The sequence below is a fragment of the Rissa tridactyla genome, chromosome 1, assembly GCF_028500815.1.
Source record: "Rissa tridactyla isolate bRisTri1 chromosome 1, bRisTri1.patW.cur.20221130, whole genome shotgun sequence".
In the NCBI taxonomy this organism is placed as follows: Eukaryota; Metazoa; Chordata; class Aves; order Charadriiformes; family Laridae; genus Rissa; species Rissa tridactyla.
The window spans coordinates 135,428,055-135,572,233 of NC_071466.1; the positions used below are offsets into that span (position 1 = coordinate 135,428,055).

General features: G+C 41.2%; 1 protein-coding gene across 2 annotated transcripts; it reads right to left on the reverse strand.

Annotated features, from left to right (window-relative positions):
- Positions 1-19,634: 19,634 nt before the first annotated feature.
- Positions 19,635-104,105, reverse strand: SHISAL1 (shisa like 1). 2 transcript variants are annotated; one of them, XM_054221201.1, is made up of 5 exons: positions 104,004-104,105; positions 62,567-62,665; positions 54,968-55,181; positions 46,847-47,170; positions 19,635-21,299 (listed from the first exon to the last, which is right to left on the reverse strand). In XM_054221201.1, coding segments are annotated over exons 2-5 (606 nt in total). In that variant the 5' UTR covers positions 62,634-62,665; positions 104,004-104,105; the 3' UTR covers positions 19,635-21,298. The 2 variants fall into 2 exon arrangements, with proteins under 2 accessions (XP_054077176.1, XP_054077171.1); XM_054221196.1 differs by lacking the exon at positions 19,635-21,299 and adding an exon at positions 43,293-43,418.
- Positions 104,106-144,179: the final 40,074 nt, after the last annotated feature.

Consider the following 144,179-nt stretch of genomic DNA (forward strand, 5'->3'; position numbering starts at 1 on the left):
TTTTTTTTTTTTTTGGTTTCCGTTTTCTTTTAACCCCAAACCCACCAAATCCCCTGGATGGAGAGGATTTCTTTCCTTCCTGCCTGATGGCGTTTGCCCTCGGCCGGAGGGGTTTGTGGGGATGCCTTGCCGTGTTGCTCGGTCAGGGAGGCGGACAGGAGGGATGGACAGAGCTGGCATCCAGCGCTTCGTGCTCACCGGTGGCCTTGCAGGCAGCTGATGCCGAGTGAGTTTCTCGGCGTGGGGCTGTGAGTCACCCCGGCACGTCAGCCTGCCGAAATGAGTAATTGAAAGGGATGGCAGGGGCCAGGGAGAAGATTTAATGGAGGGATGCCTGCACATTTTTGTGCCACATTTTAAGAAGTGTCGTTTTTCTTTTTTTTAACAGGCAGTGGCTTAACATCTGCAAATAGACTAATTTTTCTTTTCCTGGTTGGCAGAGTGTCATGGTCCTCTCGCTTTGGATCTGTTAGTGATAACAGTTAATTTGCATTGTACCAAAGGGACTTGGTTTTACCCAGCTCATTTAAATGCAGAAATCATCCTTTGAAGTGCCTGATGTGAGCTTCTCCATCCTGCACTTGGCCCTTGGTGTCTGTGGCTCTGTGATACCCCCATGGCCGTGATGGAAATCTTGTGTAACATTGGCTGTAACAAAATGTTAGGAAAATACTGACGGTCTTTGCAGCTGCGGGTGACACCAAGGAAGCAGTGGTGTGTGACCAGCCCAGCTCCGTGAATCTCTCCCAAAGCGTTTTCTGCCTGAGGTGGTCCAAGGGCCCCCGTGGGAAGCTGTTGTTGTTTAGCCTGGCAGGCAGCTAAACACCATGCGGCCCTTTGTTCACTCCCCCAACGCAGTGGGATGGGGGAGAGAATCGGAAAAAAGGTAAAACTCATGGGTTGAGATAAAGACATTTAATAGGACAGAAAAGGAAGGGAATATAATAATAATGATAATAGAATATACAAACTCAGTGGGTCCCACCCACTGACCGATGCCCGGCCAGTCCCTGAGCAGTGGCCGCCACCACCCCCTGGCCAACTCCCCCCATACTCACACTAAGCATGACGCCATGTGGTATGGAATATCCCTTTGGCCAATTGGGGTCAGCTGTCTGGGCTGTGTCTCCTCCCAGCTCCTTGTGCAGCCCTCCCAACTTCTCCCCAGCCTGCTCACTGGCAGGGCAGTATGAGGAGCTGAAAAGTTCTTGACTTAGTTCAAGCATTGCTCAGCAACAACTAAAACATCTGCTTCTTATCAACATTATTCTCATCCTAAATCCAAAACACAGAACTATATCAGCTACTAGGAAAAAAATTAACTCTATCCCAGCTGAGACCAGGACAGAAGTCTTGGAGAAACTTTTTTTACTGGCACTTGGCCCTTGGTGACTTTTTTTATCTTCAAGGTCCATGTTAGGCTTAGCTTCTAGGTAACTTATTCCTTGTTTTTGTGCCTTTGAGAAAATTGATGCATAACCTGTCCTTTCTCATAGGTATTTCAGCTTCGCGGCTGTGTCTTTTCCCTGTGATAACGATTTGCCAAATATGTCTTTTGCCCCATAGAGAGGATTGATAGGCAGCGCCCCAGGTCTGTGCAGAGCAATAAGGACATGGGGAACAGAGAGCCGAGGGGAAGGGCAGGCGCCGGGGCCGAGCAGGTTAGCACAAACACCACCGGCCATCTGCAAAGACAAATTTGGTTTCTGAAAAGAGCGTGGCATTTGAATTGAGGCTCCTCTCTAATGTGAATTTATACTTCTGGAAAAAAACAACCCAGGGTTACATTTGCGAGCCGTTCAATTGATTTAGCTGAACGGGTGCAAGTGTTATCACTCTGTGTCTGCTGGGGAGATCTTCCGTCCCCACACTTAATGCTGAGTTTACATTTGTCAACAGAAGGATAAACATCAGAGGGATTAAAGTGTGCAAGTGGCTTAGGAAGATGAGACTTGGTGGGACTTCACTTTTTGAAAGGGGAGTCCTAGCCCATGGCTGCTTGGTAGTGTTTAAAAAGTCTTTAATGAGAACATGCAAAGATCCAAAGTTAAGAAATGAAGACTGTTCCTCTTTTGTTTTTGTACAAGCTGTATTATCATCCTAAGCAAAAACACGGCCAGTTGCTCGATGGTAAGGCGGCGGGCAGTGGGACTGTAGTAGCCCCAGGAAGGCAGTGAAGTTTTTCTGATCAGTGATGACGTATAAAACAGAAATAAGCTACCCGTCCTTGCTAGTATCAGGTGGGGCCCTGGGGTTTGGTAAATGACTTTCTGACTGATCCCACAGACTCGAAAGCCCCTGGGCTGTGTGTGCTGGGCTGGGTGAGGGCCAGAGTGGCCAGCCCTGGGGGGACGGTGGCTTCTCCCTGGCTCCTGGGAGGCTGTCAGCATGGGGGAGGCCAGTTGTGGCAGGCTTGGTCCTGCCTTGTGCCCTGGGTGTAGATGAGGTGACCCACCGAGGTTCCTGACAGCACTGTTTTCTGGTGGTCTGGGACTTGCTGTATTTAGACTTAATCTCTGCTTATCTGCTGTGTCAGATGTATTTCAGTCCAGGGAATTGGCTTTATTTACCTCCGTTTTGCTTTTGATAAGCTGGTGGAAAACTGGCAGTAAGAAAAGGATATTTTTGTTTGTGTTTTTTTTGTTTTGTTTTTTTTTTTTTTCCTTTAGAAGTGAAATGCTATTTAAAGGTGACATGCTGCTTTCCAAGTGCACTGTATCGGCATTAAAAATTTTGTAAATACGGGCAGAAGCGTGTTCAGCTTTGAGTTGTAATTAATTAATCAGCCATTAGCTATCATTAAGATATACTATTACAGCAATCCATGATCTGAAAATTTACTAATGCTGCAGGTAATCTGGGTGTGCACAGTTGATGGGATGGAGGGACAGAAGTAGGGTTTCTCTATCTGTGGCTCCTCCTGCGTGTAAGCTTGCTGGAGTCTGATTGTGTTCTGGTGGAAACAGGAGAAAACAAATACGCCACAATGGGGGCACCTAACTCGCCTTTAGTGCTGGTAGAGGACAAATGTATTCTTTTTGGGTAAGTGTTTTAGAAGGTGCAGTTGATCTGTATTGTGTTGCCTATTGTTATTCCAGGGCAACAGTAGTTGATGTATCTTTAGCCTGATGCCTAACTTTAATAATAGTACTGTGTTCAGTTTTGGGGCCCTCACTACAAGAAGGACATTGAGATTCTGGAGTGGGTCCAGAGAAGGGCAACGAAGCTGGTGAGGGGTCTGGAGAATAAGTCTTATGAGGAGCAGCTGAGGGAACTGGGGTTCAGCCTGGAGAAAAGGAGGCTGAGGGGAGGCCTTATCGCTCTCTACAACTACCTGAAAGGAGGCTGTAGCCAGGTGGGGGTTGGTCTCCTCTCCCAAGTAACAGGCAGTAGGACAAGAGGAAATGGCCTCAAGTTGTGTCAGGGGAAGTTTAGATTGGATGTTAGGAAAAATGTCTTCACAGAAAGGGTTATCAAGCATTGGAACAGGCTGCCCAGGAAAGTGGTTGAGTCGCCATCCCTGGAGGTACTGAAAAGACGGGTAGATGTGGTGCTGAGGGACATGGTTTAGTGGTGGTTTTGGCAGTGTTAGGTTAACAGTTGGGCTCGATGATCTGAAAGGTCCCTTCCAACCCAGACAATTCTGTGATTCTATGATTCTTTTATACATGTAATGTAATGTAATCCTGAAAATGCTTTGAATATCGATGCCATTATGCAATTGAGAAAAGAAGGCAATAAGGGGGAAAAGAAAAAATAAGACTGTAAATAAAAAAAAAAAAAGGAAAAATAAAGTGGATAGGCAAGAGAAAGAGATGATCATTTCCTAATACTGTCAGAAACCTGGTATGGAAAGGCAGAGGGGATGGTTGTGACTCTATGGCCAGTGCAAACCCTGGGGCCATGTGGAGGATGCTTGGCAGCAGTAGGGTGCCTGTTGGCATCTCTGCACCTCTTGCAGGTTTTGAAAATCCCAGTGATCTGCGTTGCTCCTTCCCGCCCATGGGATATCAGCGTGCCTCTGTGCCACCACTAAATCCTCGGAGGACACGGATGATGGAAGGCAGAGGACGGCTGCAACCAGCATCCCCCCACAGTGAGCCCGGCCAAATATGTTTACGGCTGAAGGAAAGGGGCACTGCATGAGCTCTCCTCCTCCCGTGGGGTCTGTGGTGCTGCCGAGCCCCTGCGCAGCCGGCTCGGGGACAGCCGGATCCCCGCCGGCGCTGGGAGTCGATTACCACAGCCGGAGTGACGCGGGGACGAGGGGGAGGCTGCTGCACTGCGTGCTGCCGGCTTTGCATGCACGCGCGGTCTCAGCCGTTTGCTCGTTCGCCAGCATTGTATTTTCATGTTTTGTTGTTTTTGCTGTGCAAGTGAGCACCGAGTCGGACTCAAAAGCGAGTGCCGCAGAAGGCTCTGTATGTTGCTGGAAAACAGCCCAATAAAACAAACAGATGCTGTCATCAAAAATAAAGCAGAAAGTCTGCTAAATAGAACTTCCCTCGAAGAAAAGGAAAGTATTTCATGCAGCGTACGTTGAATTTTCTGGCGTTCATTTTGGTTGTTTTGACCTGTGAAGTTGCTGAAGCCTCAGCCGGGGGCGGGGCGTGTTGCGGTGGCTGGATGTGCTTGGAAGGGGTCCGCACCCAGCGCTGTGAAACAGCAGTGGCTGAATTTTTGAGCCGTATCTCAATGTTGGCACATTGTGTCCTCTTGGCTTTTCAGAGGAGCTGGCTATTGAGTTTTACATGCAAAGAAAAATAGTTGAGGACTATATAGTTTGAACTCAGAGGACCTCAACTATTTTTCACTTTTTAAATTTTTTTTTGTTTTTTTTATATTTTAAGAAAACAAGACTGCTTCTTGTAGTCTGCTTTCTTGCAGAAAACCTGCCAAGATAAAATTGGTAGAAGATGTTGTGAGGACTCAGCGAGTTGCAGGGGGGATGCTGCAATGGAAACCCCACTGCTTCAGGGTAGCCTCAGCTCTCTGGCAGTAGGAAAAAGATGAAGACAGCACCAGCCTGTGATGCTTCCTGAGGATAAATTTTACAGCACTTCAGAGGAGGCAGTAGAAGTGCCTTGACAGATTTGGGAGCTCAAGGAAGAATGGGAATCCTCCTTTTCTCAGTGGTCTGCTGATACAACCCAGACTTTGGCATTATTGATTAGACAGCCAATGATTTAGTCCATACTAAACCTTACAGCTTTATGGACATGTGTCTGTGATATGTAGCTGAATTACCGCATTCTCAGGCAAAAGCAGCCGCCACTATTAACAAGCAGAAAAGGAGGAGGCAGAAGTGGTGCTGTAGCGGTGATCCAGGAATAGCACCAATATCTGAGCCTCTTCTCAACCACCTCATATCATGTCATTACCAGTTTTAGTTTTGTTGACATGTTCTTTTGTCCAAGACGTTCCCATTTTAAGGTCTTGCACTCTGTGTGATTGCTTTTTTTTTTTTTTAATTGGATTTTTTGGTACAGTCTAGAACACGTCTGTTATAACTTAGCTGTAGTGCGGTTAGCAGTTCATTTGCCAATGAGGTGCTTGGGTATTGCAGTGTCTTGACACATTTGGGAATGTGTTTCCCTCTTTGTGTAGCATTTTTGAAGAGTTCCTTAGGGGAGACTGGTTTGGATGCGATTAGGCTTGTGCTCTCACAGTAACCCTCCAGGGAAAACCCATCAGGCCCCAAAAAAACAAGTAAACCAATTCATGTTTTAAGGTTTCACTGATAATTGTTTTTACACATGTTAGGGGAATTAATTCCACAAGTTCTGTGGTGCTTGAATTTCCCATTCCTTGTCAGCACTTCAAGCTCTTCAGAAGTTTTTGATCATCCTGAGGAATTTTCCTAGTAAGTTAAAGTTGGAAAATCTTTCCCTCGTTTTTTTTTTTTTTTAAATGAATTAATAAACAAAAGTGTTGTGTGTTATAACGTTTAAGGCTGATCTTTTTACGACCCTACAAAAGCGAGGCGATGGAAAACAGCACTCTGTCCCGGTTCATGTGCTGGTTACTGACAGAGGGAACTCCCAACCTGAAAGCATGAACTTCTTCAGCTTCAGTTAAGCTTCTCTTTAGCTGTAACAGAGGTTCATTTTCTATGGGTCAGTGCAGAGAAGGACCCGTGTTGTGTCTAAAGGTATATATTTGCTAGTTGTTCTGATCAGAGAACAGATTGTTTTACTCTGTAAAAAAGCTAAGATCTGGGGGCAGCTCCCCCTCCTCACTCCAAGTTAAGCATTTGCAAAGACTGTGCGCAAGAATTAATTTCATTTCTGTTTTAAACTTGAGAAGAAAATGTAATATAGTACATACAGCTTAAAAGATCGGGTTTTTTTAAAGAAAATCCATTTTGGAATACATCTTTCTGAACCATTTGTGATAGAATAAGGTCCAACTTCGTTTTCATGAGGTTGTTTCACTCTATTTTCTTCCAATTTTGTCAGAATTGAAGTGGCATTTTCCACTGAAAAATTGGTAAAAAAATGTCTGGTTTCTGTACACCTCCCGTGTGTACCAACCTACACCTAGACCCGCATGTTGTGGTGGCATTCCTCTTCAGTCAATGGACTTAACCTTATCCGTATTTGAGCAAGCCAGTGTTTCTGCACTGGCTTCATTTAACCTCCCACCACACCACCAACTTTATCTGCCTGTCTCTCTTTTTATTTGGTGCTCCTCTGGAAAGTTAGCCTTGCCTCTGTTTGTATTATTTCCATGGAGTTGGAAGCAGGTTCCTCATGATCTCAAATAGAGAAATACCTTTTATCACGGGGCCTATGCAGAGGTTGTGACTACTGTCAACTAAAAAGTTGTTGTTGGTTAATTAAAAGTGGAGGGGCAGTAACTCTGCTTTAAAACCAAAATTACTCCTTTTTGATAAGGAATGACGACACTTACTGTTACCGGTGTCTAGCTGTGTATTATGAAATGACAGCAACTTTGTTTGTACTGAAAAAAAAATTCCATATGGTGAGTACCTAAATGAAAGGTTATACATAAACAGCAGTAAGTTAAATACACCCAGGTTGTATTTGGCAGCGTATCAAGGAATCCAGGAAGGCCTAGGAAGGTACCTTAAAAACTGACATGTCAAGACCAAATCAAAGTATGCTTGTTGGTGCCATCTTGGTTGTTTTTTTTACTCTCTGTTCTGGGTAAGGATGTCCGCCCTTAATTTTTCAGCTTTGATACATGCATCTGCATGTTCGTTTTTTGTTTTGTGGTCTTTTGGGGAAGAAATTTTTTGACAAATTTTTTTCTAGATTTTTCTAGGGCGCAGGGATCGGCCAGGGCAAGGAGGGCACAGGTGGAATCGAGTGTGTTTGCTCTGCCACACCACACCATGTCCTGTTATCACAGCCCCTTGGCAGGAAGCCAACGGCGAGGGTGTCCTCAGGGGGAAAAGGGTGTTCTCAGAGGGACAAGGTGCATGGGGTGGCAGGGCTGAAGGCAAGCACATGGCGCCGTGTTTCTCAGTCCTGTGGGAGCTTAGAAGAACCGGTGAGCCGGAAAGAAATTTTAGCCCTGCCTCAGGACTCGCTAAGCACAAACGCAAGCCAGGTCATTCAACAGAACCAAGGGAAGGGCACATTTTTCTGCAGAAGATTTTAAGGGGTTTACTGGTATGAGGTGAAACCATTGATGCCATCAGTAGCATCACTTACCACGCTGATGTTATCACTACCCGTACCACACAGGCAATCGCCAACTTTAAGCTTCCAGCTATTAATCCCTTTAATCTCCTTGTGTTCTAAGCAATGCTATAAATTAGCAAAGTACCTCTTTCAAACCTTCTTTTTTTTTTTCCCTTTTCTTTGGAAAACCAATTCACTTTATTCTTCCAGAATTAAAGGCAATGTTGTGGGAACCATGTCTGAATTGAAATGTTCCTTTTTTTGGTTAATACGTTATTGTCAATAGTTGTTTGTTTGTTTGTTTGGTGTGTGTTAATTTTTGGATAAAAAAGTCCAGAGACAGCTGGATATACATTAATCTTAGCTAAAAGCTTTTCAGCAGATTAACCCTGGAAGGCAAAAAGGATGTGAACGCAGCTGGAATGAATGATTGTTTTCTATTTCAAAGGAATATCCATAAAGCCCTTTATCTGGGGGCTTCACACTGAGTATTACAAAATTATCTCTTTCTGCCTTCCTTCAGACTTCCCTTTACAAGTGTCCCGAGAGTGACTTACTATATAAGTTTATTTCCGTTGAGCTGCTGAGATACGTTGCCCAAATCCTTCTTGCCCCTCTTCTGGGCTCTGGGTAGCTCTGATTTCTTGGGGATTTTATCTATTTATCGTAAACTTGACGGGACTTCGTTAGCCTCAAGACCAAAATCAAGGATCGTGGCGCATACGCATATCTCGGTGCTTGCGCCACACTATTGTAGTAATGTGCCTGTTGTGTACTGCAGTTTCCTAAAAAGTGTGTCTTTTACTCTTTGGTCCTGGAGGGCAGCCAAACCCCTCACTGGGGTATGGGGTTTAGCTACTCAGCATCCACCATGAGCACACACACAAAAAAAAAGAGTCAGAAATTAAAAGTCAGAGTTTCATTTTGGAGGCAGAAAACCGAGACTAGGAAGAATATAGTGGGGAACTGAAACAAAACTTTAATCTTGGATTGGGAGCGAAACCTTTTGCTCTCTGGATGTTGGACTAGGCATGTGCAGGTGTGACAGTGCACACAGACAATGAAGAAGACTTTTGATTCCTCTGCCATGTGGTGTTTGCCCAATGCCTTGCCTCCACGAGTCAGGAGGAGACAATCTTCCATTCATGTCGGCTTTGTTCTGGTAAATTCAACCAGAAACCAAACCCAGATGCAGTCACGCCCAAGCTACCTTCATGTTTGGTTGGTTTTGGCAAATATACGTTTGGAGGAAAGGGGGAGAAAGGTATATTTAAGCCACCGCCTGATGGTTGGCTTCTGTCATTGAAGTGCTGGATGCGCAGCTCATGCTTGTGCTGGAGTCCGTGCTGGGCAGATGATCTCTCCCGCTTTGCTCAGGCTGTAATGTGGAAGCAGCGATGCTTCTCACTCCGTGATAGCAAAACTTGCACCGTGCCCAGTGCTAACAAACTGAGCTCTGGGTGGGAAAGCGGAAGAGTTGCTTGGGTAAAATCGATGGGCTCACGTGAATACGCAACTCCGCCGGGGCTGCCGCACACTCCACATCCCCCCTGGCACTCAGGACCTTTCAGTACTTTGCCCACCCTTTCACTTTTGGTCAATGATACCAGACAGACCCCACTGTCACTGTGGTGCTAAAAACCAAAGCAAAACCAAGCAAAAACCCCAGGAAAACCCCAGGCTTAAACTAGAAAGCAAACAAAACCAACCGATTGCTTTGATCTGGAATGTTTCTACCTCCTCTTTACGTGTCTGTGACGTTTCAGTTGGCTTCCAAAAAAGCTCATTGCAGAGGAAGCTGGTTTGGCAATCCCAGTTGTGTAGAAAAGGCAGTTTTCATGTGTCAGGTGATGTTGCTGGGCTCCAGCTGCTGCGATGCAAGCAAAGAGCATCCGGTACCGCTGTGACGATGTGTGACCACGGGGGGTATGTCTGCAATGACTGATGGATGCAGCACTGAACCGTGAATGTCACAGCTGGGCTTGGGGGACTTGCAGGTGAAAAAGAAGGTGACGCTTGAAAAGGGTACGTCATTTACAGAGACTCTGTGATGGCTCCTTTTGCAACTTCGTGGTGTGGTGCAAGGGACGGATTTGGTATCCCTAAAGTGTGGGAGAGGTGTCTGGACAAATGCACTTTAACTTAAATTACTGCAATTTATGTTATTTATTTTTGTAAACCAATGTCTGCCTGCAAAAACCGTACAGACTGTCTGCCTTTCTCTGTCATCTTCATCACAGCCTCTGAAAACTTTGTAAAAATTTCCAACTTGTTCCCTTGCAATGCTGGACTCAGACACATTTGGTTTGTGTCCTGAGATGGTGAAGGATGAATTGCTCAGGCCAAGGGCTTAGGGAGAGCTTCTGACAGCCAAAAAAGCCACCCGACCTCTAGTCGTGGTCTGGTGTTGGGGCCATAAACCCTGTCTGGCACATTTGTGATGACAGATGGAGTTCTGAGAAAATATTGCTGGGCAGATTTGGAGAGAGGGTATTTTAGATAGAAGTGATGTAAGCAGTATTCTGAGGCAAACAGCCAGGGATGACTGGATCTGTATTTTGTTTTCCTGCAGTTTATTGGAAAAACAAAGGATGATTAAAAAAAAAAATTAAAACTTGTGTTGCCTGTATGACATCATATTTCCTGTTGAGCTAAGTGTTTTGATGAGAAATATTGCAATTAGGTTTTATTTGGCTTTTTAGTGTTGTTTTGGTAGGGATTAACCATTGCTGCTGGTTGAGGATGCGTGTGCTTGAGCTCCCACTGCTTTCTGCTGGAGCTGTGGCTGCTGGGGCTGGCAGGGGAGGAAAAGTTCCCCTGCTTGAAAGACAGTCTATAAAAATCGGAGAGCTCTTCGCTATTCTAGAGATGAAAAATTATAAGAAAACCTACCTACCCTACAAACTCCTTTTGGTCACCTCTGAGGAAACTGGAGACTTTTCCTCTTATGCTTTTCCCTCCCTCCTGTGAGGAGCACACGGGCTACTGCACACCCACTCCCTGGCACCCAGCCACACCATCCTGGGCATCCAGGCGATGGCTGCGTGGTGTCCAGGTGGTGTCCGGGCACTGCTTCAGAGGGGCACGTCCCTGAGCCACCCTCCTGCTGCAGCGGCCAGAGAGTGCTGGGACCTTTAACTTGCTGCCTGGACCCGAAAGTACAGGGGGTGCAAACTCCTTACTGAATTTCCAGGGAAGAAAGAACCCTTCCCTATTGTTCATTTATCGCTATTATAAGAAATAACTTGGGCTCCTTGGGGAGGGGGACCTCAATATGTTCCTGTGATAGGGTAAGCCCATAATGAAATTTTGGCTTCGGTTTCACTGTAGGCATTTATTTCCTTTGTGCATTTCAGTTTGGGGGACACATGGAAGAAAAAACTTAGATGATCTATTTTATTCTTTCCTGGGGTTTATTAATCACCAGAAAGCAAGCAATACTTCCTGTAGAGTGTGGTTATTATTGCTTTTTTCTTGCTTCTAATATAAATGTTTTTGAGATGCCCTGCTCTTCTAACAATATGTTTGCGTTGAATCAGTAGTTCCGTTTTGTTTATTAAAACCAAACTTTCCCTTATTGAGTATTGTTGTAGAATTAATTGCCACCCTTTTACCGAGTTCCTTTCTTTTTCAACAAAGGAGAATTAAAGCAGCAGACACTGAGAAAACATTAGCCACAGCAGTTTTCATAAAGCTCTGACCGAGGCCTTGAATTTGCTGGTTTGTTACACACGTGTCTTGACCTAGAGATTTTCCGTACTGAGGCACTAGAAGAAATCCCTCATACTTACATCCAAGAAGGCCCTACTAGGAGGGCCTGACAAGAAGACCATGCGATATTCTGCAGGGTGGGCATTTTCTCAGTTTCATCCCTCTGATACAGCCTGTGGCAAGAAGTAGCTCATCCCTTTGCTTTATACTCTCTTCTGGGAATGCCCTCTAAACTTCGGGGCACGTGCTGGCCTGTTGAGATCTTTTGCCGCCCAACGTAGTCCACCCAAGCTCTGAGCACGTTTGTCACACCCTGCTTTGGTGCTTTGGAGCTGGACAGCATGTGGAAACCCAGGGGTAGTTCTGCTAAAGTCCAGGGCTTTGGGTATGCCAGGGTACGGTTTTTGGCTGAGAAACTTGGCTACTTGCCTGAAATGGCGAATCCTGCAGTTGCTTTGGCAAAAGCTTAGTGTTTTTGCAGACGCCCCAGGCATGCCATCCAATTTTATATTTTCCCCCACATTCTGACATTTTCTATGTGTATTTCAGAGAGTAGCCATTTGTAACACTCATTTTCCTATAGCAATTCTTGCGGGGGGGGTAGGGGGTGGGGAAGGGGGGAATTAATGATATAACTTACACCGCCGAGCCCATGGCTCAAGCTGGGCGACGGCACAGCGAAGGTGAGCCACGGTCCGGCAGACCTCATCCAAGCAGGCTAAAAATTGCTGGGTTTGGGCCAGATCCCTCTCCGTGCTTCCAGACACGTCCTTGGTATGTGCCGGTGGTGAGCGGCTGCTCCTTTTGATCTGAGGCAGCCCCTGGGTGTTTGACTTTGCCGTGGGGAGGGGGCCTGGCTGAGGCATGCGGCTGCTACTTGGATACGCGCAAACAGCCGCGCTGGCAACACGAGGAGTTTGGGTTCCCTCTCGCTTAGCGGGGTCTCGGCTGGCAGTTAGCAGGCACGCAGCTTGGCCTGCCTGCAGGCTCCGCTATTTTTACCTTCCTCGGCTCCAAAGTTTATTTGCCGGTTGCCAGCTCACCGAGGTTTGTCTCCTCAATCCCTCTCAGAGGAGCCTGGGCAGCAGCAAAGCCAAAGCCCAACCCCGTGGTGCAAACTGGATAGCACCAGGACCGCAGAGCGTGGGTTTAAATCGCAAACGCAAAGCGTGCACTTAAAAGTGGTTTTAGTTTTAACAACCGCTTCCTTCCCTTAGTACACGCGGCTGTTTCTGGCTCACGGGATAAAGGAGGGAAATGCCTCACCAGCTGGTGATGGAGTGAGACACGGAACCGTGGTGGGGCTGGAAAAACACACCTGTGATATGGGGAGACCTGGCGAAGGCAATGGCGGTGTCTCAGGAGTTGGGCCCTGGAGGAGAGGACAGCGTGGAGGGGGGCCATGCATTGAACCTTGGTAAGTGGCCACAAGCAGTATAGAAGACTGTCAGTAGCATCAGGCTGCAGGAGTTTGTCACAGCTCTGGCAGATTCTCTTTTGGGAACAAAAGCTGGTCTAGAGCACACTGGACCTCCAGATGGGCCCTGCAATGGGACCTCATCTAGGAGGTCTGAGCCTCTAGTAACTACCAACATGGAGCTGCAAGGACTGCAGGGGAGAATGGTGGGCGTTTTGCACTAGCTGGAGAGAGATGGTGAGCAGAGACCATCGTTCAGCCAAAATATCCTTCATTTAACTGTTGGGGAGGAGAAGTGAAATGGAAAACTGGATTTGCCCAATTTGCCCATTCCTGCCAACAAGGAATGTGTGTGTGTGTGTGTCTCTGCGAAAGGATGCTGGAAGCTTTAGCGCATACTTCATACTTGTCCACACCCAAGTCGTGGGCAAGGAGATTGAGCTGTGGTAAGAAAAAGAGTTTTTGTGATTCTCCCCTGTAATAGCACGGCCTGATTTCCTGCTCTCTCAGCACTGGGAAACGGGAGGAAGAGATGAAAGAAGAAGGGTTTGCCTGCTCAGTGTCTATAGGCATGGCTGGGGCTTGGGAGGGTGGGAGCACCTGCCGGTGTGTGGGAAAGCACAGCCTGCTACGCTTAGAGCGGGAGCTTGTTGTATACAGACGGTGGAAAAAGATCTGAAATGGAAGAATGATGACTATGCAGCACAAACAACAGAAGTTACCTCCTGCGTATCTCGGCTGCAGCCCAGGAGCTCAGTAAAAATTTGACTGTGGGCTTAAGCAGTGCTTTTTATTCATGTGGCATTTGTATGGGTAGTACAACAAAATGTAAAGTCTGTGAGAGTGACAGTCTTGCGTGGTTTCTTTTCCTTGGGTTTGGAGCTTTTTATTTTTTTATTTTTTATTTTTTTTATTAGCTAGGGAGAAATTGCTTTAACAAACATCCACGCAGTTAGCAAAAAGAAGAAAGGAAAAGTTGGGAAATGTCTTTGAGTTCCTGTATCTGCATAATAATAGCAGATATAGCACAGGGATGCTGCGTCTCCTTGCTAGCTAAATCCGCAAGTGACTTCTTCTGGTGGCTGCTTAGAGCGTGTTCATTTGGAAGGTGTGCTGTGTGGTTAAAATGGCAGTGGAGTTTATACCACAAATCCCAGCTATCACTTACTCACCAGAGGTGGTAATTCCTACTGCGCTACCACCTACCCCAGCAGCATTTTCCAACGCAAAAATCTTCTAACAAAATACGAGCATGCTAGAGGAAGGTGGCTTTGCAGTGAACAGTTTGATATTGGGTAATACTAGCTGTGACTGATATAATATACTTGATTCTCGGGCCAGCAAATGCTGGAAAAAGAAGCTGGTAGATCCTATGCTGGGGAGATCAAAGGAAACGTAGCTTTTTAAATGCTTCTGAGATTCGAATTGGCATTTTTAGCAGAAACGGTAAGGCAGCTGAAACCAAAATTAATGAAAAAAAAGTAATTTGGGAGAATGCCTTAAATTAAAACTGGAGCTCAGCTGGCCAATAAGAGAGTATTGTCAAATATTACCTAGATCAAGTTTTTTTTTGTTTGTTTGTTTGTTTGTTGTCAAAGATAAGGATTTAAAACCAATTGTTACTGGGACTTCTCACGGCCACAAAGCAGCTGTTTGTGTTCAAGTGCTGTCACCCCTTGTGGCCCAAAACGTGGCCTGAGACTCCCAGCAGCTCTCATCAAACACTATCCTGACGCACGCAGCCTCTTCATTTTAAGTCTGCTCTGCCTTACGTGCTGGTTTTTTTTGGATTGTGAAAGACTCACCAGCGAGACGAATAGCTAATTCCAGTGGGACAGCATTGGGAATGGTCAGGAGGCAGAGAGATGGATGAGAAATGCTATGGTAATATTCCCTAGCTTCAAAAAAAAAAAAAAAAAAAGAAAAGAAAAGAAAAATAAAGCAGGCTTGCACAATAGCAGAGGTAAGTATGCAGGCACGCACCTCTTGTTAAAGAGATTGTGTTGCTCTAGTTTTCGTGATGAGCACAAGCCACCGGGGAAGCGTGGACCACATTCCCACTGGAAAGCTGGGACAGCAGGTGCTTCAGGAAGGATTTATCCTTGAGAGTGCCGTCCTGTACAGTGGGGGTGCAAAGGGAAGTACAGGCCTCTCGATAGGGTGCTTTGTTTCCACTTTGCATCTTGTTGGAAAAGTATGAAAAAGAAAGGTGCAAAGGCTAGTTGACGAAAATGGAGGGAAGAGAGGCAGAAGAGATTCTCTCTCTTTAGATGACTTATTCAGTTCTTTATAAAATCCTACTGATTCCTCATTAGCCTTACAAATAAATACCAGTGATGGAATTGCACTTAAGGATGAAATGATTAATTCGAATTTGAGAAGAGCTTGAGGGTCTGTACAGTTCAGCTGTTCGAAGAAGAGAGTTAAAATTCTGATTGGGAAATTCAAGCCATTATACGCTTACACATGAACGCCCGCACATCCCTCATGTATTTGTGTGGTTTTCCCTCCACAGTCTCCATTTTCCGCATGAATTAGATGATTAACTGTTGAGATAACTTGGGTGAGAGGGACAGGATTTTGTTTTCTTGGAAGTAAATATCAAAACCAAGATACCTTTTCTGTCCTTGTCCTTCTGTACGCGTGAAAGACAAGCAGATCAGCACGCTCTCTGCTTTCCAGTAAGAACAAACACTTCATTTAAAGGAAGGAACTAGCCGTGATGCTCCTGTTTGTTTGTTTATGATTCGGTGATTATGGCTCGGTAATGGCAGTCTGGAAGTCACTATCAGCATTTTAACATCTTCTATGGAAATTCCAGAGACATTTAATTTGCTCACTTGGTATATAAAAGCTGTTCCTGCTGAGTATAATGTGTTGAATATAATTCTTACTCAATTACTAGAAGTGCGCTGTAAAAATTGTTGAAACTTGGTAAGGGAACTGTAACACACCCAATACGTCAATTAACCATTTATCTTCTCATTTGTCTTGTAAGTTTAGCTGTTTTCAGAACTGAAAGTGCAGTTTTATAAGGGGAGTGGGTTGTGATTATTTTTGTGTTTTTAAAACTGTCTTTTGTCCTCTCTTTCTTTCGGCAATACGGCTCCATAAGTCTTAGCACAGTGGGATATTATTGCGGTCTCTTACAGTTGCAAGAAACAGTAAGAGTAATTGAAGTGTTGCTTTAATGAAAATGACCCTTTGGCATTTTTGAGCGGATGTGCATAGTTATAGAAGCTGCAGGAATGAACTATGTTACGTGAAATAACTGACATTGCAAAGGATTTCTCACCTATTTTTAAAATTTGGCTTTAAAATTTCTGTACCTTTTTGACTGTTCAGGTGTGTTCCTGCAGCACAGTTTCTAGTCTGGAACTAGTGACCTGGTATTGTAAGCATAATTTCTGATTTTAAAAGGTGCAGTCTGTGTTTGTTTCACAGCATTTCACTCATCAAAGATTCGGGACGAGCCAAAGAGGACAAGTGCTGGTCAGGACAACAGCTTAGGAAGCCTTACGCTTGGGAGCCGCAGGACGGAGGAGAGCAAGAACTGTTTCTGTCTTGTGAACCAACTTGTACGGAGAGGTGAGAAGCCCCCCGGGACTCTCCCTCCTGCCCGTGTGCTGTGTTAGGACCTAGACCCCCCCCATGCATATTACTGAACTTTTCTTGAGGACCGGGTGGATGGAGGAGAAGCCTTCAGTATAAGCAAAGCTACCAACAGAAAACAGCAACTGGGTTTTGGGCTGAGTTCTTTTGTTCCCTTTTACTAGTCCAAAAGTTGAAATTTCATCTCAGCATGCTTAGTGGTTTTGGAACAGTAGCAATGATGCCCCCTAAGCGATAGGTGACAAAGGGACCTGAGAGAGCGCAGTGCATTCAGAAAGTCTAAACCTTTCTGGAAAAATTAAATCCTTCAGCCTGGCAGGAAAAAAACAACAAAAAAATCTTGCCTTTGTGAGTTGTTGGTACTGCCTCATTTAGTACAGAGCAAGTTAAACTCTATTCATCCCTACCTCATCTGGGTAGGTGGATCATAGGATCCATGTGAGACAGGGTACTTGGTGCAAGGAAATCAAAATGTCGCTCTCTTTCTATTCGGTTGCACATTTGGCCTTCTCAGCTAGCCTTGCGTAGTGGAAAGATTATGTTTATTTCTTAGCAGTCTCTGTTCGGTATCCCACACTTCCCTCTTAACTATCTGGTATTTGCAACTGCTGGAAATGTGATGCAGACTAAATGGACCACGTATTTATTTACGCAGTGGCCTTAGCCTTTTTTTTTTTTTTTTGTGGGGTGGCTTGCTTTTCAGGGAGCTTTTTCTTTTTTTCCTTTCTCCAAATCCAAACATCATTCTTTGCACTAAATACACCCTCTTAATTTCCCTTTATATAAACCACTCATATAAAATATGGAGTATTGTTATCTGGGGATTTCCCTGCAAATGGGAAGGAAGACATGAAGCTTGAAGCTACTGGAAAAAGTAGAAACTCAAATCTCTACAGCTATTCCAGACAGTCTTTGAAACATTAAAGCAAGTTTTATTACAGGGATTAGTTTACGTTACACTCATTTATTAAAACCTAAGGACGTCTTTATAAAAACTACTGTATATAAAGACAAGAGCAGTGCAATAGCAGTGTAAAACACATTTTTGGTTTACTTGGCAATCACTTTAGAAAGACAACATGATTCATAATATGAAGTTAGAGAATGCTGCAAAAAATAGGACAGAATTAGATCAAAAACTAGATTAGCAAATCACTGGACACTGGCACGTACTGATTTCAAACACTGAGTGTTATGTAAACAGTATTATTTTCAATGTATTAATAAAGAGTGAGAAATCACTGTAACCCTAGAATTTCTAGTTAGCTTAATTAGCCTAAAATTTGACTGCAGACTATTAAAATAGACTATTGTACTGTATATATTATCTTCTTAGTGATTTACTATTTATGTAAAAGGAGGACTAGAAGAAATGCCTGTCTTATACAAGAGAATTTTCAAGGCTGAGAAAAGATGTTTCTTCCCGGTGAGTGAGTGAGGTTTTGTTTTTGTTGCTTTACTTTTCATACACCACCACTGGTGGCTAAATAGAACTGACTTTAAAAATCACTTTGACATGTTACTTCATAGCTTCTTCAAGTGGACAGTCCTCATATACAAATTACAGCCATAATAAAACTATTAAAACCAGTTATCTAAAATAGCTGCTACAATATGCTGAAGTATACATTAAAAGGCCAGATTATTTTCACTCTGTGTTTTTGTAAGATCAATAACCAGGCACAAAAGATGGTTAATTACAACACCAAGTCCTGCACAAGCTTTATAACTTATCTTTTTATGTCCTATGTTATACACAGCAATTATTGAGAAGTTGGACACTCAGTTCTCAGTAAAACTGAAGAGAGAAAATGAACTGGACAAGGAAGGAGGCTTCTGGAGCATGAAGGTCATTAATAGCCTCCGAGACAGACAGCTGCCATTGTTAGACAGGGCATACAAAGGAATGATACACTTCTGTAAACGTTAATTTTATATCCTTTATTTTTTCCTACTATGTCAGGATGGACATAGAGGAAAATATATTTCTTTTAGTCCAGGTCTTTTCTTTTAGAGCGATACTGTATTTGAACCAGTCTCTTTCTGCAGAAATAACTGAAGAATTCATTGCAGTTTATCTGGTTCACCATAATTTTGATCAGGTAAATGCAGAGGAACACCAGAGCACAGCTACCTAGGTGGTTGAAATGTTCGGGTGACTGTTTGTCTAGCCAATGCTCTTCTACAATGTCCCAAACACTAAGGGAGAAGGGCTGATAGCAATGGTGGTAGGGAAACACCTGTGGTGCGCTGTTTCCTTTTAGTTTAAGGCCCAACGAGCATTAGTCTTACTCAGGATCTTATATTCTGCTAAACTAGAGAGGCGCTCACATGATTATAACAACACAATTGATGAACAATTGTTCATCAGCTAAGAAAGACGTGGATTTATCCATAAATTAATCGGTAGGCAAAATCAGAATTTCAGCCAGAGAGTATCTACCTTATATTAACTGGCTCTGTATAGAGAATAAAAGAAAACAAACAAATGAACAAAAAGCACATCAATTACAAGGTATACATGTACTAGAAGTAAAGCATAAAACTGCTCATTAATAACGCACAATTCCCAAAGGGAAAAAAACCCTTACAAAATACAGTAAGTCACACAAACCAGTATCTAATACAAATTCCTTCATGAACATAAGCTTTTTACAAAGCTCTCTGTGGCGGCCATCACCTCACAATGAAAGTAGGTGCTGGTAGAAGGTAAAAGGAGCAAACAGTTACTGCAAAGCGCCAAGGTAAGACTGATTACTGTAGATAGGTACTTTGTTGGGTGTCTGCAGGGATTATGGATCTTGGAGCCGATGCGGGAATGCGGAGTAGACGTGATGCTGGCAGAGGCGTGGATGGCATTGCTTCCAGCTCCTTGGTTTCCTTTGCTTTTCTTGCAAGCTGGCACTAATAGCACGCCCTTACATCTCATAAGGTTAGCTCTCCCACTGTCAGGAGCACTGACCCTTTCCCTGCTGAAGCGCTCATCACCAAGCAGAGAACAGTTCGGACTGTCTGCCAATATCTGCAAGCTACTTATAGTGCGTCTTTGCTGAAGGTCCTTTTTGTTCCCAGCAAAAGTGCTTTGAATGGGTCTGCAATGGCCTGATGAAACGTTCTTTTTAGAAAACTAGCATCTCCTAGGTGTAGTGTGAATCAAGGTTTAAAAAGTACTGACTCTGACTGGAAGTGCTACGATTCTCACAATGTAGAACACCCCAGTTGCACTGCGGCAGCTCTGTCACGGCTCTACAAGCTGAGTTGCACGCAGAGTTGCATATGCAGGAGCTTCTGTGAAGAGCGAGAATGGGCTGGACTTTAAGCTTACCTAGGACAGGACGGAGCCTAATGCCTGCCGGGTGGCACTCCCACCTGTGGCATTTGAATTCTTTCATATTAGCTGTTGCCTGCCCTTACTCAGTGATACTCGGCATTTTTTTACTAGTTGGTTTGCAAAGAAAAGGGGCATGAGCACATTGGTACCCTACTCAGATTGGGCCTTCTTTGAAGAGTGGGCACTCCTGTGGTCTCCAGCCTTGTTGGCTCCCCCAGCACTATTTATTCCTACGTGGTTTTAGTCATGTACCATCATGCACTCTGGAAGCTGTGAATTAAATCACTCAGTAGTCTATCCCTTTTGAGTTTAACAGAAGACTAAAATGCACTCAAATCAAAGAGGTACAAAAGGAAAACTTGTTATTTATTGACAAGGTGTTCCTCATGTTGATTATACAGTAAAATATATGGTTATTTTAAAGTTATTCAGACTTGCAGGACAAAATACTAGGCATGAAGGATTAATCTGGGATTAGCATGACTTTGCGTTATGATTCCTAGATGAACTCCCCTGTTTGGTTACCATTGCCAGGTTCTCCACATCTATATCTTAAGTGACTGAATTTCAGAGGATTTGCTCATGTAATTGATACTGTGTGATTTTAAAATAAACCTGTCCTGTGGAAAGTTAAGTCAGGCTACTGCAACCTAGTGACCAAGTACTCTTGGTAGCATCATTGCCTTTCTGGCACACAAATAGAATTCTTAGATTCGTGAGCAGTAAACTCTGAAGCCAGTTGGTGGCTGAGGGAATTGGATTATTGCTTTGTAAAGCAGAGGGACAATGGTATTATTGCTTTTGAAATATATAGATTGTTGATTTTCTTCTGTTTCTCTTTCAGCTTCAAGGACCATGGGGGTGGAATGGGGTGTCCATGTTGCTTCTTAATAAAGCTCCCCTCTTCAGGAGGGTGTGTGAAGCCAAGATGTGCTCAGATGTTTGATGTCTTAGCAGAATCATTGCCAATGTTCTTAAAATGTGTATTAACGTTGAAAAAATCGCTACCCTGCAGTTCGACTCAATGAAAGGGCTGCACTTACCTTGTAATGAATATGACAATATGTGTAACAGTGATGGGGATTGCCAGCATCTACCCTATTGTGACAAAATATTCACCAGAGAACTTTGGAAAAACTCACATTCAGTATTCTGACACTTAGATTAGGCTCAAATGGCAATAGATGGATGGGGAGGCAAAGAAAAGTTATCTACCAAAGGTTTGTCTTGTGATCTTTTTCCACCTTTGTGTGGATTTGCCAGAGCAACTTAATTTTCTTCCTATTGAGCATTTCCTCAAATATTATACTTCCTTTCAGAGATAATATCATCCATCTAGAATTAAAATATTGCTTACAGGCTGCTTTCTTCTGGAGACTCTTTCTATATTGTTTGCCTATAGAAGTTGTCTGAATGGTGTTTCTCTTCAGGTGACTTGCTCAATCTCCCTCTTGTAGCCTTTCTCTCTCCTGCTTATCCATGATTTTTTCAGCTCTTGTCATTTAGTTGATTATCTTGAAAGCTGCTCCTTGAAGTCTGGTCTTACCTCTCCCATCTTGAGGCACATCAATATAATTTTCTGGAAGACATAAACCACAAATGTTCCCATAGTTTTTCATGAGCTCACAACATCAAAGTACTTCCTATAAGAAAAACTTGTAGTTTTCTCAGTTGTAGATTTAATTTGGGGAGGCAGGAAAGGAGAAGGAAAAGCATGAGAAAGAAAGAAGAGGTGGTAGGAGGCCTCTACCTCCTCTCATTAGCTCTGTTTGGCCCAGTGAAAGCTTGTGTGATATGGATGGTTGCATTCTCCTTCTCTTTTTTCCTACATAGTCAGAGTGAGAGGCTGACCTTGTTTCTCCCTGTTCTATTAAATTGGTCCTGGTCCTGCAAAATATTAATCGCACAGTAGGTGTGCAAGTTGCTTATTCTTACCTGTAACCCTGGGGAACATGGAGTGCAGCCTAGCTCCGGAGTCTGGGTGCATACCTGAGGTGCTGATGATGTGCCAGGCCAACCCCTGGGTGAGCATCATCAAGAGGGGACCCTGGGAACTTGGCAGGGAGGAAATGGGATGCTTTTCTGCAGGTCATGGAGCCTTGGTTGTTGGAGACAGCAAGGCTGTATGCTACATGATAAAAATCAGATTTCACCCCAAGTTCCTCTTTCTGCATGTGTGCTAGTGTACCCATTCCACATTGTTGTGTTGTCTACTACCTGTGACATGAAAAGGTCAAATACTTGCCTGAGGAGGTGAAAGAGGAAATGCAAAGAACGGCTAAACTCTTCATTTCTACTGCTTGTAGTCTACTCTGAAAGTACAAAGAGCAGAAGGCTTCCTTCTGCAACCATAAATTTACTTCGAAGTAAATCTTACTTCTGTGGACAATCACACTGGAGCTGTTTACATGAGTAAAGTGTGCCTGTGACCATATGGTAAACGCCTTTATCAAATGGCATGGCACCTTCCTATGACATTCATTACCAAGGTATGCATCAGACCGAGCACAGACTGCTTACTCTAATGCCTGTTCCTGTCATATGACGAGAAAATGCACTTCTATTTCCACATATGTAAATGAGTAAGTATTATATTCATGTGCTTTCCTCACAGAAGTGTTGTGAGTAGTCGTCATTTTATTCTTGCAGTACCTCCTGGACATGACAAATGCTTTAAATCTGCCCATCTTCACCTTGCACAGAGTGTGCGTGTGTGTAACTGGCGATGAGCCCATACACCAACTATGGCAGCATGCAGGTAAATTGGATGAAAGCCCAAATAGGGAAAGTTTTAAGGTAGACCAAGATTAGTACTGTTAATAATAAATAAATGCAATGCATCTGTTTGGTCAAGCAGGAAAGCATAATGGTATGAATACAAGCTGTTGGAGGCACCATTTGGTATCCTAGTAGCAACAATACCTAATTAACTTCTCCCACCAGACAGAGTTCTTTGCATATTGGGTATTCCCAAATCTATGTGCTACATTATACATATTGCATTCCATTAATGTATAAAATATGAAGAAACATCTGGTTCAGACAGCAGAATATCTGTTGGAACCAGCACGTTTGAGGTTATCTAGTGTTTACCCATCAAATCTATTCAGTATAGGAGGCTTGAGTCTCAACTTTCAAGTCAGCATAACTCCATTGAAATTGCAGCGGTGCACGTGCTCGGAAGTGCAAGGTCGGGTGGGCAGCCACCTGAGCTGTAGCTCAACGATATTATCTTAATTCAGATTTAGGCAATTCTCACAGTGCTGTTAGCCAGGGAGGACCTCTGAGCAGAACTATGCAATTCTGTTGTAACTAACACTGAGGATTTAAGCCCAAAACTCAATCAAATGAAACCTATGTCAAAGTTTGACAGTCAATTGCTTTCTAATAATCAAATAGCCTAGACAGCTGCGTTTGTTTTAGAAATAAAAAAAAAAAAATTCCTTTGTGTTGTTTTGTTCTGTCACTGTCCTTTTTTGACGTTGGTAGAAATGCATACTAACAAAACATGCAAGCCTGCCCCTTGTGAGGTCTGCAGGCAGACAAAGTTTGAAATAAGTTGTATCTAGAAGACAGTCTCTTGAGACTTAGTTATAACTAATTTAAAAAATACCTGGGGAGAAAGAAACTGAAGACTATGAGCACATATCACGGCTTGGAGCCACCTATGTCCTTCACATCATCTTCAGTTGTTTCTTTTCACTCTTCTGTAGAGTGCTATGTGTACTTTAGCTCAGATGAAATGCTTTACTAATCTACAATCTGCAGAATTTAAATCACTAGATTGTTTGCCAGGATGTGGTTTCTTTTATTTATTTATTTATTTTTAAAGAAATGTTTAGAGATGGAGCAGGTAGAGCAGGCATTTATGTGCTCCAGGACAGAATGCAATTTTAAATACATCAGACCCATCAGCCAGTTACTCTTTTCCTGTACCTGAGAGTCCCAGAGTTGCTGCTAGCCAGATCCTTCTTCCAAGGTTAATACAAAGTCAAGAGTGCCACCGAGGTGGTATAAAATGAGAGTTCTCGGATCCAAAGACTGTAGGAAAGTTTATGAATATTTGTATGCAGCACACAAGATAAAATACCCCTCGTGCAGGTAGCTTCAATTCTCTGCCAGCTCCCTTAACGTGTGTATAAAGCTATGGGAGAATGAGTGTGAGGATGTGAAGAGCAGAGCCAACAACACTTAGACCACACTCAGCCCTGAAAGTGTCTTACATCAAGTATCAAAGTATTCACCCTGTGTTTCCCAAGCTCTTGTCTGAGCCTGGTGCCGAATCAACAGCTTCTGCCTGAAACTGAATCCTGACCGGACAGATGCCAGGCTAAGAGGTCTTCTTCCTCTAGCGAGAAGTGAAGTGGGGTGTGCCACTGACGGCTGGACCAGTAAAGTTAAGAAGTACTGCTTCCAATTGTTTTGCAATAGTGGGATCACTGAAAACGCTTGCATTTTCCTAAGGAAGTCGAACGCTAATTTCCATGTGCAGTCAGCCAGAGTATTATATCCCAGCCTCCCAACACAGCGTGCTTGGCAACGGAAACCCCGAATTTGTCACTTCTGGTCACTTCTACAGGAGGTTAATGTCTTTAGAGCTGAAGCGTGTGCTCTGGAGCTGGCTCAGGTTGCCCCTACTCACTAGCAAAGGTTACCGCCATTGTGTAGCACCCCAGGTTGCCATCGCTGCTCTAACTGGCCGCTCAGTGAACAGCACCCACTCAAGCTGCATCGATTTTCATTGCCCGGCAAGGAAGCAGCTAACTAAAAGATCGCCTCCTCTTCTACAGTGATGACTTTGCATGGCGGCTTAGTTCCGCTGGAAAAAAATGACACCCATTAATAATGAAGGAATGATTCAGAGGCTCTGGAGACAAATGTTTTTCAGGGACTTTTGTCATTTTCTGACAAATGAAGTAAACAGTTGCTGCATTCACCGTTCCAGGGCCTCTTGCTAAGTTACTGTTCACATAAAAGCGCCATCAATCACCACAGCCCCTTCAGACCTGAGATAACAAAGCAAACGGTCTCGCAAATGTCCAGATCTCGCTCCGGCATGAAATTGTATTACACTGATCTAAGGAGACCGGCGCTGATCTGCGCCTGTTGAGGTTCTGCTGCAATGCCTTCAGATCTGGTCACGCTGGGCGTGGAAGAAAAGCTTTCACTCTGTCTTCATAGGAAGAGCTTGGATACCAGGCAAAAAAGCAGCTTTCTGCAAGAAGCCCTCGGCAGATACACTGATTATTACAGGCAATAGGAATGTCCTCCTTCTCCATAAATGGAAGGACAAGGGAGGACAAAGCACAATGCACTAGATTTTGAAAAAAGCCTCACAAGATTGAAAGGAAGGATATGAGAAATGAATTGCAGGACAAGCACCAAATGAAAAGCCATTCAGTTGTCTAAATATATTACAAACCAGAAAGAAATAGAACATAATCTAATCCCTCTGCCTGTGGAGTCTGCCAAAGAGCAGGGAAATCATTTTCATAGCTTGGCATCTGTACACTCCTATGGCTATATTATACATAACATATAATATTATATCCAAAATGTATGCTGAAAGGCTTCTTGGGTTACAAAGTCTAATTCTTAAAAGTTATGAAATGCCAGAATGAACGCTGCCGGTGCAATCTCAATTAGGCCCTCTTGTTTGCATGAAAGAAAGCAGAAAGTCGGAGACTTTTTAGGGGGGCTCGTCATCTTTTTTTTTCTTTGGGACAACCTTAAAAATGGCTGAATGATTCAGGTTTTTCCAATGTAGGGGGAACTTCAACAGCAACTAAAATTTCCTTCAGGTTGGCTCAGTCCTGAAGAGGTCGAATGTTTCAGTTTTTTGAATTGACTAGGAACACTTTAACATTAAGCAGTGGCATTGGATGTTGCCATCTTGCCATAAAGGAGTGGTTGTTTGGCCCCTATTTTCATCCCCAGGCTGAGCGATCTTTTACTGGGTTACATCGCCCTTGATGCAGTACAAATTCTCCTCTGGTCTAGCTGTGAAACGCATCATGGCACCTGCATGAGGTCAGATGAGAGGACTGCCTTAAATGGTGGCAAATCAATTTTGTCACAGCCACTATGTAAAATGGCCACCATCACTGGTAACCATCACTGATGTTTCTAAAATATTAGCTGGCTCAGGGAAGATAGACATCTGGTGCTTAAGAGTTTAAACAAAACCCAGGCACTGGAAATTTTCAACTTGAAAAACAGACTCTGAATTTTCAACTTAAAGTGTTACTTCTACTATAGCTGAAAAATCTGCAAAGGTGGAGAGAAATCTCAAAATATGTTTGAAAGCGAATACCTCAGGAAGGTGTTAGGGATTAAACAGGATAAATGTGCAACACATGCCGGATTCATCAGAGTTAAGCAATGCCTTACCTAAGAAAAGAAGGTGGAAATACCTGGGATGTGTTAAGAACAAAGCCAGAAGCATCTGCCCTGGTAGGTGTGCTCTTGGGGGACACATAAATGGGGCCAGTTGAGAGAATCCCTTTGCTAAGTACTCAGAGATGTCTGCGACACTTCTATCCATCAGTTGTTAAGGAACGCCGTGGAACTTCAAAACAGGCCCATAAGCCCTGGGGAGGCATGGGACAGATGGACTTGTTGCATTTTGATCATATTCCATGGGGAAGTTTTGGAGGGGTTCCTATTTGAGGGCAGGTACCAACTGTATTAAGCTGGTGGCCCGTAATTTCCCTAGTGCAGGTGTGAATGGCAACTAGAAAGGTTATTACGTGCTCTGGATTAAGCACAGAACTGCGAACCCCAACCTGTGTGCGTCACGGATCAGGGGTAGAGCATCAGAGCGCTCAGGAGACTAAGCAGTTCCCTGACAGTTCAAGAGAAGGCTTTCTCAGCAGGATTTCTCTGCTCTGCTGCTCTTTTGGAGCACATAACCTACCCTTTTGCTGTCATAGCTTGCGAATCACTATCCTGATTTAAGGGCAGCAGGCAAAAGATAGGTCGGATGCAACAGTGAGTGGAAGAACACACGTTTAGCCAGTGTATTCTGGAAAGACAAGGCCTACTTACAAGTCTTCTGCGACATGCCCTGAGCAGTGCTGGGATGTGCTATGTACTTCAATATACACAAGGCTATCAGCTTTTGCTTGGGTGGGTTAAAGATTATACCAAGTTTATAGTAGTCCTACTGAAGCACCAGAAAGCCTGCCTTCCGTAATTGATGCTGGGAAAGCCACGATCACGTCAGAGATGCTGTCTGCTCATATCGTTGCTTTGTAGGTGGGAAGAAACCATTTGGATTATATGTTTTATTTGGGTCGTGTTTACAGCAACGTATTTGCTCACACTGCAATGCATTAGCATCATTACAATGCGTTCTTGATGAGGAACAAGTCAGACATAAGGCACGAATGGGAACAACTCTGAACAGGAATGGGTGGAATAGGTCCTACCTACCAGCCACTGGAAATGGGGCTGCACGTCACCTGTCAGACTGCTCTCCTCCCTTCCACCTGGGAAATATAGGTGGGAAATAGGCACGTGCTTACTTCCACTGTGCTTTCAGAGTGGAATCACCTGTCCATGTTCTGGAAGCTAATTATCACATAGAGGCTTAATATGTTACAAAAGCGAATGCTGTCAGCTGTCTTAGACATTGGAGCATTGTAGTAAGACGTTCAAGAGTAGCAATGACTCTTTACAATGCTTGAGAAGGGTTTACTAGAAAAGTCAAGTGCATGAATTATGAAGCAGTGCAATTTTTAAGAAATTTCCATTTTAATAATTTGTTACGAGTGTTGGCAAATCTGGCTTTTAAATTGCTCACTCCATTTCTTAAGAATCGCACCTCTTTTAGCCTGGATTAAGCTTGTGGGACTCCCGTAAGGACTGGGGGATGTGTAACACACTGCACTTCACATCACTGCCTAGAGCTGTTCACTGGCTTTAAAGGAGATTTAGAAACTTTGTGAAGATCTTGCATTCCCAGGGGGTAGGCTTGGGCACCTGTACGGGAGAAGGGGCCGGTGGTGGATGGCAGGTACCTGCTGGCCAGGTCCTTGGTTGTGCTGCCGTCCTGCAGAAGGCCAGGGGAGGTGCATGGCTGCTCTCCATACCAGAGGGACATAGAGCAACTCGGATTTACACTCTACTCTTGCTTATTTCCTAGCTAAACCTGAATCCAATACCTGCTAATTAGCGACAACCAAGCCCCCCACTGGTCTGTAGTCACACAAAAGATAAGGTTACTCACACCAGTGGAGGATCTTTGTTTGCCTCTTTAAATCACTTCTAAATTTTATTCCATGACTTCTTGTTGCTGCTATAGAGTTCAAAGATGGTTTTCAGAGGAACACTTTGCCTCTGGCACATGTCTGGGCTTCATACTGGTGGGTCTACTGGTTTGGATTTGTGTCTAGGACAGTACCCTGAGCCCATTGCCAGAGAACTGGGAAACAAACTGCAACCAGTTAGAAAGTGCCTCCCAGCGCTCTCTTGCAATGAAGAGGAGGGTCCTGTACCAGCGCTGCATTTGGCACTGGTCTGTATGGTCTCGGTACCAATGATCTGGCTGCTTTTTTGCAAGTGAAGCTTGGGATCTGCTCAGATCCCAGGTCTGTCTCACAGAGGGGTGTGGGAGGAGACCTGGCACTTGGAATGAGCCTGGGGAGCTGCTGCAGGCGAGGACTTGCCTTCCCCACCTCCTCCACCAGAACTGCGGGTGTTAAAACAGCAGCTGGCTTAACTTTTGTTATTAATATGACTGCCTGGCTAACAGACCAAAGCTAAGAGAGAAAATGGGTTTCCTGTAGAGTTTCTGGAATATCTATAACTGTACAAATTAAATACTCTTTTGTCCCATCATCTGGGTTGGGTGGGAGACGAATGAAACCACACAGGATACAATTTTCTCTATTTTTTACTAAAGGCCATATTTTACAATTCTCAGTTACAAAGAGCAGTAATGTGAAATCAATAGGGTTGCTAACACAAATAAATATAACTTCCTGTGAATAATGGTTTCTGAAGTAATCCTATGCTTCTGAAAGTCAAGTATTTTTCGATTAGTAGCAATGTCTATCATTTGATAGTTCCTGAAATGGTTGATACTCCCTAACACAGGTCTGGAAAGTAAAAACATCCAGTTCTCTTGGAGCATTTCGGGGGAAATATGAAGCATTCAAAGTTCTGATTTATGAGTGTCGAATAGAGGAACAGATGAAGGTTTGAGGACATAAATTGAAAGATGATCACTGAAAAGCTGCCTGTGTATTCCCTCACTGAAGCATTGCAGTCTGATTTTTAATGACCTGAAATGTTTTCATCCTCCTCTTAAGGTTATTTCAAAAAAATACTCAAAACACCCTGAGCCTTCCAAGGCATCTTAAAAGTGTGGATGGCCAATTACAAGTAAAACTGAAAGTGAGCTGGACTTACTAATTTGCCAGACATCTATGAAACCCTCCGGTCACCACCAGGATGCCCGAATCAGATGCATCACTTGAGGCTGAAATTCATCTGGCTGATTGCTGACAAATTTTCCTTTTGCCTCACGTGTGGCAACCATTAAATTACTGATACACCTGAAGGCAAATTAATTTGCAGGGTTCACAAAAAAAACCCCTGGTTTCCTTATGTATACAGTTCGAATGGCCTTCAATTTTTTTCAAGACCTCAATGAATCACAATGCCAAACTGAATAGGGATATCATGTAATGAACTCCGACTTCTTGTTCCACTTGAGACTGTGCTCATTTTCACATATTTTCAGCTAAGTAGAGTGACCAAATAGCTTTAATTACATTCCTGTCATAGAAGAAGATGACTTGAGATATTTAGACCCGGAGAGGCCATGAGGAACTATTGCTAGAGGCAAGATAGTATTTTTTTGCCTTCTTCTTTAAGGTCTAGGGCAGGCATGTTGCTTTGGAAAGGAGATTATTGGTATGTGTAATTTAATGACATAGATACTATGAGTGGGTTTCATCTCACCTAACTTTAGACTTAAAAATAATTAGATGTCTTAATTTCCAGCAAGTCACCTCAGGCTCCTTTATTGTCAACAGAAAGCAACAGCCACCTCTGCAGAGCTACTCTCCTCCTCCTCCTGGGATAGGCGTCAAGCTGGGTGAGTGATGCTGTGGGGACTCCCCTTTGCCCTTACTGCCACCAAAAGAAACCAACGGGTGATCAGTTCAAGTGCAGGTGCCTAAAAGTCCCATGCCTAACTTAGGGAATGAATAGTTCCACTGCCCCCAAAAAACGAATTATGAAAATCTGTAACGCTAGAATGGATTTCCGTCACCGTCATATTCAGTCTCATACTGCCACATGCAAATATTTAATCTTCTATGTAAATATATCCAGCTCTGTGCTTTTTACAACCCAGCACCACTAAGTGGAAGTTGTTCTGTAGTTTCCATGTTCTGGTTAGAAAGCTTCTTCCCTCGTGTTTATTCATGAGCAGACTTGATTCATGCGTTTAAGACCTATAACACGCTAAAAGATTTGGATGGAAAAGCCAAGGCCTGTAGGTATTTCCTCACATACAGCTCCCTCTGGAAAGAAAAGCAGCTTCCTACCCCACATGTATATGTGCAGTCACAAAGATATTTTTCCCCCCTCCCTCTCTCATGAACTTCCATTGGCTGGGTGGCAGGAAAGGTGCATCCCTGAGGCCCATGGCAGTAGCACCCCCAGAGATGCTGCACGCTCCTGTGGATGGCGTAATAGATGGGCACTCTCCGGAGCAGAGCTTGATACTCAAACTTTTTGCACAGTGAAAGCTCTTGGTACTGCTGTAAAAGCTTTTAAAAAATTCTGTGAGCCTTTGAATATTTCTTCATCAGTGGTAAAGACTGAATTATCTGAATGTCTCTGATTTCAGCTCATCCCAATTTCCCAAAAGCTGATGTTACCAGCTTTCAAAATCTGTTCCCACAAAGGGGCTTCAACATGCCTAAGATTATTCAAGCATTCTTCACGTTTGCTGAGCTCTTACACAGCAGTGTCAACCCATACACCGAGAGAGAACAATGAAAAGTACAAGAGGCTTTACAAGAGCGTGCCCTTCTATGTAAAATTCAGGTACCTGATATGAGAAAAAGGCCTCCTTTCACACTGGCTGACAATGTGAATTTAACAGATCCGCTACAAATTGAAAGCCAGGTTTAAAAAGCAAGCAGTAAAACTTGCCATGTGATTTATGATGTAGCTTGCTAGCACACTGCCATTACCTGCTTACACAATTTCCTAATGCACACAAAAACTTTACCAGGGATATTTTAAAAACAAAAACACCAAAACTTTGGTATCACAGTAGTGTCTGATTCAGAAAGAAGAGCAGCTATAGAGTGTATTCTTTTATTAAGTCTAGTAACGTTTAATTTTTTTGTAGTCCCTTTGCCATACCGTGACCAATAATTTATTTATAAATTAAGGACATAATTTAAAATTATGTTTATGCAAGATATAGTCAACGTAGAGTGTCTTTACTCATGTGGATGGTCGGTTCTAGGTGTTGTAACAGGTCTTTGCAACTTACAGCTGAGGTTAAAATGGCTTTATTCTACGGGATGATGTATGTGGTCTGTCCCTTGATGTTAACTGAGCTGTACGTAATTGAGCTGTTAGTAAGCGAAGGAGAAATGTGGCCACATATAAGGAACTATGTGGGTACATGCACAGTGATATGTATAGTGATATGAGTGCATATGCACATGTTTATGTATATATGTGTATCTATTATTTATTTATGCAGCCCACAGTTTTTGGATATATCTCACACATTCTATATATAACTGTAGCTTAGTTTCTTGGTAAAATTCAAGAATGAACTACTGAGCTAAACAAAAGTAGGCCAACCTACATCAGGTGAATATTCTGCTCCTTTTATTATCTCTTTTGCCCTGGCATTGTTTGCCACCTTGGCAATTCAATCTATTAAAATTGCTGCCTAGCGTGTCGTGAAGTCCAACAGAGGATAAAACCAAACACATTCATGGAAACTGAACTGTTGAAACATGCTGAAAGGGGGGAAAGGGGCTAGCCAAAAATTAGATTTGAGTGTTTCGGTCATTTGCAGAGCTTCAAGGTGCTGACTTCTTTCAAGGCCCAGAGAAGTCAATAAAACCGAAAGCCACTGAGATTTCAGGGGATCCATGTTAGAAGCAAGAGAAGATTTTTTTCTAGATTCCAGTTGAAAGAAGGCAGCAAAGTTGGTTTCCAAAGATACACTGCTTGAACCGGATCCAGGCTGGACCACCCACAATTCCTAATAACACTATGAAATGCTCCAGGCTCTTCATTTCCCTGGTAGCAGGGCGGGTGCTGTGGGGGCAGAGGCGCAGAACAGTGGCCCTGAAGAGGAAGGTGGCCGGTTCCTGTGCCCGCATCCGACAACTGCCCAGCAGCGAGGTAGGTGGAGAGCCACTCTGGATGCTGGAACTGCTCTTCACTCGCCACCGAGCCTCTGCATTTCATTTGACTTACTAAGTTACTCCCTTTTCTTTCTTCTGTTTCCATTTCTCTCTCCTGTGCATTAAAAACCTTCTATAATAACCACGGCTTCTTCCAGGAGAGCTGAAACAAGATGCGTGTGCTGCTTCCCTTAGCCTCGCCAGAGGCTGAACTTGCTCCAACTGCAGAATGGACTATTTAGGAGGGAGGAATCTGTTTCAGCACTTGAATTTTGATCCCCAAACCTGTGGTTTAGCCTAGAGTTGTATATTTACTCCCAGTTAAATCAGCTTTTTTATTTATCTCCACACAATACAGGAATTTTTTTCATTTCTGGAAATAAAATGCGTATTAATGGCATATGGAAAAAATTGTATTTCTTGAAGTAGTTATTGCTTTTACCAAAAAGCCTTATTTTCTAATTTCACTTTTCAGTATTAAGAGGGCTAGTCTTCTGAGTCAGAGCGCAAGAAAATATATGTAGTAATTACTGCATTGAGGCCTAGATTTCAATGGAGAATGAAACAGTCATTGTGATTCCTGTAACTGTTCTCTCTATGTATGAGGTTTTTTTCCCTCCACTGAATTTGTGTGGCTTTTCCAGCAGTATGAAATCAAAAAGAATTTCTTTTAAAATAAATTTCTGAAGATGCTTCAAAAAAGAGCATGGAACGGCTTTTTAACATTAACAAAATTATCAACAACTGATAAAATAGTAGTAAAGCTGTTGCAATTTAATCTGGTTGCTGTTTGGCTTCCTGTTGTGGATCCAGTTTATGCTTGCAGATAACAATCCAAGCAATAAATAATTTTTAACTTTTTTTATTTGCAGTTAGGAGCAGAAGGGTAACACCCGCACCAGCATCACTGGAAACAGCACTACATGCTGGAAGAGATGTTAGAAAGACACTTTTATGCAGAAATGTCTCTTCCCTCTTTCCTCCCTGCTTTCCCCATGTAAAAAGCCATAGGAGAAGTCGAGGTGGGTAGAGGTGTGGAAAGAGAAGAGGCCAAAGACCCTGGAAAATTTTAGCAGAGTGAAAGAGGCAAGGAAACGATTTCTCTTTCGCGGTTATCTGAGCTGTATTGCTGGCTTTACAAAGAAACATGCTTTGACGCCAGTGGTGGAACTGTGACTGGTTTATTATTTTTAAATTGTCTCACAGCTGCATCTAGATATTGGTCTGCTGGGGGTGTAAGATGTCCTTTGGCTGCAATAGGATCTTTGTGCATGGATCAATGACAGTGTATGACCCCTGCTGAGTAGCGTTTCTTGCGTCGCAGAGAAAGAAAAACACTGCTTGCCTGGCATCATCGGGCTGAGGTATTCCACTTGGTATGGCTTGGTTTTAATGATAATTTATGAAGCATGGAAATTTTTGTTTTGATCAATAATGACTGCCAGCTGGTGGGTTATACTCTGTTTGTTCTATGTTATTCTTCATTATTTACTCATTTGTTCGCACGTGTGTGCACATTTTGTATAGTGGATCCACTGTATGCTCATTTTTTTCATGACAGACATTTAGGCTTCTTGCAGGTTCCCACTGATGACTGCGGTTTTCAGGTATGTGCCTTAATATTAGATGAGAGGCAGAAAGACCATAATAATTCAGAATGAATAATTCAACAACAGCTACTACATGCATGCACTATAACAGAGAATGCTGCTGTGCTGCATCAATGTTCTTGTGTCCACTATAATCTTACAGCACTTCCAAATAAAAAATTGGAAGCCGGTTACTTACACACAAAAATAATCTTCACCTCTTCAGCTCTCCTACCACCACTGGCTTTCGGTGCCCACAGAACTTGAGAGACGAGGATTTGGCAGGTGGTGCCGAGATGAGACTTTGCCCAGAGATTTCCATTCTTTGGCGTGATTATGCAATCACTGCGCAGTCCCACTGGCATCAGCAGCTATTATGCAGCAGCTGCATAATCAGGCGTTTATTGGAAGAGGTGGGGATGAAGAAGGCCACATGTTTGTCCCCTGTGTTCCCTAATGGTAGAGGATGAAACAATTGGAAAAAGCATTGTGTGATTTTTGATGTGCAGCTGTTGGCCTGTATTTTCTGACTGCTCTGTAAATCTGACGAGAACATGATGCTAGGAAAATGTAATGCTTGGATCACAACACCACCATTAAATGCTACAGGCCTGGGGAAGAGTGGCTGGAAAGCTGCCCAGTAGAAAAGGACCCGGGGGTGTTGGTCAACAGCAGACTGAATGTGAGCCAGCAGTGTGCCCAGGTGGCCAAGAATGCCAACAAGCATCCTGGCCTGTATCATAAATAGCGTGGCCAGCAGGACTAGGGAAGTGATTGTCCTGCTGTATTCGGCACTGGTGAGGACACACCTCGAATGCTGTGTTCAGTTTAGGACCCCTCACTACAACAAGGACATAGAGGTGCTGGAGCGGGTCCAGAGAAGGGCAATGAAGCTGGTGAGGGGTCTGGAGCACAAGTCTTATGAGGAGCAGCTGAGGGAACTGGGGTTGTTTAGCCTGGAGAAAAGGAGGCTGAGGGGAGACCTTATTGCTCTCTACAGCTACCTGAAAGGAGGTGGGAATCGGTCTCTTCTCCCAAATAGCAAGCAATAGGAGAAGAGGAAATGTCCTCAAGTTGCGCCAGGGGAGGTTTAGACTGGATATTAGGAAAAATTTCTTCACCATCCCTGAAGATATTTAAAAGACGTGTAGATGTGGCACTTAGGGACATAGTTTACCGGTGGACTTGGCAGTGCTAGGTTAATGGTTGGACTTGATGATCTTAAAGGTCTCTTCTAACCATAATGGTCCTATGATTCTGTGAAAACTGATGTTGGTGCGAGTCTTTGGGGAACACAGCTTCACATATTCCCCAAATAACTCAGATTTTAAAGAGCCATTCTCCTTAGGGTTCTCAGTTTGGCCTCCTCTGCAGATCTAGCTTCCCATGCAGTGACTCTTGTTTATATTCCATGAGCCCCCTTGCCAGTTTTAAAATTGCAAGTAAGGGGTATTCTGCTGCATCTCAAGACATTTCCTTGGTGAATTGCCCACTTTGAAAAGAAATGCACGCTTAGGTGAGATGAATCCCACTGTCAGACTTTAGCTGGTTAAATATTAGTGACTTGTATAAGCTCATCTTCCAGCATAGTGTTAAAAAATCAATGAAGAGAAGCTTCCAAGTTATTCAATCCATCCTAAGAGAGGCGGGATAAATAGCCCTCCGGAAATGCCTCTTTCAACGTATTAGTGAGGATGCCTAAATAACTAGTAGATCCTCGATTTTTAGATTGCTAAATTGACTGAGGTTAATCCTGCTCTTTATCGGCAGTCAAGATTTGTATAATTTGATCTTCCAGGTATTGGATCTTTTTCTGTCTTTGTTTGCTACAGTCCTCTATTGTCCGAAATCTCCTTGCCATGAAGAATTTACAGACTGGGATCAAATTGCCTTTTAATTCTTTTACCCTTGAGCTTCTTAAACTTCTCACAGTTTGACAGCCCTTCCAAAAGTCAGATAAGCTCTGCAGCTCTTTCTGAATGCTTTCCCCATCTGCCGTTACAATTTTTTCTGATACAGGCCCCAGTGAAGGTGATGTTTCCCTCTAGCAGTCTCACCACTGCCAGTGAGATAACAGGTCCTGACTTCTAATTGGCATCTCCTTTTCATATACTCAGGAATTTCGTTAGCTTGCTTATCCATCATACTGTATAGGAAACTGATGGTGGGTAGTTAGCTATTGCATTACTGGATGTTTCAACTATTTCTGTAACAGAACAATAGAGAGTGACTTGTGCCGTTACCTGGAACTTATGTCCATGTTTCTACTACATAACATAAAATCCTAGTTTTGTGAGGCAGGAACTTTGTTGCCCACGTAGGTGTGTCAGATACCAACGCAGAGCGTGGTATAATCAGTCTTTAAGAGCTAGATTACAGCCTGTTGTATATTTGATCTTCGTAATGCATTTTCAGATTTTTATAGAACTACAGGAGAGTCCTACAGAGAAACTGGATGCAGCGTCATAAGTTTGTGAAACCTTTAATGACCTCTTCATCTTCTCTTAGACAGTCTACTAGAACCTTGCCGAAGCACTAGATTACATGCTGCACTGTGCAAGCGAGTCTACTCATGTGCTTCCAATGTGGTCTCCTCATAGTATGTCAGATAAGGTGCAAAACTCAACTAGAACAACGGTGTTCACACATGTTTGTCCATACAGCAGGTTGAACCTGCGACTGTTGGAGCCCAAACCTACAGACTTCTACATGCCTCCACGGTCCCAGGATTACTGGCCTCCTAGATATGAAGGATGCATGATCCTCTGGAAACTGCAATGTGAGACTGGGGATGGGGGACAATTTCTTGCTCTTACGGTATTCCAAAATTTACAAAATTTTACACCAATTACAATAATGGAAGTATTGTCAAACACTTTCAGCGTGGCCCTCGGTAGCGAGACAGGTTTTTCTCTTTCATCTGTCAAATGGAAGTAACAAAACTTGACTAGCTCACATAAGCACTGTGTGGATAAATACACCACAGCCCATTAAGAACTCATTTACTTTTATAGTACATAGCAGCAGTGCTAACTGCTCTAGCCAGTGGTCATGAGAACTGCCTTTAAGAAAGATAATGAAATGCCAGCCAATCCCCTAGCTAATTTTTACTAATTTTGTTTTTTAAACATTCTAGACCATGTTTGCATCAATATAAATCAAATAAAGGAAAAAAATAAAATGAGGCAGAGATTGCCCTCACAGGTGATATTTATTAGTCTAACAAACACTGGGAGATTAGGACTTAAAATTTTAGGGACACAATTTAGAGGTGGTTTTGTCAGCATTAGGCTGATGGCTGGACTCAATCATCTTAAAGGTCCCTTCCAACCTAGGCAATTCTATGATTCTATAATTCTAAAATGGGAAGATGTGGATTGCTCTTGTCACTGGTGCTAAACGAGCACTTTCTTCTGTTATCTCACTTGTCTCCTACAAAACCTACCCCTTACAGCCAGCATCATCTTGTGGACTTTCTTAAGCATGGTTGTCCGACTGCTTCAGGTATTTTTCCTTTTGCTTTATGTATTCCCAGGGAAAAGACAGTAAGAGTCAATCTGAGCACGAGTTGGCAAATGCCGAATCAAGTTTATTTTTTTTTTCCGATAGCATCACAATTAGGTTGTATTTTTAACATATCTGCAAAAATGCATCCATTTTGTCTTCTTTTAGTTGTTCATGCGAACAGTGGGTCTCTCTTTAATTGGGATGACATTTTTTGTTGTGAACTCTGAGAGGCTTCAGTGAATACTTAAAAAAATAAAAAGTCAACTCCAAGCCCCTCATGCAATTTTCTTTAAAATGTCTTAAAATGCAAATTAAGCAGGTGTTTTACTAGTTGATTTTGGTTGTCAACTTCAGCAGCATAAGAGAAGTTTGGGAGGTTTTAGGTGATCAAAAAGGGTGAACTCTGGCTGCTTTCCAATCACAGTTCCTTTAGAACTTTTTAGGTGAAACTGTGCTGGAGATGAGCTGTTAGCACAAGAATGATAAAAGGTGCTGGGCTCAGCAGCTCCCTATGACTCATCACTTCTCAGAGATGAGAAGCCGGGAATGCAATAGAAAATAACTTGCCTTCCTCGTCTGCGTGACTGATTAAAATCTGTATCACTAATCAACGTAGAATACAGTTAATGACTGTTTAATTAATTTACTGTAATTTTTGATGAAGCTCACTGCAATTACTTTTCCACATGCTGCTACATGATAGTAATGATTTTCAACAGAAAGAAGGCAGCCTGTGTAGCATGTGTCAGCTCTCAGAGCAGCATCATTTTAATGACAGCAAGAAATTGCTCTAATGTGAAATTCAGCGCAGAGATATGATTAACTAGTTAATGCACACAATCCCCGTAACTGTGAAGGCTCCTTTGTGCACAACCTACTCAACTATGTACCAGAGCATCGGTCCTTCGTAAAGAAAAACTGTAGCCGGACTTTGTGATTTGAGCCCAGCAGTCTTTGTTCCGCCAGGTGACCGCATGAACCGCTGCGCAAACACCTTTGCATCGCTGCGTTTAACACTGGCTGTAAATGGTTATGTCTCCACAATCATTCCACTTCCGCGATTCCTTGGAGCCTAAGTAAAGGTTACCAATAGATACAAACTCCAGGAAACAGATTACCCTATTGGGAAGTAAAGTGAGGTAGCTTATTTATTTCACACACAACCACTTTTTACAGTTAATTTTTACCCTCCTGTATTTTATGATGGGTGCCCAGTTTCCACCACTTACTTACTCCTTTGATCCTGCTCCGTGGAGGCTACATAGTTGTGCTGATTAAACAAATTTCTATGATGTTTAAAGCAATGTGTCTCACTTGTTCTGTTTTGGGATCACATTATCACCTGACATGGGACTAAGATTAGCAGCATTTCTAATTGTGTTCCAGTGACATTTGTCATATTCCTGCCATTTGAAGTCTTGAACTGGTTTTATCTCTTTAGCATTTCCGATTTCCAAGAAACTTTTTATAGTGGATTTCAAAGTCTTTTCAGAGGCATATTTTTTTTCTGCAGGGAATAGGTTTTCTTCACAATTATGGTTGTAGATATCTGTGTATATGTATTTATGACAGTATTGATCATGTAACTTCTCCAAAACTTTTTAAGTTCTTGAAAATTGTTTGCTGATTGACATCAGCATTCTCTCACGACTTAAGGAACAGTAAAATGACTCTAATGTTTCTCAAATTTCAACGCTTTTTGATCTATTTTGCTTTTGAGACTTAAACAGCCGTACATCTGGTATCTTCATAATGATGAACAAATTGACCGTGTCTAATTGCTGGCCTTTTCTTGAACTGTGCAGTGAAACATCATTATAAAACCAAGGTCATACAAACATGTTTTATCACTTTCCTGATGAAATGCCTAATTGCTTGCTGCGGTTGTCTTCGTCATGATCTAATCAGGGAACAGTGACAATAAAAGTAATGATGTGGTAGATCCTTGACCTCAGCTCTCACTGCAAATAATTGTCTGACATTGTTACCATTTATGGTCATGCGTTCAGCATTATCACATAAGCTTTTGATGATTTCATTACTGTCTGGTATTCCATAGTATGCCATTATTTCATGTAGAAATTTTAGCATACTCTAAAAGACCTTCTGCAACCCCATAAAAGGATTATTTATTGTACACGGCTTTTTGTTTAATAATAACTCTGAGAATAAATTGGTCTGTACCCGATCTTCCTCTCTACTACCTGCTTGTACCTCCTTGAGTTAGGGATTGATCTGTTTCTTGACATCCAAAATATACGTTGGGAGTTGATTTTCCAAGACACCGAAAGCAATGGGATTTTATTTGAGACTCTTACTTTTTTTCTTCTTCTTCATTCTCATTTCTGTTAAAAGCACCGAGTGTACATAGATAGTTGTTTTGCAGGTCTTTTCAGTAGTTCTCTGGGGCATAGTCTACTTAAGACGGACACTATTCTGGCCATCATTTTCTTTCTCTTTTTTTTTGTTCTTTTTTTGAAAAGTGCTTTCTTTCAGTTCAGAACTCTGAGTTACGCTAAATCTCCTACATAGAAATCCTGTTGCAACTTTGCATAAACACAGGAAAGCTTGCCTGTTTACATCATTAACTTCAGCTCCTTAACACCTCCCCCTTTTATTTCTTCTACCACTTGCAATATATTCTCCCTGTCATTTGTTTGCCCAGCTGCCTTATTTAGTCTCTGAAAAACTAAAAGCAATCAGCTGAATTTTGTCAACGTAATAGAAGTTTTGGTCCCTGCCAGTCAAAGCTTTAAAACAGCTGAGATTGCATAATTCAATACCAGGCGCGTGAGCTACTCACTGCTTCGTACCTTTGCCTTTGCTAGTCTAGATCCAGCTACTCTTACAAGCATGTCAGAGACAACCAGGTTGGTTTTTCAGTTACATTTGCATTTCCAAATCTAAATCAGGAGCGATTGTGAGCTCCTGACTTAGCTTTGTAAATGCAAACGTGAAGGCGAAATCAGCCCAGCTGGCCACCTTTGATGGCCACCATATTGAGAGAAATGGCCAGACTGCGTGAGCGTATGTGGGTATGAAGCTCAGCTGTTGCGGTCAGCTGTACTGGCAAAGCGGCTGGGGCTGTTTCAAAGTTTCTCTGTGATGCTCCAGAATCTCAGTGAGGACCTTTGGAATGACCTCGCTATTTTAATTTTCAGTGCATGTGTAAAATGCGTAAAACGTGCTATTACGATTACTATTGAGCACCTGGCACCTAAGAGGATGTAAGGGGTAGGAGTTTTGTAACTGCTAAAGTAACTACAGAGTCTTTTAAGTGACACAGAAGATGGAATTGGTTGGCAAAATTTGGTATTGCACACACGCTCATTCCTGTGTGTGATGCTACAGTGTTGTGACGTTGTACAGTGCAACCGTGGGCTAAATTGGAGTCTTCTGATTTCACACAAATTCTATGCTACCTGCCGCTTCAGTAGTGTTATTCCAGATTCGTTGTAATGTAGACGAGGTAACGATCTTGCTGCAAAAAATTCTACTCAAAATATATGAGAAAATTTAAATATGGAAGATGTTCAGAACTGGCTTCCAGTATTTTTACTAGCTTTCATTTCTCAGCGTGCAGAGTTCATTTAGCAATAGTCTTCAGACAACCCTTTAACTACTCACCTTTGCTCTAATTTCTATTTTCTGACAATTCATTACCACATTTAATCTAAATTAAATCACTTCAACTGTATGGTCCATTTAAAAGAAAGACTTTCTGATGAATGCGACAGTCCCAATTTGACGGGGAGGCTGAGACACGGCCAAAATAGGGAATATCAATCAGCCCATATCCAATGAATCTGCAGCTAACAAAAATGTAGGGAAATAAATGTTGCAATATGGGGTCTATAATTTACAGAGCAAAAGGAAAAGGAGCATAAGGCATGAAATGAACAATATGTATTACATATGTATCAACAAAAGATGCAGTGTCTATGAATATACAAAGATTGCCTATATTCAGATTGAGGTGGACAGAAACTTTGCATATGGGATTCACTTCACATGCCAAATGTGACTTTCTAAATACAAGGAAGAAAGCAAGCAAGCACTTGGTAATTTATGTATCTTGAATTATTTAAATGCAAATGATAAACATCAAAACTAAATCTTCCCATTTATTTGCATGATTATAGTACTGAGGCAAGTATCAAGACTCAGAGGACTGCAGATTTTGAGGTGTTTGGTTCCAAGCCCACTGTCTGTTTGTGCTGTTGGTCTTCGGCCCTGACATCAAATAGGAGGCCAGGCAGGAGAAGGAACATGCAACACAAAACAGGCTTCAGCATCTGGCTCTTCTAGGACCAGAAAGTGATTTCCTTAGCTGTGCTTTTGTTTTTAAGCAACTTCTATTTTTACAGTTATGCAGGTCCTAGCAAACAGACAAGAATGTTTAGAAGAAAACATATTCAATGATATCTGTGATTCTAACCCAATATATTTTGAAGGGAACGAAGGACACATATAATGGTAGATGTTGTCCGACACACTTAACGTCTGTTACCAGACAGATTCTCCAGATGATGTTAATTCCCAGACAGTTCTTTAATAAAAGCACCATACGAGTATTCAATTTTATTTCTTTCCATCTTTTTTAAAAAAAATATTGGTGCCCTGGTATTCCATAGTTAGTCTGAGTATAATTGTAAAATCTAGGTAGGGGCTGTAAATAAAAACTATGCTTCTCCCTATGATGCAAAACTTTGCATCTTTAAAACCGTATCATTGTATTCCTGTTTAATGTATATTTTGCAAACATAAATTTGAGATCTTTCTTATTTTCAAAACACTTTACTTAGAATGGAAGGAGGCAGATTTTGTTCACTTTGTTACCGTAAATGTCTCGTATCAAGAGCAGCCTCTGCACAAAACCCTCCCACCACCCCAGCGCCTATTGTTTTCGGTGGACTCTGGCCACGTTCCCACTGCACAGCTGACCCACGTCAGTGCCAATGTCCCAATGTAGGTGACACAGGCAAGACTGCATGTGCAGCTCTTAGAAATTATTGCAGCAGAGGACCTACCGACTGTGGATATTTCGCTCCAGTCACAGTCTGTATCCTGTTTCAAAACTTGGTATCAATTTGGTATTTCGCTTAGCCCTTTTAGCCACCAGCAAAGTATTTATTCCCCGTGTTTTCTGCATGGTTGCTGTGGACGTGCTCAGTTACCTGCTGGCTTCTAAACTTTGCCAATATTTTTATAGGCCTTTTTCTCTCTTTGTTTATAAGTGCTTTCGTAGTCATTTGAAGAGGTGTCAAGTAGCAGGTGAAAAGCAGCAGGCTAAAAACTATTCCATTTGTTGTCTGAAAGACAATGTGGCCCAGAGGAATTCACAGCAAAAGCAGATTGCAACATCTAATAAGGGGAAGTAAAATAGACTTGCCTTTGTCTAACCCATTCCAACTGCATAAAGGAAATAAGCACAGGCTTACCCTGCTGAGCTGATACTTTTCTCGATTCTGGACAACCAGCAGGTTTCCGAAACCATGAGTCACGTAGCATAACATATATGATCACATACAGAGCAGACATTGCCTCTGTGTGCTGTTGTGCAGAAAGGCAGGGAATGGAGAGGCAAAAGTTAGACTTCAAGACAGTATTCCCTGTGATTTGCATCCTTGACGGAGGTGGGGAGGAGTTTAACATCACCACAGCAAAGTGGAGAGGTCACGTTCATCTGTTGCCCTCTCACATCTAGAGTACAGCACAGCCACGGAGAACCTGGAGAAACTCTGCCAGGCTGCCCTGGCCCACACTTCCCCTTACATGATCTTCCTTGCCGGTCTGACCTTTTTTAGTCATTATTAATTGACAATATTCCTGTGATTGGGAGAACAAGTTTTTTCAGTAGTCAGGATTTTGATTCCTCAACTTACAATATTTCATTTTATTGCCTCCCTGCCTTGTACTTTGTTGAGCAGTGGTTACCATTCGCCTGCTGCTTGTTGCTGTTTGATCTCCAGCCGTTAAAAGCTTGCCCAGGCTAACCAGACTGCAGATTTCTACATGGGCCAGTGAGTATGGAAGGGTCCAGCTCATGCACCTCAGCCATGACCTGGAGGAACCACCGTGAAGCAAGCCACAACCGTGTAAGTTCCTTCACTTGCAGTCTGTGACGGTGTTTGGGTTGCGGAAAGTACATCCACCAGGACCTTCAGACCACACAGGCCTTTCGACAGCCCTCAGATGGTTTCCATACTAAAGAAGAAATCAACATTAGTTGGGCTGCAAAATCCATACACTACATCATGAAGCAACATTATTCTAAATTGGGCTCGACGTTTCTGAGATTAATGATTTTCCTGCCTGTCCTTGCACAACACTGCAAGCCCTCTGCAGAGCCGCCAGCAGCATGTATAATGGATTCCAGACTTCTTTAGTTATAATAATATTATGGCTATACATGGTCCTCTTTGTCTCAAGTAAATAATAAAGTGATCTGCTACGACAAAATGTTTAAACATTTTGGGCATGATTCTACCCACTATATACTACGACTGGCTTGATTTTTCTCTCTGACACATCTGTTCCAGTCATTGCCAATTCACAGCATTTAAACTAGAACAAGAAAACAAATGATAAAAAAAAAAGCACTTACATATTTTTTCTTGATCCAGGAAGATCCCAAACTGCCTTACAAACTATAGGTTAATCCTGACATCTTTCTTTGGATAGTTTCTTACACTGTCAGTCCTCTGCAATAAGGATACCTAAAGTCTTTGGTGCTGCTGAGATTCTTGATGTGCAAGAATCACTTTCCTATTGTCATCATGGAGTGTCTTCTTAGAATAGGCACGGTTTTTAACTGTATTAGGATAAATGTAGTACAGGAAGCTAACGACTTCAACAACATCTGTCATCATGAAAACTTGCAAACTGTTTTGGAAAATGCTTTTAACAGTATTGAAGTTTTTATGCCCTGGAATACATGCGTATCTCACAGGATTAAAAAAATCTATTTTGTATTTTTGAAAAGCTCATCTGTAAACAGGAACTGTTCTTACGGTATGATACCACCAATATATATGTACATAAGTGTGTTTGTGAGGTGCTAAAGAAAAACGCTTATTTCCTCTACAGAGGGAAAAGCTGGGATAAGTTTAGGACACATTAAAAAAACCAACACAAACCAAAAAGTTGATTTTATAAACTAGAAAACTGCTGTTACCAACGTATCTAAAAGGTTGGTGTCATCATAGATTACGTAATTTTAAAACCAGTGATGGAAACGATAAATCCAGTAACTCCATTTTACTTCTTCACTGATAGTTGAATTACATTTTGAGAAGACAATACTGAGGCTGCTCATCAAATATAAACTGCAGCAGAATCAGGCTCTGAAACTAAGCTTAATTTCTATACGGCAAAATTACCATATTTTCATGAATATAACCTGCAGATTATCCAATGGAGACATAAACAGCTAGGCAACCTCCTTTTATTCCCCACTGTCTTAGCAACTGCTGCAGTACACAAGTCTGTCATTTTCTGAGGGAGCTGGCTAATCAAAAACCTCTTTCACATGCTAAAGACCTTGCCTGTGACCACCGGTGGCTACTACCTTTTTCTTGGTATTTTTTATGTCGCCAATTCCGACTGAGTCATCTATGCACTTAGTTAAGGGGTTGTGACTTTCAAAAGTTGCAGGTTATAATTTTGTAAATATGGCATAACTTGTAGTGTTTCACATGAGGAAATACAAGGGATAAATGTGGTTTCACTAAGGAAACATCTACTTATTTTTTCCAATGAGCAATGAAAGGATTAGGAAAAAAAGAAACAATTCTATGGGAACTGAGAGAAGCACAGACAGACAGTTATCTGGGGAAGGGGTCAGGGCTACTGGAGTGACTTATCAATGCTCATCTCCTGCAAACACAGGAAAAGGAGCATGTGGGATATGCTCACCTGATCCTAACATACATTCCCCGCTTAACGCTTCAAAAAAAGCAAAGAAACAGAACAACAGAAGTCAATAACGGAAAGTGACCAAGAAGCCTTTGAGAATTATTGAATAGTTTCCTTAAATTTGTAATGGTACAGCAGAACTACCACGTGCTATAACCAGACTAATATTTTTATGCATATATACATATATATTTGTGCAGTCATTACATTTTTATATACACACACACAGGCACATGTATTCAGCTACAATATAATTATTATACTACAAATATTGGTCTTAAACTGTATGGCAATTCTGACCGAAGACTGGGAAATCAATGTGCAAAAAAGCTGAAGGAATTAGAAGAAGAAAAAAAGGAGAGGAAGAAGAAATGAAAAGAGCAGCGCTTAAAACTAAGCACAAGCAAGTCTCTATCTTAAGTAACTCTCTTAGACTCTTCTGTTTGGACAAGACCTGCTAGAACCATCCTTAATTCTGATCTGCACTGGACACAACCAGTACCAGCTACTAAGCCAAATGACCTCCTCTTTCACTGATCCTTGCCCTTGGGTCAAACTATCACTAACTCTTCTATTACAAAAACCTATTTGATCCAGATTTCAACCCTATTTGCTCTAGATTTATGCTTAAAATTAAAGTGCAATTTACGAAATAACAGGACTACTGCTATCACCGTCCCATCTGCAACACAGTGCTACCCAAAGATTTCGGACCAAGATCAACGTTGTGGCTTCACACGCTCTACAGCTTCAGGATCTGCTGTCAGGAACTTTTTCACCCTGCTGATTCTTAGATCACTTTATTTTGCCAGAACTCATCACTCAGCCCTCTGGAACACTTCTAAAATACGCCGGTGACTCTGTACCCTCTCTTTCGCCTTCCAAATCTTCATGCTCTCTTGCCAAGAAAAGCCCCCACCTTTCTTGACACCTTATTCAGAGCATCATTTTATTCAGTTCTCTTCCTTTGTTTCTGGTTTTTTTTTTTTTTTTTTTTTTTAGTAGAAACAGTCCCAAATCATTCAATATCTTTTTGACCCATGGCTGTCAGTATTTAGTTTCTTCTATTTATATTGCATGTTCTGCCTGCTCCTGAAGTATCCTGAAGTTTCCCATTTGGTCTGTTTTGTTTGTTTGTTGTTTTTTATTTTTATTTTTGGGGGGGGGGGGGGGTGGTGTTTTCTTTTTGTAGCATTTAAGTTTACAGTAGCCTACTTGTGTCATTCTGCCAAATGAGATCAAGCTATGTTTTTTTGGCTCTGCGTATAAAAAACCTAACCTGGTTTTTATGTTGTTTCTGTGTCTCATGCCACAAATAGTGTGGATTTGTGACATCTCGCATTGAAGCTATTTCAGTGTTGCTATTTATACAATCTTTTAAAACCAGACCAACAGATACATAGATATACGTAGCAATTAGTCTTTGACACGAGATGAAAATTAATTTTACAATGGTTGATGTAGAACAAAGATTTGCAGTTTATTTGTACCACAGAGTAACATAACTATTTAGCACTGAAAAACGGCAGCACCTATTTCTTTGAGAACCGTATTAAAAGACGATTTAAGAGCAAGAAATCATTCTGTAAGACAGTTCATGGTATAAAGAATTATGTGCTAGAAATGGTGCCGTTCAGCCTGAATTTGCAGGCACTTTCAAACACAGGTGAGAACAACTGAGTCAAAAAATATATCACAATATGGCTTAACTTACTTACCAGGCAGATGTACTCTGAAAAGACATCAGGGGTGGGCTTAAAGCATCTCCTTTTAAAGTATGTACTGTCTGTGATGTTTGAGGCTGTGGCTGAGTTTGAGGCTGTGTCTCCGGCTGAGGCTGTGTCTGTACTTGGCTTGGGTCCTGAGCAGGGTTAATCCATCGGCTCTGTCCCTGTGTCATCCACTTTCCCTGGATTCCCCACCGTGCCAGGTAAAATTTGCAAATGTCATAGTTCATTGAAGAGTAATATAAAAGGTCCAGTACCAGCAAGATCACCACAAAAAAGCCATAGATCCACACTCCCAGCAGTGCACTGTAGTTGCTGTAAAAGAAAAAAAAGGGAAAACAAAACCATTATCTCATATATCAACAGTGGTTATTGTGTTAGTTTATCAAGGTTGATTCATTAATTATATGAATATAATATATAGATGGATGAAACAAAAATTTTATTCTAAAGCATGTGCCATTAAAAATTATTTACTATATCAATCTAAATACTGCTATATACATGACATGAGAGGTTGTTAAAAACTAAGGCCCCCTGTCTTACAGACATTTTTACTTCTCCCTCTTATCTGTGTATTTTCAAGAGCACACAAATTCAGTGTACAATTAGCTTCAATGCTTTAAGTGAGACCACTGATAAGTACAGGGTTGAGGGGTCCTATGTCTTGTTCTGCCAATTCGCACGTCCAGAGAGTCACCCTACTGAAAGTGACAGGGCATTTATGAGAGCGAGGGTTAACCATATGAAAATATGCTGTAATAATTGAGATCGAGGGGTGTCTATACTATTGACAACGTTCACTGCTGACAAGCATTATAAACTACTTGTCTTAAAAGGTGTTTAATGTGCTTGAATTTGCTCTCAATTTAATAATTAATTATTGCTGGATGCAGAAGACACTAGTAGAAGTATAGGCTTTCAAAAGCAACTGCTAAAGATCCCTTCGTTTGCAGAGAATAAATTTCGGAAGGAAGAACATTGACAAGGTCATATTATACAATGCATTCCACAGGAAGGAAAGTATGTAATACATTTATATGTATATGTCAGTGTAGTTATAGTGTGTAGGTAAAGGCCATGAAAATTATCATCTGCTGACATGGTGCACGGAGCTGTAAAGCTATGACAGGTGATTAAGATATTAAAAGAAAGGGAGGGGAAAAAAAGTAGGAAAAGCTATAACGGGTCAAGAATTTGGAGATCAAGAAGGGGAAGAAGTGCTAAAGCTCTGCTGGAGATGCAATATTATTAAAAGAAAAATCACTGTCAGGTGCAAATGCAGTTTGGATTGGAAACTGTGTGAGCGGGGAGGATGAAGTCAGAACAGAGAAGGAAAGAAATGGGCAAGAAAGAGATGGTTAGGGACACAGCGAAGAGGCTAATCTAGACCTAAGAGCTAAGGTGACAGTACGCGTACCAGAGACTGCAAAAATAAGAGCAGGCAGGAGGGATGCTAGTAAAAAAATGACATTAGGAAGACAGTCTTGGAGAAAAATGTTACCGAAGTAATAGGTGGGCAACCCCCATCTACGTGAACCTGAACTTACACGAATAAAATTGAACACACACTCAGCCGTGTTCTGTTTCACAGGCATCGAGAGAAACTTTGAGGGAATTGTATTTTAGCAGAACGCTGATCAAAACAGAAGTGCTATGAGAAAAAAAATGCTGAGAAGACATATTACAAAAGCAAGCCAGAAAGATATTTTTGACAGTTTAAAAGCAGGTCCCGAACCTTCTTGGATCTAAAACATTTCAAGTCTCTGCTTTGACCTTTCACTTCCATTTGAACTTTTCTATTACTCTTTCATTTTGTACTTTCAAAAAAGCAGGATTTGAACCAAGAAATCAGATAAGAAATCAGAATTTTAATTTCTATGTTGCTGCCTGTCAGCACTTAAGGAGACTGATTCTCCTCTCCAGGGAATGATTCTTCCACTACAGAGATATAACACGCTTAGATTAAATGAGGTTCCATAGCAAATAACTGTAAGTAACAAGAGGAAGGTCAGAGCTGTTAATGAGTCCCTTTCTGTGTAAATTTAGAATTATGCAAGCCTAGGATTTTTAAAAATTTTTCAGTAAATTTCCAGGAGTATTTGAAGTAGACAAAATATAGGGCTTCTGAAAACCCTTAACTCAACAGTCTTTGCTTCTACTAAAGGCTTAGACATGCATTTCTACCTTCACACAACAGTGGGTAGACCTTTGTAATGCATTAAAATCTTTGCAGTCCAGGCACTTGAAAGTATAACTGGATCTGGTTAATCCAGGCTTCTGAGCAGTGCTACTCTTGTCCTTCAGTGGATTTATTCCTATTGGGGTAAACTCTTCTCTCTTCTGCTAATATAAGGGAAGCGAAGGCTGGAGAAGTCAGGATGAAATCCACTGCAACAAATCCTGTTCTTCTTCATCACTAATGCCAATAGGGTCCATTTTATGAATAGGTGAGCCGTATTTGGTCCATAGTAAGAATGAAAATACTAGAAAACATGCTATTTTTGTTTTGGCAACAACGTGAGAGGCAGGAACATTCCCTGTAGTTAACTTAAAGGAATTTGTTTGTATTTTAGGTATTTAGTTTCACTCATCAAAATTTTGGTTAGGGAAAATTAGAGCTAGTTTGAGTGCTCCAATTTAAAGCAACAATTTATTAATCATGCCATATGTGAGTCATCCATCTGCTCCTTCTAAATAACAGCTGTTTCTCACAAGTACAAAAATGAAAGACTGCTTTATTTTAATTAACAGACAGTGGGACAACAGCACTATCAAAAGGGCCTTGTGAAAAATCACCAGCAAAATTAATAAGTTGTACGTTTTGTACACACAGGGAAATTCTATACTTTGATGTTTTCTGTTTGTCAAACTATTAAGATGGTAGAAACTATTAATTTTGCTGAGGGCTACTAATTATAGTAAAAATTAAAACTTCTCTACAAATTAAGAAGATGCTTAATTAGAAAATAAACAATCTTTCTTACACTGAATAACAGTAAGACCAGAGACGCAGAAAAGAACTGGGAATCAAAAAACTCCCAGGACTTGCTCTCATTTTATTGAGCTGAATGATTTCATTGTAAAATTTTCATCTTGCAGTTGGATTTTCCTGTACTTTGTGCGGAAGTTTCATTTCAATTAAAAATGAAGCGTGATCAGATTCCGAATTCACTGAGATTCAAATTATAGGGGTTTGTTCCTTCACAGGGACAATCAAGTACAGCAAGTTGTTTTGGTGTGGTTGTATCTCCTCTTCCCTTCCCCAGCTGGAAAGCTTGCCCTGCCCTGCTAGTGCTCCTGCTCCTCCCAATCCATCATTTTGGAGGTTTCTGTTTAGGTTCATCGCAAGGTTTAGCAACATAATGCTAAAATCACTTCTAAAGCCATGTTGCCCAGTCCTCTGCTGCTGCGGGTACACAAATAGAAAAGCTGAATCTGGAGTAAAAGCTACAAGACGATTTCCTTTTAGCTTCTCTCTGAAACAGGGTAATTCATGGACCTATCAGAAAAGCTGAGTAGCTCATTATTTTAAGATACATCACCTTTTGTAGAAATATCATGTATATATGGTATAACCCTGATACAGAGCCCATTGTGTAAACAGAAAGATTTGCTCTGCCTTCAGGGAGCCTTCAGTTGGGCTCTCTGAGAACAATAAATACTTTTACCATCCGTCTCGTCCTACTCCATCTACAGAATCCTGCTTAGATTTCTCTAACATCCCTATACACAAATGAAAAGACAGGATCTTTTATTATTATTCTTACCCATGCGATTCCTTCCATCTAATTCATTAACTTTTTGAGACAGACGACAAGCAGGTTAGGACCGGGCTGTATTTTTTTTTAGAAGAGTTTGCTGCTTTTTGTGTGCAGCACACGAAGCAAAAATAATTCATTTGGGAGTTCAGGATTAAAAACCCAACAAATCAAAACAATTCTGAGCAGAATTCTACAGCTGCAGTTTAACGCGGGCAGATGGCCATGGAAACTGTTTCTTTCCCTGTTCTCCTTAAACAGGGCTGTTACTTACAGTAGTAAAGTATTGCCCCAAGGAAATGCAAGCTTACATCCTAGCAAATGCCTTGGTACTTCTAACACTGAGGAAATCTGTGCAGTTTTTGCATGTACGCTTTAAATGTGATTTCCTCCCCCCCCCCAGTTTTATTTAAACTATTATCTCAAGGCCTTTGTCCAATACAGTGTTTTCCTGTAGAATCTATTACTGTAGTACCTAAGAGGTCTTCCCAGCTAAATTATATCTTTTTGCAACAATTGGTAGTGGAATTGATTCTTCTTTTTTTTTTTTTTCTCCTTTCTCTTTTTTTTTTTCTTTCTTGTACAGATTACTTTCTGGGAGATATTTAAGCAAACGCCACCTCTGCAGGGGGCATGATGTACATGAATAAAGATAGTGCTATTGTATCCTCACATTGCTTTCAGTGCAATGTTGTGGTGTGGTGTGCAAAAGCCATTCCAACCCTGAAAAACTGGAATAAGAGATAAGGAAAAGCATGGATGCATTACAGACTGCCATGACACTGTTCCAGTATCAGATTAAGGATGCCTAGGATAGTATTACTGCTGATAATCCACCAAAATAGGCATAATAGAAAATCTGAGAGTATGAATACCAGATTCAAGTGAATACTATTTTTAAGGATACTTAAACAACTAATTAGACAAAATTTTATGTTAAAATACTTTGGATGGCATACATTTTCTTGTCTGTTAGACATCATTGGTATTTCTATATTTAACACTAAAGAAATTGTTCACATTCAAAAATATTATAGACTGATGAATCTGCATGATCGTAAAGATATAACAGTCCAGTAATCTGCACTTATAAAGACATAGAAATCTTTTGTTATAGTAAGGAAAAATGTAAATAAACTGGGTTATAGTTATATTGTGTGACTATATAAGACAAACGTGTTTTTTCAGCTGTGCCATGACAAAGAAGTTACAAGTCACTTCATGAATTTTTTCCCTCAACTGTATTATAAACCAAGAAATTTGTTTTGATGATCACAAGAACGGCTAAGGGGAAAAATAAATCAAATAATAATATTGAAATAAACCAAATAATAACATTGAATCAATCTTCCCTGAAAACTATAATCCTTTTTTTTTTTTTCAGTTCATTGCTATTCCCATGTCCTAAATAATTCTCCCCAGCCACGGTACAATAGGTTTCATCAGAATTTTTTTCAGTGGTGTGTGAAATTAGATCTAAACAAAGAGCTGACTTTGTTACTGTAAAGTGAACCCTGGATGTATTCGAATCCAAATAAAGTTAAATTATTGTATACGTTAAATAAAGTCAGAGTGTACTAAGAAAGATGCTTTTTACAATGTTTTTAATGTAGGCATCTAGGCTTCACTTCTTTTTGCCCCTCCACAGCATACTAAGATTATTAGGAAGTTTTCCACCAATGTTAGTGAGCTTAGGGTGAGGAGATCATGTTATCATCTGCTTAGCATCTCTTCATTTTCCTGGCCCTGACTGCTTTATCAGAAGCGATGTTTCAGGAAGTTACAAAAAGGCAATACTGGTTCCACTCTGGCACTTCCCTAAGCTACATCTCCAGAAGCTTTTTATTGTATTTAGCATGACTTCACATACCTTTGCAAAAGATCAGCACAAAGCTAATGCCCACGGGAAATTCTGGACTGAAGACATATAGTCAGTCTGCAGGTAGTTCTCAACCATGAATCTTACCAACAGAGACTAGAGAGGTAGCTCTTTCTCTGCCACAACTGAATGAGGTGACTTATTTAAAGAAACAGATTGATAAATGAAAATTAATATAATACTTACGTTATGCTCTAAATATTTTTATTAAAATAAATACTGTGGTTCATAGAATACCCAATTACCTTTTACCCATTGAGGAACTGCTCACACACAGCAGGCCAATAATATGAACAGCCCTATACTTATTTCTGCGGGTAAGTGTGCTTGTGTGTGTACATGTACAGAATGTGAGCGGGCATGCAAACAGAGAACGCAGGAGGCAGAGGAATGTTCTACATCCCAGGATATATTTTGCAGTCGAACCACACCTGTTCTTTTGGGCACGTCTGCTTTGGAAAGTGGCTGACTGGCCTTTCCATTTCAGGTGGCTGGTGAAAGGAAGAACAGCAGGGCCTTACCTTACCAAGCTCTAGCCATGACTAGACGGAGTAGCTGCTGAGATATTGGGAAAAGCCTGAAGCATTGGCTTTGGACTTGGCTGAACTGCAATCGGCCAGTACCATCCCAGCCTCTGTGACGAAGCTGCCTGTTAGGCAGACTTGGGTGCTCAGCAGTGTTGGGCAGGGTTTTCAAATTTGCTGTGTGCCAGACAAAGAACTGGGAACACGTGGGGGCACTAGCCACACTAGTCCATTCTTGGGACTCTCTTTTTATCGCTCTGAGTGTGAAGCAGTTTCTATCTCTGCCTGCGACTACACGCACAGCCCGTCTGTACTGAGAGTCCTGTGAGGACCTCTCTTCAGGCCGGTATCTCATTGTTGCTGTGGTAGCATGGTCATCCCAGTAAACAAAGGGGGAGCACATCCTACTTTTACCACAGAGCATACATAAAATATGCATTGCACGGGGGCCCTGGGGCATTCCGTGGTATAAACTCCACCAGGTTGCCTGGAGGCATATATGATGGCAGACTTGGGTAGCCCCAGGTAAGGGTGCTACCAGTCTCTAGATGGTCCAGACTGAACAAAGCATGGAGAAAATGGATGCCTTTTAATAGGCCTGTTTAATAGACTTCAAGTGTGCCCCAGCGTTCTGTGTGATATGTTCTCATGATGTTCCCAGATGCACTAGAAGGCCAAGGCAAGGAAGTTTCACCTCAAGGACACAGCTGCACATACAATAACAAGACAGTATAGATCCACATTGATTTAAAGGTATCTTATACGGGTAGAGTCTATTTTTGTCTTTCTTTTACATTACGCAGTACGCAGACTTCTTTATAGTAGGTGATTGTCACTTTAACACCTGAAAAGTTAGACTTTAGGCAACTTCTGCATCTAAGGCAAGGTTCACACTTCTCTAGGCAGAGCTGTAGGAGGAGCGGTTGTTGAGGAAGATGACAGTTTGCAGCTGCTGGACACAGCTGCATACAGTGAGTTAAAAGAGCCGCCATCAGTATTCCAGCACCATAGCCTCCTAGCAGCCTTGCACTTGCTTCCATAGGAATGAATGGCAACACACCGACTGACTTTTGCACCGCAGAAGGAAACACTAAAATCCCTGTTGTAAACAAAGATCAATAGACTGGAATTCCTGTTGTCTTTATCTGCCTCTTCCTTGCCCTGGAGGGGCTGAATACCGGAATAAAATGGCAGGGGGAAAGCAGATAGACCAGAATTCAACCTTGGAGGGGTCACAGCAGCCAAAAGTTGCCCTCTTCACCAAGAGAAATCACAGCAGATTAGTGTGGCCAGAATGTCAAATACTAAATAGGAGGCAGGCCAAAAGTGAAGATTTTGTCATGGTACATAGGTAACCAGTAACAAAGATCTACTTGCTACTTTATTGGTTCTTTAGAGAAAACATTACTGACATTTACCTTAGAGGATAGGCCCCAGCAGCACATGGAAGTAGCCCGGGTAACAGGCAAGGATACCACACGATGTTGGTATACCAGCAAACACGCTCTGTTCCTTGAGGTCAGCGACATCAGAAATTCAAGATAGTGCATTTGGGTTGATATGGAAAATGTCAGCTCACTCCCCTTCCCCCCTGCAGACAGCTTTGGGGTTTATTTTTACTGATAAACACAGTTTGGATCAGACTGGGGTCGGGGGAGAGACTTTTGTAACTTTTAAATGTAACTTTATATTTCTTACACTTATATGCAACATTTATATGCAACATACGTGCTCTCCTAGCAATATTTATAGCCCATGTCAAAGCAAAGCAAGCAAAGCCAAAATATCATTTCTTTTAGGAGTTCTGCAACAGCAAAAACATTTTAGTAATGTTTCTCTGTACGTGCGATTATTCTAATCACTTCCATCATTAAGAAGCACACCTCAGACTTATGTTATTAGACCAGGAACAGTTTAGTGAAGAGTACTTTAAAACTCATTTACTTACTTATGCATATATCCATCTGCGTTTCCTGTTAAGTTCATCTGCATAACAGTCTGAAATTCTGTCTCATTGCAGCAGTATTTAAATACTGTGTTGTTATGGTGACAGCAAAAGATGTAAGATTTATTGTCAGAAAGACGGGGGCAGTGAAAACCAAAGTGGTAGCGACCTTTGTAGTCCGTATATGGCTCGCAGACCCGAAAATGTGCGGACAACGCTGTAAAACAAAGAACAATATTAGCTTTGTGAGACACTTATCTGCATGTTATGAACTATAATTTTTCATTGGTTAAACAGTTGTTGTTTGACTTCTGAAAAACATTAATGTTTCGGAGCCTTCAGCATCATAACATTTAGTACTAAAAGATCACAATATTTAGCCTCTTGTTGTATTTGTATTTTAATTGTTACTATGTTTCTGATTACTATTATTTCTTTTAAGGGAAGAGAAGAAATGCCCTCCGTGCCAAGAAGCACAAAAAATATTTAGGGAAACATTTTCATACTGCTGTTCTAAATATGTGGATATCCATAAACACCCAACAATATTCACGTTTGATTCTCCTGGGACGACTTCACAGAAACAAAAAGTCTATGTAAAAACTCCAATAAAAGTTTGATGGCACTTGATTTACAATCACTGTTCTTGACAGACAATATCTTCTCTACTGTAAAGGTAATTCTTTGATAAGGATTATTCTGCCAGAAATAGTAATCACAAAAAAGTATAACATATCTGAACAGCTTTGAATTTTCAAATAGATAGAACTAATAGAAATACAGCTATTCCTGGGAGTTCTTACATTTCTTATTTATTAAATTCTTATGTAAAGTGTTTATTACATCTCTGAGAACATTTTTACAGGAATGTATCGCACTGATTTCACCCTCTGCTCAAGCACGGCCACCTAGAGCCTTGTTGCCCAGATCCACATCCAGATGGCTTTTGAATATCTCCAAGGATGGAGACTTTAAACCTCCCCAGGCAACCTGTGGCAGCGCTCAGTCACCCTCACAATGAAAAAGTGTTTCCTGATGTTCAGAGGGAACCTCCTCTGTTTCAGTTTGTGCCCATTGCCTCTGGTCCTGTCACAGGGCACCATCCAAAAGAGCCGGGCTCAGTCTTCTTTACATCCCCCCTTCAGGTATTTACGTACATTGAAGAGATGCCCCTGAGCCTTCTCCTTAGACTGAACAGTCCCAGCTCTCTCAGTCTTTCCTCGTATGAAAGATTTTCCAGTCACGTTCATCACTCAGCGGCCCTTTGCTGAACTCTCTCCAGTAGCTCCACCTTTATCTTGTACTGGAAAGCCCAGAACTGGACCCAGCACTCCAGGTGTGGCCTCACCAGTGCTGAGTAGAGGGGAAGCATCACCTCCCTTGACCTGCTGGCAGCATTCCTACGAATGGAGCCAGAAAGACAAAGAGCTTTCCAGCCAGCTGGCCCCCAGCACACACTGGCGCCTGACGCTGTTCCTCCCCAGGAAGGTGCAGGACTTAGCACTTTCCCTTGTCGAACTTCATGAGGTTCCTGTTAGCCCATTTCTCCAGCCTGTCCAGGTCCCTCTGGATGGCAGCACAACCCTATGGCATATCAGCCACTTCTCCCACTTCTGTATCAACAGGAAACTTGCTGAGGTTGCACTCTGTCCCATCATCGTTTTAGTTTTAACTATGTATTATTTGTTCTTGGAAAAGTTAAATCTAGAAAATAATAGAAGAGACATGTGGTATGAGAGAAATTAACAAACTAAATAGAACTTTTAACTAAGTATTTGATTTTTAAGAAGAACAGGAGCTTGATTCAGTTACTTAAACACAGGTCTCCAGTGCCAGCTAAGACTTCCCTAGGCCGTTCTGTCTGGTCTCCAGCTTTCAGTGGAGATGCGGGTCTCTTGTAGTTCTAGTGCACACATGGATGATCCGAGGCAAGTCAAATGGCATTAGATGCACATGGTTAGCCAAAGTCCCTAAGTGTTTTGCAAATGTTTGATATCAGCTTGCAAGGCGGCAGTACATGCATTACCATGTGAGTGGTTCCACTGCTCGTTCTTACTAGGAACATGGTGAGGCCATGCCTGATGTCAACAAACAGAAAGTAAGTCTTATTATTGGACCAAATAAATGCAAGTGAAGGGGTAGCCTTCATAGTGTAGCACTGCACTTCCAATAGTCATGGTTATCCATGGTATTTTTATTTACAGTATCCAGAAGAAGAACACCCATCTAATCCTTCGCTGGTAAATGGCCAGCTTAAGTATCTTCCTTTGAAGCATCTGATGTGCTATATCCAAAAAGCTGTGCAATAAACTCTCTAGTAAGAAGTATGTCTTTCCATTCTTCTCTTTTAGGGGTTGCTTATGTCCTGAACATTTGTGTTTGGATTTTTTCTCCCCACCTTGTCCAGCGTTCTCCCTATCCAGCTGAAGGATAACTTCCACTGAACCTACAGATTTCTTATCAGAATTAGATGGCTTAATGTATGTACTACTTCAGTATCAGCTGTAAAGAAAATACAACTGCTCTGAACTGATCAGTTGGACACGTCTCACTTTTTAGCCATCTTGACTTATTCCTTCTTAGTTGGAATATCTGCACTTTGATTATATCAGCTGCTCCTATGAAACAAAATTTTCTTCGATAACTGCAAAGCCTCGGAGTGTAACACAAATTTTGTTTATCATGCATTATCAACAGTATCATCATTTTTTTCAAAAGGCAGGTACAATGCCTTTTATGGCTAAAGCTATATTAACTTATTTTTCCTTTTAAAAGTTACATTATTAAAAATACTTACAAGCTAGTGATTTTTGAAACTGCCAGGATGGATGGTGGTTTCAAGTCTGGGACATTTTAATGGAAGATATTAATTGCTAGAATTAGCTTTGCAAATAACAGGATAGCAAAAATGTCATTTTTTGTATGTTATTACCACAACTTAGCTTAGGTGAATTACAACTGTGCTAAGCTACCACAAGTGAACAGCAGCCCTGCAAAGTTATACTGGACTCGTATACACGCTTAGCGCATGTCATAAGAATTTAAACTACTTTTTTATGTTTGATAAGCAATCGCATACTTCCATGCTTCAGAAATTATTCAGTGCTCTAGGAGAGACACTGCACTGTGAGAATGCACTAGAGAGCTGTAAGACTCTAAGAAGTTTAGCTTGCTCGTCACTGCCAAGTGCTTTACTCACAGCACATGTGAAAATGTCCCCTGATCCCTAGACACGTCCTTTGCCCATTCTAAAAGGAAAACAAATCCCAAACTTGATGACGAAAACTGGGGGAAGGATGACTACAGAACAAAGGGAGAACGAAGATAAGATCAGGTCAGAGGAGGAGTGATGTGTGTAATAAAATGTAGTCCTAAGCAAATCCTTAAATAGTAAAATGTGTGTCAGTGACTAAAATAAACGCACAAATTAGAGCATGACATGATGACTGAATTACAGTCTGAATTTGGTAGTCAGTGCGTGGTGGGTTAACCCTGGTAGGCAGCTAAGCACCACACAGCTGCTTGCTCACTCCCCCTCCCAGTGGGAAGGGCGAGAGAATCAGAAGGGCAAAGCGAGAAAATTCGTGGGTCGAGATAAAGACCGTTTAATAAACGAATAAGAAAAAAAACCCCACCAACAACGACAAAAAAACCAACCCAACCCACAAGTGATGCTAAAGCAATTGCTCGCTACCAGCAGACTGATGCCCAGCCAGTCCCTGAGCAATTTTTGGATAAACTCCCACCCCAGTTTTATTGCTGAGCATGTCGTTATACGGTATGGAATATCACTTTGGCCAGTTGGGGTCAGCTGCGCCAGCCGTGCCCCCTGCCAGGCTCTTGCCCAACACAGCCTCCTCGCTGGGCTGCACGACGAGAAACAGAAGCGGCCTTGACCCTGTGGAAGGGCTGTTCGGCAATAGCTAAAATACTAGCGTGTTACCAACACTGTTTTTGTCACCAGTCTAAAAAACAGCAGCACACAGGCTGCTGTGAAGAAAATTAACCCCATCCCAGCCAGACCCAGTACACAGTGAAAAAATTTTTATCCATTTCTTGTAACCTAATTTTACTTGCTGTCTTTGCTTCTCTGAGAATCAGAGATCCAATGAATGAAGTATAATTTTTTTTTTTAAAAAGTATTTTTTCCTGAAAATAACTTTGCTTAAATCCTGAGGATTAAAGAGCCTTATTTCTACAGAAATACTTCAGATGAAAGTATTGTACATGAAAGGCTCTTACCTTGTCTGTTGCAAAACCAGCAGCTGTTTCTGAAGTGTAGTTGCATGTGCAAGTTCTCGTACTGTTTTTGAAAAGTATTACTGAACAGGTGAGTGACAGAGCTGCTCCTAACTCTGTTCCTACTAATTTTGAGAGGAGAATAGTCTGTCATGCTTCAAATGTCAGATTTAAGCTCATCTTAAAATTTATCTTCTCTACCTTAAAAAGTAAACAGTGTACATCAAACCGTTACTTCCCTATCTGTTCACAGTTAGAGAGCTGTGTAATGCTGATTAAATTTTTAATTTAGCTACTAAATTTTTAAGACCCCAAGGTATTCAGAATGGTTGGTCTTCATAAGCTTTCCATATGGATCCACAGAAATATTCACATATATGCGTTTTGCTTAGCACAATGCAAATAGTTTGAGATCCTCTGATAATTTTGCTATATGGACGTTCATTTCCTACTTCAAAGAAAAAAAATACTGTAACGTGCAAATAATCTGACAATTTTTGCTCGTTAGTATAAGTTTTGCTGCCATCCCTGATTTTATAAATGTGCTTCAATCCATTAAATGAACACAAGTATCAACATTACTGCAAAGCAAATCTAAGAGTTAGTGGTCAGAAAGGACATTCTGGCATGACTGCATGCTGCTCCTCCCTTTATTATGCATTTCTTGTGCGGCCAGTACAACCAGCAAGTGTTCGCAAATCCTCAAGTTGCATGCCGCTGTGATCTTGATAGCACTGAAAATAAAACCCGCCTGAAGTTTCAGTATGCTCAATCCAATTTTGTCCTCTTTTTAAATGGAGCCGTAGCCTACCTACTCTGAAGTGAAGCCTTTCTTTCCAGCGTTATTTCTCCCTGGCCTGACAGCATTTTGCCCGTGTTAGGCAACCGCATCTTCTTCCCAACCACCCAGCTAAAGCTGCCAAACTTCATCCTCGTGCTGAGCCACGACCTTGGTATCTGACCACACCTCTGCTCCACTGCCGCTGTCGCTGCCCCTCTCCTTTTCTAACACAACGAAGACCGGGCTCTGAGAACTTCTCTGTTTCCTTTGCTTTCCTTCTGTTACCCTTACTTTCATTCCACCCGTGGAGCCAGTGAAAGTTATGCTTCCAATTGCCAAGTGCAGTTTTCAACCATGCATACGGATTTTAGAAATTTAGTACTAAGATTGTGAATCTTAGTATATCAAAGACTTGCAAGTAAAGCATGATCTTACAGGCAGAAGTCTGTAAATCTATGGGAACCCAAAAGGAGTCTTGCCGTTAGATTTTTTGATTTCAGTTCAGTTTAAAAATGATGTTCATATAACTCCAGTGAGAGTAGGATCCCTTATTTTTCCCCTATCATTCTCACTGCATAAAGCCAGTAGTTTTCCTTTATGGAAGCTGACCTGTCTTGGACAAAAGAAATGTACGCTCATGCTGACTGCAAAATAATAAATAATAAATTCCACCCTGTAAAATGTGTGGGAGTTAGCAATGACCCAAACCCACTCCTACAGATGTCAATAGCAGAACTCCCCAAGGAGCAGAGTTAGGCAGGCATGAAAGGCTTGTGATGATTTCAAATTAAGCCTGTACTCTTCGTGCTAATAATAGATGTCAGATAATAAAATACTAATAGCCAAGGAGCAAGAAGAAGATAAGGAGTACATTTACAAAGACAACAGTTTGTGATGTTAATAGCTAAATTGTGTAAGAAGTAAAAGCTATATGTAAGTAGTTTCAAATAAAAACGTTGTTCTTCAGGGGCAGTACTTTTCTTCTAAGAGAAAAAAATATCAGAACACTGGCTTTATGTCTGGGTTTGAAGGAAAAAGTGTGTATCTATACCAGTGTCTGACTACTTCTATTTGCACACACGGTGTAATCACAGTGTCCCATTCAACTGGAACACAGGTATTTATACCATCTGGAGGAAAATGGACGGAGAAGCGGGATCTCAGGAGGTCTCTAGTAGAAGTCCCCTATAAAGAGTGGTGAAGGTATGAAAACTTATCAAAAATCAGCAGAAGAGACTGGAGCAGCTGGAAAAGTTTTGTGATGTTTGATCACTGTGAGAAATTCGCTGAAGTCTTCTGGAATAACTGGCTTAACTCGTGCACCAGGGAAATAGCCTTCTGAAATGACTTTAACCTGGAAAACCACAAAGAAGCTGCTACAGCCCCTGTGTCTGATTGTAGTACACAGGAGGAGTACATAACTAGGGATGCAGCGCCATACATAGGGGTATCAGCGGAAGGACTCTAAAGGAAAAGAGTGTTTTCAGATTAGGCAGAGGAGTAGTCTAGTTGATAACATTATAACATTGCTAGCAAAAGGACTTTGTCAGTTATAGCTAAATAATGAATTATCATTAGCAAGAATCGAACACGTGCAAACAAGCAATGAGACTGCGGGCAACAAAAACCGCACTTGAACTAATTGATGAGGATCTAACACTGAACATTACACAAAGTAGTAACAACGCTTACTGGAACACAAGGATACTTTAAGATAGATAATGCCTGGTAAAGCTTTAAGTATGGTGGTTAGGGATGTGATGTAGTACAAGGGAATAAAGAGCAGTGATGGAAGAAAAAATCTTTTTGGATTAAAAAGTGCTTCAACAATGGAGGATAAAAGAGGTTATAACTGAGAGTTAAAAACTTATAGGATCAAATCTATTTGGATTAAGAACCTTTTTAAATTTTTTTTTAAATATTCATTCATAATTACAGAAAACCTTCATGTCATAAATAACTCCTGAAGAACAAATGCAAATAATAATCATCATTTGCAGGAGAAGAATCTCTGGAACCACTCTGTGGCCCAGTCAATTCTTTAGATTCAGGAAAATAACATGACATTTGCATACCATGTTGTCATGCATTTTTCTTTTAACTATATATAAGACAAGTTACATTGTATCTAACATGTATCCATCCCAAGAATAGCTGAAGTTCCAAGTTCAATCCTTCACATGCTTGTGTACTCTTGTGTGCACATACAAAACCACACAACTGGAACCAAATTTGCTCTGCTGCCCATAGATGGTTATTTAGCAAAATGGTTGGATCGTACAGTGGTGTAGAGCTTGCTTTATTCTTCTAGATAAGCTGAAAAACTAGCATATCAAAACAGTAGCTTTGTTTTTTTTTTTTTAAATTTTCAACCTTCCTTACCATACCAGTGTCCCACCACCTTTTCCTTCTTAAACTGAATTTTCAATTGCATTTCAAATTCTAGCTTCCAGTTCTTAAATACAAAGAAACTTTATTTATTTATTACGCACTTAGCAATCCATTTGATCTTGCTTGTTTTGCAAGTAATTTTTCCCTGTGACACACGTAACTGAAAGATAAATTCAAAGTATAAAAGTTACCTGCTGACAAGAGTAATGAAAGCAGAACCATCAGCACATTCAAGGACTGTTGACCACAACTTGTCATCGTTGGCTTTCATTGGTCCATTAGAGAATTACCTGTTTGACAAGATGCAACATCACGGTTAAGCTTCTGTTTCATCTCACTTTTATTGTTCAAACTTTTACTTCCCCACAAAGCTTTGGTAAAATTAGATGGCTTCACACAATAAGAGAAAAAATAATACTTTTTTTTCTGGACTTAGAAGTGAAATAAATTATCCTTTCTATGATTTCATTAAAATTCCTTTCTCATTTCACCATGAACATACACAACTATTTACATACCTTTCATTAACCCAGAGTAGAGATGAATCATATAAATCCTTTATTGGATTATTCACACCTGCCCTGTAATCTATGTTCAGCAAAACTGTGCTTGTTTTACTGTCACGAGAACGGGCTGTTATTTTATGCCTATAAGGACTAGAAGGATATAAACAATATAAAAAAATAAATTGGCTGCTTTGCAAGTCAATCTGTTTTACCCCATTAGAGGGTGCAGTCGTTCAGAAAGTGGGTCGAGCAACCGAGGTGGTTGGAAACATTTCAAAAAATGTTTTTTCATTAGAATCGCAGCATTTCGTGGGATTATTATTTCTTGTTTTCCTAGAAATGAGGGTGAGATGTGATGCACTTTGGCTGGCAGTCATCATGAAAAGGCTGTCCTAGTTTTTTGCAGAGCAGCCCCACAACTGGGTGAGCCCAAACGCAGCTTATATCCACCTTGATTCAACATCACCAGCTGCACGTTCTTGCAGCTCTAGCAGAGGCTCTGTCCCCATGCAAGAGTTGTCATCAACATCAGCAGGAATGCCTGGTACCCTATCCCGGTGTCACTGCTAACGCAAACTAATGCTGGACATATAAGGTCTTCAGCATCCTGAACTCACGCTGACATTAGAGAATAATAAAGACGTAATTTATTGGTTTGTACGACACCACTGGGAGCTTGGGCTCTAAACCAGAAAGCCTAGGGGGTGCTACTGAAAGCTAGTGGGGTGAGTCTAATTCTTGGGTTGTTAAGAAAATTGTTCTGAGGTGTTTATAGAAGAACAACTTGGAAAGAAGACAGGAAAATGGCAATTTATGTCAAAAATTACACTGTTCGTTTGTGACAGCTCAAGAGTAACTTGATGTGAAATACTTACAAAATCAGTGCTGTATCATATAAATCCTAGGTAGTTTACTAACAGGTGTCTACTACAATCTACTGAATCAAATTAAAATCCCAAGACAATTGTACCTGCATGGAACAAAAGGGGAGGGGGCAAAAATCAACATTATGACGAATAACCAAATTCTGAGGAATGTATGTGGGTGCAGGAGGGGAGACACAGTGCTATCTAAAAAGTGTTTAGAGACTAAAGATTTCTCACTAACAAAAAATGCTGTCTCTGGCACAAGCAGATTCTCTAAGAAGTCATTTTAGCATATGTAAAACAATAGAGCAGTGTAACTTTTGTACTAGAAATCATAATAGTTTGTACTGTTATCTGCAAGGACGATTGACATCCAAACCGCTGTATTTGTAGCTTTAGAATAAGTTGGTTCTTCTAAGGGGAAAACAATTAGAAACAAAAACACCACCAGGAAAAAAAAAAGTGCAGAAAACTATGAATGCTAATTAAGAATATTTCTCTAAGCATCAATCCTGTTTGAAAAAGCCGCCACCTTTTTTCAGAACGAATAGCATATTAATTAAAACACCAAGCAGACTTAAAGTTAGAAATGCATAAAAAAGAATTATACTGAATATAAGGCAGAGGTTAAGAACGTAGGAGTTCAATCAAGAAAAACAGATACAAAGAACAAGCTACTGTCAATATTGTTAGCAATAAAAGGAATAAGATTTTTTTCCCTGAGTAAACCAAAGCTGCAGGAATTATGATAGTGATTCATTACTAGAGGGAAATCTTGGCTTTGGTAGCAGTTAATTAAAAAGAGATCAATAAGCACTTCTGTTGTGTATCTGGGAAGAAACAGATGTTTGGTATAGCTGAGACTATTAAATATTTCCATATCAAGAATAATTTAGGATGACATTAATAAGTTGATACTAAGGTTCGTAATTTGATATTTGCAATTCTGTGTAATTTGTATCCAGTTATTTCAGAAGAGCTGGCTCGGGGACATACGTATCCTTTTTTCAGTTTGTTGGGAAACTATGGCAGCTTTCAGAGGACGTGAAGAAACCTAAGGACATTTCTAGAAGTAAATGAGATAATCCGGGTAATTACAAGCTTGTGAGTGTGATGTGGATCTACGGAAAGTTAATGGAATGGTTAATATAGAATCCAATTAATAAATAATTAAGGAGAGTAATATAATTAATGCATATCAACTGTGAGCTTACGGTAAAGTAAATTTTAGTTCTCTCAGTGCTGTTGTTGATGAAGGTAGCTTAGAAATAGTAATAATATAGTAGATTTCTGTAAAATATCTCACTTAGTAGCATGCAATTTGTCCAGGCAGTGAGAACGATGACAAAAAAAGGAAAAAAAAAAAAGCATATCAGTTATGGAAGACTAACTTGGACTGGAAATAAGATGCATGTTTTTTTGAAAAGTACGGTCTTGCTAGTAATTGAGTACATACAGCCTTAATCAGCACTGTATGTAGAAATCTAGAAGCTTTTCAGGGAGGGGAAGATTTATTCAGTTATGTCCAATAGAACTGGCAACAACAAAATTGGCATTTTAATCCAAGTCTTGTGATGCTTGTATTTTATTATGTGCCAGCTGGGAAGATCAGAGTGAGAGACTAGAACACTAGAGCCCCACACCAAAGGCCAGGAGAGGGACAGAATCTGTGTACATGTACACATACACACATATTTGTGATGATAGGGAAATGCTCTGATTTTATAACTACTGCTTCAGTGATCATTAAATTGAATATGACCATTTTTAAGAGGACAGAGATACAACTAACCGTTCAGTGCTCAACCATTCCGAATTTTTTTCACATGCTGCTGTTTGACTAAAGCAGTCATATTTAGCACAGTATCACGAGGATGTCTCTGAGCAATTAGAGCTCAATCAGCCGGGTGGAAGAGATGGGCAGGAGAACAGGTGGCACACTAAAAGAATGTACCTAGATTGTACGAAGTATTTCCTAATGCTAGGCCACAGAATAAAGATGACAGAAACATGGTAATTAGCAGTGATCTAGCTGAATAACTTTTTATGATTATTATTAAAGACTGACAGGGCACTTTAAAATTAGAGAATTGCATTTGAAGGAACAAAGAAAGGTAGATTTGGTTGTAGTTTCTTTTTTTTTTTTTTTTTTAAATAATATTTCAGGGCCTGAAGGCTAAGAGATCGGGTTTTCTTTCTATCTAATCAACGATTAGAAGGGTGGTCTAATGCAAGAATTTTAATTTTTAATGCATAATTTTAAACTTATTTGTGGTCACTGTGGGGGGAAGGAGAATGTCCATCCTTTTCCATACCCTTTGAGATTCCTAGCCTCACACCACCTCCTCCCTTCTGCTAGCAATCACAAGTATCTCTGCAGCTACATCATGAAGTAGACTAAAGAAATGATTGAGGAATCACAGTTTTAGAGTTGTTTTTTTTTTCACTCTGTGTTACAACATGTCTACTGTGAAATAGAAGAAATGGTCCTTACTTATGTTTTTTAAGTGCTTTGCTACCTCTTCATGGAATCAGGATTATGTTAGGAATATTGCTTTCCCTTGCAGAAGATGCAACAATGAATGATTCAAAGACAGCAGCATTCAAAGGAGAGGTGCTGTAATGTTATGATCAAGGAGAAGAGACATTAATATGAGACACATCAGGTGGGTGGCTTTTTGTTTCTGCCAACAAAGAGCCTGCAATTGCATTGTAAATTCTAATCTCACCACCACTATAGAAACTGAACTCGTTTGCCTTTAACCTCCCTCCTCACCATGGACTTTAAGTGCAGGGACCAGATATACGTATCAGATCATTACGCCAGATTTTACTTTGTACTTACGGTGACATTTTAGCTCTTACTCTGCTGCTATGTACATTGCTTTGGTTATCTTTACAGTTTTATCTAGCTGTATTTTCTTGAAGAGAATCAGTGAATCATTGGCAAGAAAAGCTGCCAAGAGAAATAACCATTTCATGTGGCAAGACTTTTACGTAGAAATAATTTTCCCCTCACTTTGAAGGAAAAGAAAAGCTATGTTTAGGAGGGATGTTTGAAAAACTTTGCCCATTTTGCATTTTTTGGTTATTAGAAAGAACAAAAGGAACTAGCAAAATTATTTATTAAATACATCAGCACTGCCTCACAAACTATCTCGCTGTATAGAATAACAGAAGATAAGGCGATTCAAGAGATCATTTAACCCATCTTTCTGTCACAAGACTAAGCACATCTAAACCATTCTTAGCAGAACTTCACAGAATCTCCATCACCAGAGGGGTTTTCCAGTCTTCTCAGGCAATTCCCTTCCAGTGTTTCATTAACCTCATGGCTAGAAAGATTCTCCTATGTCTAACTTGCTGCTCCTTTGCCTTGGTTCAAGCCCATCCCATCCCCAGCACAGCTGGAGAATGATTTACCTACAGACACATTGGTTACACCTCTCTTTGCATCAGTCTTTAATGAATACATACAAAAAGTGCTATCATATCTTCACTCAGCCTTTTCTTAGGCTAACAACTTCTTATAATCTTTCCTTAAAAAACGTATTTGCTAGACCTCCAATAGCTCCTCTTAAATCTGTTTCTACACTTTATGGCAAGCTTGTGCATGTGACTTTAATGTTGTTTCGATTTCAGTTGTTTATATTTTCTTAGTGCCCAGAAGGTCCTAATAAATACCCCAATAGCTGCCAACTCTTCCAAGGTAAATAAAATTGCAGCATTACAAAAGTGCAGAGAGCCATAGAGCTTCTGTTAATTAGAATCATAGAACCATAGAATGTGTTGGGTTGGAAGGGTCAAAGGTCATCTAGTCCAACCCCCCTGCAGTAAGTAGGGACTTCTTCAACTAGATCTGATTACTCAGAGCCTCATCAAGCCTGGCCTTGAATGTCTCCAGGGATGGGGCCTCCACCACCTCTCTGGGCAACCTGTTCCAGTGCCTCACCACCCTCATTGTAAAGAACTTCTTCCTAATGTCTAATTCTCATAGTTAATCAAAAGATACATAGGTATATCACTGTTATACCAAGATAGGTACATCTACATACAGACATAACTATACAGGGAAAAAAATACCACCACATGTGACATAACTGAGGATGACTCCCTCTTTTCACACTAATGTCCAGCAGGTCTTCCAATCTTAGTGAGTACCGATGACCTGGCCCTGGGAAATCATGCCACAGCGGCAGTTGCAGTGATGGGTTTCCCTCCACTTCCTTCCTCCATTCTCTTAGAACATAGATATCTTTCGCAGTTACGATCAAATGATACCTAGAAAAGCTTTGATTTCCATAATGTCTTATTTTCCAGTCTCCTAGAAAATACCCTCACTAACCTCAGACACATATTAGGTTTGCTGCACTTCTTACATGGTTGGGACAAGGAGGATCATCAGCAGGGAAATGGCATCCTCTCAACCTGTTTGCTCATCTGAAGACAACAGACAACACTGTCTGCATTGTGGCAGCAGTAAGGGGATGAATAATGCAGCCAAGACAATCCGAGTGGTCGAGAAAGCTGTTTAAAATTAGATGGGAAAGAGAAGGCTGTGATCGAAACCTAACTTCCAGTCCAGCTCTGTTCGCTTCTCATGTTAAAATAGGCTTAAAAACGCATGTAGTATGAGTTCATGAATGCTATTACAATGAAATTATAGTCTATTACAAAGGCAGCAATGTAACTGGCATGAACAAAAACCTGATTATTAAGAAAACATGTGGTTTCACACTGCAATAACCTCAAGTAAATGTTTATGAAAAACAGACAGTAGTTTTCAGTTGACAGTTGTCTTACTTGAAACAATTGAAACAACCTATGAAAAGGAACTGCTGGTAGAAAACCTTTTGGACTATCGTGCAGCATTAACATTACTCGGTGTCTCTTCCCTAAATTCATCTTACTACACATACGCTTGAAGTTAAGCACGTGTGAGACTACACATAACTGCAGATAAAGCATTGCCGTTAGGGTTTTAGTATTGCTAAAGATGAGCAAATTTATATTACTCTAATTTGGTCATGGAATTCTTCCCCCTTATTTTATAAATTTTAAAATTGAAAATATAAACTACTACTTTGTTTTATTTCACTCCCACACACACACACCATGTTTATTATTTCCCCCAGCTATTCTAGAAACAGTTACGAAGAGACAACATGCATGAGTGATAAAAAACAAACCTGTCAGGTACAGCCTGAAGACCATCTTGTGAGCTTCAAGCAGTCTACAGCTGTTATTAATAGGACAAGGCCAAGAAACCTGTACCTGCTACAACTGCCAACTGTGAAAGCCGCTGATTCATCTGCTGCCTCTTTTACCCCCTTCCCTTTTCACCAACACGTTTAGTCAGCCATTGTGACTTGTCCTACATCTACATCCTGAGACAAGCATCATACGCACCCACATTGGAAATGGATTTTGGCAGTTCCTACCCTGACTGTGCAGTACATTGCACAGCAGCATCTGATAAAGAAGTTAAAGGATTCCTTTACTACAAGAGAGTTAATTTTTGAGAATCAGTTGTACATTCAGACCTTTTAATCACAAAATTTAACTGATGAGAAACTTCCCTAAAATAGCACAAAATCTTTATTGACAACCAAACTGCTCGCTGTGTCCCTAAAAAAACTAAAGATATTCAAGATATTACTATAATGTAGCTGTAGTGCAAATAAACTTTAGCTACCCAATTTCTTGGTGCAATTCATTACGTATTTGCATTTGGTAGGTTTTATTTCCTGGATTTATTGCTGATGAAGGTCAGAACATTTTTGATTGTTCTCTGTCCTACAACTGGCCCTTCACTGTATACATTAGATCTCATTTTGGGGAAAAACACCTAAATTACTTTGGGGAGACAGTTAGCTCTGTAAAAAATAACAGCTGCAGTTGTGATGACTTACTGACATTGATAACTAACTTCAGATACAAGTTAGTAGCAACTTTCTCACTTCTCATAAGCAAAATTCCTTCTGCAGCCGAGAGCTGCAACCTTTCCCAATGCTCTGAACACCACCTAGTTTTGTTAAGAGACTGAAATATTCATATATTCTCATTTGCATGCACTGCATCAGTATGAGTGTAGGCAGCTGACAAAGATCTGTTGTAGTCATCCAGAATCCTTATTTTTAATGAACTAAACTCAGTTCAGATGTATACCTGGATGATTGAGTCAAACAAGGCAGCTGACCCATTTTGTGCAACCAACTTCTAAGATTAGCCAGCTGTGTGAGCTGAAACGAGTGCTTCACTAATGAATTAATAAATAAATCTAGTAAAATGCAATGATCAAGTCTGGTCTGTTCATGGAACAAAGTAATCTGAAACAACTGAATTTTGACTCCGAAATTATGAATGCTCTTGGTCTCCCATGAGGCAGAACCGATAAGGAAACATACAGAGTTTTGTAATAATTTTCTAAGAGAGCTTGAGAGCAGGACAGGATTAATTTTAAAGTGATTACAAATCTCTAGTGTTAATCAAGTTATCATTTCAGCTTTTAAGAAATGTAAAGCTCTTCTCTAGGGAAACTTCAGCTTACGTTTCTGAGCTACTTTCAGTACAGAACCAGAGCAAATGGACTTTAATTTAAAATATTACAATTTCCAAGACTTTAATAATGTAAATTCTACTAGTTTATTGGAAACAGTTTGTCCATGTAATTTTAAAAATATTATTGAGAAATAAAAGAAGTTATGAAGGTAAGATTAGAGGTTTTATAACAGGCATGTTTTAAAAATCTCCCAAATCTAATATACAAATATCGCTCATCTCTATGTTACAGCATAGCTCTAAAACCTGAGAATATGTGTATCTATAAACATGGCAGTAAACATGGATAGTGTATTTTTATTATCCATTTGAGAAAACAGTAATATATCGACAATTTATCTAGTGAAAAATAAGTGCAAGTATTTTTGGTCTCACCAATATGTTGTCAGCTGTATATAGGCAGAAATTAACTACCTATAGTCTCTATGGGAACACTTCTGTTACATTTTCCTTTCAAAATAGCCTCTTCTGAAAAATAAACCTTCCTGTGAAGTCTGTTGACATATAAATTTCATTTCATTCTCACGTTCTTCAACATTGTTAATCATTATCTGTAGCTAAACAGATTGGTTTCTAAACTTCCAGGTTTGTAATACAGTTTCAAAAATTATTTTGCTCAAAAGTGAAAAAATATGAGGAGGAAGTTAAGCAAAAGTTAAAGTGGACTCAGAAAAAAGGATTAATTTAAACATGTCAAATTCAAAGGAATTCAGAATTCTCTGGAATACTTTTTTCCTCTTTCCATAACTTTAGAAAGGATATTTCCCTTTACAAGTATGAATTATTACTCCATTCCCTTAGAATCTAATTGAACATTCCAAGCCCCTGTATGGGTACCAAGTTGTACTTTAACTCTGGCTAACCACTAGGCATCAATCTTTGCAAAGTTATTACCTTACGCATGTTCTGTCTTACAGCAGTAGAGCTAGTGCTTTCTAAAAAGCTCTAAAACGGTTTTCTGGCCAGCAAGTATTGAAATGATAATGTGTTTCTGCTCAAAAATGTCACTACGCTATTTAACACATTTTAAAATCAGGACACATTCCAATGGGAAAACCAGTTAATTTTGCTGGCAGAGATACCCCAGTCAGAAAAGGGCGCAACCCCTGATGAACGTAGCAGTGCTGGAAGAAGACGCCAGTTGTGGTCAAACTAGCAAAAATACTTTTTTTTCCCACATGAGGATCATTTTACTAGGCCAACACAACGTGTAGCTTATCTGACATAGATGGGTCTGCACTACAAGTATTTTGGCAGCATCATTTCAACATTTCTAACGAAAACAGCTCAACAGGCACTGCAAGTCAGCTCTAAACGTGAACTGAAAGCACACTAACTGTCTAGTGCAGACCTACGTGTAGGCTCATCTAGCCTGTGAAGAAATATAGGTTGCTTCCAGTATTTAAGTTGGCCCATCTAGAACCAGCTCAGCTGTCTTTATGCTACGGCGTAGTGTTGATATACTCTTAGTGCTGGCAGCAACGAGGCTTATGAGAAATACAATGGCCCGGGCAGTCACCTGGGGTGAACCGGCAAAATTCTGCGCTTAATCTACTGCGTCTGTTTCTGTGTGGGTGGCGGTGGTGTTTCTGGGATGGGTTGGCTCTTGTATGAATTTGTTCAAAGGGCAACACTTTTTCACTTTTGAAATCTGAAGCTAGCTGCCAGTGTTCCCTTAAGAGGCAAACAACTCTTTGGATTCCAGGAGACATTTTGGTCAAATCTTGTTCGCTCTCTCATTAAAGATAATGACGAAAAACACCCAGCAGAGTGAACTGAGAAAGAACAGGCCTTCCTCCTTAAAACATCTGCGATGGCGTATTCAAACGTTTCATATACTGAAATGTTTCTCAGTAACATCACGAATTAAGGCTGTTCTTAAAGCAGACCGGAACAGGATAAGGAGCTGTCACTGCACCAGCTAAGGAAAAAGGAAAACGTGTGGGAGCCTTGAACCAACAAATGTTGGAGAGAAAAACTGTATGGTAGAAGATGGGAGTAACTTCCTTTCACCTGTTCTTTTGCCTCATTCCTATTAAACACACCAGCCTCACACTGCAACAGAAAATGCCGTTTTTCACTGCTATACACTTAAAGAATACATTAAAAAGATGGTTTTAAGAGCAGTACATGCCTGCGCTACTGCAACTATCCTAGCTTATAAGCATTCTAGTTAAAAAACCTAAATTTTGGAGTCCCAAGAACACTGAATTGTTAACATGAACTTCATTTTGAAAATTACAAGGCAGCAGAACCAAGGAAAATGCAGTGAATCCTCTGTCCTCTCCTCTTAGGGAGAAATACTTGCAGGACAAAAGAAAGGACAATTTTTAGTAGTCAGAACAGCAGGTGTGGAGGTTGCCAAGCAGAAAGAAAAGAGGCACGCAGAGCAACAGCAAAGTGGCTTTCAACAATTCTTTTTTTTTTTTCTTTTTTTTTTTTTTTTCTTTCTTAGCATGCATTTTTGTAACTGAAAAGCCAAGTAAAACAAAGCTGTGCTGCTGGTGGTGACATCACAGGCCCAAACCTTTGTTTCGCATCCTTTGTTTCACAGGATGTAAAAACCGCTTATTTTACGTCTTGCTTGGGGTTTCTGCAGATTTTTTGCTGCGCACAGAGGTAGGTGCGAGAGAAGCTACTTGAAAAGACTTGTATAGAATTCCACCAAAATCCTATTTCTTGCCCTCACAGGGATCAAGCATTGAACACCCCCTCCCCACTGAACCCAGTGGGGTTGAGCAAAAATACAGGAACGTACCAGAAGCATTAACTGCAGACTGAAACCACAATTCTTTTAGAAGTGGCTTCCTTTGTTTAATATTTATTTGTATATGCTTGGTGGGCAGGCATACACCAGACACACAGAGCATGCTCCTTAGCGTTCCAAGTACTACAATAGTTCCCGTGAAACTCAGTCATGAGCCACTGACATCAACGCTGTACTTTGCTCCATACAACCACGTCCCTAAGAAATGGCTTCTACCCGAAACACTTGCCATTTATACATCTATAATTACAATTCGTGTGGAAGAGATGCTGCAAAGGGGCTCTGAAAGCCTCATGTATAGGCAGGGAAGGAGTGAAGGTCATTCCAGCGCAAAGCTGGCACTGAATGCATGTGACCTATATGTACGCCTCTCTCTGCAGAGTTACTAGAAGAGTTCACTTGGTTGAAAAATTCCAATATTGATAGGGATTAGTTTTACATTTTTAAACGGTGAAGCTTAAAGGCAAAATCAAATGCCTCAAGAATAAAACTGCACTACATGCCAGTATGGAGCCTGATGAATATACCTAGTTTCAATCATGGGGCTAAGTCCCACTGGATTCAGCTGGGTGCAAAATTATGTCACTTCTGAAACAAGGTTTTGCTGTTAACTGTACTTGAAACACAATTTCACCTTTACTTGGTGCATGTGCAACTCTGGCAGGAAGTCAATGGGCTCACACCGTATATTGGAGACCATAGAACGATTACCCCACATCCCAATCAACAGTAAATGACCCTGAACACAAGCTCATGACTTGACTGAGCAACTGACTGAGGAACTCCTGCCCTTGGGGCCGTGTCAGCCTCTGAGCTGGCAATTGGGCTCTACGGTGGGAAAACAAGTATTCCAAAAAAACCATTTACCCGTCTTTCTGTGAGCCAGTATTATGTTTCTAGTTTCAGCATCCTTCTAAATTAACAGTAAGCACCTTACAACTTGTAGATGAAAAGTACACTGTCATGCATAAAATAAGCATGACGCAGCCACATATTTTTATTCACTTCAATTGGTTTATGCTATGTAAATTTCCTGTACGTACAGAAGCGTATTTACTTCCGCACCTTGTGCAAAGCAACTTTACCACAGTGTTTTGCTTAGCTCCTTAGCTAACTTTTAATTAAGTTTCAGGGTAAAATACCAGCTTTACCGAGGACAGTGGGAGCTTTGCCTTGAAGCCAACAGAATCGGCGTTTTCCATCAGATACTCATCAGATACATCAGTATTAACAAAACGCTACTTGTCTTCCAGTTGCAGTACCCAATAGTTCCACTTGACAGAACTTTCTGAAATGGTTCCTCTGACAGTGACATTCATGCCCTGTTTACCTTATAGACCAGTATATAGAAAATCATCAACAGAACATATCAAGTCTGAATAATTCTTATTCAGGGAAGAAAGTATGGTATTCTTCAAATATGTCACAGAGCAAAGATATTACTAGTGAGCAATATTGCAGTCATGCAGTCCATTTCTTCTCCCAGGTGTTTTAGAGTATAAACAAATGAAAAAAAGACAAGTGGAGAGGTGGTAGGATTTCTCTTTTACAGAAAAGAAGATGATGCACAGAGCAGTTACAGTTAGAAAGGAAGAATACAGCAGATTTAAAAACTGCATATCAAGTTTCTAGGTCTAATGCCTTAAACAGGAAACACTAATTAAAAACACCATGCTCCTGTGATCTTTAAATGTTTTTCATAAAGTCTACATACAAAAGAGAGCATGGCTAGGTAATTCTGCTGTACCCTATGTAGTAATGGTTAACTTTGAAATCATCATAAGGCACAGTGATGCTTTCTGTACTAGCAAGTTGGAAAGTGGCAGTCAGAAGTCTAACTTACAGCTTTCTGACAGGAACCAGATGCCAGCCACTGTATCTTTGAGATACTCCTACAAAGTCTTTGACCCAAAGAACTTAAAAGAGAATTATTTAAACTGTGTATAATTAAATAACACACCTCAATTTATTGAAAGACTGTGATGAAAGGGTACAGGGATACCAATATCACCTTAAACCATCCTTGCAGAAAACAAGCTTAGGTATCTTTGAAGGGTCATACTTAACCTCCAGGTACAGAGATAGTGAGGAACAGGACACAACTTGGGCATGTTAAAGAAGCGAAATAAGAATGTAGAGTTTTAAATCACACGGATGATTTAAAAAATGAGATGCTTTGTTTCTGGAAATTCTGGCCGAATAACTGCATTTCCTCTCTGCAGTAATATCACGTCGTATGCATTACCTCATCAAAGTCTATGTAAAGAATCCCTTATTGTCACAGGAAAGAGTTTCTCACAGTCTGGTCCAAATGACCCATTCTTTTGGGTATTTTAGCTATATGAAATTAGTTACATTTGTTAAGTGACAATTTTATTATCCTATAACACGGATAGTTTTAGCTAATTTGCTTGAACGGGGAACACAGAAAACTTATTGTAAAACCTGATCATAAAAGCTATGACAAAAAAAAGCTGGTGCTACAGCATCTAAGGTGTGGGGGAGAACAATATGTACACAAATTTTATGAGCAGAGTATTATTCTAATCCTAGTATCTCAATGCATTTTCAAGGTCTGATCCCAAATATCGTATATATTGTAACAAAAATTTTTTGACCCTCTTGTCTAATAAAAATACAATCCTTTTGCCAGCCACCACAGATACTCATTCTGCAGTGATTATCTTCTCACTAACAATAAGGCCTTTGATGCTCACTATGTAATATATTTATCAGTATGGATGAAGTCATATACTGCAGACCATCAATTGTCTCTTGGGACAGTAAATTACATCCAAAATATACCGAATCATGAAATCCTTAGAACTCAAATGTAGCTGAACTGAATCTAGTGGAGTTGGTGAAGAACAGAGGGATTTTTTATATTTAGGATTAACCCACTTCAGCTACACGTTCCAAACCTGAATTCCAGCCTTCCCCCAAATAAAGAGGTCTGGTATAGAGAAAGAAGGATTGAAATCTGCCTTCCTTATTTTACCTGGAATGACAACTCACAAAGACATCTCTGGAAAACTCTGTGGGAAAGATAGCTAATATTTCAAGAGGCAAAGGAGGGGATGAGATAGAAACTAAGTGACAGTGTAGCTGATAATGGGGTTGTCCAAGTAAGGAAATCCAGATACAGAAGTGACTTCTCCCCTCCTGTATAACCTTATTCTATTCTTCCTCACCTTCTACCCCCTTCAGCTGCTTAAATAATGATTTAGGGCCTCCAGACAAAATGATGGGAATAGAAATGACCAGATGACTCCTGAAGAATCCTTCCCATTCTTAAATTTTATTCTGCTTTCTAGTTGCCTCTAAAATCCTCCTCTATCTCCCCATTATCTCTAAAATTCACTGACATATGATCTTTTCTAGCCAAAAATCAATGTCAGCAGTCCATTCCTCAGCTTCTTTGGTAATCAGCTGTCTCCACTATTAACCATACTGCTTTGCTTTGTGGTATTCGAGCAAAGGTCATATAATTCTCCTTGTTGTCTTATTTTCTCTCCTCAGAAAAATCTTTAACTTGGTTAACCTCCTGGCTCCTGAATCCTCATGTTTTAATTCCTAGATTTCAATATCAGTTAAAAGAGTAAGCATAGACTGTAGCGTATTTTAGTGTAATTTCTGTCATATAATTACCATCTAGGATTACTGTCCCATTCGAGCACCACAACAAAGCTAAAGGAGGCTTTTCAGCCTTTTCCAAGGGCTTTTGAATAGCCAGTGCATCAGCTGTCGTACTGTAGGTCTTAAACGTAATCAAACAAACTTTTAAATAAGTTGCCAAGAACTTTTGCTATAAGAAAATAGTCTAGATTTGTAGTTACAGCAAATTGTAGCAAATAAACACAGCCCTCCTAAGAAGGCTTAGCCAATCCAAGATCTTTCATGCAAAGATACAATTTATTCTTATTCAGCATCTTATCCATCCTGCACTAATACAATGGAAAAATTTTAATTGTGCTGGTCACAATACTGAAAAATTTTTAAGCTTTGAAATCTTACTGATTGCAGGAAATCATCTGCCCAAGGAATGGTTTACTTGGTTTTCAAAAGCCGGAATAATACCTTATTCCATTTGCATGAATTTTGAGGGTTTCTTCTGCCTCTTCTTTGCAGTGAGACACTGTTAACCTCATCCTAAATGTGTATTCATGACAGATTGAAACATAGCAGAAGTGAAACTCTAGACTAATCACTGGAACTAAAAGAGAGTGTGTTTTTTTGTTTGGTTTGGGTTTGGTTGGGTTTTTTTCCTTCCAGGTAGTGTTACACCTTGGTTCAACTGCTAGAACTTTAGTTTAATCATACTAGTTTTCTGCTTACTGACCAGGCTAGTAGCACTATCAGACAGCTATACTCTAGATAGTTAAGTTCAGCCCTGTTCTTTTAAGCCAGCTGTCTAAATTCCTTCCACAAGTGGTTTAAGTCCTAAGAATTTACACCAGTTCTTGTTCTTAAGTAATCTTCTTTGAGGAAAAGAGCTGATTTCTTGCTTGTTCGTGGTGTAAATCAAAATAGAACATTTTTATCATACTGCATGCACTTAAAAATAAGTTTTATAACAAGACTAACCACTTATCAAGTCAGCTAAAAATGACTATTTTTAAAAATATTTCATATTCTAGATGTAGACATCTGATAACAACAACAGAACCCCATCCCAATTTTATTCTAGAAATATCCAAAAGCTTCTTTTATTTCTCTCTAATTTATAAAGCAAGAGAAATACACACTGTCCTGGTTTAAATGAAACATTCCAGGTTGATTTAACAGTTGTGGGGTTTTTTTCCTCCTTGAAAAGGCAAAAACATTTCTGTTTAACCCACTTTAATGTCACTTTATTCCTCATACAATATGCTTTATTTTTTTCCATACAGCTACTAACTCAGAAATCTAATTCTAATGCCAACTGTATTACACTCAAGTCAATGACAAAAGTTTCAATATAAGAATACAAAATGGAAGTTTTGCTTCTTCAACAGTAGATTTTTAGAGGTATTTCAATAGGTTAGAAGAGGCTACAGTGAAATTCCTACAGAAAATTTGGCTGTCATATCAGTGATAGGTCAATTCCAGTTTTCTTTCTGAAGAACAGACTGCTAGATATTTGAAAGTGGACGTGAGCAGTTTGTATTGGAGGTAAATTTCTTCTACATCCCTTTCACTAGAGGCTTACAATGTTTTGAAGAAAAAATTTCCTCCTGAAAACTCTTTATGCAATTATCACAACAGTGAAACACAGTTATTTCATTGTTTCGATACATGTCTGCACTTCTCTGGAGCTCTCGTCATCATGGATATCTTTTAGGTCAGTGACTTCTATTGATTAATTATAAATAAATAGTAAATGCTATCAGACTGGTTTAACGTTCTCCTATTCTAGCATTACAAGTGAGCTCATCTTCCTCTCCTGTATCACTTCTAATTTTGTATGCCCTTTTGCATTCCACCTTCCAATAAACAGTTTCAATCTTTCCAATATTCTCTCTGGAGCAAGTCTTGTCATGTGAGAAATATGGGAGAAACTCAAGAGTCCTTGATTAGGAAGCTAGAATTATCTTTTAATAAGGCTTGGATCATAATGCCTATTTCAAAGATGCGCTTAGAAAATGAAAAGAGTACTGAAACACCAATTTGAAGAAGTAAGGAAATGGTTTCAAAATGTTTTAGATTGGACTGATGTTCACATAGCTTAAAAACTGTGTTCTCTCTGAGAAAGTACATCACTCCTGTGATGTTCAGAAACCCTATCTATTAGAAACACTATCCAGTGAATAACAAAAAGGCCCTTTAAAGAAGGCCTTTTTCTTAACCTGATATACTTCTAGCTAAGAGTTTTGTAGTCTTGTAGAATGCTTTCGGGTCATATCTTTCCTCCCCCTCCCCCCACACTGTCTTTACCTCAATTGCATGCTAAAAATGCCAAACAAGATGGGTAAAACTGCAATTTCATCTTGCTCATAAGCTCTAAGCATAGCAGCTTCTGAAGGCAATTTTGAACAAATGAACGTCCAAAGCAAGTTATGCAATTCATCACCTTCCTCATATTATAAGGTAATTAGCAATAATTGGGAAGGCCACTCTAACTTAAAGAAATCTCTCTAAGACTAAAGAGAAACTCACCTTGAAGTACAGCGCTGATTAAGAAAGGATTTAAGAAAAAGTGCACTTAGGAAAACACTTCTCAGTTAATCAGGCTTACAGCTTGAAACTGCAAGGCTGTGGGCACCAAGTTCCACTTAATCCTTCACAGAAAGGTTCACAAGCAGGTTAGGCATTTGCACTGTAACTGCCTTCCAATGTCATAAATCTTGTTACAAAGGGGCTCTTCAGATGAAGACTATTGCAAAATATGCTCAGAGATAAGACCAAAGTTCATCTGGCAAAGTGATAATCTTCTTCAGGGAAGTCAAGAGGTAGCAACTAGAACTTAACATCACAGTTTGCTTCCTTGCAGGGCACAGTCATTTGACAATTAATAAAGGTAAAAGTTGCAAAAAGCACCCATCTACTAAAAATCGCTGATACATATGAAAGAGTAAGAGTAAGCCTATTTGTTTATATAGTAGAAAAAATACCTGGTATTTTCAAGTAGATAAAGCAAGCCATAAAGAAATCCAGAAGTCATTGTTCTTAAGTAAGGAGACAGGAAAACTGGCTAGGAATGAACACAAATACGACAATTCATATTTACAACCCAACAAGCAATGAGAAAAGCCAAAGCAGCCACATATATGATAGCAATACATAGACTTCTGAGCTTAAGATCTCTGACTGACTGCTAAATTCCTGCAATATAAGACAAACAGATGCACTTAAGAAGAGACCTGTGGGGATATCAGCTCAATGAACTTGAAAGAAGCTGTTAATAAAGCACCGGCTCAATTACAACTGTATAATACAGCCAGTTCAGAAGAATATCCATGTGAAAGGCTAACAAAGCATTTCCAATTAAAATCACTCATTTAAAAAAATCCAGGCAGTCGTATTGGTGTGACTACCCACAGACATTTTCAAACTTCCTGTGGGAAGCATGTTTTTTGAAAGCCAATATTACTATTAAAAAGGCAGATCTCCCACAGAAGTACATATACAAGGTTTCAGAGCAAATCGGTGCTTGAAAGTGCTGCCAGTTAACCTGAGGCAAGTGTTTGGATTCTGTTGTTTGTCTTACAGGTGGAGGAGAACAAAAGTCAACTGAATTCAGCCTCGCTCAGCATACGAGCATGTCAGTGGGTCTCTGAAACTACTCACATAAAGCAAACATCAGTACCACCAGGAACATTAGTGAAAACTTCCATCTTGGTCTCATAACAAGGGAAAAGCATCCCAGTTGATCCATCTTTTCTCCACTCAGGCTTCCCACTATATTAATAAGGGCATAAGCAATCCAGGAAGTTCATGGAATGTGTCGATGATAACTTCCTTCTCCAAGTGATACAGGAGCCAAAGAACAGAGGTGCCACGCTGGACCTTGCTCTCAGCAACAAGGAGGGGCTGGTGGAGAATGTGAAGCTCAAAGGCAGCCTTGGCTGCAGTACCCATGAGATTGTGGAGTTCAAGATTCTTTGGGCAGCAAGGAGGGTGTGCAGTAAGCTCGCTGCTCTGGACTTCAGGAGAGCAGACTTTGGCCTCTTCAGAGATCTGCTTGGTAGAGTACCGTGAGATAAAGCCCTGGAGGAAAAAGGGGCCCAAAAAAGCTGGTTAAAATTCAAGGATCGCCTCCTCCAAGCTCAGGAGTGATGCAAGTTGGGCAAAAACATCAGGAGGCCTGCATGGATGAACAAGGAGCTCCTGAACAAACTCAAACTCAAAAAGGAAGTTTTTTGAGGTGGAAGTAAGGACAGGTAGCCTGGGAGGAATACAGAGACATTGTTCGAGTAGACAGGGTTCAGGTTAGGAAAGCTGAAGTCCAGATAGAGCTAAATCTGACCAGGGACATCAAAGGCAACAAGAAAAACTTCTATAGGTATGTTGGTGATAAAAGGAAGACTAGGGAAAACCCGGGCCCTCTCTGGAAGGAAATGGGAGACCTGGTCACTCAGGATATGGAGAAGGCTGAGGTGCTCAACAACTTTCTTGCTTTGGTCTTCACCATCAAGTGTTCTAGCCACATCATCCAAGTCACCACAGAAGGCAAAGTCAGGGACTGAGAAAATGAGGAACTGCCCACTGTAGGAGAAAAACAGATTCGAGACCATCTAAGGAACCTGAAGGTGCATAAATCCATAGGACCGGATGAGACTAATATGCAGGTCCTGAGGGAACTTTGTTTCCCTGACAGTTGCTAAGCCATTATCCATCATATCTGAGAAGTCATGGCAGTCCAATGAAGTTTGCACTGACTGGAAAATAGGAAACATAACCCCCGTTTTTAAAAAGGGAAAAAAGAAAGACCAGGAACTACAGGCCGGTCAGTCTCACCTCTGTGCCTGGCAAGATCATGGAGCAGATCCTCCTGGAAACTATGCTAAGACACATGGAAAATAAGGAGGTGATTGGTGACAGCCAACATGGCTTCACTAAGGGCAAATCGTGCCTGACAAATTTGGTGGCCTTCTATGGCGGTGTTACAGCTTTGGTAGATAAGGGAAGAGTAACTGACATCAACTACCTGGACTTGTGCAAAGCATTTGACACCATCTTGTACAAAATCCTGGTCTCTAAATTGGAGAGACATGGATTTGACAGATGGACCATTCAGTGGATAAGGAACTGGCTGGCTGGATACACTCAAAGAGTTGTGGTCAACAGCTTGATGTCCAAGTGGTGACCAGTGACGAGTGTCATTCCTCAGGGGTCCGTACTGGGACTGGTAGTGTTTAATATCTTGACATGGACAGTGGGATTGAGTGCACCCTCAGCAAGTTTGCCAATAACACCAAGCTGTGTGGCGTGGTCGACACACTGGAGGGAAGGGATGCCATCCAGAGGGACCTGGACAGGCTTGAGAGGTGGGCCCATAGAAACCTCATGAAGTTCAATAAAGCCAAGTGCAAGGTCCTGCACGTGGGTTGGGGCAATCCCAAGCACAAACACAGGCTGGGTGGAGAATGGATTGAGAGCAGCACTGAGGAGAAGGACTTGGGGGTGTTGACTGACGAGAAGCTCAGCATGAGCTTGCAATGCACGCTCACAGCCCAGAAAGCCAACCACATCCTGAGCTCCATCAAAACAAGTATGGCCAGCAGGTCGAGGGAGGTGATTCTGCCCCTCTACTCTACTCTGGTGAAACCCCACCTGGAGTACTGCGTGCAGCTCTGGAACTCCCAGCATGGACCTGTTAGAGCAAGTCCAGAGAAGGGCCACGAAGATGATCAGAGGGCTGGAGCACCTCCCCTAGGAAGACAGGCTGAGAGAGCTGGGGTTGTTCAGCCTGGAGAAGAGAAGGCTCTGGGGAGACCTTATAGCGACCTTCCAGTACCTGAAGGGGGCCTACAGGAAAGATGGGGAGGGACTCTTTGTCAGGGGGTGGAGCGATAGGATTAGAGGTAATGTTTTTAAACTGAAAGAGGGGAGATTTTGGTTAGATATCAGGAAGAAATTCTTTACTGTGAGGGTGGTGAGACACTGGAACATGTTGCCCAGGGAAGTTGTGGATGCCCCATCCCTGGAAGTGTTCAAGGCCAGGCTGGATGGGGCTTTGAGCAACCCGGTCTAGTGGAGGGTGTCCCTGCCCATGGCAGGGGGGTTGGAAAAAGCTGATCTTTAAGGTCCCTTCCAACCCAAACCATTCTATGATTCTAAGCTACTAGCTATCAGGAAAGCAGTATTTCCAAGAAGACAACAGAAAGACAGATTAGGGAGCCAGCTGATACAGGCATGGTATGTGAGAACACAAACCCCTTGAACATCGCATGTCTCCTGGCTACAAAGGTGGGTCTTCCAGCACGCGAGTAAGTTTCTGGCAAAGCATGAGCAGAGGTATACAAAGGCAAATGTGTGTGCGTGTCTGTGTATTTGAGAGAGAGAGAATGTGATGCGAGAAGTCTAAAAGTGATTTGGTTTTATTATAAGCTGTTACATAGTGGGCACTACAGCAAAAGCATTTCCACTATAATGGATCTATCAACCTGCCAACACTACGCCATGGCACCTAATTAGCCTGCTACTTTTTTATCCACCTTGCATCGTATTTCAATTTGCCTTTGTAGTTGAAGCATGAAAAACATTCTGAAAAGGTCTGCTGTACCCCAAGAAAAAAAAAAAAAAGAGCCTTAAGTATTTATAGTATACCACATATATTTATGTCACCTATTTTCACTACTAAAAGCCAGACTAAAGCTTCTTTGCTTTTAATAACATCTATTATTGAAAATAAAAACTCTTTGTATAGTATGCATAATTCATATTATTCTGTCATGCGAATACCCTGTTCGGATTATACATTTGTATGAAGATAAACATGTTTATTCTCTCATTGGCTCAGTGCTATGAGAAAATTAATGCGCTCTAAAGCTACCCATAATATAACTCAAAAAATGAATACTTCAATCCTTCAGAACCTTCTTACTGGAAAAAGGTAATCAGATAATTAAAGCAAGCTGTTTTTCATCAGGAAAATCAGTAGTTTTACAACACAAAATAACTACTGGTGCAAACAGTAACATTTTCTCCTCTGTTACAAACCTGTTTCGATTTGAAAGTGCGCATCAGGTAATTTCCATATATTTAAGCACGGTCCGCAGACAGAACCTAACAGCCTCGAGTGGTGCTCTCTATTTTTCAGCTATGCATAGGCTAAAAATCTATCCAGTTGCTTCCCCATTCCATGACCAACAGACAACTTAGGTCTCAAGTGTGACAATCAGGTATAACAGGAATATATAATAACCACTACAGTGTTGACGTGCCATTGTAAGCACACCTGATCTCCCCTATGCAAGTATAGTTCTCCATACTATTGCAATACATGAGCACGAATGCAATCTGCTTTGTTCAGGGTTTGCAGAGTGAGAGCCAGACTGAAAAAAAATAAAATAAAATAAAATAAATAAAATCAAAGATCCTACTTCTTAATGGACTTGGACCTTTTTGATGTCTCACTCTTAAGAACAAGCTTTCTAAAGACAAAAATGATTCTGTCAGTAATTAGAAGCAGCGTGGCTTCTGTTCAAACACTAGGAAGTTTTACTTCTGGAGAACAAGTGATGTGAAAGATCTCCCTGCTATTTGAAAGATCACTATAGCATTTTCTGACAATGTTATTTTCAGGCATTCATCTTAAGTGACAAGGAACATTCTTGGATACTCATATCTTTTTCTTCTGAAGTATTTCTGAAATGTTTAAAATCTGACAGGTATATTCATACTGCCTTAACAAAAAGACTCCCCATTTGTGTGTAGCAGCTTGACTTCCACCCTTTGGATTTTGTGAAGTCATCACTATGCTACTCCTTTTGGTCACCAAGAAGGAGTTTATATTGGATAAAGTCAGAATACTTCACGTAAGCAACACATGGCAGCAGAAATGGATGCCAAAGATTTCAAAACATTCTTGGTTTTAATTCAATTACAGAAAACTTGCCTCTAAAAGTTTATTGTTGCGTGTACTTCATAGTGCAATGGAAATAGCATTTCAGGCTTTCCTGCTTTAACATTTGTCCTCTGCTGTTTGTGCTAAAATGATTGAAAATTATGTGATCTATATGATATGGATGATATGAGATATATGATATATAAAATATGATATGTATGATACATGACAGATGGCACATATTATATATAATAGGTATAATATATGGTACATACAATATGATAAATATGATATATGACATAGCATATATGACATGATACATATTAAAGATATGATACATGTGATATGATACATATATGATGTGTGATATATGAGATATTATATGATATAATGGGACCTTGGTTTTTGATAGATCCTCATGAGATTAATCACGTTACACCAGAATAACCTCTGCTCTTTTCTGGACTTTTTGTGTATTTGGAGAAGGGCACAGAACAGGTCTAGAGAAAGAGAAGCAAGTCAGAACCTTATGCAGTCCTGAACCTTGAACGACCAGCAAAGCAACGATTTACATTACCACAATGCACACTGTGTATTCGGTGTAATAAAAGCTTTAAATATTGGTGAGTTCATGAAGACGCTTCCGCTTAACAGCTTGATCTTTTGAAATCTGCCTGAAAAGCTCGAAATCATAGTACATTGCCTCAAGCTGCTAAATGTGACAAACCAGGTTTTCAAACCCACTAAAATATGTTTTAAAACCTATTCCAAAAGCCTTTTTACTGTATTTCAGTAAAAACCACCTATTAACTATGCTGAAACATAGTGCACTACATAAATGGAAACAAGAAACTAATATGAGATAGGATATTAAGAAAAATGAAGAGTGAGAAGATGGATCAATGAACTGAGAAAGCCTCTTAGCAATAAGGTAGAGGAATGAAAAGGATGCTGCCCATATGAAGCTAGCACAGAGGCTGGAGTCTAACAGAACAAGCGTCTACCTTTGGGTAATAAAAGTACATTTCTTTCAGATGTCTAGGAAAACGTACTTAATTAAAACCATTAGCACTTACTCACTACCAGGTACAAGGAAGGTATTTTTGAACAGTGTAATGGTTAAAAGAGTTTTGTGCCCTAAATACACTTTGAAACTAAAGCCAGTTGTGAATGAAAATTCAAAGCCTGTTCCAATACTTTTAAGAATCAATGCAGCTAAGGAAAGATTTAAGTGAAAACAACAGCAAGAATAATATTTTTTATTTCCTTAGTAATCATCATATATTACTTCATAATCGAGCAATGTTTTAAGTCACTTTACAAGCTACCTGAAAAGAGCAAGCCCCTTCAGCACTTGAAACACTATCAGTTTTGTTACCCAGCGTCTCAGATCCAAATGACTCTGCTAACGTCTGCTTCATTTCAGCCCACATCTATTTAATTGTTAGCATGCAAAAGGCACCTTTGTGAGATTTTCACCGACACATATCCCCTCTCCCCAGTCTCCCATCTTTAAAGAATTTAAATGTTAACAACCACGACCAATCCATGAAAACAAGCTATAGAATTCAAGGCACTTACAATCAATAAACAAAATATTAATTTACTTACTAGATTAACTAGCTAAACAATGCTGCATGTACTTGTGAAGGGCCCTATTTGGAATGTCAGCCTTGCTACTGTCAGGCTGCAGTGAATACACAAGGCTTGGGTTTTCTGTGTGCTAGAGCTCTGTTGTCTCAGCTTGCTTTGCTTGTCCAAGATCGACTGCATCAAAAGGATGGACTGAGTATTTATGCAATAATAGATATTAAGAAGGCAGGGATATTGGTAACAAGACTTCTGACTAAGCTTGCATTATCTAAAGTAGGGACTGTCTACCTGCCCATGACAACGGATTGACTAGCTGTGATCATCGCTCTTGCTTCCCATCTCCAGACGCAACCTAGTGAAGGGGTCCGGCTCTTGTGGAAAAGACTGCTGTTGTCCCAGGCTTCATTTCTAACATCAAGTACAGAATGGTATTCCGGGAAGAAAAACAAAACAAAACAAATCACACCAGAATTACACTAGGACAAGAAAACTGTTGTCTATCTAATGGCTCTAGTAGAAGAGGGGTAAGTTAAGGGTCCCAAAGCAGAAATCCCTCTGGCAAATATTTAGACATTCCTGTGATACATCTCACCTATCTTTAAAAACTCTCTGCAGCATACAGATCTATATCTATACTCAGTTCAATGGAGAAGGAAGCAATTTCTGCGTGCAAATCAATATGAACATCTCCATTTGGAAGATAAGGAATGCGCTGTTGACTCCACCGAATGATGACAGGTGGAGAGAACTCCATTGTGCACGAATACATCCAGTTTAATGAGCCATATCCTGTCTTCTAGCACTGAGCACCAGCTAAGTGTCAGACAGTTTTAAGAAACCTTATTTCTGACAGCAGTTGATTGCCTTTTAGTCAAATCCAACACAGAGGGCTAACTATGGAACATCCTTAGAGATAAGTGAGGAATACTGCACTGACAAGAGACTAGGCTGTAACTACAGTATACAAAAGAAACAGAGTAAGACCACTGGAAGATGCAGACCTGAACTTTCTTGAGGAAATGAGGACGTGCCAAGTTGAGCAAATCCAAGTATACAGTGGACAACCACTATGCAAACTGTAAAGAACCCAAACTACTACAAGCAAAAGAAATCCAATAGAGAAAGTTGCCCAAGGACCTATGGCGAACGGATAGCAAGATAACTTCTTGGCATATGAAGAATGGATGCAGTAACTACAAGGGAATTATGTCACTTAAGCAAGAGCATGTAAGAACCAGAGCTTGCATGACATGAATGAGAACCATGTCAATAACATAATTAATTCAAAAGCATTCTATTTAAGAGTTATGTACAGGGTTTTAGAAGAAGATAAGCAAGACTATCAGCCTGAAATCAAACGGGCTGTTTATTACTTTTGTACGTGGCATACAAAAGTTCGCATGGTTAGACAAATCATGATGTTAAAACTTTAAAAAAAACCCACTTCACAGAAAGAAGTTAAATTGAGGTTCAAAAGTACTTTGTTTTCACAATAGGAGAATATAGAATAAAATGCCTAAGTAAATGAACTGAGAAAGGTACAATGCATAGCGATATGGTGGAGGAGGAATTTCCCATCACTGAGTTTAATCACGTTGCTCACTAGATGGGCCATTCCTGTGTACATAAAACTGCTAATGCAGGGTCCAAGGACAATGTTAATGTGATACAGGAAGGGACAGAACAGAGCTCAGAAAGTTCAAGCACTCCACAGTCTGACACGGATTACATGAGGCGTTTTCTGTCATAAGGACTATTGGAATAACATGTAAAAGGAAAGAGTGACCGCACCTGCAGCATAAAAGAAGGTACAACATAGACACTGGCTGAGAAGACCCAATGAAACACGTGTAAAAAGAATGAGGGGAGAAATCTGGAGAGACAAATTATTCCAATTATTTCCTACACCTTAGGCAGCCCAAGGTTATGCCTAAAGCTGTTAGAAAAACAGAATGCCTTTATGGTACCCCTTAAGGGAATGTATTCGGTAGATTAGTTTCGTAGCAAAGAATATAATTAAAGGAAAATCATAGATATTTTGATGATATGAAAGGTTAATGCTGACAATGCTGATGCCTTAATCTGAAAGAAAAAACAAAATAGCAGTACTAGAGGGTCTAAACAGCTCTGGAAAAAACTAGAATTCACAGAGTAAATCAAAGCAAGAAGGTAAATCCCCTAAAAATAAAATGTACATTAATATCATATTTGGAAATGGAGACACCTCAAACTGTTCAGGTGACCACAGGGATGCAATGACAAAGGGCTACGACAAAGATAACTCCATTTTCTTCGATATCTGATCTAAGCTGCTATTGTTTGCTGTTGATGATGTTCAACGATTTTTCTGTCTCCTTGAGATAAACTCATGTGAAGACTAGCCAGATAGTATGCCCCTGAAGTATTTTGTCTAGGCACACTCTGTGCCTCCACAATGAAACAAATTATTTTGCAACACCAATAACTGAAATTTGCTTTCTCAAAGAGGTAATGATTACCCATGCCCTAGCCGAGGTAAAGACACCGGGAGGGAAAACCCTAAACATCTGGTGACTCACTGAAGACATTGCTAGTTTCCACATGGACAAAACTTATGATTTATAGGGGAAGGAAGATTTGACAGCCTTAAAGATTTTTCTTCTTGTTTTGTATTTTGTGAGGAGACACATCTTAAGCTTGCTTTACGCAAGAAGCCCGAGTACTGCATCCCCAAGGACACATACTCCAGTTTTAAAGCAGTCTGAATAAACGTGGGGAATTCAGATCACTTTGAAGGTCCCTCAGCACCAAGGAGTCTAATTCCTACTCCTGACAAAAACACCGCATAGTGAGCAAAAAACAAGTACCGTTTCTGTCTCAAAAACTTTAAATCCATACAAGAAATATAGCATAATGTCATAGTGGGGAACTGCTTCACCACCACCAGTTGAAAAAACAAACAAATCTACAGAACCACAATGACCACAATGCACATATTCCATGAATGTTTCTGCAGTAAACCAATCAAGTACCTGACCCTAGCATCATCTTGCTATCAAGATGCTGTATTTCTAAGTTAACAGATTTCTGATGGAGACCAACCTTTATCTCTTTTTTGTGATTCCAGGTCTCTTTTCTTCTCCTGCTCATCAACTTCTTTTCTGGAACTGTGTGTTCTGCTTCTCCCACTGCTGTCCTTGATCCTGAAAACTAGTAAGGCAGACCTTCCACGTTCCTGCTGTCATTACTCTACCATAACCTCATTTGGCGGTCAGGTTTTGCCCATTAAGTCCTTCAAAGACTCTGTGGCAGAAAGCAAAGAAATGCACAGGCTTAATAGTTTCTTCACCAAATTTTCTTGAACAAATTTATTTTAGAGAACTTAGGACTTCCAATTCTACAAAATTATGACAAGTCCCAAGACATACATTCCCTTACACTGAGCTGACTCTCTCTTCAAACCATCCACAGGTTAGCAGACCACTTCCTCGCCTTCAGCCAGAAATCATTCCAGTAGAATCCATCACTCACAATACTGAGTAACTGGAGGATAAAACAGCAAATGAAATTCATGTTGGTAAATGCAGAGTAATGCGGGGAGCAAATCCCCTCCCCTCACTAGCTTTGCACAGTGGTGGGCTCCAACACTGGGTGGGCTACTGCATCTTAGAGAGATATGAAAGCCATAATAAAAAAAAATTATGCACGTCAATTCTATGCAGATGGTGGTTTAGTACCCTAGCAGTCAGAAAGTAGACAGAATTTCACCATCTGCTAAGAAAAAAAGGGAATAAAAGAAAAGCTCATTATATCATGGTACTACTTTATGGTTTACCTACTTCTCTAGAGCTGGAAAGGGAACAGGAGGGAATGAGAAGGATAGTAAAAAGTGTAGAATGTTTTCTGTGTGCAAGCATTTAAATAGACTAGGAAGATTCAGCTGGGAAGGAATCTCATAAAAATCTATAAAAAAATCTGCAAGTGGCATTGACAAACTGAATAGGCAACGATCATGCATCACTTCTCATAATACAATTACAGCATTATCAGATAGCAGTTCTACAACAAACAAAAGGAGGTGGCTTTTTTCCACAGAACACGCAGTTTAACTGGGTTTTTTAATGACAAGAGCTACTTGTATTTTAAGAAAAATTAAACCAATTTTATGGATTAAAAACATCCACCAACAGCTATTAAACACAAAACTATGACCTCTAATGCAGAAAGTACCTATGATGCAAACGGCCAGAAGCTGAGAGAGTATATCTGGGGAAATATCTTTGCCCTGTACTTACATGGTAGGATATCTAGCCCAGCCAGCATCAGAGACACGGCAGCAAGCTCGATGCACGCTTAATCTGACCCAAACCATCCGCTCTTACATCCTCTTCCCGTGTCACCTACCCAATCCAAAAGAGCCATACCAAAGCCCAGTCTCCTTGCCCTGTCTCCCATACCTCTAGAATGCCTACACAAAAACAAAGCATCACTCTACAAGAACAGACCATGACTTCAAAATCATCTTTTGATGGCTGCAAGACCACAGTTTTCTGAAACCTCTTGGTACTAGAAGACATTCTCCAGGCTGTCTGAAAGTCTGCTTCGGGGCAAATACAAACTGCAACAGCCTCAAGTTCTAACGTTCAGCTACAAGAACAAAAACTTCACAATTTGGTGCTCAGAACCTGCCCTTCACTGCATCTTACTGAAGAGCTGACCCAGCTTTGGATCCTCTAAAACCGCAGAATATAATGAAGTCACAAATCTGTCAGAGCATGCGAGAGAACTCTTCAAACAGCCTTCTACATCTTGGAAGCAGATTCCTGAAAAAGGACACAGCCACTCTACCAATGTGCAGTTATTATTGCGTATAGACAAATACTGTCTAGATACTCAACTTAAAATTGCCCTGGACCCTCCACAGGGTATACAGTAGGCAAAAGCTTCAGCAGACTCTTTGCAAAGCGGTCAGCCTACACACTGCTTAGTTTTTGGCCTCTGTAGAGTAAGGTCTTCAGAAAAAACAGGCTCATGCAGTCCTGAAGCTGCTTCTAGGAAAGCAGCCGATCCCTTTTGTTGTGGTAATGAGACAGAAATGTCAATCTCCCCATGCTTTTTTTGGTCAGTATCTAATATCGTATAGATATTTATCCCTTACTTGTGTCTGGCTGATTACCCATGTTTTGAGGGTTGTACTTTCCTATTGCACTGTGCTTTCTATGGTGAAAAATGGTGAAGGGTTTGTGTCCTGGTGAACTTCAGTTTTGATCAAAAACTGATACATCACACCGCTAAGAAAACAGACCATACAGAAGGAATTATAATTTTTTTTTTAAGTGGTACTTTACTGTTTCTGTCTTAAAGCAGCATGTTCTTCAGACATTATTTCATCCTTCTAATGTGGGAGATCCGCTGCTAACTACTCATATCATTACATTTTCAGAGATCCTCCACTCTTGTGATAGAGCAAACTTCAGTGTTGCTTAGGTGCTTGTTTATGTATTTTAAGGCATTGACATTTCTACTTAGTCTTGCTGGAAAGTCTGAACCGCATTCAAAGGGGAAGGAAGGCCAGAGATTCTGCCATCCTGCTGAATTTCAGTTGCATCCATCATCACTTAGTGCTTCAAAATTGAGGCTCTGTATTTGTTCTATCATTATGTTTGGTTTTGTTATATCACATTACTTTCGTTCTATCATTACATTTGCTAACAGAAGCAAGCTGTACAACACATGGCTGGCTTTATTGGGTCTGCTTTGCTCCTAATATCTAGGCAATTTAATTTAGGTGACATCCTCTATCCCTCCCCAAACAAACAAAACCATAATACTGATGGATTGCATTCAGCATGGATGCAGAAATGACGTGTGAGAAAATTCCAACATATCCATCAAAAAAATATTTTTACGTTTCCTATTCATGGCACTTTATGAAACTGGATAAAAAAAGTTTGTGATTCTAACTATAGCCAGTATTGACATAAGAACTGAAGATACCAAGTTCCTTGAGGACTGTGTCTCAGCTTTGTTTTCAAGGAAAGGACATAGGTAATTTAATCCCTTAAAACAAGCTCTGGGGTTTTTTTTTGTAGTGGTTTCCTAAACTCTTCAAACTCGGTGAATCTCTGGCTTTTCCATCATGGCAAATCCTTTTGTGCAAGAAAAGAGGACCTCTCTTCCAGGAAAGAGGACTTGCAATGACGACGACTCTGGAAACAGACTGATCATATCATGTGCTCGACATCTCAATTCACAGGAAAACCCATGTTCTTTTAGGCGGCTGTTCTGTGCCAGATATAAATTCTCCAATAACGCTATGCAACTGACTGGCATTTTTTGTTGTTCTGGCAGCTGAATTGGAAAAAATCGGAGAAGACATTCATGTTTAAATGGGATAAACATTTGTTTGGTTTTGATACTTGAAACTAAAACACTAGAACATTTACCTCATACCAGACAGAAAGGAAAAGGAAAGGAAAAAGCAAAGGAAACGGGGATTAGGCTCATGAAACAGGAAAAGGATTTTCCTGGTTCTGATCAGTATTGCATGAAACAAAACCACTGCCACTGTTACTAGTACCGTTTCCTAATGCAAGATATGAAGACGAGGAAGGCACAATAGAAGTTTTTCGTGCCCTAAGTCTGGCAAATTTTGGGAGTTTGTAGGCAGCTCCTGGACACTTAAACTTTATTAGCCCAGCCCACACCACCAGTATACTGCAAAACACAGTCAGTCCCGACTCTGGTCATTAAAATAAGTTACAAGGGTCCCATTACTCTCCACTCAGTGCCTGTCTAAGCCCACCTAAAGAGGCATACATGACTGACAAGGCAGACAGAACAGAAAAGGAAAAGCAAATTCAGGAGCTAAAGGAAATCTCAGTTTTGGTAGTGAAGAGTGACAGCACTACAGTTTCATTAATATTATTTATTTTATACAGGGCCTTTAATTGTTTGGTGTAGATAAATATTACTATTATGCAGAAGGTTGCAAAAACAATGCTTGCTTTTAAAGCCTAATTATCAAAACAGACAACAATATAAACTTTTCCTGCTTAAGAAAGGTGCTGACTTTCTTGAGAATGTTGCTCCTCTTACCTTTCCTCAAGGAGCACCTAGCACCAAGAGTCTTCACTAGGGCTTACTGTGAGACAGAGTCAGTACAGGGTGCTTCCGAAAACCATGCATGTGGTAGGAGCTCTTGCTTGAAGTTTTAAGGTTGACTACAATTACCATTGATTTAAGGCTATTGGATTAAATTTCATACTTCAGAGAAGAATAAAAGATAAAAATAATCTCTTAAATATTTAAAACTGTGAAGCCTTGTGAACATGTTTAGTCCATATTTCATTTCCATCACTGCAGTAAGTTTAGAATGATGTTGCTTTTGTTCAACAGGAAAAGTAATACATTTTGTTCTTATTGCTTCTCAATTATTTGGAGTCATGTTCATGCTACTGCAAAATCTTCCACTGCGTCCAAATTCAGAATATTTAGGGAGAAGCTAGATGGAGTTAGAAAATAGTTATAAGGGTTACAAAGTCTGGACCATAGCCATAAGCATTAACCTCATTGCATCCTTCACATTATCACTGAGAGACTACACCAACTACAAAAGCATAAAATGAACACACATAACACAAATTAATTTTAATGAGAGCTACGCATGTATGCCTATATGTGTACTTGCGGATACATATTCATTTCTCTTATGTATAATAGATTCTAGGGAAAAAAAAATGGAAGCAAGCTTTGGACCGTGGCCTTAGGGCTTAAATGACTAATGATGGATAGAACTTTCCCTGCTATGAATAAGTTACTATGAGAAAGAAGATAGAGACTGTCTAACAAAGACAATTAATGGACTGAACAGCTCTCTGCTCAGAATGACCCAAAAGTGTGGGAAGCTAATGATAAAGAGTAGAAAGGCAAAAGAGGTATTACTATTGCCAATTCCCTTCCTCAGAAATTTCACATTGTTATATTTAGATTACTGGCCGGGAGTGAATCCCGATTCCTGTAGAGGGGACCCAGCAAGGATTTGCTTTCACAATAGCATCCCTCAGACACATGGGACCTGACCCTGCTTCCATGCAAATAAATAGGAATTTGCCCATGGACTTAAAAAAGTAGGATATGTGTCCTGAAAACAGTTATTTCCTATTAAAGAAATAGTTGAGCCCTGTTCAGTAACTCTTCACCTGTGTTCTTCTACCTTGAAATAAAGGTGAATGGTTTCATTGCTGCAGGATGGGCTTATAATTTACAAACAGTTCTGTATGTGAGGCTCCTAAGAAGTAATTATCATCAGCAAGGTATGACATGAGCTGGTTTCTTACGTAAAAATTATACACCTCTAAAGTTTCAAGGGAGCTGCTTTCAACAGACACTAGTTAAGAGATGAACGGTGAAGCTCACCCTGAGTGAAAAGAAGAATGGCAATGGAAAGAAGTTAAGAGCGACTGAGCCTGATCTTTGCAGCAAAGATGCTGACTGCATAGCGATTTGTACACCCTGCTGCTCTTCTAGCAATAGAACAACTCAAAGACTGTCACAAATCACAGGTTCGAAGCCGAGGTGCACCGAGCCCACAGGACCCTTTCCATTTGCCACCAGCCCTTGAAGGGCTATGGGACAGGACGTGGCTCAGTAACCATTTAACCATTGTGCTGGCTAATGCCCTTGAACTAGAGCAATCCCTTGGCGGCCAGTTACACGGCTACCGAGTTACTTCACATAGGAATTCACAGATTTGCCCAAACACAGATGAGAGCGTTTGCAACACAAAGTAAAAATTAACAGTCTCCAGTTTGTGTGTGTAGAATCTCCTTGCATAGTTGGCTTCAGCGATTGTTTATTTTCTGGCTAGAGTCCAGGTTTCTAAAGCCCTGCCAATAGTATTTCTAAAAATGAAAATTCAGCAATATCTTAATCAAGGAAATGCTGCCATGTCACAACACTTTACAACAGGATCACAACGAATTACTCTTAAAACTCCAAACAACCAAAAAAAAGATAACAAGCACAATTATATTGAACTTGCTTCATAAAAATGGTTTCAATGTTGAGAATAGCCACTCCCTGATTTATCTCGTGATTTTTCAACTCTAACTCAATCTGGCAGTGAGCAACTCTTCCAAGAAGCCAGATACGCAACCAGTGTTTTATTCAGGTTAGGGCTCCTGCACCACATATCTATAAGGGGAATTTAACTGCAATATGATATTTAGAAGAATGAAAGTCTTCTTTTGTTTGTTTCTTTTCCCCTACAAAATAGCAATGAAGACCATCCTGTGAAGATGTTGTTCAATTTCCATTCACACATGCTTGACACTTCCCTCAGGTCTTTTACACCTTTCAAGTAAATCAGTCAAATAGCTTTGTATTCAAATTATGCATTCTGGCATATTTTGTGCCTTTAGAATAAAAAGTTTGGTCTATTATCTTGGCAAAACAAAAAGTTAAGTCTATTATCTTGGCAGCTTTCTGTCCAAATGACAAGCCATGGTTATACCAAAAAACAAGACTGGAACAAAGAACTCAACCTTAACTGCATAAGAAAATGCTAGTACTCTGGATTAAAATACATATCAAACATTCACATCTGCCAATTGTGAGAAAGTGTCTTAAGTGGACACAATTTTCATGGAAAAGTTTACCTCTGTATAGAATGTTGCCTGTGTTTTTGAATGTTAAAACATGAATGACCTGGGAAGTGGCATAAAAGAAAATCATGTCAGCCACATGCTTTACAAGACAAACCTTTCTTTTTTTTTTTTTTTTTGCTTTTTCTTTTTCCCCCAAGTGTAAGAATGGTTGGCCATGGGAGTAGGTGAAGAATAATTTAATAAATGTTGATGCTGTTAGGACACTACAGGGAAAAATTTGCAAGCTTCCAAGTGCTCACCACAAATAGAAACCACTCCAAGACAGGAGAAAACCATGCTTCACCTGGTAATCAGAGAAAATGGTGTTGGGACGACAAGAAGCTGAAAATTGTGTGAAGAAAACAGCCCTGAAGCTCTCATGTTTGGGAATGCTACCCAGATGGCAAATGCACCATCTATATGACTCAAGGGATTACCTTCCCCACACTTCCTTGCACCTTGACAGCTTTATTTGGACTGAAGAGTGGCTTTGTGGTGGCAAAATTAATGGAAGATGGGGATTTTGGAAAGCAAACAAGAAACTGCAGGTATCCATGAGCTATGTTTTGGGGCCACCTACCTTCAACAGGCTCTAGGTACTTCCAGAAAAAGTACATATAGGTACTTTTTTCTAGAAAAAGCCTGTAACTGAAAAGGTTCCTCTGTTAAGTGAAACATAGGAATGTCAGTAAGGTAGTGACCAAGGGTAAGATGGAGGCGGGGCGGAGGGGTAAGAAAAAATTAATACCTAAAGGAAGGATCCAAAAAAAAAAAAAAAAGCTTTCATTAGGAACCAGTCTGACTAAAGTATAACAACTCAAAGCAGCAGAATTGCAGTCCAAAGTTTTCCTTGGTAACTTCCAACAGTCTCCACATCAGTGCTGGAAAGGGCATTTTGATTTTGTTTCTTCAGGTAAATTGAAATCACACTACCTTTTCTGCTTGACATAGTAATTCCTTTGTGTAACAGCTATTATGTCACACTTCACTGCTTCTAAAATTCCATTTGATATCATTTAAGGGGCCTGAACAGCGGCCATTAGAACAAGTAGGACTTTATCAGCAACATGATCAAGCCTCAATTGTTTCTCAGGGCAGAATGAGAGCTGGTAATCCCTCCAGTCCTGCCAGCAATGCCCTGAGATTTGCTGTTTGCAGCGCTTGTGTCTGCAAGCATGTTACTGTTAAGAGCTTTGAAGCCTAGAACAATGCTGGATGTTTTGTGTAACGTTATAGTCTGGTTCTTTATTAGGAAGTTGCTTTCTTGCCACTGAAGTATGTTTAGGAACACATCTTGTTCCTATGGAAATCACCGAGAATTCTGCCCTTGACTCCAAACAGAGCAGGAACAGACTCCCTGTCTGCACCATCAGACACGCGGCGGGAAGTGACAAAATTGGGTGGGCCTGCTAAGCTTCACTGGTGTGAAAAGGTCAGGCTACAAATCAAGAGACTCCAAAGGAGAAGCACGCAGGCTGCTGCTGGGACGGCTGCACACGCAGAGGCGAGGTCTCTCCCAGCCTTATCCCCAGAGCACATCACGAATCTGCACCTTGGCTTCCACCCGGCACGGTCAGCCGGGTAGACCTGGCAACTGCTGCGCCCAAAGCGTGTCTCCTGCAAGTGAAACAGCCGAGGCAAACCCGTCCAGCCACAGCAGCGCTGCTGTGTTATGCCAGCTGAAGAGAAAAAAGGGGCTCAGAAGCAGCATCGAACGGCTGAGATGCCACCTGAACTCACAAGAAGGACTCGGTGGCTCCTCTCTGCAGGCATTATGTATTGACAAAGGGTACTGAGCTCTAAGTGGGGAACACGCTATCTGTTTTTCCTGCTGTGCATCGATTTCCTCTTTTACATTTCGGCAAGCAGTATATGCGTATATGGGGTACCAATCAAAGCAGAAATCTGTCTTCTGTCCTACGAACTGTTAACAGATACATTTGCCTACATTTTTCCAGTTATCAGAAAGAAAAGGAAACAAAAAAAAAATATCATTTTTTCCTCCAGTGCTTTAAAACTGAACTGTTCCAAAGGCTGCACTATGCTGCTCTTAGATTTTCAAGGATCCTCCCAAGAGCAGAGGCTTCTGAAGTCTACTGGATATTATCCAGATGCCACAGCAAAGATACGATATGGCAAAGACAAACTGTTTGCCATGTGTTTTTTGTCTCTATCTCTAGACACGAGTCAGCTTCTTTGAATCAGAGTTACGCCACTGATATTTCCCATCACCAGTGAATGAACTCTTTACATTCGAGGCAAAAGCACAGAGATAATGAAGACTTCATACTGCAGAATCTATACGGGCCAGAAACAGCTCCATCTTTGTTTTCTTGGCCTTTGAAACTAATCCTTTTGTTTGGTGTTTCTGAAGCAGTAAGGCAGCCTGGTCTGCTCACACTCAGATTTGATCTACTCTAACATCTGTGATTTGGCTCCTGCTCTTTCTGGGCTTCTGGTGACTATTAACACCACTAGCTATCACTAATCAATTCACCAGTATCTGGATAATTTTTATAATGCCTGTCTTCACTGAGTGCCATATTTCTTCATGAATTTTTAAGTCCTTGTAAAAACTTTCATGCATTCTATTCCTTCATGCATGGTCAATGAGACTCTGTGAGAAGATTTTCTTTGCTCTTCAGACTTCCTAACGTCGCAGTGATGCACAAAGGGGTCACTGGCAGAGCTCTACAGCTACCAAACTCTATTACCAATTTAAGCAAAAAAAAGATTTGGAAGTAACTTGAATTTGGAAGTAATTTGAGCTGATGTCTCTTTTAATCTATTTGTAAGCAGAAAGCACACCCAGGTCCAAAAACTCCAAAGTGACTGGAGAGTTTGTGTATGTCAACTTGCAGGTGTGCAACAACAGGCATTTTAGAGACCGGGGGAGGCTTCCCTCCAAAATACATTTTTTTAAAAACAGATATCTTTGGGTTGTTTCAAATTTGGGCCTTAAAAGTCTAAGTCATTTTGGAATCATTGTACACAGGTAATTAAAAATATGGCAAGTAAATTAAAGATCGGAAAGGAGCTTCATATTTAAGAAGTTTGATCTTTAAGAAGAATAAATGACCAAAACAGAAGAGTTTTACTTTACCTTCCACTGGTATGTAAAAATACATTCTTTGTTTTATCTTAATTTTGCCAGCTGAATTCTGATGAAAGATAGAAGTATCACGGAATCATGGAATTTTCAGAGTTGGAAGGGACCTCTAGAGATCATCTAGTCCAACTCCCCTGCTAAAGCAGGATTGCCTAGAGCACATTACTCAGGACTGCATCCAGGCGAGTCTTGAAAGTCTCCAGAGAAGGGGACTCCACAGCCTCCCTGGGCAGCCTGTTCCAGTGCTCTGCCACCCTCACTGTAAAGAAGTTTTTCCATGTATTTGATCAGAACTTCCTGTGTTCCAGCTTGTGCCCGTTACCCCTCGTCCTGTTACTGGGAACCAATGAAAAGAGTCTGGCTCCATCCTCCTTAAACCCACCCTTTAGATACTTGTAAACATTAATAAGGTCTCCCCTCAGCCTTCTCTTCTCCAGGCTAAAGTGTCCCAGCTCCCTCAGCCTTTCCTCATAAGGGAGATGCTCCAGTCCCACAATCATCTTGGTTGCCCTACGCTGGACTCGCTCCAGCAGTTCCCTGTCTCTCTTGAACTGGGGAGCCCAGAACTGGACACAGTATTCGAGTTGTGGCCTCACCAGTGCAGAGCAGAGGGGGAGAATGACCTCCCTTGACCTGCTGGCCACAGTCTTCCCTATGCAGCCCAGGATTCCATTGGCCTTTTTGGCAACAAGGGCACATTGTTGGCTCATGGATAGTTTACTGTCTACCAAGACCCAGATCCTTCTCCTCAGAGCTGCTTTCCAGCAGGTCCACCCCTAACCTATACTGGTGCCTGACATTCTTCCTCCCCAGGTGCAGGACCCTACACTTGTCCTTGTTGAACCTCATTAGGTTCTTTTCTACCCAGCTCTCCAGCCTGTCTAAGTCACGCTGGATGGCAGCACGGCACTCTAGGGTGTCAGCCACCCCATCCAGTTTGGTATCATCAGCAAACCTGCTGAGGATGCACTCTGTCCCCTCCACCAGGTCATTGATGAATACACTCATATTCAGACGGCTGTTGACCAACATCCCCAGGTCCTTTTCTGCCAGGCAGCTCTCCAGCCGCGATTCCCCAAGCCTGTAGGGTTGCATGGGCTTGTTGTGACCCAAGTGCAGGACCCGGCACTTGGCTTTGTTGAACCTCATACCATTGGCCTCAGCCCATCGGCATGATTGCCTTAGTTTTACATCCAGAAAACCAGTACATTCAACCTGACAGCAAACATAGGTGTTCAGGAAAAGCAGGAATTTTATTAAAATTATTAACCATTATTAACTCTCTACTCCTTGGAGGATAGATCTGTGAACTTTTTTCCTGAAAGCTCTTCTCTTCAAATGCAACAAGCAAAAAGAATTTTAAGGAACTAGCACTAGAAGCAATTCCTCCATTACATCTTCACACTGACCTGCAACAATCTTACCGCCTCTCAGATAGTAACTAGTGATCATGCAAAGACCGTGGTGACCGATAACAGAGAAAACATTGGCTACCATTTCTTGTTATTAACATTTTGCTACTCCAACAGAGATCTGTCTGGGCACGATATATGCCCACTTACACTGAAGATCCTACGCTCCAAATAAGCAAGAATGAACGATAAATAGGGGTAAGACTAGGGAAATGATGAAATAGAGGGGTAAAGTGACTTGTCCAGAGTAGATCAGTTACAGAGAAAGGAGCTCAACCACCTCCGCTAAATATTGGTCCAGTACCTCATTCACCAAGCCCGTTGAGGGACTTCGAACACCAGAGAAACAAACGTGTTTATTTCCACATGCCAGCAAAGTTTAAGAAATATGCATCTTGAGCAATACCTAGCTTGAATATGAACTCCATTAGAAGTATTTTTCTTTATGAAAGCCAGTGTACATTACATCCAAACTACTTTGGTACAACACTGAGTAAAATACAACATAAACCAATATCATCATCCATACCTATAGATCTAGCCTTCACATCTGGGTACTTCTTTTCCACTCCTTCAAACAGAACACCTTTATCGGTGACAGGTCATATACTTAGATGCCTTCTTGCAATCTTAAGTGATTATTGTTCTGAAAATATAACTATAAAAGTAATACAGGCTTCTTATGAATTATCTTTCTTGCTGCCCTATTATCAGTCTTAAAAAATAAAATGAAGATTATTTTTTTCCTTTTCTCCCCCCTCTCATGGCTGCTAGAGTCTGAGAATTGAACTGGAGTATCTGGTGTTCTTACGATCACCAGTAACAAAAGACTGAGCTTTGCAGAGGACGTAAAGCACAGAGTAAAACCTAGATCACTTCCTCTCTACCCGCATTGACTGTGCAGCACTAAGTAGTAAAAATTTAACAGTTCAGTATGGAAATTTAAGTCAATGACACCCAAAGGAGATGAGATGCTAAGATGTCATTTATTTATTTATTTTTCCTCTTCATGGGATTGTCATAAAATTACTTCACTGGTAACTAAGGGCTGGTAGTGGTCAGATGGTCCTCAATTCCCAAGAAATATTTTCAGACAAATGTCTCACTATTAAGCTGCTAAATAAAACCCCCCAGAATACAAAAGTCAAGGTCACAGGCTTTGATTTTTTGGAATATTGAAGTAAAAGCTTGAAGCGCAATTTGCCTACTGATATTAGAGAACACTAATGCATTTGGAATGAGACATATGTTTTAGCACTTTGCTGAACTGAACTGGGGATAGACTCTTCCTCACAGTATGAAAAAGATCCTTATTTTATAATAGATAGATACAGTTTATTCACCTAAAAGGAGCATTTCAAGAAAGAAGTTCCTCCAACTCTTATAACTTACTACTCCTGTCATTTAAAATGGTCACAACTGAATATCTCTCAGGCAGTATTTTGGTTTAGAACTGTACATTCTAAAAGGCTTCTTACACACTCCCAATGTTTCTCAACAGAACACATATTAAAATGTTTCTCAGAAAATGATGAAAATTGGTAGAATGGTTTCAGATGTTTAACTTGACATACGGTTAAGTTAAAAGTGCATTCTTGCTCACTTGCGCCCTCAAAAAAAGCATTTAAGTCCCTCTAGGGTTGCGATGCTAAGGCAAGTGATCAAGACTGTCATTCAATTTTACAGTCTTGCCTTTCTTTACTATTGAATCTTCTTGCTGGATGTATACTCTGTCATAGTAGATATTCCTACAAATTTAAGACTGCTCCTTTTTACCTGACTGATGAAGTTAACCCAGGAAAGCAGTGACTGGCAGTTAGCAGAAATGGGATTAGAATCACTGATTTCAGTTGGATGATAACAGTACACACCATTTGAAGAGCTAACACGACTGCGCTATGTTAAATAAAGACTGAAGTTAAAAGGGGGGATTTTCACCTATATCATTAAGGAAAAGGGATATATAAGATATGCTTACTCCTCATAACAGAAAACAATATATTCAGTTTTAGCAGTACCGCATCTCAGAAAAAGTATTTTGCTCAATTAGCTCAGAGCACCTCACAGGTACAAGCGGGCAACATCTCCTTTTGTTGACACACGGTGGGATACAAAGAAGTTAAGAGACCTGTCAAGGTCACACCATAAGAAGGTGACAAAGTTACACAATAAGTCACTCCTGATTCCTAGCTCTGCCGTAGCAGTAAAACTACAGGGACCGCAACACAGTGCCCCTCCAAGGGCTCTGTGCTACTAAATACAAAACCAAAAAGATAACAAGCATCACACTTTTCAGTACTAACAGGTCTAACGAGTACTTTGAACACACAGTAAGTCAAACCATATCTTAGTCTGAGCTTTATAGCTGAAGGAGATAAGGCAGTAAAACAAGTACGAAGAAATCTTGTATAACTCGCACACTTGCTTAGTCCCATCCATATATAATTAACTAAGGCTGGAAAAATAACTGAGCGTTAGAGGAACGCTGAATAGGGACCACAGGATCACGCAGGTTTAATTTGCTTGGTTTTCTCCTCGGTGACAAAACACGATACTAGTAAGAATACGCTTTATGAAAAGAAAAAAATTAAATCGGGCAAATAGATAACCCCGAGGACTCCGAGGGGTCCTGTTGTCATGGAAACAAGTCACCACTAACGAGCTTTCTAAGACACGAGTGATTAATACCTGAGTCCTGTAAATAAATATTGACTCAAAACCCAAACACACACGTAACAAACCGACTGCCAGCAGCTGAGATAACGGGCAGACAAACACACGACGGCCATCCCGCAGCCTACGCTCTCCGCCGGGTCCCCCAGCCGCGCTGTTTACATACCGCCTTGCCTTCCTGGGCGCACCGGCAGGCGCTCACAAAGTTTCCCAAACGCCAGCCGCCGCCGTGCCGCGCAGGGGAAAGACGGCGGCCGCCCGACCCGACCCGACCCAACCCTACCCAGGCCGGGCCAGCGCCGCTGCCCCGCTGCCGGCTGGCGAGGCGGACGCGGCGCTACCGGGAACCCGGGACACGGCGCCTGCGGGTCTCCCTCCACGGCAGCGCCCGGGAGCGAACAGAGAAGCGGCGATCCGCCAACCCCCCCCCCCCCAACCCCAACCTCAAGCCCCAAGCCCTAACCTCGTGCTAAGTCGCTCTCGGGGCACAGCCGCTTTTTCCCCCAACAGTTGCGCGGCGAAGCGCCCCCACCTCTCGAAGGAAAACTGACGCGGGGCCAGGGGTAGCAGCGGGGCCCGGAGCCGAGCGCGGTGCTTCAGTCCAGGAGCCGGGGGAAGAGGCGCCGGTGCTCGGGAACCGCCACCTCCTTCCCCATCTCCTCGCTCTGCGGCTCCCCCGTCCCGCTCCTGTCCCCGCCTGCTTCCCCGCTCTCCACCTTCCCCTTTCCTCCCCCCGCCTACGCTCCAACCAGCTGCTCTCCCTCCACCTGGGGCCGGCTCTCCAGGTGCCTTCCCACTCCCACGCACGTCCCCGCTAACAACAGATGAAGCGCAGGAGCGGTCGCGCCGCGCTTCTCCCTGCGCCGGCTGCCGGCTCCACTGTCCCACCCGCAAACTTCCCCGCCCGCCCGGCCAGGCAGCACCCGGCGCTCCTTCCCTGCGGGGGCTGCCGGTGCTCGGCTGGGGGGTCTTAGCCGCACTGACCCCTGCCCCGGCTCGGCAGAGCCGCCCGGAGGTGGCCACTCACCTCAGGAAAGCCCGGCGGCGTCCTCCCGGGGTGGGGAAGGGGAGAGGCAGCGCCGGCGGCCGCCGCGGCATCACCGGTGGAGATGAAACCTAGCGGGTGCGCGGGGCGGACCCCATGCCCTCCTCCTCTTTCCTCCTCCTCCTCCTGCGGGGCTCGCTGAGGAGAGGCGAGCCGCACGGCCGCTGCCGGCACTGGCTGCCCCGCCGAAGAGCCGGGGCCGCCTCTGCGGCTCGCCGCCCCCCGCCCTCCTGCGGGAGGAGGAAGAGAGGGAGGGACGAGGGGGGGAGTTAGCGGGTCAGGTGCGGACAGTGTGCGGTGCCCACGGGGCGGCTTTCCCCCGGCAAAGTCGGGTCTGTGTCACTAGCGAGCGGCCGGGCGGGCGGCTCGGTCCCCTCTCCCGGGGGCCAGGAGGCGACGGCGCGGCGGCTTCCCCGCGACCGGGCTCTACCCGGCCCGGGGCTCCCCGTCGGGCCGGCGCCCCCGGGAGGGCAGCAGCCAGGCGTCGGCCCCTGCCCGTCTCCTGACGGCCGGAGCCCCCTCCACGCTTCGTGTCCGTGTGTCCCCCGTCCCCCCTTCTCCCCCCGCTCGTTACCAGTGCGCCGGGGATTAAGCGTACTTTAAGTTTTAAGAGCATTACATTAATAAATAGTGGTTCGGCGATTTTAAATTGCTCTGGGAGGACTCAGCGGCCCGTTAAGAAGCAATCCTCTCCGGGGACGCTTTTAATCGGAGGGATCAGAGCCCTGGCTCTGCGTCCTCCGCTGCCTCCGGCGCGGTTTGCCCGCTCGGGGGCTCGGAGAACCCCCGCGAAAAGTCTGTGCGCTCCCGAACCCTTCGGAAAACGCGTTATAAGACGGTTGCCGGGCCGGGGCGGGCGTGCCCCGTCCGTCCGTCCGTCCATCCCGGCGGCTGGCGGCGCAGGCCGCGTGCTGTTCGCCCAGGTGGTGGCGAGCGGCGGCGGGCCGGTGGTCGCCACGGCAGGCGGGGAGGGGGAGGGTGCGGGAGGGCAGCGGCACGGCATCTCCTAGGAGTTAGCGTGACGCAAGCAGCCAGCCTCGGCTTATCGTAACGGCGTAAGAGTTCCGAGTCCTGCGTCCCTCCGGGAATTAAAACAGGCAGGGTCTGCCCGCCCAGCGGGCGTTCTGCGGCGGCGGCAGCAGCTGCCCCTCCGAGGCAAAGCCTGAAGCAACTCGGGGAGAGGAAGAAGAGGCAGATGTACGCTGATCTACGGGCTCACTTTTCCAAAGCTTCCCCTTCTCTCTCTCCCTCCCTCCCTCCCTCCTCCTGCGCCGCAGCTCCGTAGTCCAACAGGTGGTCGTGACCTCAGAGAAGGAGACTGCTTTAAACCAACATCTATAAATGATGTCTCTCATATGAATTCAGATTATAATAAAAACTACTTTCCATTTACATTTTAATGCGTAAATCGTGCAAAGCAGGGAGCTCCACAGACACTCTTGCAGGAGTGATGACTCATGCTCACCACATGTACGTTATTTACTGCTTGGGGATGGAGCTATGTAGCTATGTTTAAATTAGGCTGCTTGATAACATAGTGTTAACATAACTGCTTCCCGATAATTATGACCTGGAGGAAGTAAAGCGTCATTTCTTAAACCTAGTCTGTCTCCCTGACATGTTTTATTTCATACATAATCTTGTGTGAAGCGACATGTTTTGAATATTCAAGCAGGTGAAATGCACTTTCTGCACAGGTGTTACACATGGAAAGGAGCGATTGCAGATGTACTTCTCACATCAGGCAAGAATATAAACCACGGCTTTCTTCCCATTAGCAAATTTAGCCAGTTGTTCAAAAACTGTAGAGTTGAATGATTTCAAACAGAAAGCAAGGTCCCCTGTCAGCTTGTGCCAATTTCTCATAGTAGGATGTCTCGTTACACAGCCACGTAAAACTAGGCTACACTGTCCCATTGGGACTAATTCTGTTACAGACACCAAATAAAACTCCTTATGACTAGGTGGGCTGCTGTTATTTTTTCATAAAAAATTACAGAGCACAGAATGGCGGACCACTAGTTCATCCATTTGTTTTCTTCTTACAATTCTGTAGTTTTGCTGATTTCTCAACTTCGCTAAACCCTGAAAGGACAAGGGCGATAAGCTGTTCTATTCCCTATTTTTCCTTTTTTTTTTTTCTTTTTAAGCAGATGGTATCACGGAAGCTCTTCCCACATGGACACAAAGATTCAAAGCCGTTCTTGTGAGGGACTCGGGCTTCAGCCACTCCGTTTTTTTCTGGGCTTCTTGTTCTGAGAGTGACACACTTTCACCCTCATCCATTTCATTGTTGTGAATGACCAAAGGAAAAGCTATGGCCAGAGTCTCCTTTAAATAAGACACGAATGAGTCCGTATAACTCATGCCTGTTCCCTGAGGAGCAGACATTTTCGAGTGGGTATATGTGTGAGAGGAAAGAGCAGGAGGGAGGGCGTTTATTTTTGTTCGACCCTTTTTTGGAGGAGAGAAAGAAATGCTGGACTTTCACTGGCTTGAGCTTTCAATTGGCTTTTGGTCAGATCCCAAACCCACAGGGCTGAAATGCAACAAACATTAATAGGAAATGCAAATTAGGACAAGAAATGAAAATTAAATCCTGATCAGTGATTCTGCCATCCCATGCTAATGCCAGATGCAGCAACCAAATGCTTGTGTCCCAACAGCCTCATCATCATCTGCTTGATGTTGTATGGCTCTTTTGCAGTAAATACAAAATAAAACCAATGTTGTATTTTGGGTAGTTGGTAGACTCTCCCTATTTTTTTTTAAATAGCTGCAAGTCGTCCTGCTCTAGCACTCCTGCCTCATATAATAAAAGCTGTTTAAAGTCATGACTTCTATCACTGTGTAAACTTCAAGTACATATCTTGGTATGGAGAGTGACACTGAACAGAAGACAAGTGATTTATCTATCACTCCTGCATAAACCAGTGCTGGAACTGATATTAGGACCAAGTTTGCTGAGTATGGCAGTGTTCCTGATTAAGCCTATGCTACTTCAAAGTTTTAATTTTGAAGTTCTATATAAAAATACAAAAGATGGTTAGAATCCAGGCAGTGATTGCCTGCATAATTGTGGTGTAAAGAAGCCTTGAATGGGAACCTCATTTGGGCCTTGGGACGATACCACAGTATCATATAATAATGAAAAATAGCGTAGAGCCACTATTCAAAGATTCCTTATTTCCCTCTGAAGTTAGAGGAAAGAACTATTTTAAAGTTCACAGCATCTGAGTAGCTAATTTACTATTTTAGCCACTTATGGGCCAGCTCTTCTGGCTCGCGTAAATAACTGCTCGCACGGAAAGTCCCACTGATTTCAGTAAGGACAAGATCACACCCTGGGCTTTACAGTACAGAACTCTGTGCTGAAGCAGCCGTGTCAGAGGCCAAATGCTGTAACAATTTGCATGCATGAGTTATGCATAAAGATAAGCATATGTGTAAGCCTTTGTGGGACTGACCCCAAATTTCTCAGGTTTTCATCACTATGGATTGTACTTTGCCAAAGCCAACAAGGCTGTATTGTTCCATCCTTGGAATTCCATGCGCTTTCACCCTCTGTCTAACTGCTAACATACACACAGCTTTTTTCCTAGGCCATGTCAGGAAATCTTAATAATGCATTATAAGTGCAGAAGTGTAGCACATGTTCATTTTCAAAATGGCTAATTCAACTTTCTTAGTATTTACCTAGTTTTCATTGGACTGTTATGATCTGAAATGCACAGCTTCCACATAGTATGTGGAAAAGAGAGTGGTTTCAAGTACCGTTTCAGCCATCTTTCATAACTCATCTTTAAACATCATCTAAGGGGAATTGCATGGATTTTTAATTTTTTTTTTTTTTTTTTTGCAAGGGACTTGCATGCTAACAAGGTACACCCAAGGCATTAGATCCTTCCAGATGAGAAGTGTTGACATCTGTAGTGAATTAACAATCAAAGTGCTGACTGCAAACAGGGCAGTCCAAACTCAGGTGGTTTGGACACGGCCCTGACGACCACATGGTCCTGAAAGGTTGCCAAAGATGGTTTTCAGAACTAAATGTCAAGGAAATGACTCAGGGACAGGCCTTACTGTTGCTGTCCAGGCTGTACGTGAGTATAGATATATATATATATGTATATGTATGTGTCATTTGCAAGAAGAAACTGATATTTAAAAAGTGGATGAAAACCAAGAACACTGGCATATACTTTTGTAGACGTTACTGGAGCCATGACTTTGGAAAGGACTAGCTACAGCATAAACATTTTGTTACTGTTTTAATCAGCTGGAGTTTCCAAAAAGAAAAAAAAAAAAGAAAATAACAGAGGTAAAACAGTAGTTAATTCTAGTAGCGCAAGGATATCTATCTGTGTGATTTACACACACACATAGGCACACGTACACAAATATGTACAATATTCACTTTCAAGCCCACATCTAGGGAAGCAGAATGGCTCACAACATTACATAGCGCAGATGCCTCTGCCGTGGTAGCTTGTGGTAAGGGCTTGTGCCGATGAATCCACCTCAGAACACACACAAATGTGTGGGATTGGCGTTAATCCCGTTATCAAGGAGGGAAGGACATTCACTCCTCCTCCCACGGAGCAGCCTACTGTGAATTCAGGATGCTCTCTCCCCCGTTTGATTGCCAAGCGAGTCAGACTGCAGCACCTCTCTCCCACTCACAGGCACCCCAGCCAGCTGCTGCTCTGAAGGGAAAGACAGGAGGGTAACTATTTTTTGTGTGAGCAAATGAAAAATACCAGTTACTTCTTTGTGTAGACGGTGGGTTATGCTACAATACCTGACATTTAAACCCCATTAACACTTGTCATAGAAATATTACGCAACGGGTGGATTATCCCTCAATAGCTCAGTGAGGCCGTCCCCAGCCTTTCTCTCTCTTCTATGTTTTAGATACTTTTTGCTCTTTCACTTTCTACTGATTACCTAGGAGCAACTGTATGATTTCTGTTGTTCCCAAAAGGTTGAGAGATCTGTGCTTTTAGATTGTGTTACGACGGACTCGTAGAGCAGAAGGTGGAGATCTGAAGCAGCGTTCCTGCCTGACATTAAAAGCAAAGGTATCTTTGTACTTTTCTGTAAGGGCGCCATTTTTTCAAAGTCAGCCCACCCTTCTGAATTATTCTGCGCACGGCAGAGAAGGTACCGGCTCCAAAAGACTCAGAGTTGGATGGGACTGTGTAACTTTGTGTTGATGGGGAGAGGAGAGAGGAAGTGGAAAGAAAGAAAGAGGATTTGGCTCCACAAAATCCAAGTAGGTCTTTGTGGCCACAGTGTCCAGCCAAACCCTCCAGTTATGAAAAAAGACATGCAGCTAGATGCAGTATTTGGACTTGGATGTGGAATCCTTAATAAGAAAAAAAAAAAAGTGATGGAAGAACAATTGAAATGTAAGTAGAGTTATGCAAAACAAATGGGAAGCGTGAAGATAGAAAATAGAGCAAATGCTGGGACAAGTTTTATATCCTCCACCATTTACGGTTTAAATTATTGTACAATGCATATCAGATAATAGTTTTTCCACAAGTTTCATTTTGTCACTGTTCACTTTCTGTCAGCAATTATTACACAGAGTTGGATTGTTGAACAGTGGCTACGTTTCATTCCAAGTGTGGCTACACTTAAGGGGTGTGATTGTTATTGCTGAATTGCGTCTTCCACAACTTTTAAAGGAGTCTGAGACCTTTGACATGGAAATAACTAGAGATGACTATATTTTACTGGGAAATACTAAACCAAAGCAGGGAGGATAGCAAATAGGGTGGGTTTTCTTGTAGTTACAGCAAAAGATTCTTGGGAATCAAGGAGGTTTTTTTCCAAGGTCTTTTATCCTGTGGGTACCCTTGACAAGTGGAACACGTTTTAGTTTAGCTATCCATAACATAAACACAAAAATATCTGGTCTCCCAGATGTGCTGTGGGACATATTGCTTGTAAAGTATTTTAAGGTTCTCCAAATGAGAAGGAATTTGTATTGTTGAATTTGCTTACCATAAACCAGCAGGAGCTCTTCTACAGCTAACTCCCTCACTGCATGCTCACTTTATGGGGTGGGGAGGGTGGTACACACGAGACACGTGGGACTGACTCACGTTCGTATTTCTTAGCTGGCATAGGTGACCTTTGCAGGATAGATTGTTTAGAATTTTGCTGGGAATATAGGTTAGCTTTGGGTTCACCGGCCTCTTTCAGTCCTCTTATAGCTGTAGGACATTTAAGGATGTGGTCCAATGTGGGAGAAAAGGCAGGCTGCTTTTCTGTGAGTCAGAAAAGGTTTTATTTTGATGGGTGCACAAAATGAGATTTTTCCCCTAATCTCTTGTGTAATTCATTCACGTAATCTCTTTGTAGGCCCATCATATTAATCCTTGTTATTACAGAGAGAAACCTAAAACATCGAAAGCGTCAAAACATACTGCTCAACAGAAGAGGCCAAGATGTTGGATCTCCTTACTCTTTATACTATAATAAAGATTTACATCGTTTATGTCTTAACACTTCACTGGAAATATTCCATGAAGTCAGTATTCAGAGGAAAAAAAAAAAAAAAGAGAAAGTATTTGAATGAGAAACAGGCAGTGCAACATTGAGCCATGCCAGCAAAAGGATTTTTCTACTGTATGGTAATGAACTGCAAAAGCTGGGTGAAAGGGTTTTTAATGTGAGCTGAACCCAAAGACTGAAGCACAGTTTGCAGAGTTGCTTATGTTTTCCTTTATATTCCATCTCCATGGAATCTGTTGGTGCAGAGCAGACACACAGAGAAAATAAACTATAAAACCATCACGTAAATAGGTTTCTCTTGCATGATATTCCATGTTCACCGGTTTTAGATTGCCATCCTTGGGGTAGGATTTCCATACAATTAATATGCCTTTACTACTAATGGGCATGGCTCATAATCAAAATACCCTGTCTATGAATAAGTGATTACATCCAGAACAGTATTCCATCCTCTTGTTTAGGATTTCTTACTGAAGGACTGGAAAAGGAAAATTTTAACTCCCTTGCAAAATTCTTCTCCTGCCTGAAACGGAAACTGGGATGGTCACTTTCCCTGCGATGGCATGCTTCTCCCTCACTGCAGGGCTTTATCCTCCCCTCCTGTACTTACCTTAACTGCAACCATTCCTAGAAATATGTGAAGAGTGTACCAAACTGCACCAGTGCTTTCCCCAGGGTCTGGGTATTTTCTAGAAATTCCCATGAGCTCATACAGCACGTTAATTTCTCTGCTATGCGCTGTATTATACTCTCTTCAGTATTTCCTCCTTTGCAAACCTTTGCAAAAATGGACACACCAACCACAGGCAGTTTGGAGGACAGTTATTTGGTGTCCTTCTGAATCCTTTGTGCCCATATCCTTCAAATTAGTTAAGCATCAGAGTAAACCAGCTACATATCCTTGAGGATCTGGGTCACAGATGTATTAGAAAATGTTATCTTCACTTTGAAGTACAACTTCAATACAAATTTGCTTGCTTTGTGCTGCTCCTTCCCTTCTTGCTTATTTATACCAGACACCTTTTTGTTAGTGAAAGAAGCAGAAATAGGTTACTTTGTATTTCAGTCCCTTAACCATGCATTCTGGCGCCACTGTTTATTTTGAGGGGAAAAAAAACTTTTTTGGGGGAGCGGCACATCCACATTAAGACTCCACATATCCCTGACAGAAAATGGAAGAAACCATTTTGAGAGATGGGCTGGTAGCCAAACCCAGGGAGAAAACAAGTAGAGGTGACCCAAGTACATTAGAAATTCCTGCTCTTTCTGGAAGCATAGGCTGAAACTCGTCCACTTCTGTCTAAGCTAGATAAATACTGCTCTGTGTGTCTTCCTACAGGAAGGGATTAGAAATGAGACTTCTAAAACAAAGGTCCTTTTCTGTTCAACACAAACCTAGTAAGGTGTTGCGGTTTTGCTGTCCCTGCTAAATGATGGCTGCATATCCCTGGTGTTCTGAGAGCAATGACTGATGGAGTTTTTTTCCAGGATGAAATACATTAAACAATATCAGTGCCTGTGAGTAGTAATTACTAGCCATTTGATGTCGTAATACTAAGCGCGTATTTCCATAATTTTCATAAAAATAGATGACTGTTTTGGGTGCTGCTTTTGGGGGAGATTTCAGTTTATCTTGGCTAAAGTATTTCTTTTTTCTTCTCACAGAGTAAACTATATTTTGCCAGAAAGCATATCAGTCAGTACTGAGGCACACTCAGGTTGCCTAACTCACCAAGGAATGCCCGTTGTGCTGAGTTGCTCACTGTGCAAAAACAGGGAGAGCAAGCTGGACTTCGGGGCAGTATGTGGTAGGGGAGAGCCTCAGGGAAAGAGAGAAATGTCAGTTTGGGGGTTACTCTGGGGTTAGTGGAGAGCAGACGTTGGAAAGATAAGGTGTTTCAGAGTGTCCAAAGAAAAGTGGGGAAGAAGGGGTTGCAGAAGAAAAGGGAAGAAATGTACAAATACAGGGAGAATCAACGGAGGAGGAAGGGAAGCAACTCAACAAAGCACACACGAGGAACTGTAAGGTACGAAACAGAAACCAGTTCGCTATCAGGATCTAATGGCTCCAGTATAAAGTGTGTGCAGAATTAGAGGGCTGGAGGTCTCTAAGGCCAGCCATGGTGACAGTGACCACGGTTGCTTATTACCCAAATGCATGGTGGCATTTACACATCAGGGTTTCTGAATCCTGTTGTGTCGACTCTCATACTAAAGCCCTTTCAAGGCATCCGGGGAATGCTACCAGCATGACTGGTCTTGCCCATTGGAATTCTGGACATTCTTTTGAGGCAAAAACATGTGCAAAGAAAAACATACAAATGAGTGAATAAAAAGAAGTTACAAATATTTTCAGAGCTATTTCTCAGTTTCGAAGGTAGGTGTACAAAAATACATCCACCTCCTCCCTCCAACATGTCAAGAGCTTGTCCCAGCCTCCTGAAGACCAGAAATGAATGTGAGAGGAACTGCAGAAAATCCAGATGGAACATAATAATAATATTTGTTTTAATTTTTGTCTTTATTGTACACAGTTCCAATAAGTTTTTCTGATGCTTCTTATATTTTTATAGTACTCCTGTATGTATTTAAAAGGATATTGTTTAATCAGTAGCTGTCACTGCTTTAATTATAATAGCAATATTTGCTCTACAAAGCTATGTAAATCAGGAACACTCACATTCTAATCTAGTATTTCCACATTCCATTTATTTGCGATATACTTAAGAATCCTCTAAGAATTATTTAAACTGTCTCTGGTCTCCTCTGCTGAAGAATCGCGTTTGGCTGGATTTCTCCTGCAATTGAAGCCAGCCTGGCTGCCTTCTCTTGGGCTGTTCACAGCACAGTTAGAGATGGGAACAAGAACATAGGATTTTCTGGGAAACTGTATCTACTCGTTCATTTTTGCTGCACAATGGTAGGAGAAAAATTATACATTATTTTGTGCTTTTTTCCTTCATTGCCAAGACTTGCCCCGAGTTTGAATGCACCGGGCAGAGCCGCTAACAGAAATACAGACGCCCTTGACAATGCCCGCTGTGATTGGAATCAGCCAGTAAAGACTGAGAAAGGGCCTCTCTGAATTTGTTCAAGTGGCAAACATGAAGATAAGTATTAATAGCAGATTCTAATAAATCTTCATGTGACCAGAAGCAATATCCAACTATTGCAGCCTTTTAAAGCACATGCAGTTGCGGCAAATCTTGCAGTCTTGACACAGAAAATTCCCACTACAGTTTCTAGCAATTTGCCTGAACGAGGATTGAATGACTGCAGACTTGCCGTCCAGCCCTACAAGCCTTTTCTCGTGACAGCATCCAATTAAAATTAATGAAGTAACTTGTTCAGGATCACCCAGGGAAATGATGGGAGAGGCAGGGGGGGAACTCAGATTACATGAGTCACTGCCGAGTTCCTTGATGTTACAAACTCAAAAATACTTAGAAAACAGAAATGCTGAAGAAATAGTGAAAAATGCTAGCCATTAGTTAAAGTGGCTCCCAGGCTATCTGTCTGGGCTGATCAATTTGCATATATATCACTACTGAAATATAAAGTCCTGCTTTCTGGCAATATTTCTAACCTATCTCACATCTAATCAGGTATTATGATTAAAATGTGAGAGTATCTTATATTTTGTAAAGGAAAAGAATTATGTCTTAACATGCCAGTTGGACTTGATCTCTTCTCTTTGTCTATGCCATATTTCAGCTCTCCCTTGACATTTCAGAGCAGCCCAGAGATGATGGTCTTTCACGGGCAGCTGGCTGGGCCTGATTTTGCCCCTTGCCCAGCTCAAACCAGTAAATTATATTCTGTCCGTGACCAAACCTTCTCCTTTCTCTAGCTCACCCTCTACACTGGATGCAGCTGAAGGGAGATGCTATTCCTTTGCAGGCTGGCTGAGAAAGCAGCTATTAAATCAACTTATCATCACCTATGGTGTTAGAGTGGCATGAGGGCAATGGGGAAGATGTAAGGATTTGGCCTGCTATTTATAAAATAAACAAGTTTCCTTGCTTGTGTTGCAAATGCCACATGGGAGTCACTAAAAACAGGAAGAGTTTCAGAAATCTAATTTGCTTTTCATTGAGTATGCTGTTTGATTACCTTGTACATTTCTTTCGGTTTGCAATAAAAATAGTTACTTTCCAGTCATTTTCATTTTAGGTCTCTCTCTACCACTCACACACCAATATAACATTTGAATTGCAAATCCTGTAAAGAAATATTTATTAAAGATAGTGACTTCCTCTGGAATAGCATGTATACGTGCATCTATATCTTCCTTATGTTTTCAGTTACTACGAGGGTTTATTCTGTCTGTCTTCTAGCAAGTGGCTTTTAACTAGTTCTCTGTCTCTAAGTGAGGAAGAAGGGAGGAGCAGTACCTTTAATGTGCCTTCTCAGAAAACTGTTCAATCACAGTTTTTGAAAGAAACATCTGAGTACTGTGCGACAGCTTCACTGCGCAGAGAAAGCTCTCCTTGACTAGACACTCACTACCACCTTGTCTGACACCCATGCAATTTAAATGATTAAATGAATTCAAGAAGATCCTATAATGAAATTGCATCCTCTCCTCTATTTTTTCCAGCTGCTTCCCCCTCTCCCAGCTTACCTAACTCAAAATGAGTAGCGTGCTTGCTGTGATCCGTTATACTCCAAAAGGCACAAGAAAGAGTGTCTGAACGAAAAATATATAACATGTCAACACATGTCTACAAACACCATGATAGTGCCATCCAAATCCCTGAGCCCCAGAATGCAATATATTTTCTCCAGTATGCTAGCTGCTCATGGAAACAGCACAAGAGGAATTAAAAAAGCCACCTCCCTAACATGCACGAGAACGAACTCACACAGGCCATTGACAAAGGCAAAATGTGTAAGTCCCCCATGGGACAAACACTTCTCCTAAGCTTTTTCCAGGCCGAATGTGAAGCGTTTTCCCATTAGTGGGGACACTGTTAACCTTTTCTGAAAAGGAACAGAGGACACAGTGGATTTTCACTCCCTTGAGCTGAAGTTGCAGAATTCTATGTGGCTGTGCCCATGCAGAAAAAAACACCAAAAGGGTCCCCTGATCGTAATGAAACACTGTGTTACTGAAATAAGACCTAACAGTTTTAGCTTTCTGCTCAGCTTTATGACAAGCATTTCAAAACAACTTATATTTGCTGCTCAGTAGACATTATTTCTTTTGGAAGCCTGTATATGCCTATTATACTTTCATAGCAGGAACAGTTGTTAAGGTAATACAGCAGTAGACTAGTGATTTGTGCCTGTCCATAGGGTCCGGCTCATCGTTCACAGAAGTCACTTGTAGATGCATAAAGCTGGCATAAACTTAGGACCTTTCTTACTTTCGTAAGGTTGGTAATTATGGTGGCATCGCCTGTGACATGACCAGGCAGTGAAACCATCTGAAGCCATGTAAGTCACAGGCCAATTTCATACAGAAGTATACCATTAAACTGAGGGTGTGCAAAGATCCCAAACTAGCTAGGCTAGCCTTCTCTGCTCTGTGACCTTCCTTCACCCTCTGTTACTATCGGTTTGTCTCTGGTTTCAGCAAAGTTACTCATGACATTCAGCAACAGAAATAAGATTAGAAGAAGACCCCTTGATTTCTCTCCATCTCTATATTTTCCCTATCCTCCTCTGACAAGCAAAGAGGTTCCAGCTTTTTTCTTCCTTAAGCAAGTTGGTAGGATGTTGTCGATTCAGGTACTTTATGCTTGACGAGCTGTTAACAATCACTTAAGAGGGAAGAGGTCAAGAATCCAGATTTTTGGTCTTTATGTGCCTAGATCCATGTGTCCAAGTGATATAGCACAGCATAGATCCATTTCTCTCAGCCAGTGCCTTGAAAAAGGACTTTCTAATTTCAAATCTGAAAGACTGTGCTCCTTCCACCGAAATCCATGACGATGCTGGTTTAACAGGTGCAGGATATAGGGCTTGAAGAGCCTGATTTTCAGAAATTCTAGGCTCCAGTTTTTCTCATTGGCCTCAGCTGAAATGGAGGAAGATAAGAAATGCTGGTCCTAAGATATCAGGTCACCAATGCTTTGCATGGGTGATTTGCAGTGATGGAAAGGGGGTTTCCACCTGTTCACAGCTATCCCCCGCTTGCTACGGAGAGGATGAGCACCAGGCTTACGTTCTACAACAATATTTCTGTTAACTCGGCTCACGTGTACTGGCTTTCAAAGTGCACGACGTTTCACACTGCATGTTAGGCTGCCCTATATGTTAAATAGCATTGTACCACAGTGGAAAACAGCAGAAAACTAAATAGTAAATTATGTTAAATGTTCTTTGAAATTTTTCACAGCGATGCGCAAAAGAAGAACTAGAGATTCAAGTCAACAGAATATGCTACTGTCAACAAAGTCAATGCATGCAGCACATACCACATTGGTAATTAACGCTGGCCACGTTTAAGGAATATAGCACGACAGCGCATGGTTCATGAAGCCAAACAAAATTCCCAATGCCTTCAATTTCCTGACAACTGTTATTTTAGCAGTAGGATGCCCCACTCCCCTACTGTCTTACTGCATTCATAAACTGAAATCAGTATTTTCAGTGTTATTTGCAGGCTAAATGATGATAGCTGTTTTAATTTTGAGTTTTAATTTTGAGTATTATATTGTCTCATTAATGGCATTTTCCCCCTCTCTGTCTTCCACTTGGCCAAGCTGGACATTCATAAATCCATGGGCCCTGACGGGATGCACCCGCGAGTGCTGAGAGAGCTGGCAGATGTTATCGCTAGACCACTCTCCATTGTCTTTGCAAGGTCATGGGGAACAGGAGAGGTGCCTGAGGACTGGAGGAAGGCTAACGTCACTCCAATCTTCAAAAAAGGCAAGAAGGAGGACCCAGGGAACTACAGGCCGGTTAGTCTCACCTCTGTCCCTGGGAAGGTAATGGAGCGACTCATTCTGGATGTCGTCTCCAAACACATAGAGGAACAGGAAGTTATTGGAAGTGGTCAGCATGGATTTACCAAGGGCAAATCATGCCTGACCAATCTGATAGCTTTCTATGACGTTATAACGGGTTGGCTGGATGAGGGGAGAGCCGTAGATGTCATCTACCTTGACCTTAGCAAGGCTTTTGACACTGTCTCCCATAACATCCTCATTAGGGAGCTGAGGAAGTATGGGCTAGACGAGGTGACAGTGAGGTGGATCGAGAGCTGGCTGAGTGACAGAACCCAGAGGGTTGTGATCAGTGGCACAGAGTCCAGTTGGAGGCCTGTAACGAGTGGTGTCCCTCAGGGGTCAATACTTGGACCAATTTTGTTCAATATATTCATTAATGACCTAGATGAGGGGACAGAGTGTATCCTCAGCAAGTTTGCTGATGATACCAAGCTGGGAGAGGTGGCCGACACTCCGGAGGGCCGTGCTGCCATCCAGCGTGACCTGGACAGGCTGGAGAGCTGGGCAGAGAAGAACCTAATGAGGTTCAACAAAAGCAAGTGTAGGGTCCTGCACCTGGGAAGGAAGAATGCCAAACACCAGTATAGGTTAGGGGCGGACATGCTGGGAAGCAGCTCTGAGGAGAAGGACCTGGGGGTCCTGGTAGACAGCAAATTGTCCATGAGCCAGCAGTGTGCCCTTGTCGCCAAGAAGGCCAATGGCATCCTGGGCTGCATAGGGAAGACTGTGGCCAGTAGGTCGAGGGAGGTCATTCTTCCCCTCTACTCTGCACTGGTGAGGCCACAACTGGAGTACTGTGTCCAGTTCTGGGCTCCCCAGTTCAAGAGGGACAGGGAACTACTGGAGCGAGTCCAGCGAAGGGCAACCAAGATGATTGTGGGACTGGAGCACCTCCCTTATGAGGAAAGGCTGAAAGAGCTGGGACTCTTTAGCCTGGAGAAGAGAAGGTTGAGGGGGGACCTGATTAATGTTTACAAGTACCTAAAGGGTGGGTTTAAGGAGGACGGAGCCAGGCTCTTTTCAATGGTTCCCAGCGACAGGACAAGGGGCAATGGGCACAAGCTAGAACATAGGAAGTTCCGTTCAAATACACGGAAAAACTTCTTTACAGTGAGGGTGACAGAGCACTGGAACAGGCTGCCCAGGGAGGTTGTGGAGTCCCCTTCTCTGGAGATTTTCAAGACCCGCCTGGATGCAGCCCTGAGGGATGTGCTTTAGGCAACCCTGCTCTAGCAGGGGAGTTGGACTAGATGATCTCTAGAGGTCCCTTCCAACTCTGAAGATTCCGTGATTCCGTGATTCCCTAAACGATGTCCTTATTTTCCCTTCATGATAAGTCTCCTGGCTACATTTTCAACAATACCAGACAGAAGGAAGCTTCTCTCGTTTATTAAGAAATGTATTTTTAAGTTTAATTTCTTTCCTTGTTATAGTAGATACATATATAAAGCTGTTTCAGAGCAGCATCAATTGAAATACTATTTAGGTTTGGAAAGATACAATTGCTAACGTAGAATCAGCAGGGAGACCTACAGGTTCCTATGACATAAAATCATTATTTTTGATAAGTCATACTCATAGTTTAGTGAGCCTGGTGGTTTATCTCTAGGAGGAGCTTACACCATGTACTTCAGCTACAGGCAAATCTAGTTGCTGATCTCATTCTTTTTGTTCCTGCGGTAGTTTAAATTGGCATCACAATGAAAACTGGGATACGAATTCAAGAAACCGCCATGGCTGGTGTTGGAATATACACGTTCTCCATAATAAATTCAAGTTTGTAGTCACCTTGACTATCTATGACAAAAAACTGCTAAGGTGTCCAACTCCTTCCTTCATAAGAAAAAAATTGCTTTTCCAAAATGTCAGCTTACTACAGTCTGAAGAACAAATGATCTGTGAATTGGCAGGCAAACATAAACCTCAGTGGCAGTAAATGAAAAAAGAAGAGAGATGTGGGTTTTGTTGAGACCAAGGTGAGCATGCAGTATTTAAAATAACTTTCCATTTTCATTCTTCCATGTAAGGCTGGTTAGAGAGAAGAAAGAAGTTAGGCTGGGCTGGTGATGCTTCAATCTGAATTAATTGAACTTACCTTTCACTTAGAGAGACAAAATAATATGATTGACTTCATTCACTTTCATTTATGTAAGATGTATGTGCACAGTAGCTCAGGCTCTGGCAGAAACTGGATGATTTATACTGGTGTATCATTGTCAGAGCACAGAGGAGATTACTTTAAGACACAGCCAACGAGGCCTTTGTGCTTGCCCAGGAAATAAGACACCAAAAAGATGTACTGGGAGAATTGTCTCTCTAGCTGTGCTGTCTTCTCCTACATAACATTTCTGTAATTTCTGCTGACTAGCATTCAGTAACGTCTTCTGCCCTTGCGATCAATGGCAACCCATTAAAATGTATGGGGCTATGTTTGGCAATAGAAGGAGCTTGTTACTTGGCCAAAGTGAACTGAGCCTTTTGATTCTGATTGAATGGCAGTATTACTTGATACACGTAGGCACTGTCAAATAATTAGTGACTCAGAAAGAGAAATACTAAATAATACATGAGTATGAATATAAACTGCAATATCATGTTATTACCGTGTTGTCCTTTATAAGGAACATAACACTATATTAAATGAGAATCCAGTTCATCCTTGATATTAAAAAATGTTGGAAAAGACCCTTTGAACTGTAAATGTGGACAAGAGCGCAGCTCCTTATAGATTTTGAGACACTGTTTATTTAAGAAAGTTGACTCTGTTCATGACATTTGCTCTTATATTCATGGCAATAAAGCTCTGGAAATCTGCAGAGGCAGTTTCTTAACAGTTTGGCTTATAAAAAATCCAAGAACATCCAGTCAGCTAGATAGTCCAACCAGTGACATATGCCGGCTTCACTGCTAATTGCCTGTTGTAAGCCAGACCAGCGGAGTGCCTGCTACCTTACATTTTTACTGGGCTAAACGCAACATTTTTTTTCTTCAATAACACAGATTATAAAAAAAATAATTTGGAATTACTAAATATTTTGGCTGACCAGAACAGAAGTGTTATCTTTCATTCTTTAATCCTTTTAAAAAATTAAATGTTGGCAACTTTAAGATAATTTTGAAGGCAAAACCTGAAAATTCTTGTTTGAAAACAATGAATTGCAGCATATTTATATTTCTAATATTTTTTCCATTTTTGAACTATCAGTCAAATCAGTGAAGAATTGTGACTGTTGAACAAATGCATTTTTGGTAAATAAATAATTAGTAAAGTATATGAGCCTGAGTCACTCCACTCTAGACGCTGTATGTCATAATTTTCTAAGATCATTCTTTGGTTAGAAATATGGCTCACTTTCATCTATTTGTAAAGCACTGAGTGTGTATCTAACTTTGAATTACGTAACTGAATGACTGATGAATAATCACTAATGTTTCCATAATTTCTACTGCGGTACAGCCTAACATCCCCACTGATACTGGACTCCCATTGGGTTAGACTCTGGGCAAAGAAAGCTAATCTCCCCATTTAGAATCACTCATACTCCGAGTGCTTAGAAAAGATCAGAGCAGAAGAAGAAAACACCGAAATCTGCTTTTTAGAAGTTTAGTGCCGAGACAAAGGCAGAGTGAATGATTTCTCTCAAGCTTCGCAAGAAATCTGTAGAACACATCAGAAACTGAACCAACATCTCCCAAGGCCCTCTGTGGTGCCTTGCTGCAAGACAATCCTTCCTGGAAAGAAAAGACAAACCACGCTTATTAATTCATCATTTGCCGAGCTCCAAACCTGTGGGGAAGCTGCTAGGCTAAGGATTCCCTCTGTCTCCATGAGCGTGATGCTAACTGCTCAGATGCTGGTGCAGAATAGGGTGAGAGTTTTCAGTCTCAAGTGAACTGAGCGGTTTTCTCATTGTAATTTGCTATGTGTATTGGTATATTGCCTTTTGAGTCTAAGCAACAGATCCAGATCAGGCTGTGGTAGGCATTGTACAATCACAGACCAAATAAAACTGCACTTTTCTCAAAAAGCTTATAGTTTAAGCACGGCTGGTACCTCCAGTACTTGAAGTGCTTATGATTGCAAATGAAATCAGGAGTGTATAGCCATGGCATAGGTAAGGCTTCATTATTTTTATAAATAATGACAGGCTCAGAGGCATAGAAGGATCTGAGTTGTAACATTCTGTGTTTATATTCCCGTAAAAAGAAATCTCTTTGGAAGACATTTAGCATAACAAGTTCTTCTTTTTTCTTATTTGGAATGTTACATTCTTTGGGAGATTTCAAGTATTGATTTGCAATAAAATTTCCTGGAAGAAAGACACAAAGGGAGAAAAAATTATTTTTAAAAAGAGAAATTACATGGAAATATGAGAGGAAGGAAAGCTATTTTTCTTATAACTGGAATGCAAATGAAATGGATATAGTTGTCTTTGAAAATATTTATTTGCTAAAAGTAGTCCAGGTATTTATGAGAAAAGGAAAAATAAGAGAAGATCATGAGGAAAAAATGAAGGAAAGGAGATTTAGCTAAATTCTTACCTTTCTTACCTTTTAATGAACAAGAAAATCACCTGGCAAGATAACGGTTTTGGATTCTGAATCCAATGACTGGCCCCCAACCATCCGCCAAAAAAAATCTGAAATTGTTGCTGGAAGCACAGATTGTGTATAAATAAATTTAAATTAGAACACGTTTGTCTTAAGCACACTAACTTTTATTCTCTTTATTTATTATCATTGGTTAACGATAATGAGCTGAGCCATATCACATATACAGTCACACAGAGAGAGTGTGTTGAAAAGCTATTTCAAGAAAGCAGATACTGTTCTGTTAGGCAGCATCTCACCCTTTGTGCGACAACTTACTTATGCAACGACTGTACCTCACTAGCAAAACAAGATCTGCAGCAAGAGGTACGTTTCAGTACAGCAAGAGCCTTTTTCCAGGAAGAAGCAGGAGACTGTTCCGTTTAATTAATATTTGACACCACAGGTCAACTTTGTTTCCAATTTTTTTAAACGCTTTGGGGAAAATTTTTTACTTATTGAGTGTTAAAAGGGCGGTAACATCTTGGGCAAATGGACAGAAAAAACCCTTCACTTTCCATTACTCTAGCAAAGACTGGTTACTTTCCCATGGAAAGTTTTTCTACACAATTGCAACAGAGCAGTTAGGTTTCTAAAGAGGAGAAGAAAGTGGGTGAGGGGTGAGATAGGAGCTTCAGAATAGCCAGGGTTCAAAAGAGTTTTCAACAACCCGTTCAGCTTCCATTAAAACCGTTGATTTTGATCATTCTACAACATAAAGTTTAACAATAAAATTGCCATTTTCATCTCATAGGCCTGACTGCACGTTTGTCTGCCTTTACAGAAAACGTGTTTTAAGGAAAATGCTTAAAGATCCAGCAGCTCATTGACGCTTGATTCACCATACTGCAATAATCACTGTGTTTCAATCTGTATTCGCAATGGTGAGAAATTTCAAAGAAACTTTCTGGAACGTAGGAAGGCAGGCTGTATTCTTGAAACCAGCACTGGAAGTGTTTCCCGACAGGTTGTACAACCATTTGTTTTGAATGAGGTAGATACAGTTGATTCTTCCTTGGGCAAAGTGATAAACTAAATGACATCCTGAGGTCTTTTGCAGCTCTATTTTTGTGATTTATGATTAAGCTTTGCTAGTGAGTCTTGCTTCTGGGAGCTGTATAAGAACATGTGTTTCTCTTGGTGTTCACACACAATTCCAAGACATGCTAAGAGGAGCTGGCATTACTCCAGGGCCATGGCTGAGCTGCCGTCAGGCCTTCCAACTAAAACTGGGTAAAGCCGAGTCGGCGCTGGAATAGAAAACCGTTGGAGAATACCAACTTGCTGAGAAAGAGTCAAAAAGCTGGAAAATGACACAACTGCTGTCTTCAGCATGAGACAGAACACCATGGTTCCAGCCACTTCCGATTATTGTTCAGGATACCATCATCCTGGCCATACTCAGAGTTGGCCAAGCGTTTCTTGCTCCCTAAGATCCCCTTGTGATTTAACGGATAAAAAGACTGTTCACTCTTTCCGTCCCAGCTCTGTGCTCTATACGGGACTGAGAACTGACTGCTGGGAAGGAAGGTCCACAAACAGTTCTGGGGCAATCAGAACTGCTCCTGTTTTTTATGGCTTTCTAGGAGAGGATTTTTCTGTGGACAGGTTCGAGCTGTAACACACAACACCACGTAGAAATGCCTCAGCTGTCTCCAAATGAACTGATAAAGTGCCCAACTGAAGTATCAGGTTAAGGAAACTACATTGCTTTTAGCACAGAGACAGGTATCTAGTTCAGGTATTATCTCTTTATACTACTGCACTCATATGTATCAACTTATGCAATAAACAGTCAAGATCTCAAGATTTACTGACTGTGTTGGGGTCCACTGTTAAACTGAGGCTGTGCCCCTTGTCATGACGGGTTACTTCTGGGATGAAAAGTCACTACTATGCGTTAAAAAGTTTATTTTGGAGGGAGCGGAGTGGACCCTAACATGGTCTTCCCAGATAATTGTTATAGACTGACCTCTAGTATTTATATGAAAACCTGTGCCAGCTGGTGCTTTGTGGCAATCTCAAGAGAAATGGCCAATATCAATGAAGAAACAGAGATGAGCCTCAGTGTATAGATCTGAGGATACTTGAACAGGAGTCTTCTCATCTGCAAAATGAGAATACTTGGAACATTCCAGACAAAAGAAACATAAAAGCATTACTGAGAAAAACCCCTTTTGGATAAACCACCTATGAAAACACTGCACAAAGTATATATGAATTATCCCTTCATAAAATGAAACCTGAATTGGTAAAATCTTGAGAAACAGCACTTAACTCTCATACTCTTTGTGTGGATATTGCCAAAACTGAGAACTCAAAAATGCTCTTGCTCCTCTAATGAAGGTCTTGAGAAGAAAAGTTAAATTTGTAATAATGGTTTCTAGAGTTCTGCTACTTGTGGTAGAAGCAATATTGTAAATTCTTGCGTGCTTTGAAAAGGAAAGCTACAGTAACTGTATTGTTACTCCATGTGTATTACAAGTAAGAATTGTTAAGTGTTCATTTTTAAGAATCACATTCCATTAGATTGCTTACAGGAAATCTCATTTATGCATCTGCTTTTTCTTTCCTAGGAAAATGCAAAATTAAGTTATCATGACAACATTTTATTGTGTACAAAATTAGGTCTATTACTAAATCAGAAAAGAATTCCAATAGAAACAGATATAACAATAGTATGGCAAATAAAATCCTTATGGGTCCCTTTTCCTGTACTTAGAAAATGAAGAATGATTAATTACATATTATAGCAGGACCTGTGTTGTTGATTGTATAGTGCAAAAATGTTGATTTTAAGTGGTATTATGTATGCTCTATTCTGCCTGTTAAACTTGTTCTGGTTTATCCTGATAATGTTCTTCTTATATGAAAACTATCTGGAAATGGAAGATCCTAAGCATCTGTCTTTTATTTTTGCTTATTGTAGATTTTGACTTTATATTCATGTGGCGACAGCTGTGACATGGTTTCTGTGGATTAGAAGTTTGAAAGAGCTGGTGACTTTTCACAACACATGCACATAATAAATCTCTAAAAGGATATAAGGTACAAGGATAGTAAGTTCTGTTCCTACCTAACTTGAGGCCTTGAAACGTTAGACACTTAGCTGTTGCGCTTAAATTAGAAACAAGGTCATGTTAGGCTTCCTACATAGTTAATTCATGCTTCCTGAGGGAGATGCAGCCCACCTATGATATGAATCACCCACTGGAGGTGCCTAGCATTCCTCATTGACTGCAAAGGGACCCTACAGTGACCTTGATCCAAATATAGATTCTTTAGCTAGGTACTTGAAGTTAGTTTAAAGGAATCCAGGACTCTCTAGATAGTCAGGTAAGTTCAGATTAGAAAAGGAAAAAAGGCAAGATGAAATGGGAAAGCATGCTGTGTTTAAAGAACCCAGGCACATTTGGTATTTGAAGTTTTGATAAGACAAAAACTCCAACACCTTACAGAAGAACTTCTATCCCTCATTCTTTATGTCCAATTTTGTCCTCTGACCTTCCATCCCAGAAAAGAACCCAAGCCAAAAATAAACACCCCACCCTCCCTCTCTGGTTAAGATGGTTCCTTGCTCAGGAACGCAAGACCACCTGTCCTGGGTCAGATCAAAGGACCATCTCTGCCAGTACCCAGTCTCCAACAATAGGCAGAAATACCTGTCTATGGGGAGAACAAGTATTGGAACAAAAATGGCGTGACATTTTCCTGCAATATTCTTCCAATTTCTAACAGTCTGTGGCTCAGGGGCATCCTTTGTAGTTAACAACCTTCAATTGTATTTCTCTTATATTAACCTGTCAAATGTCCTCTTTAAGCTGCGTAAACTGTCATCACCCACAATTTCCCAGGGCAAGGAATTTCACTGCTGAACTGCATCTTGTTTTAAGACTTCCTTTTGTTTCTTCTGATTTTGTGGTGTTCTCTGTACCATATCCTTTTGCACTCTGCAGCAGGAATCCTTGACAGTCCTTCCCTCCTTGGAAACCTCTGATGGGCGAGGGGGTAACTATTTGCTGCAAGCTCTCAAGTAACTGAAAGACGTGGGGAACAGTGCCTCTTTTCTCTCTTTTTTCCAAGCTCAAGAGAACACAATTGCCCAGGTAGAAGCAGCAGCTAAAACATGAAAGGCCTAATAAACACCAATACCATGGAAGAATGACATCAAAGGCAGAATATTGACGATCGATCGAGCGCAAAAGCTTTGGACCTAGCTGAAGAGAAACATAGAATCATAGAATCTTCATGGTTGGAAAGGACCTTTGAGATCATCGAGTCCAACCATACAGACACAAAAAAACCCCTACAATCTCTGCCACTAGAGCATGCCCTGAAGTGCCAAATCTACGCATTTCTTAAATACCTCTAGGGATGGTGACTCAACCACCTGCAGGGATATGTTAGATCAGACATATGGGGGAACTTCAGAAGAGGTCATTCTGCAATTGTAAGAGTTCCTGAGAATACAGAGAAAAGCAGTCTCTGAAACTATGCCCATCCACCCACCCCCGCTCCTTCAAGAAGTTTTTACCCCCTTGGATAAAAATAAAATTAATTTTCATAAGTTACTGTCTTCTAAACCAACATTGAGTGCTAAACCTCAGGAACTGATTGGAACATTTTTCAAATTCCCCTTAAAAAAAAAAGAAGGAAGTTAGCCTGTGATAAAAAAAGAAACTATGCTAGGGAACACAGCGTATTAAGACAGTATTAAGACAATTATTTTTAAAGATTTAGGCAAAAGACAAACAAGAAGAGAGATCAGACTTTTCAAGGAAATATGCTATGCAGGGGAAACCGTGCTTCCCCATGAACTTTTCAGCCCAGCTTTAATTCAAAGTTGGTTACAAAGTGCAACCCTCGCAGAAACCAGAAAAAAGTTTTAATATTTCTACAAATTTTTTTTGGTTTGTTTTACACCAAGTTCCTTCTAGTTGCTACAGTTGTCTACCCTATTTGTATATTAAAACTTAACCAGTGGCTGTGACTAACACATCTAGTAAGCTTTTCTGCTCCAAACGCATGCTTTATTATCTCCTGGAATAGGTATAGCAAGTTTACTACACGGTTGAATGTGAAATGGTCCAGGAAGAGAGTAAAAGGAGTATCGAATTCTTAGGGGAATGAAACACTGCTACGAAGGATGCATTTAAATCATGTTATCAGTTACATGAGGTGTCTTTGGTTCCTCTAGCTGTAGTGGGGAGTTAATGACATGTTGGCAAGCACACCTAACTAGACAGATCAATACAGATAATTTGTTTGCAGATAGTACAATGTTATCTCAGCACTGAAGTACACCAAAGACGTGGTTTCCCTGCAGGAAAGCACTAACTTTGTTTTTGAAAAGGCGTGTCTGCAGAAACCCCCTCTGTGCCATCCTGTCTGGTTTCTTGGACTCCACGGCGGCTTGCAACTCCATGTGTTGGAAGCATAGGAAAAAGCTGCTTTGGCAGAATGGTACTATGTGATGTGTGAATAACCTGAACGATGCACTGATGGTGGGAGAGGGGGGCTGAAAGGAAATAAAGGTAAGACAGGTTGGTGAGCTATGGAGTACTGTGATTTCTGTTCATCTAGAGCTTTTCTCTGTCTTTCTTCCATTACCTTTCATTTTTTTCCCCCTTTGCTCCTACCAGTCCCCTCTCTTCCACAGGCCCAGTCCCTCCTCCTGTTTTCCTACCTCCTCTCACCCGGGATCTGAGATTCCCTGTCCCTATTTTCTGGTCATAGCTCTTCAAAAATGCTCAGACCTTGAGTATAACAATGTGGCACATGAAATGTACTAACAGGAGCCTTAATACAAAAGTTTATGATTTGTGGCAATAGGCTTATTTTTCTTCAGTCATTTCTATCCGCGTTTGATACGGGAAAGGAAATAATCTTTGCATGTAAAGTCTCATTGTGACGAGATACAGCTCCCACAGTATCAAATACCTTTTGTTCAAGCCCAAGTCTCTGTTACAAGTACTTATGTGCTGTGTTTGGCAAACATATTATGAGGAAGCAATAACAGGAAGGAATATTTTGACATCAGTTAAAAACCACCAGTTTTTCTGTCTCCATTTTCCATGTCCCTACGAAGTGCTTGCTACCCTGCCATAAGCAAAAGACCAAATGATTGGAGAAGGTGCTAAATGTTGGAAAAACTCCTGACCAGGGTGTCACATCTTCTCGCCATGTCCCACCCCTGCCTCCATCTCAAATACACTTTAGTTTGCTTGATTGAGAAGCGAAGCCCTGCTTTTTCATTGCAATGTGATATTTAGCAGATGAATCGAGAGATACTACCAAATGTCAAGGAGCAGCAAGGTCAGGCTGCAGGGAGCTGAGGGCAACTGCAAGACAAGCTGTGGCAGTGTCCTCACCAACAAGGGGTCAGAACCATGGTATCCGTGCAAGGGGAGCTGAGAGGGTCTGCTGGTGTTAACCAGGGTCAGACAAGTGTTACGTGATTTCCAGACGTGACCACATTGACGGGGCAGCTCCATGGCACCAAGTCAGGAAGTCAAGTGATGAAGACAAAGTCAAGATCAGCAGACAAAGTCAGGATCAGCGAGGTGCATGGCCAGACAGGGCATTCCTGCAGTATAGACCAAACAAGGACCAAGGCTGAAGCCTGAGCTAAATTTGGCTCCCAAGCTAGAGGGGGAAGCCCAGCAAGGCTTGTCACAGCTCTTTCTCCCAAGCTACCTGCTTTTCCAGCAGCCTGACCCAATGTCACCTGCCTGTGTCACATCAAACAAAATCCCAGGGTGGAAGAAGAAGCTGCAGAGCTTGGTGGTGCCCCCAGGGCCCTGACATCAAGGTCAAAATGGATCTAATGGATCATTGCTGATCTATATGTATATTATGTAGAAGCCTTTCCAGCTTTTTTTCTTTTTCTTTTTCTTTTTTTTTTTTTTAATTTATATTTTCCCTTTATGGGCACATCTGGCCCGGGACTCATAAACGATCCAAAACTGTAATGGTGCTGGAATTTCATTTCAAAGACGTACAGGTAAGTAATACCTGGAAGTTAATATATCCAATAGATGGAGATTATTGCTACTTTTGCCATTATCTGGGTTCTGTACTTGTGCAGATTTCTTTCTGCTTTGCAAGGGCTTGTTAATTTTCTAGCTGCCTCCTTATTGCTACAACTGTTTTCTCTGATCGAGCATCTGTAACGCTCTGAATGGAAACATATCCAAGGAATAGACACTCTGGGGATTATACACTTCTGTTGAATACACATTTCAAAAATTTTATGGAGGAAAATAGACTTGCTAGTGAAAACTAAAGAAGCAAACCCCCTTCAACCTGTAACATATAGACTACCATATATGCCCTACTGAGAAGTTAAATTAGCATTATGGAGAAATTTTAAGAGACTTTGAGAAAAAAATCACTGCGATCTGACATTGCAGACTCTATTTCCAGATACGTAGCAAGCTCTGGCTAACAGTAATATGATTTCCAAAAAGTACATTAATGTCAGGCTGAATTCCTCCTTTATGCACTGGCATTATTGCCGGGAATTAGTTGAAAAAGCAGGCATTTCTCTGCTGATTAAGGTTGAAAGGTTGATTAAACATCCCTTTTGGGTAGAATAGTAGCCCTCCGTAATAGAAAATGGTGAATTATTAACATTGTCCAAAGATTTCTGGTGAAAGAAAGACTCTTTTCAATTCTCAGAGCACAAGGACCTGATGGGCATGAGCACACTGGTGCGGTGGGGCTACTTATTCAAAAAATTGCCAGGAGCTATGGTAGCACAGCACTGAAGCTTTCATCGTCGTATGAGAGGGCAGTATGTTAAGAATTTGAAAGCAGGGAAAGCCTGGTGGACATTGTCACAGGGATCCACACACCATTCCTTAAGCTTTTTTTCTTAAAAAGTACAGTTTAAGAGTTACTTTTGGAGAGTAACGCTGAGGCAAGCCCTAATATTGTTATGCTCCCTGACTAAAGCAGGGATTCTGTGCTATGTTTTAACTTCAAATTGATATCTCTTTTCAACAGTGCTGTCAGAAGACCGGTTAAAAACTGATGCAGATAGAAATCCTAGCCATGACCCTGAAAATGCTTTGGAGTTCGATGCCGCATCCAAATCAAGTTGGATTTGTTAAAAACTTTGAAACCTGTTGACAATTTATTTGCACCACTGCATGCAATCCAGTGGTCATAATGTGGTATTTTGGGCTTACAGGGAGAAAAGGAGGTTTATCTTCCACCACCTACAACCTTTTGGGTTTCGGCCTATGTTTAATTCCAGCATTCAGATCTTGTATTCTTACCAGCTTCCCACATCATGAGCTAAAGAGTCTCTGACACTTTCATTATCTTCAGAGGCATTAAGCCATCATCAGATTATTCCTTTTGATTTGCTTCTGAAGCAAAAAATTCTCAGAGTTCAGCTAGACAGCAGACATTACAGAGTCATCCAATGGGGCATAAATTAATAGTATATACAGATTAATACCCTATGGTACATATATCCAACCGTCCAAACCATAAGTTCAGTCCTATTATCACTTCATTCCCAAAATGAGTCAATATTTGAGTCTGAAATTAATTGGGAAAAATGCAAATTGTTGGAAATCTCCCAGCAGACATGTAATGGAGAGTCTCTCTCAAAGGAATCTCCATAGGGAAATGAATGCAATTAACGACCAAGGTAATAAACTGCCAAGAAATTTTAACTAGCTAGAGAAGCCTTATTTAAACCCTGTGTTCCCCCAGTGAACAGGGAGTGTCGTGTCTTCTGTCCCTGAGATGCTGCAGAAAGATTTTTAAGTACAAAAATGAATGTTCTACAAATATCTCTATATTTTCTGTTGCCTCTCTGCATATACCCTTCAAACTTATTAAATAGAGATTAATGACATTTGTAAAGGTCTCCTGTGTGACTGTGGTTAGCATCCTATCGTTTGAAGAAATCCAAATTATTATAGGCAAAGTGGGAAATATGTTGTCCCTTTTCCAATGCTAAACGGTGTTCTGAATTGCCGCCTTTACTTCTGTAGCGATAATTAAAATTAAGAAACTAGATCAGATACTCCTGGACTGTCACGGGTCCCAGAATGCCCTACAGCACTTTGCTAAGGAAAACTGCACCAGCCCGAAGCTCTTTGTGAAAGCAGGTCACCCCTTGAAAGGGTCCCATGGCAGAGCGTATGTTGCAAAAAGAGACTGTTTTATGGCTTGCAGACAGACTCATACAAAAACATAAATATCAACTTTATCAGACACGCTATGGAGTTTGAGCTGGTAAAGGCCTTTTTCTCTAATGCCTGAGGGTGCCATAATAAAGAAAATAGGGCACTGGTAAGTTATTGCCTGGGACCGTTCAGCAGTCGGGGAGCTGAAGGAACGGAGAGGGACCCAAAAATTAAAGTGGTCTTTAGTAGACAAACTTCTGCTGACAAATCACATTCACTATGTTTATTTGCTGAAATGTATTACATCAGGCCACAATGACTTTGGGTTTTAATGGCTGCAGAGATCATGTCTGCATTGAGTGTACGAATTTACAGAAAACAGAGAAATAAGCCTGAGCCCAGAATAGGAAAAAGGGTGTTTGGCTGCTCTGAAGGAACAGCACAGAAAGGGCAGCTTTCCACCCTGGAGAGCAATGAGACAAATTCAAAAACACTTGGAGCATGCAGCTAGATGCAATTGTTTAAGAACCGCTGAGACTGCTGAAGGAATTTCAGCCCTCCATTTCCCCCCCCCGCCCTTGATTCACTCCTTTCCCTATTATGCACATCTCCTCTTATTTTATAACTGTAACACTCACTCTAATGTGTTATGTCTATGCTGTATTGTCTGGCCTTGTATTGTCTGCAGCTTTGACAAGCTTTAAAATTGCCTAATTGCACAGTGCTATCTGCGATCCTGGGAAGCACGCAGCGTTTGGGAACATGCATTAAAAAAAAAAAAAAAAAAGTACTTTTCATTTATTGTTCTGATTTGCAGAAAAAAAATATTTAAAAGGCTTCTCCAAACAGGCAAGAATACAAGTTCTCTAAAGAGAATGTGATAAACCTTGTTTGTCACTTAAAAAAATTAGTGTATGCTTTTACACCGCTGTCGCTGGGAGATACTTTACTTCTGCGGAGTGTGATGGTGAACAGTGAGTAGCAGCATAAACAAGCAGCATGGCAAAGGCTGGTGCTGGAACAGAGAAGCGAGCACAGCTCTGATTCTGCAGGAGAACCTATACAAGGAGGGAGCTGTATTCGACATTAACAAGAGAAAGAATATTTTGAAAAGCAAAGGATAAAGGTAAGGGGAAGATGTATGTGCCTGGAAGCAGTGGGGTAAGTGCCAGGTAGAGACTAAAGACAATAGCACCGGAGTAAGATCTGAGAAGAGAAGTTGTTAGCTTGCAAACAGGGTCATGGGAGAGAGAAGTTTTTGGGAAGACAATGCTCTGGAAACTGCGTGACTGAATGAAGGGAAGATTGAGAGTGCGATGGCCAGCACAGCACAGAATGTAACACACAAAGTCCTCATATAAAAATAGATGGGTTGGGGAACAGAAATAGAATTGATGGTTTGGATGAAAGACGAAGTCATGCCAAAGTGCACAGTTAAGGAATTCATAGAAGATTTTGCCAACCCAACGGATTATAAATCTGAGATTGAAAAAATCTTTCTACATATTTAAAAGTCACACATGTGGCAAGAAAAAGTTCTTTGTCAAATTAACCGTGGAAATTTGTTTTAGAACAGGAGTTCCTAAGTCCTCTGCTCGGTAAAGCCTCTCAACCATCTGAATTCTTTGTGGCTCACTATCTGAATTGAAAACATACTTTATCTGAAAAGGAAATTATTTCCTAGACCACTTACCATTGCCTCACAGACCAGATTAATTTGAGAATTAAACCATTTTTAGAGACTCCATTGGGCACGAGACTGAAGGAAGAAGTATCTGTAGCAGCAAGAGCTGGGCAGTAAGTTGGGGTAAGGAGAGGTGACTGTGTCTTGTCAGGGGGAAGTAGAAAGATCTGGGACTAGAAACATGGGGAAGAGGAGGTAAAAGTAGGATAGTGGGCTGATTTGATTTGAGAGCCTGAGCTGGTAGGCCTAAAATATATACAAAGGGAAAGGAACAAGGGATGGGGAAAGTTTGGTCTTGATCAGAGACAGGTAGGAACAGCTCAGGATAAGGAGGGTTTGTTTCCAGAGACTACAGTGGTCTGAATCTCAATATTGATGCCAACAAACAACAAATTGGATTGTTAACTTCCATATTTGGTAATGAAACCTGCTGAGTCAGTAACTCTATCTTTGATTATTCTCTTGATCACATTCCTTCAGTATTTTCATTTGGATATTTTACTGAAGTCAACTGTACCAAAGCAGGTTTTAAGAAAGTACTCACAGCAAATCCAAGACAGTTTTCCAAATTTTCCCCCTTAAAAATCTCAAAGCATTTGGATGCTTGTGTTAGTGTTATACTGAGAATGGTACGCTCGCACAATGCTGGGAATGACAGCCCTGACAGGGCACTGGTTGGCAGACAGATTTGTGCTTGGTATATCTCTAGCATGAGTTGAGGGTCTGGCTTTGCCTCTGTTTTCTCCTTTCCAGATCCGTGTTTTTATTGAAGTTCCCTTTAGAGCACTTACAGAAAGCCGTAAGTTGGGACAATGAAGAAGAGACCACCATGGACAAATAATACTTTATATACTACAGGAAAGATTCATTAGGATCTGGCACTGTGAAATAAGAAACCTAGTATTGCCCTGCAGTACAGTTAGGAAATAATGAGTATGTACAAAAATAACTATTAGATGTATAAATTACTCCAGATCAAATGGGTGTGAATGGCCAGACCACTACTAATTTTTCTTTAGCTTAGTATCCCTCTGCTCCTACTGAATTTCTGACTGGTGTGCAGGGCACACAACACCGATGAGCACAACACTAGCAGCAGTGTTACTGTAGCTGCAATTGTCTATGGCTACCAGCCAGGTAAAGTCTGCAGGGAGCGGTAATAGCTTTTATTAGAATAACTGACATATTTGGGAAAAAAAAGTCTAGACAAAATCATAGGTATCCATTAGGGTTTTTTATGTGTGTCTCTCATGAATGTAAATTTGTGATTTTCAGATAAGACATTAGGAAGTGGGGATACACAAGTCTGAACTTTTCCATTCTTGCTCTGTTTTGAAGGTATTCACCAAAATGAATCACATGTGTAAGAAAGACAGGAACTCTGGATAGAGAAGGAAAAAGAGAAGAAAGAGAAGAAGAAGAGAAGAAAATTCAGTTCACTAAAGGATAAACATATGCATGAGGATGAATTAATCTTTACACAATCTCTAGAAGTACAAATGGCTGGAGCAACAATCCTAGAACTAATGTTATTTAATCAGGACCAATCTGAAGATCACTGTCATCTAAAGCCATAAATCCATGGAAGCATTAATTTCCTAGATACGATGGAAACCCTACCAGAACATCCTGGCTAGACAACACATGGCCATTTCTTCTGATTGAATTTAAAATTTTCCTTGTTTGTGTGTTCATAAATCAAACTGAAAAGCTAGACTATTAGTTAAGAACATAACTGCTGATATGAGGAGCCTATGCTACTTCTGGCAGGACAAAAACATATGGTGAAATCCTGTTTGGATTAAATTAATCAGATTATGCTAAAAAAAAATCCCAACCCATCTGGGAAGACAAATGTATGGGTTAAATCTCACTGAGGGAGAAACATGGCTTCATGCAAGAAAATTTATTAGCCAAATCCATAACAAGACCAAGAATTCAGGTTGATGTTCAACAGTGCAGCTGCAAAGCTATGCTGGCTATTCAATATGTATGCCAGAAGAGTTCTAGTTCCAAATAAATCAACATAATATAGGCTTTGCCTGCAAAAGAAAGTGGCAGTGGTTTCACTGGGATTGTTTCCTTAAATCAGTTTCATTAAACATGAAGCAAATCCACATGTGGACACAGTTAAATTGATTTACAACTGGCTTATGTTGATTTAGCTTAATTCAAAGGATGGAATTTTATATGGCAGCTATACATTGTTTTAAGTGCCTCCACGCAAGACTGCAATGGTTCAATTTAAATAGACTTAAAACAAGACTTCAGTTAAGCCACTTTTGCAACACTTTAAATAGCAGGTTAGGTCTTACTAAGTAAACACACACAGAGGTAGATGACAGCCACTTTTCAAAGAACAGGAGAGTGGAATCAATCTGAGTTAAATTTTATGGAACAGGTCTGAGGTTGTCTATTTGTACAAAACTGCCAAGGATCAACTAAGATGCTGACTTGAAAATATTTTTTTTTGACCTATTATTATTGTATTATAAAAATGACCTTACTTTAAAATGGGTTCAATATCTTCCATCAATCCTTTCTTTGTCTTTCTTTATTTATATTTTACATATATGTTCAACCATTCAACCATCCTCCCATTACCACAATGACTTTTTGTTCATGCTTATGGAAAACTCATATTCAGTATTGCAGCAGCACTGATCATCTTAGGCTGTGAAGGACACTTAAAACCCAACAGTTTTGATCATCAGAGTGCTTTCCTACAGTGCACAGAAGGAAGAAATGAGAGAGTTTGGTAAAATACTGAATACCTTTTCTCATCAGTATGTTCAAGTCATGCTCCAGTGTCAGGTTTTTTGTTGCATTCCCAGCGGAGGATCTAGGCCGTGCAGCAGGGACCAGATTGCTGATTCTCATCTGCTTGTAATTCTGCAGTGAAATTGCGAATCCTCATTTTATTTCATACCTGAACATCAGAGGAAGAAAATACCAAAGAGAAAAGGTGAGTTCTACAATATCCTTTTTGATAAGCTGGGGTTTTGCTACTTTTTTTACTCAAAGTTGGGTTTTTTTGCAATGTCTTTGACAAATGCAAAAATAAAAAAGTGAACAAAGCTTACTTGGGATAAATATCCCCTGGTCGGTGTATGTTAGAGTGAGCTACAGTGACTGCTCATCGCAATGGTCTCATCAGCACCAGCTGGTAAGTACTCAATGCTTTTGAAAATTAGGCTGTTTATTTCAGGGTCTAAACGGGCACTTGGGAACCTAACTTCAAGTATGCATTACTCAGCGCCATGCCTGCTAGCCTCGAAGATGCACAATCCCCGAGCAGAGCCTCAAACTAAAGCTCAATCTTTCACCCTTCTGAAGCAGTAAAACCACTTACAGCAGTTCCAGTGGGACCCAGATTTCACGCGGTATGTTTTCTTTGCTTAGCTTAGTGTTCACCATGCCATCAGTGGTTAATCAGTTCAAAGCGGATTCTTTTATTTGGTGAAAGCAGGACTGTGGTGATAGCGATTACCCCATTTATTAGTTTTAATAATAGAAATTTTTTGTCATCTCCCTGCTGCAAGCAGTGAAGAAAACACCACCAATCCGCAATCACTTTATGGGTGAAAATAGCCTTCAGTTTGATGGTGTTCTTCAAAGACCAATCTGTGACATTAGGCATTAGACAGGCACTTTACCTGGGAAATCAGGAATGTTAATGTTCTTAGAAAATACTCAATTGGATTCCTTTCACTGGGAATTATTATGTGTCATATGACCTCCTTTTTCTTTCTTTCTTTTTTTTTTTAAATACAATAATGTGTATGTCAGAAGGCAAAATATTTTTATTAGCCTTAGAGATAAGTCATCTTTCACAGGCATGATTAAATGATACGTGGAAAGGGACTGACCTCTGAGGCGAAGAAATTTCCACTTATAAAAGTGGAATTTTAACAAGATGTTGTCGTGAGCCCCCTTCCAGCACGTTTCTGGAAAAGGCTCCTTATGTCATTACCAGTCCCCCAAGCTAATCACTTCTGCACTAAAGAGGCTGATGCAGAACAGTTTTTAGCTGCCAGCCAAAGCACAGTGCTATTGCTGCTCCTTCATGGATCTCGGATGACCCCAGGGCTGCTCCCAACTCCACATCCAAACACAGAAAGAACAATATATTTACTGTCTGCTCAGAAGAAAAGAAGTCTGTAATTACTATGTGAACAGTAACAGGATGCATGGAGTCTGCCTATAAAGATAAGAAATTAAAGAAAGGCTAGCTGAGAAGCATTGTACTAAACTTTAAAAAACACTCGGAGGAAAAAAAGAGCAAGAACAGCAATATTAACAAGTGCAGAGTATGTTGGATTTTTGTCAGTCTCCTATGGTGTCTAGTGGTGTAAATAAGAAAAACAATAATAGAAGAAAAATCAAGCATAAATACTGATTCCACTAAAGTCAAGGGTAAAACTGCCATTAACCTGAACAATACCAGAATTACGTCCACAGCAGTCTTGTGTACTTGTCACTGTACAAGACGCTAGTCAGTATTATACTCTGCTGTAATCATCATCAAAATGTGACTGATCCTGGAAATATTTTGCTTTTACCCTTCTTACCTTCACTCTGATTTCCATAAATGTGATTCCACTTCCCACAGCAGCACGCATGCTTAACCTGGCTCAAACCAAGGGAGTACAGATTTGCTTGAAAATCAAAAGATGCAAAAAAAAAAATCTACCTAAATATTATAGAATGTTGTTCAGACTTCAGCTGAATAGTTTCAAGATGTGGCTGAATATAAACACAATATAATCAAATGAAAAAAAAGGGCAAGTTTAGAGTAGCCATTTCTACCTGTGGCCTGTAAACTGCTAAAGTGCCATAAACTATTCCTAAAAACCGGGAAAAAGCAGTGAGGAAAAGCATTTATACTGCCAGTAAACATAAATTCACTGTGTTGATGCCTGCACTGCCCACAGAAGTGTTTGAGAATCCAAAAATTCAAAGAAGTGAAAAGATCAAGTATGTTAACACTGTCATATCGCTAAGTTTGCTAACAAGGCATCGTAAGTGGTTTTAGAAAATCAGGTTTATCAATATTTATGCAAAATACACAAAAAACTGAGTAGCAGACCACTTTAACGAGGGGTTAGAATTTGGATGCAAACCTGTTCATTCCAGGTACATGCCTCAGGCTGAAATCCATGCACATTTGATAGACAGCGAACCTATACGAGAATGGATTCTTTGTGGTTACTAAGATTTTAGGCTGGTTCCCTAAGGGAAAGAAATTTCTTTACTCATAGTTCCTGTGCGCTTGTTTATCTCATCTTTCCATCAGTAGCTTCTGAGCAGTCCAAGTTCAGCCAAACTTGACCAATAACTAAGTTCCTACAAGTTTTGTAAAAGCGGTCAGGTAAAAAGAGCAACAGTACGAGCACCTTAGCCAGGGGGAGAAGCTGCAGTTGAGAGTTTTACTTTGCTTGACACCAAAGAATCCACACAGAAAGCAAACCCGCTAAGTGCCATTGTCTTCACTCAGACCTCAAAATCACTGCAGGACACTAATCCATTAAAATGAAGTTTTTATTACCTCTGGCAGTACCAGCACGATTTGTTCTGAGAATAAGATAAACAATAGATGTATTACTGATTAGGAGTTTTACTACTGTCTCAAGGGTATTCAGGACTTTAACCTTCCACACAGAGGGCAAAATCCACGGGGCACACGGACTAGTGTTATGCCTCCATTAAGAGCAGATGATATAGCCCAGAATTCTTGATCTGTAATCAGGCTGGGGTGACAAAGTCCTGCATTTGTAATGATTTCAATACTTGCTGATTTACCCAAAGGTTGCAAGTTCCCCAAAAGCCTTGGTTTTGATTAGAATGCCAGGCTGAAAAATATGTGGTAACTTACTGGAAAATCTGAGGTTCCATTCTGTAAAGCATACTTGCTGTAGTGAATGGATAGATGTTTATCCTCTTTCAGATTTACATGATGGCAATCCTTGTGTTTGCTTATTACAACAATACTTTAAAATCATAAAAGCCTATTAGCTCATCTCAAGTAGGAATGACAGATTGAAACATTTAAATTAAAGGATATTAACTGAATAGACTGGTTTGAGTGTACAGACAAACTCTATACTTGCAATAATTTTTAAGCAACGGGACCTAAATTACAAAACAGTTATTTTCGTTAGGTGAGCCTAATTAGACTGACTGCAGGATCTGAGGAAGTTGAGCAGTTTTCAGAGCACTTCTGGGCTGCGCTGAGCAGGGTGGGTGCTGGACCACAGGCATCATGTGGCACAGAAGTGGCTGGTGGCTGAGCTGATGCCAGGGCCCAGCAATGTTGCTTAGCAACTTCCCAGGGCTGACTCCGGCAATTAACTCTTTTGTGTGTCGAGTGTGCGCCACCGCTTCGTTCAGAACGGGAAAAGATAGAGCAAATAGCTCTCCAGAAGAGAGCCCAGTGAAGCTGAGTGTGCCTATCTGCCGCGGGACTTCAGCCAAAGAGCCACTGTGAAAGAAGCCCTGGTGCAGTAGCTGTTTCTTAACGAGCTCCTTTTCTGGATGCCCTTGTTCTTTCCATGCAAATATAACATACTTTTGAAAAGGGTTAATCAATATCAAAATGTGCACATCTGTTACAGAACACGAGCATCTGCATAGGGCATTGCTTCAAAAATGGCCTTTTCATTTTACATTCACACTTGAAACTGAAATGACTTCCAAGGGTGAAAAGCCCACGTTTAACCCAAACTATAGGCCCAACCACAAAACTGTTTCATTTTGCAGACTACATATGATTTTTTGCTCTTTATTTGAAACCGCACTTAAGTTGTGCCTTAGTCTGAGTCAAAGTGTGCCAAGATACTGAGAATGAGTGAAGAAAATAATGAGTCAATGTTCTCATCTTCAAGATAGTACTGGGTTGCTCCAGAGCCGGGCCATTATTACAGTCCTCTCTCCGGCTTCCCCACCCTCGCTTCTCAGGGAAAACAACCCGTGTCCCAGTCTGTGCCCAGCTTACCCTTTCTAGTCTCCTCAGCTCTGCAGGGAGCTCAGGCCCTGCTCTTCTGGGAAGGGGAGGGCAGCTGCCCCCAGAGAGGGAATAAAGAAGCTCCAAGTAGCTTTTAATTCTTTAGGTGGTGGTGAAAGGCAGGTCACAGGCGAGCCCTGCTCTGGAAGCGCTGAAGGGCAACACTCCCCTCCGGTGGGTCTGACAGCAGCCAGCACATTTCCATCGTTCTTACCAAGCGCCCATAAGAGCTTTGGACACACACATTTATTTTGCCCTGGAACATGGAGGTGGAAGCAATGCTGGAAGTGTTTGGGTACACACGATCTGTTTCTCTTAAGCTTTCGTGTAAACACATACAACTGAATTATTTATGAATTGCTACCTTTTCCCCTACCATCACAAAACAACTTGTTAAAAAAGGCCCCGAAACAGCGTCAGATCTTTTGTAAGGAAGAAAAAAGCATTTCCTCTGTGTTTGCAATACGGTTCCTTAAGAACGCTGAAAGCCAAAATTGTGCGCGCTATTGCAGTGAAGGAAAACTTGGAAGTAAATTTACATTTTTTGCAGCTTAAAAAAAATTTCTGAAGGGCAACTTCCCTTCCTTCAGTAAATAAGAGAAGCTACAGTTCTCTCTCAATCAGGATGCAATGGTTTTAATATACTTTACATATGAACTGTGGAAAGAATTTGATAATACACCTCAAAACCCCAACCAGCTTGTTTTGTAACGGTCTAAAATAGCTACAGTCTTTTCTGCAATTCAAAATTCAATCATTTAAAACATTACAGAACTCTTGTCTTTAGACTTTCCAATCAGCTCTTGCAACACGAACGATGCCTTATTACTGCAACTGCTACTGCCTATTCAGTCAAGTCATTTGAAAAACGATTTCATGGTGGAAAAACTGCCCTGATGACAATGAATATAATTTTGAAAATGATTTCATTGCATGAAGGATTTCACATGATTTACATATAACTGATTTTTAACATGCCAGTGATTTATGATCTACCAACCAAAGAAAATAACCAGCAAATGAAAATGCCCTGTGAAGCGCATGTATTTACATAGCGAATTTACATTTAATCAGTAGTTGAATATGCACAACCACAGCCCTTTTCACAGGCTGAGCTCTGCCCAGCCTGGCATGTCACCCATCAGTTGTAGTGACCACTACAGACATGCCATATCCATGCCAGCTATCTAGGGGTTGGTTACATGGCTCTCAGTCCACTGCCACTGCCCTGCAACAGCACAAAGCGACACGACCACCTGTTCAGGGCACAGACCCTACAATTTGAACAAACCAGGGGACCAGAAGCCCTTTTACTTTGGGGTTTGGCGAGTATAGCAGCACCACTGCTCTCCTTATCGTCATCAATAGGCAGAGAGAGAGAGAAAGACAGAAGAGAAAATACACAGCCCTAAACTATGGCTGAACTGATTATTAAACATCAGGAAAGTGCAACTTGACAGAATAGCTATGAGAGGTAAAGTATAAGCTGGAAACACCCTGCCTGCCTGGAGTTTTCCACTATCAGTACCAGGCTTACAGGATTCCCACAGCCTTCACTTCCTTACTTCTGTACTTTTTGTTTGCTTGGTAAATATCTTCGGGGCTTTTTCCACCGTCTTTGATAGGGAGATTTTATCATCTATCAGAAATAAATTGACCAAAAGTGTGTGATCTCTGTTATGGAAGTTCCAGCTATTAAGGAAGTGTGAGTGGGTATGACAGAGTGCCAGGAAGCAGGTCCCTCTGTGGATGCACTCTCAATATTCACTCTTGGTTTCCAGGCAGTGGCATCAAAGACAGAAACTCCCATAAGCTTTGGGCTGCATATATTCGACCCAAGCTATGTTGAACAAAACTGATTTTGAAGTTAGTTTTTCAGCTATTATTAATGTTCTTGTTTTCTAAAATATTAATTCAAACAGATATGAAAACCTATGTCATTGCCACATATCCATCTTCCCACCCACACACTGTCTATCTAGGTATTATGTTATCCACCTGAAAATTTAGTTAGTTCCCAGGTTGAATGAAGTTCATAAAACTTTCAGCAAAACTGGGCTGAATTTTATGAGCATGAAGCCATATTAGAGCTTGGGAAAGAGATCAGGGTAACTTCCCTGAAATTACATGGTTTCATTGGAAATCATGCAAAATTTTGTAGGTTTATCTGTGTCTTGCTTTGAATTTATGAATTTTCTCAACTTCTAAATTAAATCTAGAGTGGGAACTTGCCTGAATTCAGTAGGAGAGCAACATATCCGTGAACTACTCCTCAGTCCCTCATAGCCCAATGAACACTGCTTCGCACTTGAGATCCGACTATGTTTACAAGAAACAGGGAATGCTGTATTAGCAACCATTGTAATTTTAAACAACCTTGTCCCATTTACAGAAACCTCCTAGTAGCGTGGAATCTGCTACCTTCCTTCCTTCAAAGCACAAGCATTGCCTCTTACTGTACTGTTATTTGTGGAACTACTTAGAGCGCGGCACTGCATTTTGTATGATCAAATCAGCTAAGCCATACTGACCACAGGCCCTGTACTGTAAACAGGGGTTCTCCTTGAGCTCAGGTTGAAAAGTGGCTGTTAGGAAAAGGCAGCATGCATCTGCTTTGGGGATACGGGGGGAGAGCTGAACAGAGGCCTCGTCCCTTGAGACTAGTGACTGAGGGTGCACATGGCACCAAGCAGTCCTCGGGGAGGAAGGAAAGGTGCTGCAATGTTCTTTGGCCCCTCAATTTATAACCGAGCTCCACGCTAGCTGTGACCGCTGGCGCTGTGAGGGGCATTTTAATGACACTGTGGAACTGAAGGAAGGTTCAGGGAACAACAAGCCAGTCAGCCTCACCTCAATCCATGGGAAGGTGATGGAGCAAATCCTCCTGGAAGTCATTTCAAGGCAAGGACAGGACAAGAAGATCCTTAGGAGTAGTCGGCATGGGTTTATGAAGGGGAAATCAAGAGACAATGGGCATAAATTGAACCAGAAGAAATCCTGTTTAAACCTAAAAAAAAATTTTTTTACTGTGAGGGTGACTGAGCACTGCCACAGGTTTCCCAGAAAGGTTGTTGAGTCTCTGTCCTTGAAGGTATTAAAAACCCAACAGGACATGGTCCTGAGAAACCTGCTCTAGCTGTCCCTACTTGAGCAGGGGGGCTGGACCAGATCATCTCCAGGGGTGCCTTTCAAACTCAGCCATTCTGTGAGTTGCTAGAAGGTGGTTTGCTTTGGGATGAAATAACTGAAGCCTGTTGCTGTCATCACTCAGCTACACCAGACATAACTTCAATACGTTTACAGTATTGTTGTATTGTATTACAAAACCAGTTTACAGGAGGGCATCAACACTGACTATCTCTTTCTTTAAAGGAAAGGTTGGTGCTTGTGAGAAATAACTTTTCTAGAAGCATTTCCGGAGGAGGAGAAGATGCGTATCTGTTACTGAGTTTATCTCCAGGTAACTGACAGACAGGTGGAACACAGGAACCCTTTTGTACGTCAGCACCGACAGCACTGGAAGCGCACCGTAACAGTCAACTGCACCTTGTACAGCTTTTATCACAACACAGCTTGCAGTCTCAGAGTGTTGATTTCAATAAAAATATTCCAAACATCTTTAAGAGTCCTCTTCACCTCTGCTAATCAGATTAGGAGGCATGTAATTAAGTATCAGCTTGTACTAAGACAGAAGATTGAAGACCCCTTCTCAAGCATTGATAGGATGCGGAGCTGGAAAAATGTTTTATTTAAAACGTATTTGGTGGAAGCGAGTAAAAGGATGAGGTTGAGGGATTACACAATATCAGACGGAATTATAGGAAAGAATATCAGGCACATGCCATTAAAATCAAACAAAGGATCCTGCTAAAGGAAACAGCAAACTCTTTTTCTAGGCCTTTCAAATAGCAAAAATACTCAGGACTGCATTTAGGATGCACGCAAAATACTTACTCTCCCAGCAAATGATGCCCTTTGGGTAAGAACCCCAGCATATTGGCAAGACAAGGAAAAGCTCATACTGTCTGTGCCAGCGTATGATGTTACTCTCCTATGATGAATGAGAGGGTTTGGTCTGCACAGCTATCAATTTGGCAGACTCCTCACATAGCGAGCCCTGCTGTACTGGCTGCAGAAGAGGATCTTTTCTATGGCTTTCAATAGCTACCAGGCCCAATACTTGCAAAATAAACCCAGGAATCAATACAGTCTCTGAAGTAGCTTTCACCTCTGACTTCATCTTGCTCTGTG

Coding starts and splice junctions, on each gene's coding strand:
- SHISAL1 (XM_054221196.1), bottom strand. CDS start 62,633: ATGACAAGTTGTGGTCAACAGTCCTTGAATGTGCTGATGGTTCTGCTT. Junction 55,182..62,566: donor TTCATTACTCTTGTCAGCAG/GTAACTTTTATA, acceptor TTTGTTTTACAG/CGTTGTCCGCACATTTTCGG. Junction 47,171..54,967: donor GCAGATGGATATATGCATAA/GTAAGTAAATGA, acceptor TTTCTTTTACAG/CAACTACAGTGCACTGCTGG.